General features: G+C 42.0%; 2 protein-coding genes across 4 annotated transcripts; both read left to right on the top strand.

Annotated features, from left to right (window-relative positions):
• The first annotated feature begins 28,168 nt into the window (after positions 1-28,168).
• On the top strand, positions 28,169-77,434 carry ZFAND6 (zinc finger AN1-type containing 6). 3 transcript variants are annotated; one of them, XM_077827694.1, is made up of 7 exons: positions 28,169-28,254; positions 61,460-61,630; positions 63,885-63,996; positions 66,871-66,971; positions 73,716-73,775; positions 75,705-75,818; positions 76,491-77,434. In XM_077827694.1, the coding sequence occupies exons 2-7, from the start codon at positions 61,477-61,479 to the stop codon at positions 76,637-76,639; spliced, it is 690 nt and encodes a 229-aa protein (XP_077683820.1). In that variant the 5' UTR covers positions 28,169-28,254; positions 61,460-61,476; the 3' UTR covers positions 76,640-77,434. The 3 variants fall into 3 exon arrangements, with proteins under 3 accessions (XP_077683820.1, XP_077683823.1, XP_077683821.1); XM_077827695.1 differs by lacking the exon at positions 28,169-28,254 and adding an exon at positions 36,860-36,928; XM_077827697.1 differs by lacking the exon at positions 73,716-73,775.
• Positions 77,435-81,361: 3,927 nt separating this feature from the next.
• FAH (fumarylacetoacetate hydrolase) lies at positions 81,362-112,960 on the top strand. Its single transcript, XM_077827693.1, has 14 exons — positions 81,362-81,504; positions 84,982-85,092; positions 86,273-86,394; positions 88,125-88,174; positions 89,899-89,989; positions 90,497-90,594; positions 90,746-90,798; positions 91,858-91,957; positions 92,736-92,866; positions 93,710-93,785; positions 95,113-95,159; positions 98,357-98,458; positions 100,146-100,263; positions 112,693-112,960. Exons 1-14 carry the CDS (start codon positions 81,424-81,426, stop codon positions 112,770-112,772), a joined length of 1,260 nt encoding a protein of 419 aa, XP_077683819.1. The 5' UTR covers positions 81,362-81,423; the 3' UTR covers positions 112,773-112,960.
• Positions 112,961-121,860: the final 8,900 nt, after the last annotated feature.

Here is a 121,860-nt window from a genome sequence, read left to right as displayed (position 1 = left end):
ACTTCAATAGTGTCAGAACAAGGGTTATAGCAAGGAAATACGTCGTAAAAGCTAAAACCCCAGGTTGATGCTCTCCTTTACTCTTGCCCCTCACCATTTGCACACTTTTTTGAGTTGTAGTATGTTATCAAGATATTCTGTAACCTCTCACTCTGAATAACTTAGCTTTGGGGCATTTAGTCAGACTCATAAACTAATTTTAATATAGTTTTATGATTTTGATTACTTGTAGGTAGGGCTGGATTACCCAGTAGGTAGACTAAGCACGTGCTTAGGGCACCAGCAAAGCAGGGGGCACTAAAAAAAATGAGATTTTTTTTTAAAAAAAATTTGATATTTGATATTTCAAAAAAAGCATTGAAATAGTTATCATGGGAAAAATCAGAACTTTGTTAGACTTCCTTACACTCCACTACACACTCTTCCCCCATTTTTCTGTTCTCTTTTTATTACTTATCCCCACCTAAACCAGGGGGGCGTCCTACTAATGTAGATCGAAATAATGCGAGGAAATCAGATCCTGTCATGTAATGCAATAAATTTATGTTTTATTATTGATATATTCTTCTGACTTATACATACTTGATTCGTTTTTTTTCTTTCTTATATATATATATATATAAATAGTGTACGTTGTGTAATTTATTTTTTTAAGTTCAGATAACTGAGATAAGGGGCAGGATGAAACGTAACCAACTGAGTGGAGCACAGAAATGTAAACTGGCGGAAAAAGAAACAAAAGCTAGTGAAATTTTCCAAAATCTTCCAAAGCTGACATCTTTTTTCAAAGCAAATCCATCAGACGCAAACATCTTCTCTCAGTAGCACAGACATCGTTCAAAAACCTGTAGGTGTTTCAGAGACTGACCCTTCTTCTATTGGTGAAACAAACACCATTCCAGAACATGTGGGTGTGTCAGAGACTGTAACTGATCATCCTACTCCTAGGGGTAAAACAGACACTGTTCTAGAAGGTGTGGATGTGTCAGAGACTGAACCTGCTCATGCTGTAAATAATTGGAGAAAAGATCCTGGTATGTGGGTTGGTTTCAGTATTGACGATGTAGCTTACTGGATAGACTGTGGACGAAATGACTGTCAACACCACACTGGGCCATTTGAGAAATTACATCAGACTTTTACCAATGGCAAACAAACAAGATATTGTCCACAAAAAATATTTTTCAGCATGAAAGCAAATGTTGAGAAATACACTCAAGAATTGCTACTGTATTCACCATCAACAGGGTGTGTGTACTGTTTTGTTTGCAAACTTTTTACATATAAATCTTCAACATCCCGGTTTGCTGCAGATGGATTTAGTGACTGGCAGAATACTGTTTTAATTGAACAACATGAAAATAGCAATACTGACAGAGATTCAATGGTGACATATTTAAATCGAAGACAGGGCTTTGGATTGACACAAAACTTGGAAGAACAAATTAAAGGGGAGCATGAATACTGGCAACATGTCTTGAAGTGTGTTATAGCTGTTATTCAAACATTAGCTGAATGTGGTCTGCCTTTCCGGGGATCAAATGACACATTTGGATCATTGCAGAATGGAATTTCTTGGGATTGTTGGAGCTTGTGGCTCAGTTGGACCCATTTTTAGCAGGCCATATCTCAAAATATGGGAATGCTGGCAAAGGTAACCCATCATACTTATCTAAGACAATATGTGATGAACTCTTTGGTCTAATGAGTGACAAAGTTCGTTCAGCTATTGTGGATGAAGTAGGTACTGCTGGGTACTTCAGTTTATCTGTCGACTCTACACCTGATCTTTCACATGTTGATCAATTGAGTATTGTACTAAGATATGTGTCTCCCACAGATGGAAAACCAGTTGAACGATTTATAACATTCCTCAATTTGAAAAGCCACACTGGTGAAGAAATGGCAAATCGAGTACTGCATTATCTGTGCCAAGTTTTCAAAATAGATTTCTCGAAGTGCAGAGGTCAATCTTATGACAACGCTGCCAACATGTCAGGGCATTATCAAGGAAGACATATCAAAAGACATACTAACTACAAAGAAGCCAAGTCCCGCAAGCGAATCAGGAAAAAACAAGCAAATGATAGCAGTGCAACAGAAACAGCATTGAATCCTAGAGACAAATTTTGTGCATCAACTTACTGCGCTATAATTGATACATTGAAGCTCATATGAAGAGGAGAGGTGAAGTGTACAAAGAAGTATCAAGTAGATTTTATTTTCTAAACAATATAGACTTATCTGATGAACAATATTCACAAGGTTCCCAAAAGCTAGTTGACTCATACCCTGTTGACATGAATCTCTGTGGAGAAGTACAGCAGTTCCACTGTTATATGCGCACAAAGTTTAATGAAACAGGAAAAATGAAATTCAGTCACATTGATCTTCATGACACAATATTGAAAGAACGGAATACAATGTGTATTTCCAAATGTAGAGATCGCACGACGTATTTTTCTAACATTGATGATTTTTAACTGATCCTCAGAACGCTCTTTTTCTCAGCTGAAAAGAATAAAAAACCCTCAGAGAACAACGTGTCAGGACAGACTTAATTCACTTTCCCTATTGTGTATGGAAGCCGACATGCTTCGTTGAGTCAGCTTCGATGAACTTATCCAGAATTTTGCAATCAGAAAAATCTAGAAAGAAGCTATTTTAATTTCAGCATACATGTAAGTTTTGTGTCATTTCGAAAAATAAAATTTTATTTTATGGTATAGTATTGGGGTTTTTTTTAATTACATATCGGGGGGGCCCCATAATCTTTTTAGTGCTTAGGGCCTCTAAAGGTCTTAATCCGGCCCTGTTTGTAGGATATATATACGTTATAGTTAGAGAAAAAAAGAAGAATGCTGACTCTGTGTAGGCCACAGCTCTTGGTCCTGGATGACCTGATGGTATCAGGAAGCATTTCCTAAGGAATTTGTTCAGACTTACCTTGAAACAAACAGCTGAGTTATCAACCTAGGAAGTGTTGATCAATAACAATTGATTCTGTCTATTGTTATACTGGCAATTTGGTTCTATTATCCCTTTGACATGAAGTCATGGTTTTTTTCTAACTTAATGAACTAGCACAATTTTCTTTAGTGCCAACAATGGGATATCGGGACCACCAGCTCCAAGGTGATAAGAAGACCAGGCAGCCTTACAGCCTGTTTTGTTATAACAATTCTGAAAAGATTAAAGAAACTATTGGGAAGGGGGAAAATCTATTAAGGGATATAATTTCAGTGCAGGGGTTAGCCACACATCTCTTGGCAATGTTAATGGGGCTTTCACTACCAAATTCATGTGCACCATGCTAAACACGTTAGCCTAATGATCTTTGTTAAACACAAAGAAACAAACACAATTTAAACTTGAGTCCATACTTGACATTCCCTGATTCAATTATAAAACGAACCTAGGTTAATCATCCGGGGCCAGCTCCTTGGAACAGCCCAAGGGCACCCAGCTCGGGTCCAGGTGTGGATCTGAGCTGTGTGAGTTGCACAGGTAGTATAAAATTCACCTTTGCTCTTTCCTATTCCTGGATCTGTGCAGGGCTGGTCCCAAGGCAGAACTTAGAGAAGCTCTAAACTACTCAGTAAAATAGTAGCAATAGGCTAATGATGTATCTCAGTCATGACAGTATCACATATTCTACTGTATTTAGGAAACATTAGCTCTGTCTTAGATGTACAATATTTTCTCTACAACTTGAACATCAGCAAGGTGCCCACATTACACTGGCCAAGTACTGCTCTGTTGCTGACTGTCACGCTCATTACAGGTGAAGGTACACTTGGGATTCCCACAGTCTCTGCTTTGTAAAATTTTCTGCAGCCATATCTGATTAAGCTGTGAACTCTTTAGATCTCATAAGCTAATTGGACTTAATTGGGGCTTGGATGGGAAATTCCCAAAGGAAAATACAGGAAGTGGGGCATTTTATTCTGTGAGTGGCACTCCCTCCTGAGTCAGAATGGTGTGAAATCAATGCCCTGATCACTGTGCTGGTGAGGAGAATTAAGCTTGTGGAAGTCCCGTCTTTCACATGAGCTATGGAACTTGGTCCATGAATACTTTGTGGCATTTTTTTCAAGAATAAACCTGATAACACTCATGTTCTGGCCAAATCCTAGCCAGGATAAGTGAGCTGTAGCTCACAAAAGCTTATGCTCAAATAAATTGGTTAGTCTCTAAGGTGCCACAAGTACTCCTTTTCTTTATACTATAGTCTGCCTATCTAAAATTCCCCATAGTTTCAAATAGCAACGTTGTTCTTTGCTTCCCTTCTTAACTATACTTTTGTAAGATAGCTAGTGCAGAACAGTCACCAGCTTTCCAAGCCATCATCAGTTACTTTTCAGTGGTGGGTAGCATGACCCCATTATCTATCTACACAGAACCTTGGGATCATTCAGGACAGATGGTACCATATAAATGTAAGGGATTATTTAAAAACCTATTGTAAACACTTTTAGTGTATTAGCCATAATAATAGTCTGATTGTTTTATCTGGCAATAATCCCATTCCTTTGTCCATGATACATCACTTGGCTTTTGTCCTCATAGACTAACCACTTGGGAGCTGGATTATTGGGTCATAAAATAGCACAATGGCAAAATTATGAAGGAAAACCATAATATGTTTTATGTCACTGTAATTTATAGATGTATAATAAAGGGGGGAAACGAAATTCCTGAGCCAGTAAGTGTAAAGGTGAGAGTTTTATTGTGGCTGTAAGTTCTGAAATGTGTATTTAATATAGAATGATCTTTAACCACCTGGCATGCTTTTTGTGTACTGGTGTAATGAAAATAAATGTGAACAAGATTTCAGTGGTACTAAGAAAGTATAGCAAGCCAATGTTTTTTAAAGTTCACCAGCCAGAGGAAAGTAATGCAAAACATCCTTAGTTGAAAGCAAAAATCTAAGGGCTGCAAAGAGTGATGTGGGTGCAAATAAAACACGGGCCCAAATTGTTCCCCATTCTAGTTTCTTTGAAGTCAAAGGAGTTGGCCTGGATATTGATTTGGCTCACTATATTTAAGGGGACCCTGCCAAGACAAGTACTTATATATATTGAAATAATAATGATGCCCAGCTCTTATATATTTCATTAGTAGATCTCAAAGTGTTTTACAACTAAGGTCAGCATCATTGTCTCCATTTTACAGAGTGGGAAACTGAGGCATGGAGCAGTAAAGTGCCTGGCCCAAAAAGTGTATTTATATGTAATACTAATTAGAGCTGGCCAAATTTTTAAAAAATTGATATTCACATGTATTTGTCAAATAATTCCCCTCCGCTGCCTACAGATCTGACTGAATGTAAAAAAATATATTTTGATAAATTGTTTGATTCAAATGGAGACATTCACACGGGAATGCCTTTGTTGAATGACGTTCTATAGGCTGCAATAATTAATAATAATGTAACACTTGGTGCCTGTGCGATGTGTAGTTCCATTCAAGGCACTCAGAAATCCTCACAAACACTGAGGGTTAGACTGATGGCTTGGCTACACTTGCCAGTTAGTGCACAATAAAGGAGCCCCGGGCACACTAGCTCACTCCCCGTCCACACTGCCAAGGCACGTAGAGTGCTCTGACTCCTCGGCGAGAGGAATGTGTGCTGCGCCCCTGCTGGAGCACCAGTGTGGATGCCCTGGTCTGTTAATGCGCTCTGATCGGCCTCCAGACGTGTCCCACAATGCCTGTTCTAGCCACTCTGGTCATCACTTTGAACTCTACTGCCCTGCCCTCAGGTGACCAGCCATCAAACCTGCCTTTTAAATTCTCTGGGAATTTTGAAAATCCCCTTCCTGTTTGCTCAGCCAGGAGTGGAGTGCTCTCAGTGCATCTTTCCAGGTGACCATGCCTCCATGCACCAGGCGATCCCCAGTATGGAGCAATGGCGAGGTGCTGGACCTCATCAGTGTTTGTGGGGAGGAAGCTGTCCAGTCCCAGCTGCGCTCCAGCCATAGGAATTACGATGCCTTCGGGCAGATATCCAGGGACATGATGGAAAGGGGCCATGAATGGGACACAGTGCAGTGCAGGATTAAAGTGAAGGAGCTGCAGAATGCTTACCACAAAGCCCGTGAGGCAAACAACCGCTCTGGTGCTGCCCCCACGACCTGCCGTTTCTACAAAGAGCTGGATGCGATACTTGGGGGTGACCCCACCTCCACTCCGAAGACCACCATGGACACTTCAGAGCCCTGTGCAACAAGGCAGGAGGAGGAGGAGAAGCAAAGCGGGAGCGAAGGTGCTGAGGCAGAGGAAGACACCCCAAAATCCCTAGATGCATGCAACCAGGAGCTGTTCGCAAGCTAGGAAGAAGGTAGCCAGTCGCGGCGGCCAGTGCTTGGGGAAGGACAAACACCAGAGGAGGTTCCCGGTAAGCAGCTTTTATTTTGGGAAGGAAGTTATTCAGTGTGGGCTCTTGGGGTAAGGAGGGTTAGGGCTGCATGCAAGCCTAGATGCAGAATAGGGAATTGATGTGCTCTTTCACATCGCAGTAATCGGCCTCAGTTATCTCTTCAAAGGTCTCATCCAGTTCAGTATAGGGGCCCCCTGCCACTGTTGGCTCTCACCAAGGCACTGAAACCCAGACAACAGTGCAGACGTGAAACAATCAGTCACGCTTGACCCTGTGCTTACTCACCATTTTGGGGTTCCCATGGGTTATGTGCACTCGCTTTGGGATGGGCAAATTATGCTATTGTGTAGACTGTGCTTGCCCTTACGTACAGGGGAATCATTGCTCTGTCTGGTGTGAACAATGCTGCCTCTGTTAAGTGTTGCATTTTGCCTTTACAGATGCAACCTTGAGATCTCAGCCGTCCATGTTATCACCGACTGAAAGACTCCAAAGAATCAGAAAGAGGCCACGTAGAAGCAAGGAAGACATGTTGCATGAAGTAATGCAGCATTCAAGTAATGAAAATCAAAAAGTGCAGGAGTGACAGGAGAGTGAAAGGAGGATCTGCCAGCAGAATAAGGAGCACCGGCCCAAAAGCGCAGTGCTCCGGCAGCAAAGCATAGATCGGCTGATAAGCATAATGGAGCGCCAAGTGGATTCTATCCAGGTACTCATAGCCATGCAGGCGGAGCACTATCACCCCATCCCCCCTTGGAACCCTTGTCCCAAAACTCTTTCCCTTGTGCCCCCATGTCACCTCCAACCCACTTTCCCCAACATCTGGGTTCTTACTGCCACCAGGGGCCTCCAACACCTGTAGCTTCACCACCCAGCCATGAAAACTATGACCCTTACCCTCTGCACTCAACCCCCATCACCATGCAGTAGAGCCATCCTGAAGTGCTGCACCCATTGCACAGCACTCCGGACAGGACATACGCAAACCTGTGACTGTACAGTTCCCCACCCCACCCCCTTGCCCTTTCTGTTTCCCAAGCAGTTGTGTTTCTTTTCAATAAATGGATTTTCTTTTCAATAAATGGATTTTTTGGCTTCGAAAACATTCTTTATTTTTGCATAAAGTAAAAGATACCTTAGCCCAGGAAAGAAACAGGCACTGCAAGTCAGCATAGCAAACACAGATTCCTACTAACTTTAGAACCACTGCACTTCACTCCCGTGCAGGGCACCAGACATTACTGGTGGCTTTTAGCCTCAAACTGCTCCCTCAAGGCATCCCTAATCCTTGCAGCACCGCACTGGGCCCCTCTAATAGCCCTGCTCTCTGGCTGTTCAAATTCAGCCTCCAGGTATTGAACCTCCGAGTTCCATGCCTGAGTGAATCATTCACCCTTCCCTTCACAAATGTTATGGAGGGTACAGCATGTGGATATAACCATGGGGATGCTGTCATTGGCCAGGTCCAGCTTCCCATACAGAGAGCGCCAGCGGCCCTTTAAACGGCCAAGAGCACACTCCATACTCATTCTGCACCGGCTCAGCCTGTTGTTGAACTGCTTCTTGCTGCTGTCAAGGCTCCCTGTGTAGGGTTTCATGAGCCACAGCATTAAAGGGGAAGCAGGGTCTCCAAGAATCACAATGGGCATTTCCACTTCCCCTACAGTGATCTACTTGTCTGGGAAAAAAGTCTCGGCTTGCAGCTTCCTGAACAGGCCAGTGTTCCGAAAGATGCGTGCTTCATGCACCTTTCCGGGCCAGCCTGCGTTAATGTCTGTGAAATGCCCACGGTGATCCACAAACACCTGGAGAACCATCAATAAATACCCCTTCCGATTAACGTACTCGGAGGCTAGGTGTGCTGGTGCCAGAATTGGAATATGTGTGCCATCTATTGCCCCTCCGCAGTTAGGGAAACTCATTTGTGCAAAGCCATCCACAATGTCCTGCACGTTACCCAGAGTCACAGTTCTTCTGAGCAGGATGTGATTAATGGCACTGCAAACCTGTATCAACACGATTCCACTCCAAACTGGTTAGCGACCGATCGGTAGCTGTCTGGAGTTGCCAGCTTCCAGACTGCAATAGCCACCCACTTCTCCACCTTCAGGGCAGCTCTCCATCTCGTGTCCTTGCGCTGCAGGATGAGGGCAAGCTCCTCACACAGTCCCATGAAAGTGGCTTTTCTCATCCAAAAGTTCTGCAGCCACAGCTCGTCATCCCAGACTTGCATGACAATGTGATCCCACCACTCAGTGCTTGTTTCCTGAGCCCAAAAGTGGTGTTCCACGGTGCTGAGCATGTCCGTGAATGCCACATGCAAACTCGTGTTGTACGCATTACTCGAGTCGATAAAATCGTCGGAGCCCTCACTGTCACTTTGGATCCTAAGGAATAACTCAACTGTCAAACGTGACATGCTGGCAAGACTTGTCAGCATTCTCCTCAGCAGTTTGGGCTCCATTCCCGCAGACCAAAAGGGAAGACAGAGCGCGCAGTACAAAACATGTTGAAAGATGGTGCCAAATGTGGACGGAAGCACAGGGAATGCAGAGATGCGAACCGATGCATCACGGGGCATTGGGACAGGACACATAAGCCACAGCGCCAGAATGGGAAGAGGTGCTCCGTGGGATAGCTGCCCATAATGCACCACTCCCAGTGCCGCTGCAAGTGCCGCAAATGTGGCCACGCCAGTGTGCTTGCAGCTGTCAGTGTGGACAGACTGCAGCGCTTTCCCTACTGCGCTCTCCGAAGGAGGGTTTAACTCACAGCGCTCTACATCTGCAAGTGTAGCCATACCCTGAGCTTTGAGGCTCAGCTCTAAGTCACTGCCCTGACCCAGGATTGCCCTCACAAAGGAATTTACAGTCATTCTCCCCGTTCTCCACTCTTGCTCCTGGGAAGTAAGTTAGGACAAAGGTGCTGCTTACTACGCCCTCCCCCTTGGCCAGCTACTGTGGAGAGCGCACCTCTTGAGTGTGCATGTGGAATTAAAGCGCAATCCATTTTCCACCCCATCCCTGCCCAGTTGTTCAGAGTGGGGCGCATCCAGAGGGCAAGGGCTGTGTTCTGTACCACACCCAGACCCAATCCAGAAAGGACAGGGATGGGGAAAGTGAGGGGTTAATCCCTCTCACGCCCCTTCATGGGTTAGTAAAACACGGACACAGTCTAGGCCTAGTTAATTAAGCCTCAGGACATTTCTGTGTTTATTGTCCTCATTCTATGGATGGGCAAACAGAGCACAAGATCAGCATTTGGTCACCTTCTATGTACTGAGTAGTACCTTACTCCTCCAGTAGATAGATTGATTTCAGTGGGGCCGTTCATGGAGTAAAGTGCTACTCAACTTGAGTAAAGCTGCCAGAGAATCTGACCCTAAAAGTCCACTCTAATCTCTGCTGAAGTGAGAGTTGGATCAGGCTTAAGGGGGTGAGCCAGTGGCAGGATCAAGACTATCCTGAGAATCCCCAATTACCTGTCCTGTGGTACAATCATTAGAGCACACTCCCTCCCTCTAGCCTAGAATCTCTCCCTCTGTACATTCCCAGTAAGATTTTATCAGCATGGAAGTAATGTTTGGAGAATCTAATTTACTTTTCATCATTCATGCTGCAGTACTGCCAGCTCCCAGCATTGCAAATATGTCAGCACCCCATCCCGCAAATCATGAGATTGTTTTAAAGTAATAAAATGTGGATACTTCATATTTGCCTTCTGGTTTCTGAGGCTTTAGAGTGCACTGACTTCGTGTTTTCAAACTTTTCTCTGCAACTATGGGGGCTAGAAGCTTAATAATATATCTAAATGAAAGCTGAAATTCTCAAGTAAAAATCCCTTGGTTCCAGCAGTTGGGGCTTGAGGAAAAACACCAAATATTGGGAGATTCATAATAGAATCACAAGACTTGACAACACTGATGCTGTCACTGAATTTAGATGGGTAACTTCCCCTTCCCATTTAAAGCGAGTTTCACTTTCCAGATTTATACATCTGTGCCTCTGTGTTTGGGTTTCTAAAACCATCAAAGGAAGTTTTAATCCAAAAAGATAGACCATTTTCGCTGACGTTTTTTTCAGTTGTGTAAATATTTCTGTTCATGTTGGGTGAAATTCAGAACAATGCAGAGGCCAGCCATAGGCTGGAAGAACTGCCTCAAGGGGACAACACAACTGGTCTGCATCCTGGCCTTGGCTTGGGAGGTAGTGATTTCAACTTTCCAACTGCCCTGCACTCCACCTGCATGCAACCTGGTTAATTGGGCCTCTTGCCATTAGTCAATTTCACCCATTAAATTTTGGAATTATTCCCTTTAAGTGAGCTGTAGCTCACGAAAGCTTATGCTCAAATAAATTTGTTAGTCTCTAAGGTGCCACAAGTACTCCTTTTCCTTTTCTTCTTTGAACCTCATTTTTGAACCGAACACTATTTACTGAGCAAGGCACTCAATGGCCTGGGCCTAAGATATTTAAATCCAGGATGAAGGCTCTGGTTGACAAGTCTGTTCCTCTGACACAATGGATCTCTTTACAATAAGGATAATGCTTGCCTGTGCAGGAGGCAGAGCTTTGTTGGGGGTCCCTGACTATGGAATGAGCTCTCCCAGGAACTGAGGACCATCACAAACGTCACCACTTTTCATGCCACCTGCAAGGTGCACTTCTTTGACCTGCCTTCCACAATATAAACACAGAGCAGCATATACATTTTAAAAAAAAACCACCAAAACACTCCACTGCACACACAATTCTTCCCCGGGGAGAGGATGAGAGAACAAACTACACGTGACAGCTATTAGTCATGCACTACTGGAAGACACCCAGATACTACAGTGATGAGCAACATATAAAAACCTATGCAGAAAAACAGTGTTGCCAACTCTCACCATTTTATTGCCAACTCCTGCTGTGATTTTTTGTTTGTTTGTTTGTTTGTTTGTTTGTTTTTCTTAAAGCTCCTAATTCTGGAATCATATTATCACTCAAGAATCTCAGCTTTAAAAAAAAAAGTTTCTAGCTTTCATGTTTACAGAAAAAGGTTAGAAAATGTGACTCAAAAACCAGAAGCAAAATAAGGGTAAGGTCATAGCAAAATAAAAAGACCATCAAACTGTACTATTTTTTAAATAATTTGTAAGCCAATCACATCGTTTTCGGGGCCTGACTCATTATTTTTGAATCCTTGGTGCCAGCAATCATACAGTTTCCCTTTAACATCTGCATTTATGCTTGTGTAGCTTGGCTTACAACTCTTGCAATAAAACTACCATCATTATTCAGATACATATTAAACTTTGTTTATTTTTCTTTTAGTTCTCTAGTCACTAACTGGAGAGATAGTGCTCTGCAAGGCAATTTCTAAGACAGAGCAAGATTAAAGCCTGGAATATATTTCCTGGAGAAAAAATATTTACATACTATCTACTGCACAAATGAAAAAGGGATGAAAGCTTAAACACAACCTGTTCTGATTCCTTTCTACTCATAAAATAAACTATTTGTTTGGTTTTTCTTCCTTGAAAGCAGAAAAATTGTTGGAAGACAAGGATTCAAAACAGGGGTGGGGAACTCATTGAGTGAGTTGTGGGGAAAATGTTTGTCATCCCTCTACTGTACATAATATCTCACTTCTATAAGGCTCTTGTACTGCAGGCAAAACATAATAACCTGACGATGAATAAAATATTAAATACTGCTGAGTCTTTTATAGGGACTTTTTTTATAGTTCTGGTTGGTATAGCAGCATTCTTCTAAGTACCCTGACACTGAGACAGCTACATGGTAAAGCATCAATTCAGTAGTATACATATTTGCCATAAAAAAATACACAGTCACTTAGAGTAATTCAGCAGTAACTAAGGACTGTTAGAGCCTGGAGACTCTCTTCTCTCTATATAAATGTTCCTTTTGCTGTCCATCCAGATGTGTCCACAGCTATTACCCTGCCAACTTTCTGGAATACATTTTAAAAGTGGTAAAATCTGTGTGTACATCACATTCCATCCTTTTTTGGGAGATGAGGATGTTGTTGATCTGGTAAACTTGGAAACTGCTGATCAGACTGATGTGACATTCAGACCAGCTGTAGAAAGACATGAATGCCAGCATGGAACCAGTAGCGCACAACAGGACACATCATCAGAACAACTCACTGACTGCTGAGGTTGTCCAACTAGGGAGAGAAGAGCCCCACAGATACTGACATATGAACAGTTAGGAACACCTATTAATCAGTATCTGAATTTAACTTTTGGACTGGTGGGTTGTCTTCATGTTTGTCCCTTGCTATGTCAAGTGCCTATTCCTGTACTTTACCCTGCATTGTGCCCAAGTCTAAAGTAATATTGGTAAATGAAGGGTTTTATAGTTCTGGATAGTTTGTACTTATGTTAATTTAATACGTTTTCTAAATAGCGTATGCCCAGTGACTTGGAGTTTCATAGTTATAACATTGATCATATAGGAAATTTTATTTCATAAGATATTAATGATTATCTTTGGGGATTTAAGGTGTTCAGACCTGGCTCTTTAGCTGGATAGTGGAACTAAAATTGCCACAGAAATTTTCAGCTTAATATGAAATAAGCTGAAGAGAGACGTAGAAGCTTCCACCATCAGTAAATTCTGACAGAGGAGAGACCCAAAGACTTGAGGACCACTGTTATGAGCTGTGGAACTCATGGATGACTGCTAATAAGTCAAATAGATGAGCTGTGTGTTATATTTTGTTAATAGAAATTTCAGGATAACATTACATTTATGAGTGGGGAGCATACAACTCGTAACGGAATGTCAGAGTTAGATTGACCTGTGCCCTGTCTCTTTAAGAATTGAAAGTCTGCTGAAAGGCTCAAAGGAGGTAGCTCTGGTTTCAGCAACAGACTTGTGTGTATTCTGAAAGGACTAAGCAGCAATGGGGCTTGTGCAAGATGTAGTTGTTTGGGTTTTATGCTCATTTAATAACACTCCAGTTTTAAAACTGTCCTTGGTCTGGGAGGGAACACTAAGATAACTTATTTACTTTAATTTATTGGATTGTGTGTGCCACTCAGCATCTCACAACACACCTGTGAGGTAGGGAAGTATTATTACCTCTGTGGCAAAGAGAAATTAAGTGATTTGCCCAAGTTCACAAGGAAAGTCTGCACCAGAGCCGGAGGGAAAAACTCAGGATATCTTAGGTTCCAGTCTTTTGCCTAAATTGCAAGACCATCCTTTCTCTATACCAGTGGGAAAGAGTTTATACAGGTTGTATCGTATGTGTATTTCAAGTGTTCTGGGGGAACATTAGTACATATTCTATATAGAGGGGACATAATTCTTCTTAGATCTAATTAAACTTAGACATGGACTAGTACAAGGACCATCGGTTTTTATGGTTCTCTCTGATATAACATGACTAAATATTGATTTTTTTTTACTACACAAAGCCGTACTCCTAATGCACAGCTTGCTATGTTATGGGTTTATATGACTCCCCACTCCTTTCTTCCAAGACCCAATATGTGCAACTGTATAATTAGGTACTTCAGCAAATTAACAGCAATGATATCAATCACTATAGATATACAGAATTTCTGGGTTTTTTACAGTCTCACAGTATGTGTAGGCATCTATCTAATCTGTCTAGCTATCTGTCTATCTCTATACACACACACACACACGCTACTCTGCACAGGTAGTAAGTGAAAAATAGGGAAGATGAGCCGTACTATGCAGTTCTGAGAGGAAAGTATTACAGAGGAGAGTAATGTATACGGCAAAGTGTATTTTATGAAATAATACTCGGGATCTAGTAGTTCCAAAAAACTTGATATACTTAGATATCCCAAAGTTCCTTCTGACTGAATGGGATAGATACACTGGAATCTATGATCTCTTCATTTAAGGTACACTGACTCCTAGTAGTAAAGAGATGTAGCTTTCAGAAAAATTGAAGTGACCATTGGCCAAGAAAATGACAACCACTGTGTGAAGGTGTGTGCATGAACTGTGTGCCTGATAACTACTCTCATGCTACAAAATTTGTCACTTGCAATTGTCACTCTACTAACTGGCAGTTTCCCAAAGCAGGGAAACTTTAGTAAGCCCATAAAATGTGCTCAGGGTTAGATCAAATGGCACCTACTATGCAAATCACAAACCCTTAGAACAGTACATTCATTTTGAAGATTGCCAGCCAAATGAAGGATTGGGAGGACATAATTATACATCCACAGTCTCCAAGGATTTTTAAATGAAGGGATAAAGATGTGACCCTATATTAGTAAAGATAAACCTAATAAATAAAGAAAAAAGGAAAGAAAGAGGAAAAAATGGTCAGTGCAAACTGTGGAGGCGCAAACATGCACTTGCAAAATGACTTCTGATTGAGCAAATCAGGACACAACGTATGCTGTTTAACACATGTGGGTTTGTGTTCATATCCCTGTTTATATGGCACACATTTCAACAAATAGATCTGCACAATACAAATAACTGAAGGAGAATGAAGCAGAAGTAACAATAGGAGAGAAGTAAGGAAGATGCGGCTTATTGCTAATGTCACAATCCCTCTCATCCTCTTGAGTAGAAGAGAAGATGAAAAGAGGTAGAGGGAGGAAAGTTGGGAGAGAGGATTGACTTGTCTCTCTGATGTCATAGTGCGATTGCTTATCGGTTATGTCACAATCCCGCTGCTCAACAGTGAGTAGTTCATAGGGCAGCAGAAGAAAGGAGAGGAATATGAAAAGTGGAGAGGGAGGAACGATGAAGAGGGGGAGGGAAAGAGGGGAAGGAAGGAGGGGCCAAAAAGGTCTGGCATTCTAAGATGACTGACACACCTTATGAATCACTAGCTGTGCTATTTAGTGGTGGAGTTAAAACGTTTCATTGAGTGTGATGTTACAGAGAAGCCTATCTTCTACCATACAGTCTTCAGTAATCATAATCCTCTTCCACAGTCTTCCTCAACAGTTACTTATGAAGCCCAGCTTGGCATGTACTGTGGTGTAAGACTGGTAAGTGTTACTGATGTATATTATTATATTTTTGCATATTGGATGAAATTTTCAAAGACACCTAGGAGAGTTAGGCAGTTAACTCAGTGCTGCATTAGGATGTAGCTAACACTCATGCAGGGCCTGATTCTCTGTTGGACCAAATTTCCACAAGGTGTAGCAGAGACAGGATGGGTACGAGTGTGCTCAGGGAGCCACTTATAGTTCCCTGATTCTCTGCCAGGTCATGGCCCTAGCACAGGTTAGAGGGGGGCTGTTCTCATGTGCACCAGCTGGCAATGGTCCCCAAGTGACTGGCCGCCAGCAGAGAATAAGCCATCCTCATCCCTATTGTCCCTCTGCTTTCCCCACCCTCTGCCTTCTGCACTGGAGACTGCAGGTAGGGTGGTGTAGGATCTATTATCCACTGACAGAGGTGATAGGGCCAGATTCTGTGCCTCTTGCATTGTGGCTGGAGCACAGAGGTCCGTATTGGTGGTAGAGTTAATGAACGGTTGTAAGCCTTTGCGATCGTTGGATGAAAAGTGCTAGCCACATACACATATTGTTATTAATTTTAAAAATCCATGAATTTCTTTTCTGAGCCAGACAGTCAGTGCAGCATTCCCCTCTGTCAGATCAACTATACACTTAAGATATGTATAAGAAAACCCAAAACAGAAGGGATGTGGCAAAATAGATAGCAATTGATGGGAAAAAATACACCACCATCAGGGTATATTATAAGGCTTTCCTCCAGACTTACTAATGAGCACTCAGAAGGTCTCAAAAGCATTATAAATATCCATGGACCCATAGATATGTTCTGTTTTATGATTTTTCTCTTGTAATTTACTTTAACTAACCCCCAGCCTTCCCCCATCCCTCCCCCCCCCCCAAAAAAAAAACTGGATAAATTGTTCATAGTGAAGATTAATTAGATCACTTATGGAAACACTGATCAGATCTATTTTGCTGTAAAACTTTTTATTTATTGTTGTACATTTCAAGTCACTTCAACCCTTAATATTTTCTTATGGGGAGGAATTCAGGCAGTATAATTCACAAAAAGTAGATAACCGCCTGGAGATTTTGGAAGAACAAATAGTTTACTTTGTGAGCAATCAGAGGGACATTTTTGCCTGCCTAATGACCCAGTTCCATCATGAAGCTGGAGATTCTGACACAAGATATTCCCTCTGTAGCCGCAGCAGACTCTTCTGTCATTGACAAATAGCATTTTTGAAACAGCAAGTTTAGAGGGACAGTCACAGAACAAATGAAGGACACAGACTTCCTGTGTGCCCTTGGGCAAGTCATGTAGTCTCTTTGTGCTTCATTTCCCCATCTGTAAAATGGGCATAATAGCAGTGCCCTGGCTCACAGGGTTGAGGGAGGATAAATACATTAGAGATTGTGAGATGCTCAGATAGTACCATTATGGGGGCCACATAAGTACCTAGATAAGTGAGTAAGCACTGACATTGCACACACAGAATCTTTCCCTTACATGTTTCAAGTGCATATGATACTCACGGTAGATGCCAATTTGACAGTCCCAGAGACTGAAATCTTCCATGCACAAAGCAGGATTGATGACATGGGCATCAGCAGTACAAGCTTCCTGCATGCCCCATTAATGTACTTCCAACCTAGCTTGAGGGCAGGGGCTAACTTTATATAGAATCTGAATCAGCTCCACTGAAGTCAGTAAGAGTCCTTCCATTGCCTTTCAATGGGAGTTGGATCAGGCCTCTAATGAAAGGATAGTTCAGGATCGTTCCCCTTTAATCCTTGGACTCTCCGGCCCAGTTTGTTCCCTTCTATGTTCAAAGCTATGGGGAAAGAATTTTTGTGACGAAAACTCAGCAAGGAATTCCTCACAGATATTCTCCCACCCCGTCCTGTTGGGGATGAGGTTTGCCTCTCTTGCCCTTGTGGAAAAGCTGCCTCCAAATCTGGCAGATCCCTCAGGATCCACAGGAGGCCAAAGCTATCCATGAGAAGGCTCTGCAGCTCCAAACCTGACAGCTTCCCCACCCTCAACTCTGTTCCCTGACTATAAATGCTCCAGTTGACACTGGAGGGAGGTGGGGAATCCTCAAAATAATTCATACAGTCTAGGACTGTATTAAATATTTCCAGAACATCTTTCCTGCCTCAGGTCCACCCTTTCCCCTTACACAGACACCATATTGTGTAGAGAGAGCTCAGTCATATATGGGAGTGCAGACAGTGTCATGGGCCCCCAAGCCTCTTTTCAGGACAGAGAAAGGAAGATCTGAGTGAAGGACCCCACCACGTGCCAATCTATGGGGCACAATCCTGGCCTCTGTTGTGACTGCCAACAAGGGTGCCAATTAATGCCAATTATGGTGGTGGAAGTGGTTTTCCTGCTGTGAACATTGGTCCACTAATAAGTGATCAAAGATCACCAACTTGCTTCACACTGCAGATTAGTATGAGGATGGTGGCAATTGCCATTGACGACTGCCAACTTGTGCTAAACATGAACTAGAGACTTAATGGGGAAAGGCTCCACATTACATGTCTAGAATCATCCAGTCCTCTAGAACATACAATGAACATTTATTAGTGGTCATAAAAGCATTCTTATTTTCTTTTCTGGTTGAGGAAATATCACAAAATTACTCATGAAAAATTCTTCTCTTTTCCTTTAGCTTGCTATTGTAAGAGACTTCCAAAAGTATGACATATTGCCATTGCATTGGTGATGTCCAGCTTTAGATTTTATGTATGGTAGTAGATTGCTATGGTGGTTTGAGAATTAAAATATAGCAGGTGTGTTCTAGTCAGCTTCCTCTGACAGTAACAATAATATGATAAAGAGAACCTGGATTTGTGCAGGAAATGGCCTAACTTCATTATCATGCACATTGTGTAAAGAGTTGTCACTTTGGATGGGCTATCACCAGCAGGAGAATGAATTTGTGTGGGGGGGTGGAGGGTGAGAAAACCTGGATTTGTGCTGGAAATGGCCTAACCTGACGATTACTTTAGATAAGCTATTACCAGCAGGACAGTGGGGTGGGAGGAGGTATTGTTTCATATTCTCTGTGTATATATAAAGTCTGCTGCAGTTTCCACGGTATGTATCTGATGAAGTGAGCTGTAGCTCACGAAAGCTCATGCTCAAATAAACTGGTTAGTCTCTAAGGTGCCACAAGGACTCCTTTTCTTTTTGCGAATACAGACTAACACGGCTGTTACTCTGAAATAATATGATAAACCAGTGACACATTTCATCTGCTAATATGATTTTTTAAAATTATACCAGTAACTAATGAAAAGAAAGTTAAACAGTATGGGTCAAATCCTCAGCTGACTTCAGTGTAGCTATGCCAGTATATGCCAGCTGAGGATCTGGACCATAAACTTGCACCTCCAATTCTCACTAGTAAGGGTTTCATGTCATTTTCTTTTACAACACTTTTTCATTTGGATGTACTATTCCTGAATGGCAGCAAATTGACAGCCCCTAGGACTGAAATCCTCTATTTAATCAGCAAATAGCAGCATTGATGGCTTCCTGGCATTGCCCTGCAAATGTGCCTGATTATAACATATCACTTTGTAATTTATTAAATAGTGTTTGATAGCTGCTGGTGCAATCTCATACCATAAGTAGTACAGTAAAATGGCATGTGAAATCAGCAATATAGTAACTTTCTATTACAAACAAAAGGTCCTATCTTATTTTAAAAAATCACAATGCATATGTGCATTTTCCATCTGTTAGCAATTCTCTCTCTTCAACCTCCCAGGGTACACTTGGACCTGGGAGTGTGATTCCTGGCTCAAGGACACAAACACATGCTAGGTCTCATCTAGCTAGTGTGATAAAAATGGAACATAACCACAGCAGCATGAGAGGCTAGCCGTTCCAAGTATATAGGCATATGAGATGGTAGGCATGTCTCAGGGTGGCTAGCTGCTCGCGCTGCCATGGCTGCCCTCTAGTTTTAGCATGCTAGCTCTGATCAAGCTAGCACAGGAATGTCTCTTCAAGATGGGAATTACACTCCTAGTTCCAAGTGTAGACATACAGTCACACACTACATAAGCAGTCCTTTTGTGTTATATATTAGCCTCTCTCTTATCTTATATTAGCAACTATATCTAGCTCTTGAAGAGATTTCTCAAGTATTCTGTTGCACTGGAATAAATAAAATTGATTCTAGGCCATAGGATATGGTTAGGTGGCAGGATTGCTTCCATGGAACAGTCCATTCATTTCCTTGCTTCTAACTCTGAAAATGTAGGTCCAGAACCTCAGCTATGCCAGAACTCTGCTCGCTGCTGCAGAGTTGGGCTTTAAGCCACCTGTGCTCCCCTGATTCCCAAGGGCCAACTTGGCCCTAAGCAACATATTGGCCCAGAGCAGCCTCAGGGCTGCTATAAATTCTACTGGCTTAGAAAGGTACCTTGGGGACTAGTGAGCTGTCCCAGGATCACCAAAATGAGCTGTACTCTGTCCAGAACCCTTCCTGCCCCATAAACTGAGGGGACTAGGAAGAGGTAGCATAGAGCTGGCTCTGCGACATCTGGGACTTCCCCCATGCCAGGGGAGTACTTAGCAATCCTGTTAAGTCAGCTTTCCAGCCCCTTTGCACTTCCAGAGTATGGGGCCAGAACAGGAGCCAGGATCTGAACTCTCTGTGTTTTGATCTCTGTGTGAATAAGGGTTTGCACAAGCATCCTAGATTGGTATTTTAGTGTTCCAATATTAAGGGCTTCCAGATTTTAGTTTAAACTAATAGTTAATAGTAAAATCTGTTTCAACATGACGGTAAAATTAAAAACCAGTAGCAGCATTACAGTAGTACCCAGAGGCCCCCACTGAGATCAGGGATCCATTGTGCTAAATACTGTACATCATAAGAGAAAGTCCCTGCCCCAAAAGAGCTTACAGTCTATGTAGACAAGACAGTCAAAGGGAATGGAAGCAAAGGAACAGAGGCCTTGTCTACACAGAGGTTTAATCCACAGCTTTTATATTAGTGTCAGGTAACACACACGATGCATGCTTCGCTATTACCCTGCACACAGCATGGTGTGCCCTCTTTCAGTGTGCATCATTGTGTACACCCAGTGGTGGCTTGTAGTGTACTAAGGGCATGGTGTTCCTATGATGGTCCTTTGCTACAGAACAGTGTACATTCTGGGATTTTTCTCACTGTGGGATGTACAGAGAAAGCAAGGTGAGTTCAATTTTTTTTAAAATCCCATGATTCCTCTGTCTCCACCCCAGACTTCCTTTCTGTTTGGGCTAGCACCATTTTTTAATTGCTGTTGGCCAGCATGGACCTAATAATGCTCCACGATACTAAAACTGGCCGCCTCAAACACGTAGAGGCTGCTTGGGCTCTATTTCAGCACTCAAAGTCAGATGTAAAGAGACTGACTTCCCCAATGTTGCTCAGCAGCCAGGAATAGAACTCGGGTCTCCAGAATGCCAGTGCCCTAAAACACTTATTCCACATATTAAGATCTTAAATAGGGATTCACTAGTGCTTAAAGATGCTCATACCAACATTTCCAAAAAGGGAGCCAAATGTTATGTACTCAAAATCCACATTAAAGCACCTAAATAACTGGCTTGATTTTCAAAGGCGCTGAGCACCCATCAGCTCTGATTGAAGTCAGTGGTCTTAATGGGTGCTTGGATCTTTTGAAAAGCAAACTACTGTAATTATCTAGGTGCCTAAATAAGGATTTGGGTGCTTAAATTTAGGCACACTTCCCTAAAAAAGTTGGCCACTGACACTATGGCAATGAAGGCCATGACAGATGGACAGACAGATTTGCGTAGGTCCTCTTCACCCATGAAGAACAGGAAGATAGTAAAATATTTGTTTGTACCAAGGTTCCCTCCCCAGCTCAGAAAAAATACTAGTAAATTCCTGGTCCTTGCACCATGGTATTTAATCTTCACACATTTCTAGTCCTTTTAGTTCTGATCATTTTCGCAATAGGAAACAGCATGGGACTGACCCCTATGAGTAGATGTGTAAATCTCCAGAATGGCATATATAAATGCAAAGAAATGGAATTTTCATCTTTACATTTCTTTGATGAAAAAATACTCCTTGAGATGTTTTGGAAAATAAATGCTGAAAACTGGAAGCCCTAATGCTAATTAATGAGTGTTTCTTCATTTCCATATGTGTAGCTTATATCGCAAAGTAAATGACATCTGCACAATACATTTCCTCGGTGTAATTTAAATGTGAAATACAACATGAACCAAGCTGTTACCCCTTATGATAACAGCATATAAACACTAACATAAGAGAATCTCAAGGATCCTGGGTCCATTTCTGCTCTAGGTTACAAATATGCAACCCCATTGAAATCAATGGAGTTGCATGCTTGCAAATGAGAGCAGAATTTGGACAATTTTTACAAGTTGTTGAATGTGGGTATTGTAACAAAAATTTGGCTACCCTGCTCATGAAACACCACTGCCAACCAACTCATGAGCAACATCTGTAGTAATTATGGGGCAGTCAAGACTCTTATTCTTGAAGCTAGAGAATAGCATAGGAGGCAAAGTAGAGACCTAGGACTGGGTACATGGAAAAAAATCAGAATCAAATGAAATAAAATAAAAATTTTAAACTTTATTGCATGGGAAAGTACTGCACTTATTTCTTTTGGGAGTGGACAGCCTGTTCGTATGTATATAGGACTCTGAGGGCCCAATTCTATTCTCACTGAAGTCAACTTCAAAACTCCCGCGGACTGCAGAGGTGCAGGATCAAGCCCTAAGAAAATTAGACTAAAAGAACTGGAAGCCATATAGTGCATTATGGGCCTGATCCAAAGCCCACTGAAGTCAATGCGAGTATTTCAATTTCCTTCAGTGGGTGCTGGATCTGTCCCTAAATGAATATGTTTCTAATATTTTAGAAGAGAATTCTAGCCCTACTTTAGCCAAAGAATGGAAATTAGCAAGATTCTGTCGCAGAAAACAAAAATAAGGGGATAGTTTAGATAGTTTAACCAGATTTTCTCGGTGGAGATTAGAGGAATCTCCTTTCATAAAATTGTGTATGCATCTTTTCTAAAAAGTTATATGAGCAGATGGCCCTTAAGACAAGAGTGTGAGAATATGTTATATTGAGATACCATGGTGATAGGAGCCTTAAAATATGGCAGAATATAAACAAATTTAGATAATACAGGTCAGGGAGATTAACAGTTATTTTGGTTGATGTACTACAAACATGCCAGCACCTTTCACCAGTTGTTCTATTTTGCCAGGATATTGTCAACTTGCCAGTAAATTGGTGAAAATGTTCTCCCTTCTCTTGTGGTTTGAATTTCCACTGCGGCCCACTCTTAGTGGGTTGAGCCTTTTGGTTAACAAACTTGAGGCAAAATGTCATGCCTACTAAAGTGAAATTATGTGTAACGATAACTACCCCAATGTGTACCAAGCTCCAGCTGCCCCTATTGCTCTTGTGTCCTGCTGAGCTGCAATCCCAGAGACTGTCCAACCTGTTATATACAGCAAGTAGAGATGGCAAGCACTGAATAGACAATGACAAGACTGCACATTCTGATAGCAGTATTGAATAGACCAGTGTTTCTCAGCCACCAGTCTGTGGACTGGCACTGGTCCCTGAGATCTCTCTGACACAGTTTAGGATGGCAGCAAATTGGTCCCTGGTATTGAAAAGGTTGAGAAAACTCTGGAGTACACAATGTTATGTATGGTAGATTACTCCATTTCATGGTAGCATTATCTGGCTACATGAGGCAGGTCCAGAGACTGCTTTATGCTTACCAGATTTAGTAATGAGCTGATTGTCTATATGTGACATAAGCTAAATAAACAAACATGCTAGCATTTTCAGGAAAACAATCAATGCTTTATATTCATATGACATAAAAGTCTCCTTTTCTAATTAATAATAGTTTTGAAATTAAAACTGTTTGGGGAAAAGAAAAGAGCAGAAATGAAAGAGGCAAACTAGGAAGATGATAGCATGCAACAGGCTGGGACTGCAAATGAATGTAATAGAAAAGCAAAACAGAAAGATCACTCAGTTGGAACGAGTGAATGACAAGGACAGAAAAGCGTGACAAGAAAGTCATATAGCAGTGATTCAGGGAACCTAGAGAGAAAGCTACCAGCTGATGATGCCCAGGAAAAGAATTACATCAGGGGCAGAGGGAAAGAAATCTAGTAAAGGCTCCATCTACTCTACAGAAAAAGCCATGTTTAAGCAACAAGACTCCAACATGCTCATCTCACATTCTTCTATGTGTCCACATAACATCATTTATCCTGGTATATTTTTGTGCCAATTTTGTTGGCCAGTCCACGCCTACCATGCTGCACACTGTGTTAGTGCATCCTGGGAAAGTTTGTGCAAGTATCCCATAATGCCTCAGCTACTAATGTCAGAGGGCATAGGATTTTAGATATTCATGATATAGTGCAATCCATTTTGGGATAGCTTCCCATACAGAATTGGAAACTAAAAGAACTGGTTAACCCAACTACACAATCACAGTTGTATGGTTCTGTATGCTGATCAGAAGAAACATGTTGCAACCCAGTTTCAGCCTAATTGTGTTACAACCCCAGATAATGAACGGGTTCAAAATACAGTACAACCACACAGTTAGAAATCATGGATTAATATTTTGTGAGTAGACACACCATGGGGGGAATCAATTGTATCACAACCTAGTTGAAAAATCAGTTAAAATGTGCAGTGTAAAGTCTCATCTATATGTTAACTCCTCCCATGTTCAGGAAGGTTACAATACAGTAGTCTTCCGACAATGCTGAAATACAGTTGTGTCTTGCAGGGTAGATGTGACAGCACTGTATTTTAACTGTGTTCCCAAATAGTGCTACAGCTCTTCAAAAGTTTGAGATTTCAGTCAATAGATGTTAATACTGCAAGAGCAAATCATGTTTTAACCATGCCAATGCGCTATTGTTTTTGTAACCAGCTCAGCTCTGGAAAACAAGGAACAGTTGGCCCGTTAGGGCCAGATCCTGCTAGGTTCTAAACTAGCGTTGGACTTTTTAGTTCCATTTAAATTAATGAGAGACGGGGCACTCATCACTCAGCAGCAGGTGCTTAGTGCCTCACAGGATCATGACTCCTAGTCCTAATTCACTAATGGTATTAGTTCCTTTACTGCTTGTTCTAAAATCCAGACTGTGACTAAATCCTTACCATGTCCTCAACACTTCTCCTGCTTTTGCTTTCTCCACAGAGCTTGTGAAGGAGCATGCTACACTCTTCCTTTTGAAAATCAAACTTGCTACTTTACCTCACTCTTGGGAAAAATAATAAAACAAAAATACAAACTACTCACTTGATATTTACCATCTCATCTTCAGTCTCTTGCTCCTCCTCAGCAATGTTTTAGAGAAAATAAATTTCTCTTTCCACCAGCTGTTTCAGTTCAGCCGTTGACCTTTTGCATCTTCATTCGCTGATTTCTGACCCTTTCTCAGTATTGAGAATAGAGGGCCCTTCTCTCAGTGTTTAGCAATTTATTCTTTCCTCTGATCACAGATCCATCTCTTTTCTCATCCTACTTGACTTCAGGGCAGTTTTTTATACTATGGATGGTGCTATCCTTCTTTAGTTCCTCCAGTGAGAAAATTGGGGTTTCCTCTCTTGCTTTGAATCTTCTTTCTTTTATCAAAGCTTTCCCATTTGTAGTGAACCAAGATTTTACACCTACCCTCTATCTCCTCCGTTACTGTAAGATGCTCTCCTTGGGCCTCTTCTCCATATAACTTCTCCCTTGGGGACAATTCACTGCTAGCTTCAAATGCAGATACTATCTATGAAGATGACACACAACTGCGCTTCTCCTATTCTCTCTTTATTTTCCATTTTGCTGCCTTTCTTGGCTCTGTCAGCTCCTAGCTACATGATAATGTCCTGAATCTGAATACTTCAAGGAGGAAAGTCCATGAGTCTTTGTCTCATGTTTCTGGCTCCACTATCAGTCCTTAACTGACACATTTCTCTTCTGTCAAAGCAGTTCTCATTTTGGTGTGTATGCACTGAATGGTTGGGGGAAAACTTGGTACACAACTTCAGGAATGTGGCCTTCCATACCCAAAAGTTCTGCATCATTCCAGGTTTCAGTGAATACTTACAGCAGCTGTCCAGTTTCATTCACTGCTGCCTGCATCACCTACTCCTCCTCAGTATTCTCATTTTCCCTGCTGCATGGCCAGCCACTGTGGTGGTTCTGCAAATACAAAAGAATCAGTCATCCTGCCTCTGAAATAGACACAAGAGCTCCACTAATCTGTTCAGCATCCATATTTCTGATGACGAGATGGTGAAAAGATTGAAAACCTACACGAAGGAGGGTAGACTATGGGATAAAGGGACCAGAGAGAAACATGGGAATTTTAAAAACGGTTTGAAAAAGAGAAGGTTATAGGATGGAACAGAAGAAATGGTGGGAAATGTGTGCCGGTATCCCACAATACACTACAAAATTTTCCCACAAAGTAGTGTGCCAGATAGTTGTTCAGGGGACACGGTGATGGCAACCCACAATACCACATATCTTTTGCCAGTACAACCTGGCACTGTGAGGTAGCACTGCACTAGCAAAAGTCAACAAATGTGAATGCGCTCTACAGCTATTTTTGGCAGACGCTTGCCAGCAGACATTTTACCAATAAAACTTTCTAGTATAGACATGGTTTCAGATACCATGGCCAGAAACCTAGAAATTATCATTCATAAATCATCTTCATGCTGAACCTTTTTCACTTTTTGAATCTTCTCTGTCTATAAGTCTATTACTGGATCATCCATACCTTTATTTTATCTCTTGTGAAATCTTGATCTATGTCCTGTTGCAATCCTCTCTTCATGGTGTTCCCAAATTCCTATGATCTAAACTCAGAGATTCTAAAATGCAGCAATCTGGCTAAACTTTCCCTCCAAGAACTGGAAACATGTCCTATCCATGATCACCTTCCCTGGCTTCCCCTCCATTTCTGAATCTACTTCAAAACTGTTCTTTTTCCCTAAAAAAACTCCCCATGGGCTCACTTTACCTAACTTCTCTGACCCATCATCCAGCTATTATCCTGTGTGTACCTCCAATCTTGACCTCTTCCCCTCAATTCTCCATAGCTGAGGTTGCTTTTTTGCTTGTGCTGTTTCATCTATCTGGAATTCTCACCTCTCCTATCTGCCTTCAAGCCATTGAGTCATTCATGCTCTTTAAATCTCATTTTAAAACCTTCCTTTATGCTTTAATTTACAGCTGACTGTGTGGTTATGTGATACTGTGAACTGAAGAAGCTATATAAAAATCACTATATAAAAATAAGATGTGGTATATTGTCTCAGCTCTCCATGGGAAAATAAAACTGGTGTGACATATTGCACAGAACTACAAGATATTCAAAATCTGGAGTTGACTTTTTATAGGGGAAATAAAGTAGCTAAACTAAACTAAAAGCAAATGACCATGGATGTATTTGATTAACTGACTGACATGACTATATACTTCTAGTGTCCACAGAACAATAAAAAAGGCTACACGGTAAAATTTATCTCAGTTTAGTAAGCCAGAATCATTCTTGTTTTCTCCATAAACTCCAAACATCTTCCTATACAGGAGTGGGTAGAGTGGAAAGCTGAAAAGATGAAACTGTAAAATCTTTGTAGCATCAGTCAAATAAAATAAATAAATAAAGGAAAAAATACTAACAGATCATGCTGGTTTCAGTGAGCAAAATCTTTTAATTAGGCTCACTTCAAAGGGGATGCCACAGGAATTCTCCTCCCTCTCCACAGAGCACTCAGCTGCAAAGTTGTTTGAATATAAGGTAGCCTGCGACAGTGATTTAGTCGTGAAATATTCCTGGAATGGAAAGAAGCCACACAAAGGTCTTGGAGCTCTGGTCCGAAGTAAATAATACGTCAGGAAACTTGTAACAAACAATGACACAAACCACAGAAACAGACCTGCCAAGTCTAATTTATTTGGAAGGTGGTTCCATCCCTTATTCCGGACCAAGGCAGCTTCTGAAGGTAGCTTTTAAAGAGTATGATTCTGCAATATGTAAGGTCCCTGACACATTTTAAAATAGAATCGCTTGTTTTTAGCTCTTCCCATTTAGATCGTCACTGTTGGAGGCAGAGCTCTGCAGAGCAATATATAGAGGAGGGAGCATTGGTGCCCTGGCTGGGGAGTTACTGAACCTTTAATGCATGGGGATGGGGGGTGGGGGGTGGAAGAAGGGGGGCATTTCCCTGACCTAACAATACATTCTTGTCTCGTGTTATGATTCATGTTACAGTTGCCACAAAACTGCTTCCTATTTGGCACTTTGCCCCTTGCCTTCTTCTTCCTCCTTATCCCTCCTCCCTCCATCTCCCCTTTCTCCTTCCTACCCATCAGCCCTACCCCCGCCACCCTTTCCACATCCCCGCTCTCCTTCCCAATCTCCTAGCCCACACTTGCCGCTCGCCTCCCCACTCCCCATAGCCTCTGCCACGCTCCCGCCCTTACCTCACCTACTGCCCACCCCCCTCTGCGCTGCACCCCATCCCCCCCCTTTTGCTACCCGGGCTGGCTCAGGCGGCTGCGGCGAACCGGGGCGCTGTCCCTTTAAATCCCTCTCTGTCCAGCTCTGTGGTTCACGTCGCCGCCGTCCCCTGTAATAATTAGTTGCGGGAGCCGGTGCTACCCTCCCGCCCGCCCTCCCGGCTCCGCCAATCAGCGCCCGCCCGCGTCACTCTCAGGGCAACGAAACAGAAAAAAAAAAAAAAAAAGTTTCGTAAAGAGCGAGCGAGCGGGGCCAGCGGCGGCGGCCAGGCGGGGTGGGGGCTTCAGCGGGCCCCGGAGCCAGGTAAGAGCGGGTGCCAGGCTACGGGGGCCCGCTGGGCGGCTGCCTCGGAGGGGCGGCTCCCCAGCATGGTGATGGGGGGCAAGCTGCTCTCCCCCCTCCCCAGCCCCGGGCGTAAAGGGACTAGCGGCCCCGGCGTGAGGGGGGCGCCCTGGCCGCAGCGGGGCCCTGGAGTGAGGAGTGGGGCCAGGAGGGGTGAGGGGGGCCCCACAGCAAGGGGACCTCGGGAAGAGTAAAGGGAGGCGAGGGGGTGCCCCCCCATAGGGGAGTACGGGGCTGGTGGGGCGCACCCCTCCCACACACAAACATAGGAAGTGAGTCTCACCCAAGGAAGCTGCTGTTGCCCCCACCCCAGTCCTTGGGTGTTTGTGTGGATGAGTCAGGTGAGCGTCCAGGAAGGAGCACCTGGCTGTGTGTCTCAATCTCTAGGACTTCCTGTAATTTGTGGGGCACGGGGGGGGGGGGGGGGGGATATATGGGGCTTGGACTCAGCCTGTCAGATATAGAGGGTTGAAGGAATCAAAATTGAGTTCCACACTGTGTGTTGTATTTAATTGGTGGTTTCTCCCTTTTTTGAGTTGTTTCTTCTCTTCTACCACCCCCCCCCCATAACCCCCAACACTAATAGCATGAAAGCCCAAGGGCAACTTTATAAGGGTAAAAACAACGAGGAGTCCTTGTGGCACCTTAGGGACGAACAAATTTATATGGGCATAAGCTTTTGTGGGCTAGAACCCACTTCATCAGGTGCATGGAGTGGAAAATACAGGAGCAGGTATAAATACACGAAAAGATGGGAGTTGCCTTACCCAGTGTGAGGTCAGTCTAACAAGACAATTCCATTAAGAGCAGGATACCAACAGAGGAAAAATAATAAATTTTGTAGTGGTAATGAGAGAGGCCCATTTCAAACAGTTGACAAGAAGGTGTGAGTAACACTAGGGGGAAAATTAGGTTTAGGTTTTGTAATGACCCAACCACTCCCAGTCTTTATTCAGACCTAATGTGATGGTGTCCAGTTTGCAAATTAATTCCAGTTCTGAAGTTTCATGTTAGTCTGTTTTTGAAGTTTTTTTGTTGAAGAATTGCCACTTTTAGGGTAGAATTTCTACTTGTGTCCTTCAGTGACAGTTCCCCTTCCCTTGTTGTTACTAAACTTGTTTGCAGGTATGTTGGCTTCTACCGTAGGGATGGCTGAATTTCAGAGGTGATGTGATTCGTCTGTTTTGTAGAGTGTTATGTGATCTTTCTGAACAAAAGGTGCTATATGGAGGTGGTCAGAATAGAGTGTCTTGACTTATTTAACCAATCCAAAATTATTTTGAGAGAATTTTCATAAATTGTTTTTTCAACCAGCTCTACTGCCATGTAAACACAGGGGGACTGCTGCTTCTGTTGTAAGGGTAAGGATTGAGTTTGTATGCCTGTGGTTTTTATACAGGAACCAGCACTCCATTGGGGGGGGGGGGGGTTAGGGCCTTAGGACAGTACTATAATATAAATATTGATTACTAGGATGGCTTCAATTCAGAACACCTGGCTGTTTGGGAGCATGTGGATGAATTTTGCTTCCTGAACAATCTAAATTGTGGTACTAAGCTCCTAGTCGAACCAGTGTGTATGATTGACTTAGGATTTCATTTTAAAATATTGCATTTTTTCTAGTCCTTACAATTGTGAAAATAACCTTCCAAATATAACCTTGATGCAGTGCTCTCTTTCCAGTCTCTGAAAAGCCTGAAATGCTAGGTTTGAGTGGTGTGAGCATCCCCTTTTGTCTCAGTGGGTTGTTAACTCTGAAAGAATGACTTCTCACTGATCTTTTTTTACACAAGTGTGCAGCAAATGTATTTATGTAGTGGCAGATACTCACCAGGAATGGTGGTGGCAGAAGCGGCTGCACCTCTTTTTCCCAGGGTTTATAAACGTGTACTACTAGGTATGTCTCGCACGGTTGCACTGCTTTCCCTGACTCTTTGTCTGCACTTGTTCTGTGACTGAAATCCGTGCCCAAAAGGCTTGGGGGGAGTGGGTAGAGAAATTAGTTGGTGAGTTTTTTTCTATTCTGCTGCGGGTATATAATCTACTTTCAATTATTGTCAAACTTCTATTAACATTTAGTGTATTGAGGGTATTATATATATCCCTAACTTTGTAGCCTTGACCTTTAAAACTGAAGTTCAGTCCTCTCCATTTCATCCAGTTATTCCTTGTGATATCCTTCTGGTTCAACCTTAAATAATTCCTTTCTTGGTGTGTTTACACTCTCTTTGAATTGTAGATGGTTAATCATAATCTCATTCCCTTAGATGATTAGCAGAGTTATATGTATCTAGTCCTAAACTTTCTTTGATTTCTTAACCATTTCCTTCAGGCTCCTTAATGATTTTTATTGCTGCTCTTTGAATTCTCTCTAATCTATTGATATCTTTCTGGTATTGAGGTACATAGAAATGTATTTTGCACTAGAAATGGTCTCCAATGTGTCCTATAGAAGGGGATGGTCCCCTTCTATCTAGTCCAGGGGTTCTCAAACTTCATTGCACTGCGACCCCCTTCTGACTACAAAAATTACTACACGATCCTGGGGAGGGGGAGAAGCCTAAGCCTGCCTGAGCCCTGCTGCCCTGGGTGGGTGAGGAGTGGGGGAGGGGCGTGGGCCAAAGCCTGAGCCCTGCTGCCCTGGGTGGGTGGATGGGAGGGGTGTTGGGCCAAAGCCTGAGCCCCGCCGCCCCTGGCAGGGAGCCCAAGCTGAAACCAATGGGCTTCAGCCCCAGACAGGGGCCTTGTAACCTGAGCCCTGCCACACAGGGCTTGGGCTTTGGCCACTGGCAGTGGAGCTTAGGCTTCGGTTTTGGCCCTGGGCCCCAGCAGGTCTTAAGTCAATCCTGGTGATCCCATTAAAATGGGCTCCTGACCCACTTTGGGGTCCCGACCCACAGTTTGAGAACCCCTGATCTAGTCCATAATATACCTTTTTGTTCTGCCCAAAGTATCATTGTGTGGTATGTGTATAGTGTTTTTGTTCATTTGCTGTATATCACTGCAAGCTTATCTGATTTGATATTCACTACTGCTCCTCTATCACTTTTGGTGTGACTCCTTTTCAGGTGTCTCCTTCACCACTGAATAGTTGTGATTTTTTTCTTTCCTCCAACTTTCATTACTTTTTTTTTAAAAGAAATCCCAAACTATTTCCTGCATGTATTTATGTCTTCAGGTCCCTTTGTATTATTTTTTTGTCTTCATAAGCAATTAGTTTGGTATATTATACATATGGAAAGTGGCTTCTAGTTTGTCATAGTTTTGCTCTCATAACTCAAGTGGTGTATATTAGAAAATGTAAGAACTTACGGTGTTTATAAATTCAACATCTGATTACCTTAAACTCAAACTGTCTCCACAAAACCCCATACAAATAACTTACCACTCTTTTTAAAGTTATCAGTAGAGGACAGAAATATTAACACAAGCTACTGAGAAGTTACTATGGTTACTGATTAGGATACCTCCTGTTCCTGTGAAAATGTGTGCTTTTGTGTAGCAACTATATTAATCACTTCTCTTTAAAGAATCGTAAGTACACTTGGCAGCTAATTGGGATAAAGTTATATGCACCTGGATCTTGAGTAGCCTTTCTGAATCAGGTGTTGAACAAATTTTGGCTTGTTCTATATAGGCTTACGGGACATGCTTATTTCAGTTTAGAGAAAAGGGCATACATTGATACTGTTCATACATATTCTTAGGCCATTGAATTCAGCATGCTCAACCATACTGTAGGATACTGCTGTTCCACCTGAGCAAGATGGCTGATGTCAAGGGAATGCTCTGGATCCTTCCACAGGGGCTGTAGCCAAAAGGCATGATGTATGATGTCTACCACCAGAGCTTTCACCTATATAGTTCTATAATAGTCACTACTCTTTCCTGGTCCTATTGAATATCATAACCCTTGGGAGTGATTGAGACTTCTTGAAGCTCAGTTGTCAGAAAGATGTAGCCAATACTCAACTGTTTATACTTGGTGAAATCTCTCTGTCACCCAGGTATCCCAGCATCTGGATTTGGAACTGTCTGAAGCTACTCTGTCCTGTTTTATGCTCCTAGGCAGAAGGAAGCACTGTGAGGTGCTTTCTGTCACACTGACAATTTGGGACTATTGGAGACTTCAGGGTATTTAATGTATAGGGTCTTTCAGGATATTTTGTCAGACTTTCCTATAGCATCAGTCACAAAAACCCATTTGACCTTCTATGGTTAGCCAGGCATCTAAGGGCTGGACTTGGTCATGTGCACTTTTGTTATTTCCAGACTTGATTGTAGCATTGCAGTATATCTTGGGTTGAAAGCATCAAGAAAAGCACTAGACTGCGATGTTTACCAAGAGCACATCTATATACTGCTCATTCTGCTAGCTTCCTGTTGAACACATAGTCAGCTTCAAGGTCTTGGTCCTAATCCTCTGGGTTTACCCTAGAATACCTGAAATACTGCTTAACCATCCAGGCACTTGACTGCCATTGACGGTTTTGCTCCTTTTGAATAATGGAATTGTATATCACTAAGGAGAAGCTCATCTGCACAGGGGAGAGTTTGTTCTTGGTGGTGGAATTCACACCCACAGGATCAAAGGATGAACACTAACTTCAAAACTTTCAGCTGAAAATGCAAATCTCCATTCTTTGATCTTTCCACACAGCTTCTCATAACCTACTAGCATATCTGAAAAATGCAATCTCATGCAACTAACTCATGGAGGAGCAGGTATAAATATAATACATCAGTGATGTAAATGACTCTCTTTTGAGGATGATGCCCAGATACCATGCCCATCACCATGGTATAAGAAAGTGAACAGAATAGTGTTTGGAATATACTTTTGAAACAATTATTTGTATGTTCATGTAGTCATTGCACTAGTGTACAAGTAAGTCATCTGTTGAGAGAATGGCTATTTTAATAGAATAATTTAAAGTATTCAGAGATAATCTGGTGATCAATAGATATACTATTTTCAAAATGATAAAGAATAGTAAACTTTTTGTATATAGTAACTTCAAAAGCATAATTACTGTTTGTGTAAATATTCATAAATTTTGAAATTTGCCTGGGGTGGGAAAGTTAAATATCTGCCTTTTAATTTTAAGTTATGGTAATAGTTAACAGTGGAAAACAGGTTAAAAGTTAGAGCTGCATTTCTTAAAAAAAACACACCCAAGAATGAACCCCATAAGAGTACTGGCATATTGACAGCCCTGGAGGCTGAGGACCTTTTTCCACAGTGCAGGTACAGCACATGAAGGCTGTAGTTCCCTACATTGCTTTGCCATTTATTAACCTGTAGAAACCTAGAGGTAAGTGTTATGTGTTTCCTAAGACTCCTTCACAAATGGTACCAATTTTTGGCAGGCTTTTGTGATTCACACATGTCCATAGGGACCTGGACTGTGACTGACATGTTTTTACATAGATCACTGAACAGCCATCAGATGAAAGCTTTTGATCACTACCATTCTGTTCTGTTTGAACTGGAGACTTAAATGTAACCGGCTCAGTTCTTCTTTTCCTGAGCTATCTAGTCTCACTAATTTGCTATATCTTTTATGTATCTTAATATTGCAGCAGAAATAGACTTCTGGGTTTTCTACAATTAAAATAATCAAATGAGACTTAGGCACCTTCTTTTCTTACTCCTGTCCCCAGTGCAAGTTACAGTAGCAGCTAAAAATTGAATTTGTCTTCAAGGCTGCTCATGCTCAGAGCTTCCCTAATTAAGGTTTGCAACTATGATGATCACACCAGTTTCTGCTGTCTCTGATGTTAAAGAGCAGCAGAGGCTTAACTTCCCTTCTGAGTATGAAATACAGTGAATTTCTTCAGACTCTGATCCAGACGAATATAGGATGTGTACAGAAATTAAACCTATGAAATTGGTGTCCTTCATGCTCATTTTCAACAGTCCTGATTGTGGTAGTCTTTGAGGCTGGACAGGGATTTGAGCAACAAAATTCTAACCTGGATGTCTAACCCCTAAATTCAGCTGTATTCACACATGAACTTTGATATGTAATAGATAAGAATCCAAGCCAGTTGTGTCCTTATCTCACTTCTCTGATTTTGGGGGGGCGGCGGGGGTGTTGGTTTACTTCACAAGGGCAGCAGACTATTCCCTGGCCCACTTAATAAAAGTAGGGTATCCCTGGACAAAATTTTCTCCCCTTTCGCTGCTATGCAGTGTGCTATTTGTTTGGATGTTGCAGATTGCCTGGTGGTGGCTGCATTTCTGTGGTGATGGATAGGTATGGATTTTTAAAGCACTCTGGGATTCTTCAGGAGGAAAGGTACTATGTAAATATATACAACCTTATATTGTGTAAGCGACAAAACTTGTTTTTAGGGCAGAAGATGTTGCCTTTCCAGAGTAGGGTGGTTTTGATCATAAGATTTTTGTGACTGCAGCTATTTTTCTCACAGACGTGCAACTTCATGAACTCCAAACTGAAAGTTAGAAGTTTGTCCTGGGTATCGTGACCCTTTACAATTCTTAGTCATGTTGCTTTATTTGCCTAAACTATGTTCTTGCCATCGATGGCTTAGATTGAGTTGCACTTTTATGATTTAATGCTGTCTTTTGCAATACAGCTGTGAAACTGTATGAAGAGGATCTGAGTAACTTTATTCTTAATGTTCTGTGCGTTCAAAGTACAGAATTCTCACAAAGCATCTTGCGATTAGGCCTCTGAATTGACTTTTTCAGTTAGTATATGAGACACTATAATACATTGTGCAGATGTAGAGCCTTCTTAAAGTTAGCCCTTTTATAGTGGTTTTTTTTTAAAGAAGCTTTTTTTTTAGAAAGTGGTGCATGCATTAAAATGCAGCCTAGTACTTCTCTGTAAATATTCCCCTCGAATGTGGGTAATAATATAGTATTTTGCTATGACTAACTTATCTTGGACTTTTAATCTGTAATAGCAAAATAGTTTAGAGGGGCCCATTGCTCTACAAATACAATCTTGGAGACCCTATTTAAAACAGTTATCCCTCAACACTGTTGAAATTGGCATCCATTTTGCAGTATAGCCTAGACCTTAGTTATTTCAGAAGGAAAGCTGCTGCAATGGAGTCTTGAGGAAAGAGGGGTGAAAGAGGGCTGGGAATTGGCTGTTCTCCCTGGAGATCTGTTTCCTCCTCCTCTCTCCCTCCCTCTAACTTTTCTGTTGTATTAAAAAACCAAAATTACCCCCCCACACACACACAAACAAACAAAAAAAACCACGACAAAAAGTACAAATGTGCAGATAATTCACAGCTTGTACCATCCTGGATATAGTTTGAAACTGATGAATTATTAAACCCATGAAAATTTTGCATGTAATACAATACTAACTGGGCAAACTGTGGTGGCACTAAGAGGGGGAGGTATCCTGTTCATCTGTCAGTCTCCAGATTACAACATTTTCTGGGTTGAGTCAGGGAGAGGTCTTCCTGAAGTGATCTGTGCATTTGTGAGACATGATGTGAGATGCCTCTTTATTCTGTGTAATTTTTTCCCCCTGAATGTCAGGCTTGTCAGTTAGGTAGACTTTTTTGGCTGGTGGGGAGAGAACTGTTCAGATTTTTTTTTCTTTTTTTTTTTTTTTTTTTTGCAATGATGCCTAAGATCTTGATAATACAAACTGACAGTATTTTGTATTATACAGTTATGATGCATAAAGATCAGATTAATGGAATATTTAGTCATAATCTAATTATCAGATCTAATTACTATTTTTTTAAAAAATAGTTTTAAAATACTGTTAAAGATTGGATCAGCAAAAAATAAAAACCACGGACTGTCTGACACAGAAACATACATAGACCCTAGTAAGATCTAGATATTGGCTTCCACACTATGGAAACACTTTTGCTGAGTCATGTCTTAAATTAGCAGAAGAAAGCAGGTTGAAACAAGTGACTGACTATTCATATTTTCAAGTTTAGATTACTAAATCATACCTTGAAAGTTACATATAGTGTGCCTAATTTTTCAGTTAGTTTATTCTGTGATTTTTAAATAGTGAATTTGTTCCTGAAGCTTGAATTAAATTTTATCCTATATTAAAAAGCAAGTAGCAAAGCTTTATATAGATAGAATTCTTTCAATTTCACTTCATGAAGTTTTACAGTACATCTAGTTCTTTAATAATAGACTGATCAGATATGTCAAAAGTATGTGTTCTTTAACATCACTTTTTATATTTCTAGATAAAACCCTATGAATCCATATGGTTTTGAGTGCTATGTTCAAGATTTGGAGTGGCAAAATCTAGGCTTTCACTGTTCAGTTTTATGTAATGTTAATTGGTATGAAGCTCGTCAAAATAATGTAATAAAATGCTGTAGTTTGGCACAACTGAAGACTTGTGTGCTGTTTCTTTAAGAAACCAGCTAGTCCAGGGTGTTTTAACCAGCTTAACCTAACCTGCTAGCAAGGAAAAGTTCTTTAAATAATGGATATTAAGTTTTACCAATGAGAGATACTAGTTTTACTGAAAGGGTGGAGTTTTTTCCATTTCAGCCACTAGAATTGAAGAAGGTGGGGCTTTCTGTTCAGGTTAGGTTGCTCAGGAGTACAGCTTCCAGTGAAGTTAATCTGGGGTGAAGCAAACAGAAAATTGTGCAGATTTTCTTGGTAGGATTTTTTTTTTTTGTTCTAATCTTGTTGTATTTCTTCATTTTACCCTTTAAGGCACTTATGATTATATGTGTGCCAAATTTCATGATTGTTTTGTTTTCCAGTGCTGGCAGAATATTAAAATGTATGCGGGGAAGCAGAACAAAAGGGCTCTTTGGGCAGGAAATAAGCTGTTGAGAGATGCAAACTTGATTGAGTTTCTTTTATCATTTATTGCTAGTTTAAAGTTTGGTATTTTTATTTGGAAAAAGTCGAATTGTACAACAATATCTTACCTAGTTGTGTTAATTGTAAAAAAATTGAGGATCATGCTGCTGTTTTCTATAATGTTGTGTAACTCCAAAAGAGCTTTATTTTTAACTCTAACTTCTCTGGTTCTGATGAGACTTGAATTAACTGAATGTGACAGTTGCTACTAGATTATACAATGATAACATTTGTTTAAAGTCATCTGCCTTTGTTTTAAGTCATGTCCATGATTATATCACTTAAGATTGATACTATTTATTTTTTGTGTTGTACTTTAAAAAGGAGAAGAACACTTTGTATAGATTTTGGTGTATTAGGAACAGTGTATGCAAAGAGGTTTAAAAGCTAGATTTAATGTTTTCTAAGTCCTCCCCCAGCCCCCCTTCTCTTAATACAACTTCCTGGAATATCAAGGACCATCAGAGCTCTGATTTTAAAAAAACAAAAGGGGGCCAGGGAGGAAATTAATTCTTCTTGTGTTTGTTGCAGCCGCTGTCCTTCCAGCTGAAGATAGGGCTTCCTTGAAAACTAATCGATACCCTACCACCCTGAATCTTATGTGTTGAGCATAGTGAGGTGGTTACTTGTTGTTTGGGAGCGGGGTGAGGGTTATCTTCAGTTTCTACACCATTTTTTTTTTTTTCCTTTCGGCTTTCATATTTAGGGATGAGTTTTTAGTAATACCTTTTCTCAGTGTCCCAAGGGTCTTCAGGCTTGGAACATGCTATAAATTAGTATTATGGAGAGGAGTTTCTGTTGAGTATTGCAAAGTGTTTACTGTGATCCCTTTTTTATTCCTAGACAGAGAGATCAGATAGTGCCCAAGTCTGGGTATTTGGTTCAAATGCAAGGCATCCTTTTTTTTTTTTTTTAAAAGCCTTCCCTAATTTGCCCCCCTTCCTTCACAAAAGCGTTTGTATATGCATGTGTGCATGCACACAGTTGTATTCATGCAACCTGATCCTTGGGATCAAAGAAATACTATGTTCTGTTCTCTGACATTGATTAACTTTAATGCTTAGATAGCAAGTTGATGGATGCATTACAAATAGCTAAGATGTGGCAGTACCTGGAAGTTTGGGGAATACAAGAACAGACATGAAAATCAAACCAGGATCTTCCAAGTGACCACGCAGAGCATTTCACAAGATAGTTAGACATGGTCAACATAGTACACTTCACACATTTTCAATTTTCCATTAGTTAATTTTCTTTAAAAAAAATTGGATTATAAATAGGTTTCATTTTTGTCTAAGTACATCCTAATACAGTGGCATCTCAGGCTTGGTTTGGTATTTCATAGGCTTACGCACACTTAATACATATTCTGATTTTATTATAGCATAATTTTATTCACTTTCTAAACTTTTTTGGAATGTGTTTCTCTACTAGTAAGTATTATTACAAAATGCATGACCATCAAACTATGGAATTATTTTTAATACTCATCAGTAGCTCTACTGGCCATTCTAACTGCCTTTGGGCCAGATGCCTCTTATTTAAATGGCTACTCCTTAATTAGAGGAGAAAGGGAGTACTTAGACAAAAGTTGACTTTAAGTGCAAAGTATCACAAATATCTTTCAGCTGAAGTTAGGCCTTAATTGAGTGACCAGAGTTCATGTTTCAAATGAAAGCAAAAAGAAAAAATAAACGACAGGCTTATATTTGTGCAAACTAAGCATGTATTATATGTATGTATATTTAATGTACACAAGCAAAATCATACATATTTGTGTAATATTAGATACTAATTATGCAGAATGCTGCTTTTACTTAGCTGACATTTTCATCAGACTTTTCCAGTTTAACTTATTTCAAACCAGTCAGTGGCTGAAGCAACCATTCTTTAATTTTTCTTCTGTATGATCTACCTAGCTAGTAAAGAAGGGACCAGTAATTTTCCTGATGCATTAAACTTTCAGAAGTGACCTGTTCAAGTTTTCACCTCATGTATATAATTCTGATTGGCCCTAAAGGATAAACGTACCACTTTGCTGGCATGGCTGGAGAACTTCTGTATCAAGATACAGCAGGTAGTCTTGCCTGTATTCAGAACTGTAGATAAGCAATCTGAATACATTTGCTAGTTATTCCAGCAATTTATATTAGTAAAACATTATCTGACACTGACAAGTCTTCTACACGCTGAGGGGTGTGTCTTCTGCGTTCGAAGATTCATGTACATACTACTTACATGAAGATGGAAATTTACACATCTGATGTAACTGAAGTTTACATTCTCTTTTAAGATTAAACTCCTAACAGACACTTAGGGCTAGATCATGCTTTCTTCATCCATTCATGGAAAAGAGGGCAAAGGCATCGGTGACCTCATGGACCCGTTCTTCCTCCCACCTACCTGCTGAAATCACTCCATGGAGTAGTGATTGGATGGCCCTGCATTGAGCATGGGTGTAGCTGAAGCACACTGCCCCCCCCATCCCCCCGCCCCTTCAGCCCTGTGTAAACTACTTGGGAAAGTTAGTACAATTTGAGGCTGTATTGTATTTCCCATGGAACTGCCTTCATGGTGAGAATACTGCTTTAAGGTTGTCCAAACTAGGAAAAGTGGTGTAGTATTAATATGTTTGTAAAAACTGCCTTGTCCATACTAGAATTTTTACCATGTTAGCTACCATCTATTTTCCTAGTGAAGACAGGGCCTAAATGGGGATCCAAGGGGCAGCTTTGGTTGTTGGTGCTGTGCTGCCAGCAGGTGGATTAGGGATAGGATACTGGAGGTACCGAGCTCATACATAAGAACAGGGACTTCAAGTAGATATCCTTGGCTTCCCATGGTGTGGAATTTTGCTGAGGAAGAGGTTGACTATTTTCACACAACTTTGTTACAGTATAATCAATCAATAAAATGGCCTGTAAAGCAATAAAAAATAGCTTTCGCTCATTTTAGCTGCATTAAGATGTATATAACAGAGCCTTGAAAAGTTTCTTCAACATAACGTGGGTTTTTTTCCTGCCTGTTTTTTTACTTTAGAAATATCAGAAACGTTAAGTCCTTCCCTGATTTTGTTGGATGTGTGAGGGTGTGTGGAGGCTTTGAGCTGAGGGGGTAAACCGCAGCTCAAGGAGACATACCCCTGGTGTGCTAAAAATAGTGTATAGCAGCATGAGCAGAGGGAGGGACTAGCCACCCTGACTATGTACCCATCCAAGACCCCAGTACGTACTCAGGCAGCTAACCCCTTGTGCTGCTGAGGCTATATTCTGTTCTTATTGAGCTAGCATGAGTGTGTCTCCTTGAGCTGGAATTTATACCTCCAACTCAAAGCGTAGACGTACCCTCAGATATATGTGGTAACCTCTCAACCCTTAATTGAAGGGTGGGGGACAGGTGATCTATTATTTCAACTGTGTTTATGGGGCTTTTGAGTTAAATAGGGATTAGCAAAAACCATGCTTTATATAGTCTAAATGAAAAGCATTTCCCTCCCTCAATCAGGCCTCATTTTCTTATTATGCTCCTAGTTCTCTAGTTGTTCATAATCTTTCAGGTAAAATGGGGTAAACAAGACACAAATTTTTAATGTTACATACAGAGAACTTTTTAAAAAAGGTTTTATTCATCATGAAGAAACAAAATGAGTTAAAACCTAATTTCTTCCCCCACCCCTTTAAGACCGCTTCAGGCAACTTCTTGAGGCTCTTTGTCAAATAACTGAAGCCTTGAACTTAAAGGCGCGTCTTCACTAGCAATGTTAAAGCGCTGAGCTCTCCCAGTGCTCTAAAAAAAACACCTCCACAATGGGACTAGCTCCCAGCGCTGGGAGCATAGTCTACACTGGCGCTTTACAGTGCCGAAACGTGCAGCGCTTGGGGGTGTTTTTCCATACCCCTGGGCGAGAATGTTGTAGCGCTGTAAAGTGCTCGTGTCGACAAGCCCTTACATGCTAAACAAGCTGTAGGGATTGAAAGCTTCATATTTGCCAGAAGGTGGTGATGAGGGGTATAAGAGGGTGAATATTTACTTCCCATACCGTAGTTTTTAAATGGGAAATCCATAGAAGTTACCCCTTCTGCTGTTAACCTGTCAAGATTTGCAGAACCTGAACTTGTCTCTGCATTCATAGTTTGGGCTTCCTGTGCACAGGGTGATTCCTGGTCAGCCATCTTATGTTGTGCCATGACACATTTGTATCGTAACACTGACAAATACCACATCCTGAAGGATAGCCTAATATGTAGTAATACCATGTTTGCTGGACCAAACTCTGAACAGCATGGCTGGCCTGGCGGGCTCTGACAACCACCCAAACAGTTTAAGTAGCCCATGTTTTAAGACAGTAATGCTATGGTGTGCCTTCTGTGATTCATAGTGCTAATTTGTGTAGCCACATGAGGTGTTGGGGGGGGGGGGAAGAGAGAAATACAAATTCAAAGCCATGTTACAGTAGGACCTTAAAATTAGTATTTTTTTAGGCCAAAAATTAGCTATTGCCAGCATACTTGAATGTGCCGTATTGGACTTCTGAAATTCTTTTACTAATAACTATTTTCAACCACAAATGTGTGTCTGCACTACACTTAACTTTGGCAAAGAAAATAGACTAGACACTCACTTTCTGGCTGTTGAGTACTAACACAACTTTGGACTATTGTAATTGAAATAAAGATGTTTAAAGTTTCTCCCATAAAAATCCTATTTATACAGGCATTTGGGACTAAATCAAGCTGACAGTAGTAGTTTTTCAAACTAAGGAGTAATTTATATATCTTTGACCTAAGTGTATTTAGAAATATGTAGATACATTTAACCAGTTGTTGGTCATATTGTGTATCTGGTGGCAAAAGAAATAAGGCTAAGTATCAGATTGCAAAAAAGTAACCAAGTCTATATTAAACTGTTGTAGGAGGTGGAGTGAATGAAGTTGCTTTCAGAAGTACAGTCTCATGGAATTATGTCCTTAATGTTAAAAGAAAAGGAGTACTTGTGGCACCTTAGAGACTAACCAATTTATTTGAGCATCTGATGAAGTGAGCTGTAGCTCACGAAAGCTCATGCGCTTTCGTGAGCTACAGCTCACTTCATCCGATGCTCAAATAAATTGGTTAGTCTCTAAAGTGCCACAAATCCTCCTTTTCTTTTTGCGAATACAGACTAACACGGCTGTTACTCTGAAACCTGTCCATAATGGTGTAGTACTTCTGTTGTCCAGTAGAACATTGTTTAAAGCAGCTTAGGAGGACAGGTGTGGCAATACAGTGAACATTTCTTAACAAGAGATCTGCAGCTTTTTGGTAAATTGGTATGTCTGTTAAAGGGTGAGAATGCAAAATGAGAAGTTGAAGGTGGCTTTTCTTGTCTAGCTTCTCTGAATTCAAGTAAGCAGCTTACCAAGGTAGCTTTTGTTGTCAGTGCAGGGGAGTTTATATGATTAAAATTTTCGAAGAAGTGTATTAGGCTTTTTATGTTGGGATAGTTCTAACAATAATTGCATGATACCGTGGGATATTGGTGTTAAATCTTGGAATAAAGTTGATTTGCAGTTATATTTATGGTAATCCATTAACAGTTCAACAACTTTGGCTGAGTAAAATTCAAAGATAAGTGGTCATGTAATCACTACACAGTATCAAAAATCCCACTTTATTAAGAGTTAGGGTTTCCAGGTGTCCAGTTTTTGACCGGAACACCCGGTCAAAAAGGGAACCTGGTGACTCCATTCAGCACCACTGACTGGGCTGTTAAAAGTCCGGTTGGCATAGGGCTGGCAGGCTCCCTACCCAGGTCTGTGTGGCTCCCAGGAAATAACATATCCTTCTGGTCCCTATGCGTAGGGGTGGTCATGGGGGCTCCATGCACTGCCCCTGCCCTGAACGCTGGCTTTGCAGCTCCCATTGGTCAGGAACTGCGGCCACTGGGAGCTGTGGGGACTGCACCTGCAAGCAGGGGTTGCGTGCAAAGCCTCCTGGCCATGTCTCTGCCTAGGAACCTGAGGGACATGCCATCCGATTCCTGGGAGCCGCCTGAGGTAAGCACCCCCCACAGCCTGCACCCCTCACACACTCCTGCACCTCAACCCCCAGCCCAGAGCCCTCTTCTGCACCCCAAACTCCTCATCCTTGCCCCACCCCAGAGCCTACACCTGCAGCTAGAGCCCTCATTCCCTCCTGCACCGCAACCCCCTGCTCCAGTCCAGAGCCCCCTCACACACTCTGAAACCCTCAGCCCTGGCCTGGAGCCCCTTCTTGCACCACAATTCCCCCATCCCTGGCCCAACCGCAGAGCCTGCATTCCCAGCCAGAGCCCTCACCCACTTTTGCACCCCAACTCCCTGCCTCAGTCCAGAGCCCCCTCCCACACCCTGAACCTCTCATTTCTGGCCCCGCGCTGGAGCCCTCACCCCCTCCAGCCTTCCAAGCCACTGGCCCAGCCCAGTGAAAATGAGTGAGTGAGCGTGGAGGGAGGAAGCGACCAGCGATGGAGAGAGAGGCCTCAGAGAAGGGGCAGGGCCTCAGGGCAGGGGTGGGGCAAGGGTGTTCAGTTTTCTGTGGTTAGAAAGTTGGCAACCCTATTAAGAGGTGGTGAAACGCAAAATGAAACATGACAGTCCAAAATGAGACTTGTGTCCACCTCGGTAGAGCAGCAGAGATTTTAAAGAGGGGGATTATGAATTATTTTACAGAGCACATAAGCAACTGTTTTTAAACAGCAGACTTCTATTAAAAGCACACTTTGCTTGGACTTTGCTGTTTAATGTTACAAAGACCCTCTTTTATTTCTAAAAATGAGCAGTCAACTAATTTACAACAAATCAGTTTCCCAGTAAGATTTAGAGGTCAGAATAGAAAGGATGAAAGCTTTCATCTCACTATATTTAAGTAATTCTTGTGGTTTGGCCCAACTTTCAAATATTGAAGCCTTTTCATAGGTATAGTCCAGATTGTAAGTTTGATTTAAAACTAGGTGTTATGTACCATATTGTTAACAGTCAACTAAATTTCTTATCTTTTGCATTTTAAAAAATAACTTGCTTCTGTTCTATCCTTTTTATTATCCTTAATGTCACACCGTTCTCTTAACTAATCACAATGTATCTTCCTTCATTTTCATGTGTGCTCTCTCTCTCTCTCTCCATTGCTACACTTCCACCCTATGTTTTTTTCCTATATATCTAAGTAGAATTGCTCAGTATACTTTTCTAACTTGCCAGAAAGAGTGACTTGTACATATTGTCTACAAAACTACATTTTAGAGATTTCAAACTGACATGGCTAATGTTTAGTTTGATTTTACTACAGCAATTAGCTTGCCATTCTGCAAAGTCACAGTGTGACCTATGGCCTCAGTTTTGTATGCGTAGTACGTAAACCAGTCCTTGCATGCTGCTGTTGCCCATTTATCCCTATATCTTTCTAATTTTTACATCAATTCTTCATTGCACAACCACAAATTCCAGAAGTGATATCAGTCTGTCCCGTATATTGGAGAGTTCCTGACTCAGCCTTGATGACAGTTTAATTTCTCACTGTCAAGACCCTAGAATGCTGTTTATCCTGTCATAATAATTGACTGAAACTCTTTGGTAAGCTTTAATTGACCAGAAGGCTCCTTCCCGCAGCTCGCATTGGCCGGGAACAGCGATCTGCGGCCACTGGGAGCTGCAGGCGGCCGTGCAAATGTAAACAAACAGTCTAGTGGCCCGCTAGTGGATTATCCTGATGGGCCGCGTGCGGGCTACAGGTTGCCCACCACTGGTCTAAACACACAAAACAGAGGGGAAGGAATTATATAACATGCAAGCAAAATGACTGAGTTGATATTTGGCATGCATATTGTTAGTTCCACATATTTTCTTTTTCCTCCATCCCCTTTATCTGCTCCCTCTTGCCATATGGCCATATATATTTTTTTCTATGTAGTGTTATGGAAAGAACTCTGTACATAGGTGCCATCGTATTAAGAGGACAAACAGTGGCATCCAGCAAAATTGTTTTTAGACCATTGTGATCTTAACTTGCTCATCTAAATATTCTGGATGGTAAATGAGTAGGGGGATGGTGGGAGGGGGAAAAGCAATTAACCTGGAGTTGCATATCTGAGGGCTTGTCTTCACTATCGTGCTTCATTGGCACAGCTGGATGTCATTACTCCATCTCAACAAGAGGTGGAAGCTCTGTCGGCGGGAGAGCGTCTCCCGGCAACATTGCATGGTGTAGACACCACTTTAAGTCTATGTAACTTGTATCACTTGAGGGTGGCTTTTTCACACCTCTGAATGACGTAAGTTACATCAACTTAAGCGATAGTGTCAACAAGCCCTAAATCTTGTCCAAAAACCACGTGTGTTAAATTTGGTTGTCCAAAAAAGGTGGTTGACAACTTTTTGTACCCAACTGAGTACTTATATTGTGTTCTGGATAGAAAGGTTGATTTAGTGACTAAAGCACTAGGTTTGGTATGTAGACTTTTATTCAAGTCCTGACAGTCAACTCTGTCTTTCATCCTTTTGAGGTTGCGAAATTGAAATCCATGCAGTTTATTCTATATGGGCTTTAGGAAGAGATGTTAAAAATGTGTCTGTTCCATGCTGATCTTTAAAAACACACAGTGCCCTGGGCCTCTTCCGAAGACTGGAGGATTTGTCTGAGGTCTGATGTACACCTAAAAATTACGTTGACCTAGTTACGGCATTCAGGAGCATGAAAAACTCACACATCTGAGAAATGTAGTTAAGCCAACCTAAACCCTAGTATAGGCACATTAGATCGATGGAAGAATTATTCCATTGACCTAGCTGCTGCCTCTCAAGGAGGTGGATTTACTACTGCAACAAAAAAAACCCTTCTGGTGTTGTAGTATCTGCACTACAGTGTTACAATGGCATAGCTGGGGTTCACTACTGGGCTAAGTCGACTTAAGTTATGCTACTCCAGCTATGTGAATAATGTAGCTGGAGTCGACGTAGCTTAGGTCGACTTACCCTGGTGTCTGCGCTGCGTTGATGGGAGACGCTCTCCGATCGATTTCCCTTACTCTTCTCAGAGAGCTGGAGTACTGGGGTCGACTAGAGCAGTGGTCTCCTAACTTTGTGGATCGCGCACCCCCAGGGCCGGCTCTAGGGAAGCAAAAAAAAAAAAAAAGAAAAAAAGAGCAGCTACTGCCGGCGTGCTGCTGAAGATGGAGCGGGGAAGAGCCCAGCTGCCGCTGGCGTGCCGCCCGAAGAATCAGAGGTCCAGGAGCGCTGCTGCCATGCTGGCGGTGCTCCTTCGGCGGCACTCCTCCTGCCGCGCGCCCCCAGGGATGGTCTTGCGCATCCCCTGCGGTGCGCGCACCCCACTTTGGAGACCACTGTACTAGAGAGCGCTCTGCTGTCAATTTAGCAGATCTTCACTAGACCAGCTAAATCGACAGCTGTTGCATCAATTTCAGCAGCATGAATCTTCCAGGTAGTGAAGACCAGCCCATAGCCTTAGTGTCCTTGGCTAAATGGGCTTTCCTACACCACTGTTGTATGATTTCAGTTAGCTGCCCCAGCAGTGCCCATATTTTAGCAGAGTGGTGTGTTTTGGGAACCTTCAAAAGGCAAGTCACTACATAAACACAAACTGTTGTAGATTCAGTATAGTGAAATAAACACCCCTCCCTCTGAGACAAGGTGCTGATTTGACATAACATAAATCCTGGATGGACAAGATTGAAACCTGAGGCTGATAATGAAATCTGACCTGCCTGAGTATTTCTTGTAAATGATCCCCAAGCTATACTTCAGGGAGACTATATACATATTCAGTTTTGTGCTCCCTGCCTAATGTGTGGCGGTTGGCCTCCTTCCTCAGTTTCCTTGTAGATGTCGAAAATACCAACTTTCATTTCCAGTGTGACTTTGGATGTGCCAATCAGTCAGTGCCCAAGTGCAAGTTGACAGCTTGTGTTATGGGCAATGAATAATTAAACTTCACTTGTGCAGATGGGGTTCTGGCGAACTAAACTGCACGAGATAAGGTGGGTGAGGTAATAGATTTTATTGGACCAACTTCTGTTGGTGAAAGACAACCTTTCAAACTACATAGAGCACTAGACTTTCTTAGCCGGCATGCAAAATTAGTACTTTTGTCCTATGGTTACACTCACTTTTTACAGTCATTGGAGAACAGGCATTTAAAATGTACCGCATAAGTTACTGGATGGCCAAATACAAAAACAGAGGAGCACCCTCTGAGTCAATGGATAAATTTAAGTGCATTGTGCATGGAAAAGTGATTCTTGCCACAGGGAACTGAATACTTATATTTCTCACTATACTGAAAATGTGTCCCTACATATCCTCTCTACAGTTGGCAAGGCAGTAACTTTCAGCTGAGTGCCCCATGTAGCATGTGATCACAGTGAGAATATTGTATATTCTGTACACTTCAATTAGACATGGTGCACAACTCCAGATGGAAGCAACATAGCACGCTATTGTGAGTGGTAATAGCGATAACCCCAGAAGTTACCCACATCCCCAGGTCTTGAATTGCTATCTTAAATTATATAATTTGTATTGGAGTAGCACCGAGGAGCCCCAGTTAGGGACCAGGACTCCATTGTGCTAGTTGTACAACTGCAATTCTATAAACTGACTTTCAAATTTTACACTGTACTGTTTATGCAGCAATTGCTCTTAGTTTCTGTTCTTGCTGTCAAAATTCTCTGCGACAGGTATCTTTTGAGAACTTGTATTAAAACAGCTTTTATAACTGCCTCTTTCCTCTAGGTTTAAATAACTGTTTAAAATAAGTGAGACCCTGGCTGCTTCAGGAGAGTATGTGTATGCTGCAATTAAACAGCCATATCTGGCCCATGTCAGCTGCTTCAGGCCTGCAGGGTTTGGGCAGTGGATTGTAAAATTGCAGTGTAGATGTTCGGGGTGGGACCCTCCCTCCTCATAGGCTCTCAGAGCTTGGGCTCCAGCCTGAGCTCGAACGTCTGCAGTGCAGTTCTACAGCCCTGCAGCCCAAGTCCCACAAGACTGACTCAGTTGACATGTGCCAGCTGCGAGTGGTCTAACTGCAGTGTAATCATACCTTTATGGGATGTCTACACTGTGATTTTAAAAAACCTGCAGCATTGAGTTTGAGAGCTTAGATTAGCTGACTGTGGCTGCTGGGCTAAAAATAGCAGTGTAGACATTTGGACTGCAGCCCAGACTGAGACTCTCCACCCTTGCAAGGGCCAAAAACCAGGGTTCTAGCTTGAGCCTAAATATCTACGTTGCAATTTTATAGCCCTGCAGCTTGAGGCCAAGTCAGCTGACACAGGCCAGCCGCAGGTCTTCTATTGCAGTGTAGATATACTCCCACCCCCAGGGTTTCTGGGACCTTGGATCAGCATGATTTGTGTGTATACAGAAGAGGGGTTAGGCTTGATCCGGAGTTCAAATCCTGGCTTACATTGTAGCGTAGATAGAATAATCAATTCACTGAGGCTCAAAATAAACTAAAGCTATAACAATTCTCCCAGCAATTACTTGAATAATTTTGTAAATGTTTGAATTTACTTTGCAGATTGTCATCTTGCAAAGCTAGAACGGTTTTCAGACACAGGATCCAAGACAGCTTTTGGAGTTGTGCTACTCTGCTTTACATTTTATAAATGATATTCAAAACATACCTGATCTTATCCTTAAAATCCTAAACTAATCTAGATAGGTACCCCTTCGGTTAGCTAAACCGAATAGCAAAATTTTACATTGTGAGAACACATCCTCTCTGCTTCAGCTTCCCCTGCCCCCTGACACTTCAGTAGGACAGTGTGTCCCGGACAGTCTCTAATATCCGGTATCTTTTTCCTCCCTACCATCCCCTTTGCATCCCTGGTGTCCCTCAGTTATACCTCTCAAGTTTCCTTTATCATTCCATCATTCCTCATGATCTCCCCTAGAAAGATATTCACACAAGTCCCTTCAGAGATGGATAAGACAATCTCATATGTAATGTCCATATTTATGAGTCTGAAATTTATTCAGAATTAGTCTTTGCTTGTACAAACAAACTTTGGTTCCTGTATTACTATTTAATTTATACCAGTGTTCCAGCCACCTCTGTCTTCGCATTTTATTGCAAAATAAGCATGCCTACTCTAAGGATTGTTTGCTATTTGTTTAACCTAATAGACATTATTTTTCATTTTTATTTCCTGTTTTGGGGAAATCAGCCTGAATCCAGCTCTAGTGACAAAGCTCTTATTTTCCTATGATTTGTAGCTTTATTAAATGTGGATTGGCAGTTTAACATTCCTCTGTCAAGGGGGTAAAAGTAATTTAGAATGTTACAGCAGTGCCCTTTCGTCTTAAATTCTGAACATGTCCTGATGACGCTCTCGGTAGCGCACTCACCTTTGGGCCACAATGTTATGGCTTCATCAGGACTAATGCTGTACTTCAGTTTTGGAAAATAGAGGTGTGTTGCTATTGGTACTATGACTTCAGTCAGATGATAAACAGCGATGTTTCTTGCAATTTCTGGGAACTAAAAATTTCCTGGTTTTGCTTTAAGATTAATTCTCCCACACTGCTTTGACAAGTTCACTGTAGGCTCTTTGGCCTTGTCTTTATTAGCTTTTTCTCATAAAATGTCCCACCAGTGGGACAAGGCAAGCTGACTTGGAAAAATGTGATTTAAGTTTTTGAGATTTTACGGCCCTAACTCTGCAAAGTTATTTCTGAAGAACTTGGAAACCAGAAATATACACAATTTAAACACATTAACGATGTTATAATAGACATCTGAAACACATCTTGTGATTTTTATTTCACTACTTTGAACTGAGTATGTATAAACTGGGAAAGAACTCTGAGATTGTATAGTTGGACTGGGGCATTTGGTTTCCTATGCAATGCAACAGGTATGTCAGATGCTTCAGTATAAAGAAGTGGTACTATGTAAAACCAATAGCTCTGTGTAACAGCCTGTAGCTTCTGGAATTCTAACATTTTCATGAAACACTTTTTTTTGTTCATGCTCTGCTTCTTTTAAATCTCTGGTGTAAACAAAATGTGATTTCTCTTAGTATTCAATAAAACTGAGTGTGTGTTATTATGCTGATATTCCTAATACTTACACATCTTTCAATAGATTTTCTCTGTCTTGATACGCTAGAGCAGCTTGACTAGAGCAGTGAAACTTTATGGAACCACCACTTCATTTTGTTCAATGCAGCTTGATGTGAATACATTTTGTACAGAAAGTGATTTTGCTTACCACTTATATCCTCTGAGTGGTCATTTTTCAGAGTAGCAGCTGTTAGTCTGTATTCGCAAAAAGAAAAGGAGTACCTGTGGCACCTTAGAGACTAACAAATTTATTTGAGCGTAAGCTTTCGTGAGCTACAGCTCACTTCACCTTAAGTGATCACTTTGGTTATGATGTGTATGGTAACACCCATTGTTTCATGTTCTCTCTATATATAAATCTCCCCACTGTATTTTCCACTGAATGCATCCAATGAAGTGAGCTGTTGCTCACGAAAGCTTATGCTCAAATAAATTTGTTAGTCTCTAAGGTGCCACAAGTACTCCTTTTCTTTTTGAGTGGTCATTGTATGTAATTTGCTCTACCGGTATGAGATGAACCGGAGTTCCTGAAGTGCCTTATTTTCAGCAGCTAGGATCTTTGATACTTAAAACAGTTTTTTGCTAATCTGTTTTATGTGAATGTTGAGCGTGGCTGTAAGTAGTAATTACTGTTTCAAAGTAACAGCTATTCATGGTGCAGTGTATGCAAAGACATTTGCTGAAAGCTAAATCTTCATAATCAGTGATTCTCTTAGTATTGATATAGAGAGTTTGCTTTTCTTGTAACTTTCTTTATTTTGTGTAGGAGTAGTAATGAAATATATGTTCAGCCAGTCCTAATGCAATCAAATTTTGAAGAGCACATCAGATTATGATAGTAAGTAATATAGGGGCAGGGAGCGATATCTTGTTAGCTGTTGGTACAGCGCCTAGCTCAGTGGTCTACTATGACTAGGTGTGTTATATAGTAATACTACTAATTATAGTAACTTGTGTCCTAGCCCAGGTCAGACATAATCATTGCTGATCTTTCTCCTCTTTCCTGCTCCTGCTATCCTGTGGCCAGCTCATTGCTGGGATTGTGAGATCAGAGGTAAACCACCACTTGCATCCTTTTCCCTCCTTCTACCTACTGTCCCTACCCAGTTCTTTACCTGCTGACCTTCCACCTTCATCCTTACCTCCCCGCTTGTTGCTGTTTTCCCCTCCTTTTTGCAGTGTGACTGTGAACCACGTAAGTAAGCCATTCATCTCCTCTCCTCCCCTCCCCATGAACAGATCAGTGTGGAGATTTACTATGTTACTGGATTTTTGGGAGGTTCCAAATATGGACTGTATCAAAAAAACAGTACTTTATTGCATATTTGCTGGTTGCTGACTTTCAGATTCCAGTAAAATTACAGGAATTGGAGATTAAGGGGAAAACCGATTAGGATTGTCTTTTCCATCCTCTGCAGAGCTCCAGCTAGGATAGGTCTGATTATAACTTGATTTTAGCTGAAAGGCCACATGTATGAAACACGGAAGAAACACATCTTTCACCAGAAATTGACTGCACGATAGGAAATCATAAATGAGTATCAGGTAGCTGACTTATTAAAAAGTGATTTAATAGAATACATTTTTATATAGTTTGTGGGCATTAATATGGAACATGAAATAGTATTGTGATTATCCAAACTAAGGCAATATGACTGCTTCAGTGGTTCAACATAATATTAAAAATTTATAAATCAATTACATTAAATATTACAGGAAGAAAACTGAAGAGTATTGGAGTAAACAAGATTTTAAAATGTACTTTAAGTAGAAGGGAAGTCAGGAAGCTAGTGTGCATGTGTTAAGCTGTTTGTTCCTCCCCAACTATGTGAGTAAATATTTTAAAATGTTGTCCTGCTAACCTGGATATTGAGAACTGACTTCAATGAAACTAGGTTTAAAACTTACTAAACCAACATGGTTAATCTTTAAATTCTACAAAATTTATTTTGATGATTTTCTTTTAACTTTTTCACATAAAGCAAGCTCTCTCTACCAATATAGTTATCTGATTTGTAAGAACTAATTTACACACATCCATATTTGCCATATTTCCTGTATTGAAATTAACAAGATAGATCAAGGTCTAGGATCTAAATATCTAGTATTTCACTTAAAAAGCATGGCTTTGCCCAAGTTTCTTTCAACAGTGTACGTGAAATTCTGATTTTACCAGAGTTTAGAATTGGTCTAAGGAAAAAACCTGACTGCTGTCTTTTGTGTGATCACCCCCAAATTAAGTGTTTTTGTTTTTTAAAATGTACAAGTTCTCTCCTGCTGTTTAGTCATGGGCCTATACAGTACTTCTGAGGTAACCTGTTCTCGGAGACTGATATAAACTCATAGCTGTTTTGTCTAAACTTGCAGCATTTGTGACTTCTGTGTATGTAGTCACTGTTTCCAGCTTTGGGCTCTTTCCCTTCGCAAGCAAAGGAGTTTGCATCTCTTGAATGTCAAAGTAGTAACATTTTATTCTGGTTCTCTTCATGAACGCTTATTATTTTTTAAAGTTTTTCTTTCAGTGGATGTGATTAAGTCAATTATTATGTTCTTGGCCCTCAGTAGACTTGGCAGTTGCCTCTTACACCAGTTAGTTTCTCCTTCTCTAGAAGACTGGGTTTTATGTAGCAACTTTACATGTAACTCCTTCCCATGAAGTCTATCAACAAAAAATGGAAAGAGCTACTACACTTATAACTCCCATGTTTCCTAGATGAGAAAATCCAATACGATGTTTAGCTCAAGAGAGATCAGTTTGTTCTAAAGTCGTGATAAAGAAGTCCTGTGTACAGTTGCTCAGATGTCTTGAAGGCAGTGATATTGCTCATGTGATACATGTAGTGAAAACAGTGTAATGTAATATAATATATACACTTATAGTGTGTGTGTATTATACATATATAAACAAACAGGATTTCTGTCTTACATATGAGAGAAATCCTTTTTACTTCCTTCTCTCCTCCTTACTTTTTTCTAACACCCCTTCACTTTTTGAAAATGCTGCACAAGTATGTGTGATGGGTTCTTATCTCCCGCCCCACCCTCCGCTTTTCAGCGTGCCACCTGGGACTGTGGCATCACTGAGCCTGCGTGACCCACCAGCCTGGGTTCCCTTTACACTGTATTGCTGAGGCAAGCCAGCCAAACCCTCCCTTCCTCCCTCAGGCTTCAGACTGCTCTTAACCAGCACACATACAGGTAGGAACAGCTATACACACAGATGCTGAGATCAGCCCTGCATCGGAAGGCTCAGCTAAGGAACTGCCCGGTACTCAAGTGCACACCCCCCTCTGGAGTGTAAACCCAAAATTATACCGTCTTGTGCTGCACAGAGAACTGTACAGTGTAAGCTTATGATATTCTCCCCCCTCCCTCCAATATGGAGAGGGGTATACACCACTTTCTGCCCCCAGGTAGGATTTATACACAAAATAATTTTAGACCAAACAAAAGCAAATTTATTAACTACAAAAGATAGATTTTAAATAAGGGATAGCAAACAGAAGAAGATTGCGTATTTGTTTTATTTGCTAGGTAATCTAAGTTTAATATACTAACGAAACTGGTTATAAGTAACAAATTCTCACCCTAACTTTTTTTTTAGCAGATTGCAGAGATTCTTGAAGACAAGCTGCACTTGCTTGAGGCTTTAAAACTCCAGATATTCCTTTCACAGGCCAGACCCCCTCGAGTCTGGGCTCAGCCCTTCTTTCCCCTCCCCCCCCCCCAAAAAAAAAAAAAAAAAACCCCACAAAACCTCAGTCTCTGTTTCTCAGGTGTTTCCAGCAGTCTTCTTTCTTGGCCGGGGAGTTAATGACGGATGAGCCATGATGATGTTACTCCCCTGTCTTGAATAGATTTTGGATATGGTGGGAATCCATTAGTGGAAAAATACTAGTATTTTCATGGAGTCCATTACCAGGTGACTTGGTCACATGACCCTGCAGCCAAAACTCAGAGGCTGTTTGTAGCATCCCCAGGAAGACTTCTCAGTGGGTGATTAGCATCTTCTAAGAACTATTGTTTTCCCTAATGGCCCTTCCCAACCACCATCCATTCTGTCTAGTGGGCATTCCCCAGATGTAAACACATTTGTAATAGATGCCTAGACAATATTCCTAACTTCAGATACCAAAATGATACATGCATACAAATAGGATAACCATATTCAGTAAATAATAACCTTTCCAATGATATCTCACATGCCTTATCTAGTATAAAATACATCACAGTTATGCTATAATATCATATAACAATATCTCTATGAAGAATATGGTGGCATAATGCCACAGTATGCATTGCCCCTTTAATGCTTTTCAGACCCTCAGGACTTACCAGATAGTAATACCAGTAGGTGCTATAAAGTGCAGATGATTTAATCATGCACATTGTCAAACATTGCGTCTGGTGAGAAAATACAACATGAGTGAGCAGCACAAGTACTACCCTCAGCCACTGGGGTGGCTGAATAGGGAAGGGTGTGTCTGCAGTTTCTTTTCCTGTTTCATCAGCAATGGTAGAAGGTTACCATTAGCAGTTCCACAGTGGACCAGTCTAAGTGTGCTTATGGTGGTGGGGGAATAGTTTAGCTACTTAATTTATTTAAAGTCTGCATTTAGTGGTATTCTAGTCAGATTTCATTCCTCAAGTGAAATTTGAAATGAAAGGCTCTAACTAAAGTACTGACAATAGTCTTTGTTAATACAACAGGTATGTAGTTTAATGTAAGCTTTCTCTCCTTCATTCTCCAGTCCAGTAGTGATACTGTAGTATACTGATAACAACATGGCACAAATTGTATTTAGTTTTGTTATTGTAGTTGAGGCACCAGTATATCATTCTTGTGGTCTGCTCCACCCTAGTGGTTATGGGGGCCAGAATCTCCATAAAATATATGGGGAGCACCTGTACAACTCAAACCTTGCTTTGGAACCTGAAGGACATTTTGGAACTGGAAAACTGTTCATGATTTGTATGGGCTTAAGCAGAGTTAGCTGATCTGCATCTGCATCCTCACTACACTAAATTTTATAATAATAGTAATACAGTAACAGCCGCACATATGATATACACTTACAAGTATACTAATAAGGAACAGGGGCAAGGAGACATACCTCTGTTCTGGGGAGGAATGCTGGGAGAGTAAAAAGTGGAGGGTTTTTTTTTGTTTTTTAAAGGGAGATTAAAAACCTGAGGTTTAGACTAATCCTACTAAATGCCGCTGTCCCTGATCCTTCTGATTGATGACTGAAGCCTATGAACACTAACAAGTATGGAGTGTTTGAGACTGGTAGTAACTAAAAGACCAAATGCACATACTTTTAAAGTTATCTGGCATCATGATCCATTTTACTCTCCATAACAAGATATACCCATACAACGGTACTAAGAATTATCTTACTGAACATAACCATTATGCTCAGTGCAATGCAGAGCCTTTTTGGAAGATCTAGCTAGTCCTTGCCCCCAAAGAACTTACCGTCTAGAAACTTACTCTAGAAACTTAGTCTGTTTTACTTTCTTCGCTATTTCAAGTTTTTATAAATCAAGTTAGAAGTGTATAAAGATTCATCTGACACCGAGTGCTGTCTGCTACATGATGAAGTGTAAGAAAGGACTTACCCGTGAAAACTTTCTGTGCAGGAGAAGAACGATAGGAATTATAGGGACTGTACAGATACGTAAATTACATGTGATGTTCTACTGTAACTAGGAAGCCTATGAGCTATATTATTCCATTCCGTTATCTTTGTGCTGTGGGAGAGGATCAGATTTAGATGGATTCTTATCTGTCTTTCAGTGCATTTTAGCAGGTGAGAACAGAATGATATAGCACCATGTCACCAGACAGCGCTGCAGACCACTAGTAGTCCACAGACTACAGTTTGAGAACCACAATGTTAGGGGGTTTATCTAGCTGCAGTGACAATATTTGTTAAATGAGCAATGTATGAACAAAAATATCGATAGCAATAATAATCACCGTAAGTGTGTGGAGTGCTCAAGTTAGTTACTGAGGGTATGGCTAGACAGCTCATGGAAGGGAACCTCCCAGCCCAGGTCTAGTTTTTAGTAGTCTTGCTCTTCTGTCTCTGATCTGTTTTAAAGAAAAGTGGTCACCCTTAACTAAGCCCAAGTTTTAACTACATGAAGCATGAAACTTTAGACTGGTGTGGCCAAACTGCAGCTCATGAGCCGCATGTGGCTCTTTTACAGACATTGTGGCTCATGAGCCTGTAGCCCATTGGGGGGAGTGGCTCCTCCCCCTCCGGGTCTGTGGGTGGCCAATCCGCCCCACTGCAGCTCCGGGGGTCGCTTGACGTGGAGAATCAGCGGGCAACGAGAGACGTGACCTCAGGCCTCTGATCAGGGCCAAACAACAAACAGTTACAGAGCCCCAGCCCCCGGTTGGGGCTGGGCAGTCTGAGGGCTCAGGCCTGCAATCAGGCTGAGCAGCAGTTGGGCCCCCTAGCTCTGGCGGAGGGCTGACAAGTGCAGGCTTCTTGCCAAGGAGAGGGGGAGACGGCCACCCACTCCACTGCGTCCCGGCCCAGGGCCCTAGCAGTGGCAGAGAGGTCTGCCACTGGGTCAGTGGGGATCCTGACCACAACACGCTGACTCACTCGCTGTCAGCGTTGCAGCCAGACAGTGGTCGGCTACCCCTGGGCCACCTCCCAACTCCCCCTCGGGTGTACATGGCTCTGTAGAGGTCATTCTGGTCTTCAGGGAAGAGAGCCTCTGTCAGCGCTTGCAGCTCCTCCGTGCTTAGGTCTGTAAATGGCCCTGGCGGTCCAGGCCAGACCGCAGCTCCCTCAGGGTCTGCCACAGCCTCCCAGCTTGGGGGCTCACAGGAGGCATCTGGCTCCTCCGGCGGCTGCCTCTCAACTGAGTTCTCCAGCACGCCTTTTGTACTTCTGGTCCCGCCCACTGACTTCCGGCGGGAGGGTTGAACATGTCGTGGCTCCGCCCACCAGGGTTCAATGAGGGGCTCCTTCCCCTCCAGGTCTGTGGGTGGCTAATCTGCCCCACTACAGAGCCACATGTGGCTCTTTTACAGACACTGTGGCTCGTGGAGCCCCCCACTCCGCTCCCCCCACTCTCCACCTACCAGACTTGGGGCGGGGAGAGCTCAGGACCTCTGCCTTGCAGCAGGGTGGTGGGGTAGGGGCTTCTGCCCACGGGGGTCTCGGGGCTTCAGTCCCATGGGGCGCACCTGCTGCGGCTTGGGGCTTCACCAGGAGTGGGGCTGAAGCCCTGAGACCTGGCAGATGCCTCCCGCAGTCCTGAAGCTCAGACACCCAGCAGGTGCACCCTGGCTCTCAAACTTCTGAAGATTGTTGTATGTGGCTCAGAGGGTCAGTAAATTTGCCACCCGTGCTTTAGATAGTTGAGCTGGTTCCGAGTAAGACAATTAGTACCCTTTTTAGATGTTTAGTTCTTTGCAGTGAAAAAACATTTTCTTTAAAATTGATACAGTAGAACCTGAGAGTTACGAACATCTTGGGAATGGAAGTTGTTTGTAACTCTGAACAAAATGTTATGGTTCATTCAAAAGTTTACAATTGAACATTGACTTAATACAGCTTTGAAACTTTACTATGCAGAAGAAAAATGCTGCTTTCCCTTTATTTTTGTTAGTAGTTTGTTTAACATGGTACTGTACCATATTTGCCTTTTTTGGTCTCTGCTGCTGCCTGGTTGTATACTTCTAGTTCCAAATGAAGTGTGTGGTTGACTGGTCAATTCGTAACTCTGGTGTTCGTAACTCTGAGGTTGTACTGTATACAAAAAGTCAGACGGCTTTCTCATGATAAAAATGTTGGAGACTTTATATATCTGAACTTGAGTTTCCCTCTGCTGCTTTAGTATCTACACAAAGTTTCCATGCATTCTAGAGCACTGGTAGTACTCCTATGGTAAATTGCCTGTATAAAATTGGCTAACTGGTGAAAAAAGCATTGACTTTATTCTCTGGTTTCAAAGCACCTGCTGTTAGTGGTAAAATTATTAGTATATACTGACATGCCCTTGCTTGGAAAATGAGTAGGATTGCTGAAACAGGCCTTTGGTCTCATGTTTACTATATTGCCTTAATCACTTCAAACCCATTCTGACATATCCACTGTTCATTTTATTTATAGTTTGACTATGCCTGTGATGAGGAAAACTTAGGAACATGGATTTGTCTTCCATACAGTCAAGATCTGCTATACACTAAATGTCCATAGGTCTAAACCTATTGAATCATTCTTACTCGAATTCAACTGTCAAGTCTTGACAAGCTTCCAGTGTGCAACAGTATCACCTTTTGAGTGGTGTATATTGTATACATTTTGAATGGACCATTGCAATGATTAGGCAATTGGTGATCCTGAAATTTGTTTATGCTAAATTCGTTTTTTGTTAGCTCATCCTGTTATACCAATAAAATAAAAACCAGCAGGATCTTATTAAAGGGGAAAAGGCAAAATACCACATTTATTGTGAATACAGAAAGAATCATAGTAATCAGTTAGTTATAGCTATAACATTCCATTCAATCTCATGTTTATTCACACAATCATTCATACAAACACACACACACAGGTTCTGCAAGGTTGTTATCATAGTTACCAGCCTTAGAGTTGCTCATGCCAAGCCACTGGCCAGGTGGCCTGGACATGAGGAGGGAGCTGGGCCTTGTCAGATGCTCATCTGATGCTCCTGGAAGTTGGTTTGCAGAATCAGACCCCAAAGTTCTCACTTTCTAGAGTCCATTTTTATAGGAATTTGTTCCTATGCCAGTCTATGGGAATTGCTTCATCATGCTGTTGCTGAATCAATCAGCAGATAGCACGTTCCTGATGGCTCCGTGCTGCTAGATGTTATCTTGTTCTTTGGTTCTCCCTTTCTTGAGGCTGTTGGGTGGATTCCAGTCTGCCCTCCGGGAGGGGGTCCTCTGGTTATTTCCACTTGATGCCTTCTTCAGCCGATGGACACTGGATTCTTAGGCTGGCACCTCCCTGATCATTCAGTTATTATCCACATCAAGCATCCATCCACAGACATCCTCTATCTCTATTTTAATCACAATTGTTAATACAACAAAAGGGCGGGGAGTCTCTGGGTGCTGTTTCTATTGTTACAGAGTATTGCTTTGAGTCTCTCTCTCTGTGCGAATTGCTTTGAGAACAGACTCTCTTAGAATGTACTAACGCAATTAGCAGCTTGCAAGTTTCACACATAGAGGGAGAGAAACAGTACCAAAAACCAACAGACCTCTTAATTAGTAATACCCTGGAATTTAAACTATGGGGAATCAAACTCACTTGTGATTTTAATACAGAACTTCTTTAATATGATCCAACAATCCTTCCATCTTCAGTTATGTCTGTTTGTTTCATATTTGTGCCCTGTCACAAACCCAGATTTTTATGCTCCTGGGGGCACAGATTAACTCTGTTACTTGCTTGCATAATGCCTTGCACAAGGGGCATTTTGTTGAGTGGGGTCTCTAGGTGCTATATTAGTACAAACAATAATGGTCTGTAAACTTCTTAAATATTAATTCATAACATCTCCTTAGATTCGGAAGGTTGGATTCACATTACTTTAGACTCCTAATGAAAGGGCAGTCTCCCTACACTGATATACTTGTGAAAACTAAGCTGTAGAAGAAAGATGTTGTTCAGAAATTTCTACCATTGAAAATTTGTAAGGCAATATTTGAAGACCTGTGACCATGAGGGGAAAACATTTGAGCATTTGCCAGATGTTTAAGAAGCTGAAGTTAAAAGATAAATTTGACTGACTCTGCTATAAGAGTATTTTTCCTTTCTTCTCTAGCTGAATAAATTGTACAGTGAGAGCATTTTATGAACCAAGCTTAAGCAATCTGATATCTGCCTAACAATTCTGTGGTATTTTGTACTTTACAGTCAGCTTGGCATTCTTTAAGGTAATGGCACATTGATATGATCTATTTGAAACTGACAGTGTAGTATTGACTAACCTTGAACTATATACTATGTCAGTTTTGGGGGGTTGATTGAGGGTGAAGAAGACAAAGTAATTGTATTAAATTCATGTGTTACAGTCTGGATTCCAATAGCAAACAGAAAAGGAGTACTTGTGGCACCTTAGACTAACCAATTTATTTGAGCATAAGCTTTCGTGAGATCGATCTTCTACACTTGCCACAGTATGCATCCGATGAAGTGAGCTGTAGTTCACGAAAGCTTATGCTCAAATAAATTGGTTAGTCTCTAAGGTGCTACAAGTACTCCTTTTCTTTTTGCGAATACGGACTAACACGGCTGTTACTCTGAAACCGATTCCAATAGCTTAATCTAAGACTTGGGTCACTTGAGAACTGCTAAGGCAACTCATCACAAAAGTTCATGATAGAGAAGGCCACCTGAGCTTTTTAGCTTGCAAGACAAATGTTCCTTGTTAATAAGGAGAGAAATACAAATAAAAGACAGGGTAACTTGCAAAGCAACCCTTACCAAATTGACTACCACATACGATCTAAATTGTATGAAACAATATTCTAAAAATGCAAACATCTTGTTGGAGTTGAGATATGGAGGAATGTATCTGTTCAAATGCTAGTCTTGACCAAAATGGTAACTTCTGAATATGAAAATCTAAATATGAATTTATAATGTAACAGATTCCTAAATTCAGAGAAATAGCCTGAAAATTTTTGTAGTTGCTGTTCATGATTAAATGTTGTGAAGTAAGCAGCAATATTTCCCTTCTTTAGTCTTCAGTTTATACTTTCAGAGTTTGAATAGTGTCATGAGTACAAGCTTCAAAAAGTGTGCTTTCAGGGTGTAGGCTAGGAATTAGTATAGTCTCTCTGAAAGTGATAAATTACTGAATGCTCCACATGAAAGTAAAAAACTTTGCTTATGAAAATGTACACCCTGCTGCACATTCATTTAAGATGGCTCAGTCCTGCACAGTCTTTACCACCAAAGTCAATGGAAGACACTCTTTCTTCTGCAATTTTTGTTTTTAACCAGGGTCTTGAAATTTGGTGGTGGTTTTATTTTTTAAAGACACTGATTTCCATGAAACAATTGTAGAGAATTTGACCCAAAGATCCTTTTTTCTAAAGCAGACTTTTGTGCCTGGAATAGATGATGCCAAAGCAGTAGGAACCTTTGTATTTTAAAATGCAACAGTTGAAAATCGTCTGAGTTCATTAGATAATTGGCTGTGTATGTGAATTTCAGGTTTACAGAAGAGGAAAATGGCTCAAGAAACTAACCATAGCCAAGTGCCTATGCTTTGTTCCACTGGATGCGGATTTTATGGAAACCCTCGTACAAATGGAATGTGTTCAATTTGCTATAAAGAACACCTTCAAAGGCAGAATAGTAGTAATGGTAGAATTAGCCCTCCTGGTAAGTATTAGATTAATATCTAACATCTTGATTCCAATTTGAGCAAACCTTGTGTGCTACATTTACATTTAGATGTCCCTGCCTCATCCATTTTTTGAAGTGGGGATTTGATTGATTTTTTTCAGCAGCCGATGATGATAAAGAATGAGAGAGAGGGCAATCCACTGTACTGCTGCCAAAAAGTCTCTACTGTTTTACAGAATTTTTGAATCCGCTTTAAAATGAAATAAACATACTGTGGATAATCTTTTTATAAGTGTAATTGTAGTTTATATTTTTGTGCCTTGCATTTATTTCTGGCAAGATATAATAAGCACTAGGTGTCTAATATCACTATAAAAATGCTAGAAATTCTTTTCAGAGAAGATTATCAGGAATTACTGACTCTACAGAGAACAACCTGTCTTGGGCAGATGAAAAATATTTAGAACAAAATCTAAATTCTGGAAGTAATTGGTGCAGTATTAAGATTGACACTTCAAACACAACTCAGGAAGCATTGGTCTTCAGAAAGAAAGGTTCCCATAGCAGTCTTTACGCTCACCTGGATTAAGACAACCCAAAGCTTTAGGCACACTTCATGTGGGCTTCCTGCACTTCGGCCCTGCTCCGGGTCAGCAGCAGAGGCCCTTTGTCCCCTGACCACTTGGAATGGGCAACAGTTATGACCAGAGGCCTCTCCTTCCTCACCCTCAGCTGCCTAGAGGAGTTAGGAGACTCCTTCCCCTCTGAACCATTGGTAGTGTCCCCCTCATTCCAAGCAGTGGTGAAAGCAGCAGCAGGGTCCCACTAGCCCCATGATATGGTGGTCTTTCATGGTGTAGCTAAACCCTGGCCTGCTCTTGTGGTGAGTGTGGGGCCAGACTGGTTTTTTCATGACTAATGGCAGCTGCTTCTTCTGCTGGAAACTGCATGCAGACTCTGGTAAACTTCATGGTATGGATTACATTCAGGTCACATTTTTAAGCTTTTTCACAACCACCAGGGCTAGAGTCTCATTTAAACGGAAAGCTCTGGTTCTGATATCCCATGACTCTAGGATCTGAGCCCCAAGATGTGGACCTGTTCAAAGAGTTTTTCAATGGAATCTTTGTCTGTTACTGCAATTTTATGTTACTGTATGTTACTGCAATTTTATATTGACGAATGTTCCCTCTTGTAGTAGTGTGTGTTGCTTGTTTCTGTGTGTGGCTTTTTGTGTTTTTGTTGTTTTGTTTTACAAAACCCAGGAGATCCTTCAGGAGTATAGTATTTGGCCTTAGAGAAGGTGGTTCTTCCATTTCAAAATTATTTCTTTTGGCCAGACAGTGAAAGTACATCCTACCTTGTGTGGCAGGAATTGTACCTCTTTCAGTGGAGATGTCATGATTCACTACACTAAGTGATCCTGGACGCAGTGCTTCTGGTAGTATGACTCAATGAGCTACTTGCCAGTTGGCTCAATAATAAGTTGGGTCAACACAGAGATTCGTCCATAGTGTTCCCATGGCCTAAGTCTCTCTTTACAATTGAATAAACAAATGAAGAAATTTGCCTTCTAGTACAGGCAGTCTGTTAGACTTCTTTGGATGTAGACACAGTACAATATCTTCACAGAGATACTTGTATAGTTCTTTGTTGTATGTATAGCTGTGTCGTATGTTATGTAGTTTTAACTACTTGTTGACTGGAAGCAGACCATGCAGAAAGCATAACTTGTGCTACTAAATGTCATTTCATGTAGGCCCTAACATTCTGTTCAGTTTAATGGCATGTTATTGCCTGATGCATTTCCAAAAGTGCAGTGGTGAATCTATAGTGAAAAGGGTTAAGTAAAATGATACCTGGATGAAAGATGTCTGGGCATACAGGGGAAGTTGGATACTGGTCCCAAATATCCTAAAATATCTTCTGTGGTATTGGTCTCTTACAAAAATGTGAAGTTGAAATACCAGTTATTCATAGAAGCTTTTGAGTAATTTAAAACAGTCATGCTTTCCTTTGTTTAATGCTGCTTTTTTTGAAATATGTGCAGCGTGGGCTTTCGGTGGACAAGGGTGGGAAGTGGGCAAATGTGACCAGACATAATTAATTTAAATAATTACAGTACAATATAATCTATTAAAATGTAGGCTCTGATTCAGCAAGGAATTTCACCATATGTTAAAATAGTATGCTGAATTGTGACCAGAGTGCAGAAGAATCTTTGTTATGGATAAATTCTGTAACTCCAGAAGGCAGTGAAACCAGTTTTACATTAGTGTCTTTCTTCCAGCAACTTCTGTCAGTAGTATAACCGAGTCTTTACCAGTACAGCACACAGAAGGCAGTGTCCCAGAAACTCCATCAACATTAGACTCTACATCTACCCAGTCTACACAGCCAAGGTAAATTATCTTGTCTATGCTTGTTAGTCAACATTTTACATACAAACTGATATAAACATGACTGTTTCAACTATGTCCTGAGGCTGAATAATTAGGTATTAAAAATTGGGGGTGAGAAATGAGCAATTTGATCTTGCATGCTTAAACATGAGATTTCTTTAAGTAATTACCAATTACTATTATACAAACAAGATCATCTTATAAATATATTTGAAAACAAACAAAATTCTGATTTTTAATTCAAAGTCTCAAATACCAAAATCTCTGCAGTGACACCTTTCTGCTCATAGAGAAATCATATCTGCACTAAAACAGTCTATGAAGCCTCGTCACTCCACAACATGCAATTTGGCGGTTGATTTTCTGAGGGGAAACTATCTTAGAAATAGGAGTTATTAATTATATATACTTAAACTGGACAGGAAAGCTCTTCTAATTGCAGTTCTCTTTACTGACCTGCAATGTTCCATATTGAACTGCTTGCTTCAGTTCATCTCATCATTTCATCTAGAGGATAGGTTATTCAGAATAGGATATAGGAGACTTGAGTTCTATTCTTAGCTCTGCTACTCAACTGCTGTCTCCTTCACCTCTGTCAGAATTAGTAAAGGATATACGTCTCTTTGTAAATCATTCCAATATCTACAAATGAAAAGCAGTATGTAAGAGCTAAATATTTACTTATTTATTTTGGTAGCTGCATTTCAGTGTTGAATGACATGAACCCAACAGCAGTTTTAATTTTTTCAAGGACATTGGGATCTTTTGGCATGAAAGACGTTAAACAAGCAGATTATATTAAAATTTTAAGTAAATTGGCTTGCAATTTCTAACTTCATCAACCAACCTTCTCCTTTTTAAAAATGTCATAATATAGACTACAGTTAGGTAAGACTAGAATCATTCGTTTATAATCGTCTGAACACAACCAGTCCTAGTTTACAGCTTCTCAGTCAATATTTATGAAAGCTGTTAAGTTGATAACTCATACTTGTAAACTTGAGTATGAGCTGAATACCATCTGCAGTGCTAGCTGATCTAGGAGCCTTTTACCCTTCTATTTCCAGCTTGGGTGGAAGGTTTGTACTTCATACTAATACTGCCTTTCTATCCAGTCAAACTGCACAAAGTTCATGCCAGGTCTGGAAAAGTGTCAAAGTATTATAGGCCCAGGGGCAGAGGAAAACCCTCTGAAGTGATGCAAGGCACCTTTACCCTTCTCCCTCCCCCACATCCTGGATAGTATCCAGAGCCAGCCTCTTTCCTTCCAGTCAGTTCTCTGATAATCTCTGGTTTGGTTGGCAGATTAGGTACTGGGCCAACGGGGCTCATGTCCAGGGTCACCAACCAAATGAGGGGTCCTGGAAAAATGATCACCCCAGTGCCCCCACACGCTCACCCGGTGCTTCTGCCGGGGTCTGGGCACAGGGTTTGCCCGGCTCCACCCGCTCACCCAGCGCTTCTGTCAGAGTCCAGGCGCAGGGGCTTGCCCCGCTCCGCCTGCTCGCCCAGCACTCCTGCCAGGGTTGAGATGCAGTGGCTCGCCCCGTTCGCCTGGCGCTCCTGCCAGGGAGCGGAGTTGTGGCATGGGGGCTTGCCCTGCTCACCTGGCGCTCCTGCTGGGGAGCCGGGGAAGCCCCCGCAGCCCAACCCTGCTCCCTGACAGGAGGGGCAAGCCCCTGTGCCCTGACCCCATTCCCTAGCAGGAGTGCTGTTGGGGGGGGGGGGGGGGGGCGGGGGAGGGACTGCAGGCGAAAGGGGCGGAGCGGGGCCCCATGCTTGCTCTGGCCCAGAGCCCCACAAAATTGTAATCCACCTCTGGGTTAGCGGATTCCTAAAAGGGAAGTGGACTTGTCACCCTCAATGACTTCAGTAAGTTTCAACTTCAGTTTTATTTAGAAAAGTATTAAATTGAAAATCTACCCCCTGCCCTGTCCCCTAACAGCACCTGGGATTTTTGATCTATTCTAAGTAGTGCATAATTAGTGTGGCTGAAGGCTCAAGTCACAAAGTCTTATTGGCTTCTCTATGCAACAGGGGATGATAGGATGGAAGAGAAGAATGCAAGATGTTCTGTGGAAGTCCTAAGTATTTGAGTAGATTCCCCTATCTTCCTGGATTCAGGCTACAGCCTAATGACCACTCACAGGGACAAGCTGCAATTTTCTTTCTCACGTTAAACATACCAGTATATGAATCTGAGGTTTAGTAGCCACTATGGTTACTTCAGCTAGTTGTTGGCATTACTCTTAACTAGGCTTGGAAGTATTAGATTATCTGTGAATTTTGATAAACATTGGTTTCACTACACACACACATACACTGACAAAATATTTCTATCAATAATAATCAAAATTTACAGATAGGCAAAGTAAGAAAAATCTGCTTGAGAATTTATTAGGGTTTGATTTAAGTATACATATTTTGTTTGTTTTGATTTGGTTGACAATTTATGCTTTAAAGGTTATAAAGCTTTAACTATTTGAATCTCAATTCCTAGTGTCATTAAATAATAATTGCCTAATCCCCACCATAACTTCCTGAAACTGAAAATTCAAATGGGTAAAAATAAAATACTTAAAAATAAACATCAGTATTATCAGTTAAAACTGTAAGAAAATAAAAATTGAATTCTGCCAAGCCTACTCCTAACTCAAGTGTGTGCTACAATGGAAGCTGAAAATATTTGGCTTCTCATCAGTTTGTTTGTTTGTTTAAACACTAACTAGTGCTGTAATTTGCCACTGAAGTCCTTAACTTCTAAATTAGAAGATTGGTACACTGCATTGTTGTCCTATCATAATATCTGAGCAATGTTTGTGAAAATAAATCCTGTACCTGGCTCTTACGAATTCTCAACTGTTTTCTTCCTAGTCCTGTGTCAAACCAGTCACTTTTAACAGAATCTGTAGCATCATCCCAAGCAGAAATTACAGCTGTGGACAAAACAGTACCTGAAACAGAAGATTTGCAAGGTTAGTGTCTGAATTTGCATAACTAAAGCATGTATGAAATATATATGCTGTTTTTACACCTTGACTAGTTTTATAATAAATTCTAACGTGCTTCATTCTGAGCAATGTAAAGACAATGTTGCATAAAGCTGAAAGAAAATGAAACATGGCATGCATATGCTTTTAATGTAGAAATACTACACGTATGGAATCTTCAAATAAGGTTGACAAAAATGTTCACATTTCAGTTGACTTTGAATTCTAACTATATACAACGTGCTTAAAATCAGTGTGTGCCTTAGTGCTGGGTTTTTAACTGGGGTTGGGGAAATATGAATTTAGGTAACATTCTGAATGGATTGATTAATTTTTACTAAAACATTATTAAAATCAGATTTTCACTATGGAGTGATGAAAGAACTTGGTGCTGTTAAAATATATATATATATATATATATATATAATGGACAATGGTCGTCTTTTTAAAAAAAAAAAAAAAAAAAATCTGCCCAAACTAGATTGTGAACTTTTTGACATAGTTTGGATATCAGTTGTAAATGCTCTAGCATTCTGTTCTGGAATATAGAGCTGGTAATCAGCTGATAAGAGGTTTCTCCTCCTGCCTCCAAGGCTTGCTCCTCTGGATACACTGACAGATGACCCTGCTTCCTTCTCTTCCCCTCCCCTTCCCCTCCCCTTCACCCAAAAGAGTGAAAAGTGTATTGTTGGTTGTTGTTTTTTCACCAGAGGGCAGGCTCACATAAATTAGAAACCCTGATACAGTAACTTGTCGCTTAATGTTGTAGTTACGTTATTGAAAAATGCGACTTTAAGTGAAACAATGTTAAGCAAATCCAATTTCTCCATAAGAATTAATGTAAATAGGGGGTTAGGTTCCAGGGAAATTATTTTTGCCAGACAAGACATTATATACATATACAGTATACGTTTTAAACAATTTAATACTGTACTCAGCAATGATGACTGTGAAGCTTGATTGAGGTGCTGGAGTCAGGGTGAAAGGGTGGATCATCCTGCTGCTCCTCTTTCCAAAGTGCTGGGGGGTGCTCAATCTTGGCTCTGCCCTAGGCTTGCCCCCACTCCACCCCTTCCCTCAAGGCCCTACCCCCACCCCGCCACTTCCTGCCCCTGCTCCACCCCCTTTCCCCTTGAGCGCGCCGCGTCCTCACTCCTCCCACCTCCCTTCAGCCTCCTGAATGCCGCAAAACAGCTGATTGCTGTGGGTGGGAGGCACAGGGAGGGAAGGGGAGGTTGCGTGCCGCATCCTCGCTCCTCCCCACCCCCATAGCCTCCTGAATGCTGCAAAACAGCTGATTGCTGCAGGCAAGCGGCATGGGGAGGGAGGGGGGAGTTGCTGACCTGCAGGGCCGCCGGCAGTTGGAGGTGCTGGGGTGGGGAGGTGAATCGGAGCTGATAGGGGGGCTGCTAGCCCACCCTGGTTCCGAGCCCCCACAGTCAAACAACATTATAAGCAAACATTGTGCAACTTTAAATGAATGTTCTCTAATAGATCAGTTATGTAACAATGAAACAAAGTTAACCGGGACTACATTACGTGAGGAGTTACTGTAATGGGAATTTTCCTGTGCCTAGTGCTTGAGGAACTCTGGACCTTGTGGTCTCCTGCCTTATTTTTACTGCCTGTTTCACTGTAAGGATCACCAGCACCTAGTAACTACAGATCTAAACCATGAGGACCCAGACATGGAATTCCCTGTCACAAGCAAATTCATAAGTGCTCTCCAGTGGTGGCAGTCAGCCCTCTCTCTTTTGAAGGGAGTTCCTGTGCAGACCCTTAAACTGTACATTGCAAACACAAAGTTGTCTGTTCACTTCCAGGTTTTGCAGGTAACAGTTAATTTTTTTGTTTAGATGCTTAGCAAATAAAATAATTTTTGCTGGGAGCTAGCTAGACTCTACACAAACATGTTTTCAAGCTAGTGTAACAATTTTGTGTGAGGTAAGATAATGTAAAAACATTTTTTTGAATGAAATTCACATCCATGCCAGTAGTTGGAGGATCTATTAGAATCTCTTGGGGAATACAAGGTAATATTAAATTCAAAAAACTGTTTGTTTGATCTATAGTAGCACAGTGCAATTTACCCATTTTACTCACCACAGCTTTCTAAAATTCCTACTTCTAAGAACAGGTTTCAGAGTAACAGCCGTGTTAGTCTGTATTCGCAAAAAGAAAAGGAGTACTTGTGGCACCTTAGAGACTAACCAATTTATTTGAGCATAAGCTTTCGTGAGCTACAGCATCCGACGAAGTGAGCTGTAGCTCACGAAAACTTATGCTCAAATAAGTTGGTTAGTCTCTAAGGTGCCACAAGTACTCCTTTTCTTTTTACTTCTAAGAAGCAATTCTTGCTTTGTGCATCAGAAAGTTGTACCTGTTCACCTTAAATTAAGAAAGCTTCATGTTTTGGTAGCTGCTTCAGTAGCTACCATAAAAATAGCTTGTAATTTCTGATCAAAGCAGTGTGGGGAATTAGTGCCAGATTGAAGCGTTAGTTCTTTATTGCATAGAACACTGCATCAGCTGAATATTCAAAATGAAAATATACTGCACAATATAATCAACATAACCCAAATAAGTCATTTGACGTTTTTGAGTATGTTCCATACTGGTCATTTAATAAAGGTTAAGGTACACACTGTTTTTTGTAGGAATCTAAATTGGTTACTATTAGATTTGTAAAGCAGAACACACAAGGCTGCGATAATGGGTAGGTCTGCACTTAAGGCAGTGTGCAGAGTACAGACATTGCATACCCAGCTAGCACAGGTATAAATAGCAGTGTAGACACTGAGGCACGGCTTAGGCGAGTAAAGAGATGCCAGAACCCTAGGATGCATACCCTGCATGTGTCTCTGCATGCCCAAGCTGTGCCTCTACATCTACACTTTGTTTTTAGCAGTGTACTGCCCCACTGCAAGAGCCTTTCACTGTAGCTACAGCTACATCCCTGTGGCATGTGGCTACGCATATGCTACAGGCAGCTGCAAGTGTAAATGAGAGCCGGGACAAATCACACTTACTTAGACTCTCCTAGAAGTTAAAAAAACAAACTAGCAAACAGACACATGGAGTATTATTTGTATTTGTGCAGATGATATGTAACATGTCAGGCAACCTAGGTAAAATTGCAAGGTTACAAATCCCTCAGGTGGCTCTGACTTGATCTGGTCTGTGTGGCTTTGCCCTTTATACACCCAAGTTTGTGTTATGCCTTGCAAAACAGATCAAGGAAGAGGTAGGAAATCTGAGCGAACCTGGCTTTCAAATAGTCAGCATGTTCTAGAGTTTGTTTACTCAAACTGTTTGCAAATATTAAATACTGTAGCAAAGCCAAAAATATTAAATAACTCTAAAAGCAATTAATTGTGAACAATCTCAAATCTTATGAACATTATCCCTAATATGACAAGATAAAATGCATTAAGATAAAACCTAACTTTTTTTTCCCTCATGAGGTTTTTGCCCTAGAAATGTTCAGGTAATAGTCAGACTTTGTTTTCAGATTGCTGAACAAATATTTACTAGAATTTTTACCTTTCTTAGTTTTCAAAGTCTTTCCTCAGCTGTAAAATGGAGATTAATATCTGCCTACCACTTTGCAAGTTATAGTGCTACAAACCATTCATTATCTTCATGTATGCTCCCTGCTAAATGCAGGGTAACACAGTAATACTTTTGTTCGTGTAACAGTTAAGCTCTCCAGTTTTCTTTGACTTCTTCTGACTATAATGTAAAGGTCACTTAAAGGCATACATAGCATAGCTGGTCTACCTTTTTTCTTGCTCTCTAGCAATATATGCATAACTTTTAGGATGGGAGTGGGTTTCAACAAGTGGTAGGGTTGAGAGCTTTTTTGATACGTGCACTTTTTTGATACGTAGATACATTGGCCCAGAACGGCAAAAGATTGAGACCAAAAAAACAGGTGCTCAGGCCTCCTCTGTATATAGCTAGGAAGTAGAAATAGTTTGATTTAAGTCACTGGGCATTGTGTACCATCATGAAACTTGACTGAGCTTAATGAAAATGAACTTGGCAAAATGTATGAAAGGTCTGTCTGTCTCGTCTGACCACTGGAAGGTGCCCACTTTTGACGCATGTCTTGGTCTGTCCAGTCCATAGGTAAATAAGCTTTTGAGCTGGACTATTATTTAAAATAAAAATGGACTAACTACATGGAACACGTTGCATGCAGTATTGAATATCTTAGATAAATGCTATGATGCTCACAATATCTGCTGGTGTGACTGAAAGCACATGTAAGTCAATGGAAACGTTTCCATAGACTTCAAGGGGCTTTGGATCAGAGCTGTGACAGAACTGCTCATATTCAGTTTGCATATATTGCCCTTACTGCTTAAAAGAGCACTTACATTGCAAAAGGCAACATGGAGCAAAATTAGGGAAGCACCCTAGTGGCTCCACAGTTATGAATATTTTGTGTGTTCCATTTAGAGTTGTGCTAAAATCCCTTAAACAGAAAACCTGACATTGATCATTCTAAAAATAGATTATTTCAATAAGGAGTACAAATCTGAAATTTCTAGGCCACTATCAGACTCCTAGGAGGCTTGCTTCAACCAGTATAAGATGACAACTGTCCTTTCAGGCTTTCTTGAACTCCTATAGTTTAACAATAACAGTTATGAACTTCAAATTTCACAAACATTTTATGTTTCAGACCCAGCATTACATCACCTGGGAAGACTTAAAGTATCCAAAGATAACACTACTCCATTCTGTGCTTTTTGTTTTCCTCTCTGCAGTGGAAACTGATAGAACAATCTTTGCAGTCTACTTCCATTTTACTTTGTCTGGCTCCATGTCTTCTGCACCCTTCCCCAGTTAGTCTCTCCAGCAAAGCTCAGATTCCCAGCAGAGCTGCCCAGTGTATCTCCATAAGTATACTCTCCAGAAAGCTCCTCCCTGTCGCTTCCGAAACATATATCATAGTACGCTATGCCCTCCACCCCAAGTCTCCTTTGGACCTGCTACAGTTAGCCAGTGAGACTCTCAATCTGTTGAGCTAGCCTGTGGGTTCATTGGATTAGGGCTTCTCCTTGGCAAACTGTAGGAGAATCAGATGGTGAAGTTGTGTTTGTACTGTTGTACAACCTCTGCATTTTAAGCAAAGCTTCAGGTAGATCTGCACATTGAGGTGACCCTTTACCTTGCAGATTTAGGATGTACAACCGGTCCTATTGAAAGTGGAGGAGACCTTTTTGGTCATTGGAAGTGTTCTTTTCAATATATTATACTTCTAGCCTCGTGTTTTTGAATGTTAACTATCAAAACTGTTTGAGTTTCTGGGAGGGAGCATTGGAGGCTCTTGATTTCTCTGTGTATTAATCAGGTAAAGACATTATCTGGTTACTGCATGACCCTTCTGGGCTTTGCAGTCTAAATACTTAGTACTACACCAGCCATTTTCACTCCTTGCTCAGGTGGGTCCCCAGCCTTGTTGCATTAATATGGGATTCTCTTGTTGGACAGGCCCAATTAGGCATACAAAAGCTCTCCTTTGCAACTTACTCTAATACAGGCAGCAAGGCCTGCTATGCCTCCAAATCTCTGGTTTATGTAATTAAGATTAATAGTCATGACTCCTAGGCAAGTCAGAGATCATTTACTTTATAGTGGGGCTGTTTTACACAAACTCAGTGCCACAGTTCAGCGTATTCTTGCAAGAGTTGGGTTCAGGAGGGTAGTCTAGAAGTGTTACTTTGCTACTTCAACTATAGTACAAGGAGGTGTTACAGGCCAGTAGGGCTAAAGTTCAAATTAGAGGTTTAAAGGTGTCTGAAACACACATTATAAGGGGGCTGCTGACTTTCATGTATAATGTAGCTACATGAAACTTTGAAACCCAAGAATAGGGAGGATGTAACAGGGAAGACGTGCTAGCAGAGTGTTGCTATGCTGCTTTCCCATTAGTACTGTTTTGTTTTGCTTTTTAAATAAGGGCTGTGTTTGCTTCCACTGTTTCCCAAGCTTTTTGCTACTTAGGAATCCACCCTCCCTCTAAGAAGACTGGATTACGCTGGGGAGGGAAGCGTAAGTGGCTTTAACGCTATCTTTCCAATACCCCCCTGATATTGGGAGCTACTAGGGCCTCAGTAGCCTTAGTGCTGCTGTAACACAAGTGGAAGCTAGATCAGCTTTAGTGCTTAAGAAGTAAGGAGTGGAATGAGGAGGGGCAGAGGATTAGGCTCAATATCTTGCATGAAGGAAAACTTTGGCAATGCCACTTTAAATAACTGGTAAGTGGCAAAGGACGTTGCCCCTTGCTTATTTCTCGCCTTCCCCTGCTTCATGCTCATCTGACCTTTCTTGTGCTACTGTTGCTGCAGCCAAAGAATATTTTAAGATGTCCCTTAACCCATCCACTGCTGAACAAGCAATATAAAATGTAGTGTTTGCAGCGATCATAGACTACCTGTCATAACTCCTGAAATGCAAGTAGTTAAAACTAAATAGAAAGTGCAAACAAGTAATTTTAAATGAGCACAGATTATTAAGACATGTAAATAAAATGGATCTAAAATGTCCCATCCCAGTCAACATCGGTGGACCTCACCTAGATAGAGTATTTCAGTAGGCCATATGGGAGAGGACTTGTTGATGGATATTTTAGATTTACTTGATACTACAAGGGGCTCAGAAACAGAGTACACTTTGATACAAGCATAGAAAATAATGTAGATGATCCTGACTTCCTAGATGAAGGCTCCAGAGAGAGAGGAAAGATGTATGATACAGATTTTAAACTATGTACTATAGGTAAGTGAAAGTTTTACTTAAATACTATACATTTGGTGACACACATATTAGGTTGTATAAAATTCTTTGGTACAAATGTGTCATGATGGTAATATTGCTTTATAATGGAATGAATGTCTTCATGGATATGTTTCATTTATATATTTATCCTCACTAGGTTAACCTTTCAACCAAATTGATGTATTTATTTGCATTAGGTCTTTGCTGTAACAAATCTTTATTTTGCAGCTCACTAATTTTACTTTTAGATAACTCACTAAAATGAGGTTTTTCCTCTCTTGCGCACACCTTGCTGCTATTGTACATGCTGTTGCATGTCCTGCTTTGTCCCAAGTCTCTTTGAGTAGATCAGTGGAGGTGGTTACTTTGGAATTTCATCCTGTTAGTCCTAAAAGACTTAGATTCTTCTGTTTTGCATCCAAACTTATTTTCCTGCCTCTTGTAACCTTTGATTTTATTAGTTTTCAGCATGTCAGATTGGCAGTCTACAAAGTGGACTTCTAGTTAACAAACACTTGGCAGTTATAGTTGGACCACTGATAATTTCAAAGTTGTATGTACATACTAAAGACACCCCAAACATTCAGATACTATTGAGGGTGAAAAAGTATGAACTGTCAGGTGAGTCTTTAGGAGTAGTAGTGAGATTGGTAGAGAGCTGTTAAGTGATACTTCACCGTATCTCTGACAGATTCTGCCTGGTAAGCATGCAGCTGTGTGAATATTGTCAGAAAAAGTAGCCAAGTTGCAGACAAACGTTTAGGACTACTGCTGTATCCCTTCTTTAGCAATTCATGTGATTAGCCCTGTTTTTGCTGGCACTCACCCAGTTGCGGCCTCCTTTCATTCTTTCTCTGTCCCTTCCTTTGCACACCCTATTTCTTCTGTTCACTTTCTTACAACGTAGGCAGTGAAAGCTTGTCCTGTTGTGACCTAGCAGATAGCTGGTAGGTAGTGTTTGTCTTACAGACCCATTTAAAACTAGGTTAATTTCCCTTGCTGTCAGTTTTGTAAGTTTCTGATACACCCAGGTGTAGAGAAGAGGGCAGCAACTGAACAAAATACCACTCCTGTTTTTCTTGGGTCAGGCAATTTGTTCATTTGTATGTTCTCTACTCGGATTCTCCCATATGCAGCCCAAGTCTCTTTCAGATGTGAGAGAAGATTAGAATTGCCTGGAAACATTACACCTCCACCTTCCCAAAAAGATGTAGTTTTCATTTCGGGTAATTCCTTCTCCCTCGGATTTCATAGTTAAATTCTTTTCTCCATTGGCAATGGATGTCTTTAGCCTTCAGTAGCATAAATCTGACATACCGAAAGTTGTTTGATCCAATATTGTTATCCTCCATAAGAGCATTGTGAGGCAGTATTGCGGAAGGGAGAAGTGTTTTATTGAACTCTGGTAAATTATCTGTGCTTCTCACTTGACTTGAATCAGCTTTGAATACTGCTAATTGTAACAATTTTATGGAACTGTTAAACCTTACACTTGCATCTTGCCAAACTTGGTGACTTCAGAGCCATTTTTAAATCTTGGTTTTTGAGATTTAAAAGGAACAGTGTGTGTATATTTAAACCTTGGTCTTTCTTTCTTACTAGTCCTTACAGTAGTTTGTAGGTTATGAATTGTATATAAAAGATTTAGCACTGTCAACTGACTTCTCTCTTGGATGAGTCAGGTTGGATAATTAAATTTAGAAAGAGGGAGCTCAAGTGCACTTGTTGTTGTGTGATGCAGAAATATTGCTAAAGCAGAGTTCCACACGTGACTGGATTGTAGATTATGGAAGGAAAAATTGATTACAACAAGGTTACAAGTCCCAGAGCTTGAATTTACAAAATAGGCTTCAAATTTCTCTTGTGGCTCAAACAAATCTCTTGCAATTTTTTCCACTCTTTTTTCAGTTTTTATCTCTTTTATATTAGCTTTAGTGTCAGAGAGTGCAGAGTCTACATCTGAAGAACAAGACAAGTCACTTGACAAACCAAAACAGAAAAAGAATCGCTGTTTCATGTGCCGGAAGAAGGTGGGACTTACTGGTAAGAAATATTTCATTTTCTTTCTTAGTCCAAGACTAAGTTATGCAATTAATATCAAAGGACCAAATTCTGCCTTCAGATTCACATGTGGGTTAGTCTGTTGACTTTGATGGATTTGAAGTAAAAGTTGGCCCTAAGGTGTTTTCAACCAGTAGCTCTTATTAAAGAGGACTTTTCATATGTCCTTGTGTTTAACTGTTTCATTTATTAAGCAAAATGCTCTTCATTACAAGTGCTCCTGTTTGGGAGCTCTTATATAATGGCCTGGAGAGTTGAGGTAAATGTAATAGTCTGCTCATTAATCAGCCTTCATAATGAAGTAGTATGATTCAGTTTAAGTATTTGAAAATCGTTTGAGTCGTTCCTCCGCTTGGTGACTGAAAAAATGTCTGCAGTAAGTCTTGAGGGACTGTATTTTTGTAGTGCTGTATAGCAATGCATATTTGAAGTGAGGGCTCTTTATAATAATCACTACAACAAAGATTTATAACTTCGGTGCTTTATATGTCAGCAATTTTGGCAGCAGAAACTGGCTTTGACTGACGGATGCTGGTAACTGAGATTAGTTGATAACGAATGTGAATGTAGTATTTAGGATATTAAAAAGGCCAAACCTGTAGAATTAAGTCATCTTTAGTGTCCATCTTAATAGATCAATATTTCTGTTTACAGGGTTTGAATGCCGGTGTGGAAACGTTTACTGTGGTGTGCACCGTTATTCAGATGTACACAGTTGCTCTTACAATTACAAAGCTGATGCTGCTGAGAAAATCAGGAAAGAAAATCCTGTAGTTGTTGGGGAAAAGATTCAGAAGATCTGAACTGCTACTTCTGCTGGAATATAAAATCCCCTGACCATCTGCAGATTAAATTGACTTGAGCTTTTTCCTTAGTCATCAGGAATGTAGAGCAGTGTATCTTGCCTAGATCTTTTAATCATGCATGTCATCAGAAGAATAGATTTTTGTTTTTGTTTTTTGTTTTGAAAATGACTCTGAACATTTATTTTCATTGCAGTTTTCTGTGGCTGAAGACTTAAGTAAACTTTACAAGTATTATCCTTTAAGATCATTTTAATTTTAGTTGAGTGCAGAGGGCTTTTATAACAAACATGGAGAAAACATGGGAGGGCTGTGCTTTTCCAGTACAAAACATGCATGCATTAACTTCGCAGTTTATTTTCTTGTTGTATATAGCTTTTCTCTGCAGCACGATTTCTTTTTTGGTAATGCCTCATGGCACAACTAGTTATCAGTAACTGAATGTATTTTAATCATTATGGCTGCTTCTGGTTTTCATTAACAAGAAAGGTTATACATATTAGCATATTAGCTTGTTTGCACCCACTACCTATTTATGTATGAATCATTTGTAATGAGAGAGTGTGTGCTGAGATTATAAGTTTGTGTGGTTTTTAAAAAAAAATTGATTTTGTTTCTGTGTGTGTGTGGGGTCGGGGTAGGCTAGTATGCACTTCATTGCTGACTGAAGATTTCACTGGGATTACATTCATCAGTCTGTATGTACACAAATATGAAGAATGATCTGAAGTAACTGTGCTGTATTTATGTTTATCCACGTCTTAACTTTGATTAAATAAAATTTTAAAAAATTGGGGTATTTTGTGTTGATCACTGATATCTATCACACTGATTGCTTTTCAGCCCTTTATTTTGATTTGGACCTCTTCTTTCTCCAGGTACAATGCATTCTGATATCCTTGTAGATCTGAATGGCAATTAAATCAACTTTTATCTGAATTTATTTTACCTACTGTTACAAGTAACACCTACCTATTGAAAGACTGGAGGGAATAAAGTCATTATCGGCATTCTTAACTTGTCCATTTGAAAACACTTTTTGTATACAGTCAGTGATTTTTTTTTCTCCCCGCTTGTCTTTTGCACAGCAACAAGATATATAAAATAGGTAAATGTGATCATAAAAGGTGACAGGGAACTCCTGGGGCAAGTGAATGAAATTGTTTTTCCTTTAGCCTCGTGAAATTGACTGGATCAGAGGTTCCAACATTGCAGTTTGTGGGAGCCACTTCTGGCTTGGAGAACCAGGCAGTCACAGGGTGATGGCTCCTCATGATTTCAGTCTGCTAAATTGCATTCAAAGTAGCCAAACATATATTGTCATTTTTCCATGTAAATAGTTGCTGTAGCTGTTGTTAATTTGTGATGATTTAACATATGTTACGGGATTTGGTCTGTGCAGTTCTGTTTGGGAGAGCTGGCCCTTGAGACAACTTCTTCATTAAGATGTGACCTATGCTATACGAAGGTTAGAAACCCTTAGGCAGTTTTTCAGATTTAGTGTCCATTTAACAGACCTGGCGGCTTGTGAATCAACTTCTCTCACTCAGGGTATGTCTTCACTAGCAACGTTCAAGCACTGCCATGGCAGCACTTTAACGTGGCTGCATAGTCACGGCACCCCCCCCACGAGGGGAGTAGCTACCGCTCTGGGAGCACGGCTGGTGCACTGTCTACACTTCCACTTTACAGTGCTGAAACTTGCAGTGCTCAGGGGAATGTTGTTTTTTCAGAGCCCGAGTGAGAAAGTTGCAGCACTGTGAAGTGGCAGGGTAGACAAGGCTGTCTTGCAGTTGTTCTGTGACTCATATCTGCCTTTCTTGTGAAGTCCTGGATAGTCACTCTGCCCACAGATGGTCACACCCACCTAATCACCAATGTCTGTTTAAAGGCTATGTGCTATAGCTATAACAATGTATGTGACTTTTTTATAACTGCACGTGTAAGCTCACCCCACAATGGATTCTTTTCAAAACTTACACATATGCAGAAGTAGGACTCAAATTCCTCTCTGGATCTGATCCTCAGTTTACCTTTCTCTTGGTGACTCTTACTTCCGATTAAACAGCTTTCAAATATTTGTGGAACAAATGAGATTTTGTGTGCAGTTGCTCAGCCATTCAAGATTTTGGCTTTATTTAAAATGTTAATTTTCTTTAATCAATGCTGAATGCATCCTTTAAAATTCTGAACCCTGCAGGAAAAGTGGTTGCTGACAATTACCAGACAAGTACCGTACATTGCACTGCACAAAGGGTCTTACTACATCAGGTAGCATGTGAGGTAATCTACAACTTCAGATGATGGAGAGAACCATTTTATACCTTCAGGAACACCATATGGAGGTTTTAACTTTGAAAATCAGATATGGACTTTGAACCATGCACTCCTAAGGACTCGTTGGCTATGGAACATGGGGGGAGGGCATGAATCAGGGTCTTGCAAATCAAGATATTTCAATGGTGCCCCAGTCTTTTTGGGTTAAAGAAGATCCTCATTTATGATGTTTGTGAACAGTGCATCCACGTGTCATCATGCAATGGCATAGCATGGTAGTCACATCTCCCTTGATTCTTGTATTTTTCCCTGTCTTTTTTATATTTTTGCAGGTTTTGCTTACCATTTTTACCCTCCCCCTTCTACCCTTGCACCCAGTTCCCTTCCCGTTTTCTGCATCTTCCTTCTCCAGTTTTTGGCCCGTCTCCCTTATTTTCTTCCTCCCCCCAATGTCAGTCCCCCCCCCCCCAGCTTCCTTTCTCTTCCTCCATCTCCACTACATATTTAGCACAGTGACCCATTGGTGTGGAGGTGCTGCTGCAGGACTGACCAGAGAACAGGCACAACATGCATAAAGAGAAGCTGGTTGGCTTAAAAGGAACTGCAGTCTCTCTGCTCCATGGAGGAGGGAGGAGCAGGAGTAAGGCTGACGTCCCTGAGTGAGGAGGAGGGAAACAAGTGCAGGGAAAGCAGCTGCCTTTGGAGCTCCAGGGCTCCCTTTGCCACTTGGTTCTGCACTTATGACATGAGGCAGGAACGACTGTGCCCCCTACCTCACATATTGGGAACCACCACCCTTAAGCAGGAGGAAACTAGAGCTTAAAATGCTGCTATTCCAAAATCAGATGGGGGTATTTGACAAAGATTTAGAGTCAACCTTATCCAGTTCCTCCTCCGTGCAAATCTATTTTGAACCAATGAAATAAGTCTTTGTAGCCTGGCTGTTGAGGGCATGCTATCATTGTCTTTCAAGCTTACAAAAATTCCTCTAGGAGTTAAGTGCATTGGATACAATGAATAGACTTTGAACAACATCCTTCACCATTTACTACTATTCATGCACTAAAATAGAAATAGCACATCACACTGGAGTTTGATTTGACTCTTGCTGCACTTAATGACAGTAGTATGACCGTTGATGCTTCACATCCTAGTAAATGGTCTGCCTGATGCTAGCGGATGAGCATTTAATTCCCTTTATACCAGTGCATCTGTTGCATCATTAAATGTGATGCTATAAGAAATCCTAATTCTGGAAGGGGTATTAAGTGTGTTTCAATGAAACACATTCTCAAAACTTAATGCTTTAACTATATGACTTTTGTTTGGGCATAGATAAAATCAAATCAGCTGTGGAAATATTTAGCAATAAATGCTGGCTACCATAATAATGTAGGTATTCAAATCTCACGGTATACTATATTACTTCAGTTAAACATAGTACATAACTGCTTGGAAGCTAATTTTTCCTTGCAAAGAACATTCCTGAAATTACATGGGCCAAGGCTTCAGCTCATGTAAAATGGCATAGCACCACTGAAGTCAATGAAGCTGTGCCAATTTAAAGTAGTTGAGTCTGGTCCTACGATTCCCGCATTAAAGAGCAGACAGAGCAAGTCAAAATAAATCCAAGCAAATCTTTGTTCATTTAACTACTCATCCCCCACCAAAATCAATTTGGGTTAATCAGCTTTGTGGTTTGATAGCCAGGAGTCTAAAAATCTTTATAGAAAAAGAATCTTCTCCCCCATCCTACCTCATTATTTTTTTCTTCTTTTTAAAAAGTCCTGCTTTTACATTCAGCCTTGTGTCCACATGTAGAACAGTGGTGTTGGGTTTTTAATTTTTTGGTCTAGGTTTTCCTCCAAAGGACCTAGGAGGGCTGGCAAGGATATGGGGTAGAGTGAGGTGGTGGTTTCTGTCCTTTGCCACTGTTTGCAGATATTTGCACCTCAGCAGCTGGAGCTTTATAGATGGAATCAGGTTCTTGTGGAACTTCTAAACTGAACAAATGCTAAATAAAAACTGTCTGCTTTCCCCATGGTATCTGAGCTGCCCCTTTTGTGCCTGGGTTCTTGTAGGGTCATTTGTTACTATCACTTCTATAGCCAAGTGCCCCCAACAGATGGGAAACAAATATGTCTCCTGGCCCAGCAGGTGCACATCTATAGCTTCTCCCAGTAATCAAGGGTTCAGGAAGGGGGAATAGTCTTCCCTTCAGTAACCATACAATATACTCCTCTCAAAGAGGCTCTAGCCAGAAACGGTTAATGGTGCAGAGGCCCGTGCTGCTGAGTCATGCAGAACTCTGGTATTCATTAACCATCTACAAGCAGGAGCAGGGCTGAAGGGGGTGGGCTGGAGAGTGGCGTCTGATTGGTTTGAGGCTGAAGGAGAGGGTGGGCCTGGCAGATCCACATTGTCTAATGCAACATGTGGAGGCTCTCCTGGTGTGGTTGTAGCCGAGCTGAGAGCGTGTTTGCACCATAGCTTGCCCTGAGCTCAAAATGTCCTTCATCCAGATAGAAGAGAACTCAGATTTCCCTCTTCAGAACCTTCCGTATGGGGTTTTCTCTACAGAGGAGAAGGTGAGTTATCTGCTGCTTTGTCTTTGTGCTGCAAAGATTGCTGCTGTTGTGGGTGAATCTTTGCTCTGAAGTTCAGAGGTTATGAATGAGGAGAAAAGTTTTTTCTTTTTCTTTTTTCAAATGCTGTGTGATGATCCCCAGATGCCAGGGACAGGAAAGGCTTTCCTGGCTGGGAATCTTAGGGGTTAGCTGTTTACACTAGGAAGCTTCAACATTTATACTGTCTTTTCTTGATGTGATGACCTGAGGGCTATTTCTTTAAAGAACATATTTTTTATAAGTACTTTACTTTAAATCCATATTAAATGCATATAATATATTTTCTGCTTTTTGAGTATAAAAGTCTATATTTCCTCATGCCCCTCTGTATGCTATAAAGTTTTCACTTTTCTTTACCAGCACCATTTTCTATTATCTCCTTTATGGCTGAGTTTAACCTCTCCTTCCTCTTCCCTCTCAAAGCCCCATTTTAACTTTTATCCTATATACTACTAATCTTAGTTGTATTGTGGAATGTACATTGTAAGCAATATGAATTGATGTATCTGAAAGCTAAATTTGATGAAAGAAATAATCTGTGTAAAATATAATTAGGCTGTGACAGTAGCTATTGAGATACAAAGTTAGTTTTATAAGCATTAAAACACAAATTGTCAATATCAGATGTCAATATACACAGTAAATATCCTTAAATCAAATTTTAATAAGCTCTCAAGCAACATTTTTCTTACTTTGCATGTCAGTAAATTTGGACTATTATTGATTAAATATTTTTGTCACTTCCTGTATATACAGTGGAATTGATGTTTACTGATTAAAAATCAAATCCTTCCAAGCTAAATATCTTTTTCAAGTGAAGTTTGTTTTAAACATGATAGTGGTCTACAGGACCACAATTCTAATCCTATAAATTAAGGGCCTACCCTTTTATTTTTCCCCCTAATTTGGATTGAGAGTCAGGAGACTTGGGTTCTGTTCCTAACCCTGCAACTGACTAACCTGAGTGACTTTGGACAAGTCAAGTCTCTACTGTATCTTCTATCTCAGTGGTTTTCAGCCTGTGGTCTGTGAACTCCTGTGAGTCCACAGACTGTCTAAGGGGGCCACAGACTGTCTAAGGGGGCCGCAAAAGTTTGTCATTCCCATAGAACAGTGGTTTTAAACCTGTGGTCCATGAACTCCTGGGGGTTCACAGATTATGTTTAAAATTTCCAAAGGGGTCCACACATCCATTTGAAATTTGTAGTGGTCCGCAAATAACTCAAGGTTGAAAACCATTGTTTTATATATTTACTGTTCCGTTCAATTCATATGTGCAAGGACCACAGTGTGGGACTTATATTTTCTGAGACACGGTGGGTGAGGGCCTATCTTTTATTGAACCAGCTTCTGTTGGTGGGAGAGAGAAGTTTTCACGCTTTCACTGAGCTTTTCTTCAAGTCTGAAGAAGTTGACCTGAAGAAGCTATGACCTCACCCACCTTGTGTCTCTCATATCCTGGGACCAACACAGCTACAGCAACACTTATATTTTCTGGCCATACAAGGAAAACATCACTAGGGTTTTGAAAGAAGCCCAATGGGGTTAGTCACCCAATTGCCATTTCAATGGGAACTGGGTCCCTAACTCTTAGACTCCTTTTGAAAATCACACCATGTACCTCCAATTTACTGTACAGCGCTGCTGTTTGCAACAGATTACATTCATGTGCACATTTAGCAATGAAGGACAGGAGCCTCTGAAACACCCCACCCCTCCCCTCCCCTCCCCCCCAACACACATCATAAAAGAGAGAGCTGGCAAGCAGATACCTCTGGAAACAGAAGCTGGAGGATTATCAATGGTTAATGAACATTGCAGAATCATCATAATGGTTCTCAGTTACTCTAGCATTGTTTTTGCCTCTCAGTTGTAGTTTAAAAATGAATTCCAGCATAGAAGAGCCTTGGCACTAATTATCTGGTGTTTTCCAAAGATAAAAGCTGGGTGATGAAACTAAGGGCATGTCTACATGGCAATAAAACACTTGTAGCTGGCCTTTGTCAGCTGATTTGGGCTCAAGCTGAGTTTGGGCTCTGGACCGGACCCCATGAGTGGGAAAGGTCCCAGAGCCCAGGCTCCAGCCCGACTCAGCTAACATGAGCCAGCTAACCCTACGTTGCAAATTTATAGTCCCACAGCCCGACCCAGCTAACATGGGCCAGCCGTGGGTGTGTTATTGCAGTGCTGACGTGCCCTTAATCTGTTCCCGGATGCGTGTTTGTGTGTTACTACATAGTGCACTTTTTCCTTCCCTAGTAACTATTCTTGCGCAAATGTCTCAATTTTTTTTAACGTTGATTCAAATAATTTTATACCTTTTGGAAATTAATGTCCTATCACAATATTATAATAATCGCTCTGTTAAAATAACAGATTTTATTTAGGGCTACAGGTTACAAATTAACTTGTCCGGCCCTGAGATTTTTCTGGCAGGAATGCCTGCTGAATAAACATCTAGGATTATATTTGTGCAAATCAGATTTGGGGTCTTGCTCAAAGAAGAGAGGCTGAAAGCAGTTGTTTTTTAATCCGTACTGGTTTTATTCTATTTTCATTGAGACAAAATTGAATATCTGTACTTTTCTTTGGAATGAAACTGGTTACTATGGCTATATTTCATTTAAATTCACTACCAGTTGGAACTTCTGTTTGTAATGCCAAAGCATCTTTCTGATTTCAGCACAGCTGTGGTAGGGGGGATGTAGTCTGTGCCACTGCAAAGACAGCAGTGCAAGTTCTGAACAGAGTTTTTGTGTAGATCCTATTAAAAACTGTCACAAATGAGCAGCGTTTTTGCTTTGTTTTTATTTTCATTTTTTAGTGATAGGTAAATATACACATGGAGGGAACCTTCCACACCAGCCTTTCCACCTCCTCATGTGGAAGGATGGATCAGTGATAAGAGCACTAGCTTGGGACTTGGGTAACTCAGATTCAGTCCCCTGCTCTGCCACAAGCTTCCTGTGTGACCTTGGGCAATCACTTAGCTTCTCTCTGCCTCATCTCTAAAATGGGGATAATAGCACTTCCCTACCTCATGGGGACTTGGGGATGAACCCACAAAGGTTGTGTGGCCCTCTGATACTATGGTGATGGGGTGGGGGGTATATATGGGTACCATGGATGGATAGGCAGGAGGGAAGGGCAATATCCTCCCCTTACCCCACCCCTGGAAGGTTGGGGTGGAAGGGTGTCCTTCCACCCTCAAAATCTGTGAGGAATTTGCCAAAAAAAAAATGCAGCTTCCCCTGCCTTCCTCTTAAATTTTAAAATCAGCAGCCTTTGTCCATCAATTATAACTATGGTAAGGTAGGCACCAAGGTAGCGCCTCAACTCCTGCCCCACTTAAACTCCTTGTACTCCCTTGTTTTTCCCCAGAACCCTCATAAGAGCATTATTGGCCACAGGTATAAACACGTTTTTTTCCAATTGTAGCCTAGGCACAGGATTGGGGTGGCAATTGGAGACCAGGTATTGGAACTGAGTGCTATTAAACATCTTTTTAGTGGACCAGCCCTCTCCAAGCACCAGGATGTCTTTGACCAGGTATTTATCATACAATTTGACAATGTCCATCTCCACCATGTTTTAAATGAAATGCCATGTGAAATTTTAGTGACCCAGACTCTGATCGAGAGCATTATGGTAGTTTACAGGTGCATGCTTGAGTTGCTGGTTTGTCCTTTTTTTTTTAAAAAAAAAAGGGGTGGGGGGCATGGGGAATTGGGACTGATTCACCATTGTGGTGGTCTTGTTTCATGTCAGTGTAACTCTGCTGAATGGAATTACTGGCTTAAAACTGGAGTGTAACAGTGCTGGGTTGGCACTGAGTGCACATGGCTACTCAGATGATTCTGCAGCAATCCACAGAAGCAGAGAGTTAGATGGTTTAACTATGGCCCCAATTCAGCAAAGCACAGGCAGGCCTCTCCTTCCTGTGCAGAAGTGGCAGGTGTAGGGGGAGCGCACACTTTGCTGAATTGGAACCTACATCGCTTAGGAATGGAGCCACTAACAAAGAGCACCTGCAATTTAAAATTTAGACAGAAGTAAAATAAATGAGCTCTCCTAAAAGTTTCTTTCTGTTGATTAAGAAGTGCACTACGGAGTGAAATCTACCGAGTTCAGAGGGCCAGTACCAAGATTTATACACCACTCCAATCCCACTTAAACCCCTATATTTCTGGCATCTTCATAAGGAAGAATCTCCAAGAGGAAACAACTTGGATTAAGTGGGATTTAAGTGGTACATAGCCCTTGCTGGCTCTCTGCATGGGAGGTGAATATAATTTATATCTCAGATCACAACTAGTCTTGTCATTGCAAGCTTCCATGGTATTTGAAGATGTAGGTGGATGATTATTTTAATTATTATTCGATTTATTTATTTATTTGGTTTGCAAGAGCACCTATCGCACAGATCAGGACCCTATAGTGATAAATGCTGTACAAAAACATTCTCTTTGGGGAAGGGACATTGCAATCTAAGTATGAGTCAGATACAACAGATGTATACTGGTTGACAAGTGGGGGAGCACAAAGAAACAATAAGACCATATTAATGATCATGATAGGCAGGGTCTCTGTGCATGGAGCTGCCTGTTACTTCAGGATTAGTAATGTAATCTCAGTACTGGTAACACAGGAGATACCCCACATGTACAGCAAAGGGAGTTGAGAAAACAAATGTTCTCTCACACATCTCTACCTTCATACTGTGTTTTAGCCAACCCTTAATGACTTCATGGGGTTGGGCCACGAAGCTTGGAAGGAAGCTAGAACGTTTCTCCAAAAGCTACTGTCGGCCAGTGAGCCAACACTGAGAGACAACTCTGAGCTACGGAAAAGGTGAGGCATTTGGGAGCTGGAAGTGACTCAAGATTAACACTCGTGGTTCCTCATCACATGTACAAAGCACTTTTATTTGGTACTTCAGCCTTCTCAGGGTCTGTCTGTATTTTGAGCTGGGGTGTCATTCCCAGCTGGAGGAGATATTCGTGGAGAGTCGGAGGAGAGGAGCAGTTTGGTTGCTATTATTATTGAGGCTTGGGAGCTAGTTGCACACTACTGTTAGAAATTGCTGGTGTGTAAACAGAAGCAATCAGTCCATCACCTAAAGAGGTGTTATAGCCTCGCTGGCAGAGAATCCAGTTCCCTGGAGAAGGGTAGTTGAATGTCACTGCGGTTCCAGTCGTCTTTCCCTCCCTCAATACTTCATTTAACAGTGGCGTTGTGTAAATATTTAACATAGCTCTGGAGAGATGGATCTGTTGTGTAGCTCTCAAGGCCTTTTGTAAACTTAGAAGGCACAATACAGTATCAGCCTGAGGTAAACTTTCAGGCGGGTTCCTTGCTGTAATGAAATCGGAGCTGGCTGCATGTATAGATATCTGTATAGTCCCATGCAGGACCGGTGTTAGGGAAAATGGTGCCCTGGGCAAATGCGGGGGCAGCTCCCCCCGTAGCTGGGGAGTGATGGGCGCAATAAGCAGGGGGAGGAGGGCATGCAGTGCTTCATGCAGGTGGGGGAGGTTCCCAGAGGTGAGTCTGACTCAGCCCTGGGAATGGTCAGTGCAGAGGAGGAGGAAGTACTGTCCCTCCCCTTCCTGCCAGGACTAGCAAGTGGAGCCTGGTGCACCACAGGAGCCCCCGGCCAGGGTGCCTCCAACCCTTACCCTCCCCGGTTCGGGCCTAGCGCTTGGGGGTTAAAGGGGCCTTGGGCTGGCTGTGAGGGGTAGAGGTGGAGGGCGGTCGCCCATACAGGAGGCCAGCAGCCCTAGTCCCATAAATTCCATGCATGCAGCATGAAAGTCATGGTATGTCTACACACTGCAATAAAACACCTGTGACTGGCCCATGTCAGTTGACTCGGGATGGGGGGCTATAAAATTGCAGAGTTAATCCTCAGGTTCCCAGAGCCTGGGCACCAGCCCAAGCCCAAACATCTACACTGTAATTTTATACCCAATCACAGCCTGAGCCCCGCGAGCCTGAGTCAGCTGCGGGTGTTTTATTGCAGTGTAGACGTATCCCCAGAGGCCTGAAGGGTTTAGCACTTGTGAGGTCAGAAAACAAGGGTGTCTTAACAGCTGTGCTAAGGAGAGACCTTTTGAGCTTTACTGCCGTCAGTAGTATACAGGCTGTTAGTGTCTTTGTAGGCCTCCTGCAGGAGGGCAACTGAAACTAAAACACTTGAGATCACACCTTCCATCCAGTAGAGTGCAGTGAGGACACATCTATACTCACCTTCCAGTGCATCTCAGTGGATGCATTTCCTCCCATGTGCTGCTGTAGGAAAAGAATGAGGTCTTCCAGGCATGCAACCCTTCCTGTGCACTATTGTACATTTCCTCACAGGAGCTTGTAGAATCAGTTAACCACTTCAGTGCAATAGCAGCCTGTACCCTCTGTGCGCTTACTTTATACACCATGAGCTAGCACAGAATTGCGGCAAGGCAAGATTTTTCAAAGCAGGTGCCAGAACGAAGTTAGTGCAAAAAGAGACTGAACTTCCTCTAAGCCAGCCCAGGGTGACACCGGCTTTTTTGAGAGTTGTAATCTTTGTTTTGTATTTTTAGAGCATTTGTACCTCAGGCCTCTACTATAATGCACCTTCCAGCTAAAATCGGTAAGTCTCGTGAATTGATACCTACACGATTTGCTTGTAGCCACTGAGACTCCCACATGCCCCAAATGTACAGGATGGTCAGACTGTGGCTGTGACAAGGAATGGGTGTAAAGTAGATATTACGGATTAATTGCAGATATTACTGATGTCACAAATAAAACGTGTGTGCTGTATTTTAACACCGATGTAAGCAACTTTTACTAACTTAATCAAATCAAGGTTCCTTGGTTCCCCTAATCCCTGAAGTCAGAACTATGTCTCCAAAGGCCCGTATGACCCCACTGGCTCAAAGCCCTTTTCTTTAGGCAGATGATTATCTTGATTTCAGAACACTGTGTCATGTAACTACAAATAACTTCAGGCTCAGTTGTGCCATTTAGATCCTCCCTAGCAGAGCAGTGTCGTGCTTGCCCCAAGGATGAGCACTGGGCTGAATTTTGCATTGATGTTGCAAGATGACTCCTGCAGGTCCTGGGTTTATGGAGGCTGGGGGACTTGTAACTCTCGTTAGGTTAAATTATTACATCTGACAATTCTGGAAAGCACCAGAGCAACCATTTCCACGTATTTCTATAGGGTTGTCGGTCACTATGGTATCTGAGCACATATATTATGACCTTCAGGTGAAGGAAAAGTCAAGACCTGTATGAGTGTGTGTGTTTTTATGGGGGATCGAGGCTGATTTTAACAGAGCTGATAAATACAAACCAAGGAAGGGAGACAGGGTGAAATCAGCCTTATTTCTAACCTGTGACCAGTTGAATTTCAAAAATTATCTCTGCCACTGTGGCCTGCAAGTTCTTCTGCAGTACTACCAAACCCAAATGTTCAAACAGGTCAGGCACCAGCAATCGTGAGAGTTAAAAATAAATAAAATATTATTCGCCTTCTGGGTTTTGAGCCTTTATGGTGCATGTGGGTCAAATTTTAAGCTTTTCTCTGCAACTATAAGGGAAGCCTTTTTTTTCTTTAAATGAAAGCTGTGATTCTCACATAATCACCTGACTGCTGGAGCTGTAACAAAATAGCAGGAGACATGTGATTAAAATCACAAGAATTGGCAATACTGTTTCTGTCAATAACTTTGGAACTGGTGCTAGACTGGGAACCTGAAACCATGTGTGGGCTCAGCAGGTAAGGGTGGAGCTAGGAAGGGGAAAAAAGTCTCTTATAATCTTTGATATTTTTCATTCTCACTGCATACATTTTGAGTTCCATCAGGGCTACCAAGGTAATTGAAGTGTGAGTCAAACCATTTCCCAAAAAGGGCACTAGGGGGCAGTAAATGCACTGTTTACAAAATCCTTTCCTCTGTTAGCAGTATTGCATTCTCAATGGCATCAGCAAAATGAAAATGACAATAGAAAATGGTTAAACTATACAAAGCACATGGCTTGTTCATATATTTGTAGCTAATGGTTTGAAATGGTGTTTTTTCTTGCCACTCTTCACTGCAAGTTTTAAAAAAAATAAACAGTTTTGCAGTGTGTAACCAGTTTTGCGTTGCGTTATCCTCCATGTGCAGCTGGCAACCATCCCCTCTTATAGATCATCTGTATGATTACTACAGTCTTGTGACTACATGTTTCCAAACTCCTCTACTTCTCTCTCCCCTTCCCCATCCTTTTCAGGGTAACAGAATGTGGAACGTTTATGCCCCTTCACCCTACCAGATAAGGGTTTTCATACAGTTGATCTATATTTTGTGCTTTTCTTTTTCCCAGGAGACTACACTGACTTCTATTCTTCAAGGCAACATGCTACAAATGTTGGGATCATGTTCAGAGGGAAGGAGAATGCTTTGATGCCTAACTGGTTCGTAGTTCAGTTATTTTTTTTCTCACATGTCATGTTTTACATGTTTTGCAAAGGTCTCTGTAACCTTCCAGGAAAATAATCCCCCAAGGACAGATTTCTAGCTAGTGCACATATAACTCTGCTATGGCTACGACGATGTATACCAGCTGAGGATCTGTCCCACAGTGTCTGAAACTCCACGTCTCCATTCTCCGCTATGTCTGAGCTGTGCTTAGTTGTAGCAGAAAGGAGTGACTGCAAGGAGTCAGTTGCAGCTCCTTGATTCAGAGACAGTTTAATCTGAGAGCTGGTTCTTCTCATATAGCAAGAAACCAATGACTGAGTGTCAGTAAATAAATATGGATGCCTAAAAAGGTGGCACTATTCAGAGGACAAATGTATTCTAAAGTGGTTAGACAGTGAAACTTAGTAACTTACTGTAGAGTGCTTTGAGCTTCCACAGTGTATGGTTCTAGTGATTGTAATACAGCATTTAACACACAATCAATGCTTTGCTTTAACAAGGTTGCACTTACCCGTTGGTTACCATGGCCGTGCATCTTCAGTTGTGGTGTCTGGGACACCAATTCAAAGACCAGTAGGGCAGATGCAACCTGACGATGGTGAGTTCGTGGTCATGCCATGGAAATGCACTGTTCTCCTTAGCGAGCAGCATGGCATTGGAATATGTTTGGCTGCATCTTGTCTTTTCTAGCTTCTTTGCTTGTTTGTTTTGAGCTTCATAATGCACCTTTCTGTCTGTTTAATTCACAGCTAAACCTCCAGTGTTCGGTGCTTGCAAACTTTTGGACATTGAGTTAGAAATGGTAGGATGTATTCATTACATTACATCTCTTTCCCTTTAATAAAAGAGTAAAAAGCTGAGCCTGTTATGAAAACGTAACATGACATAGGTTATATACAGGTACCATTCTTATAGCACCTCCATCTGGGTGGTATATTGCCTGCTGTAGAACTTGCTTCAAAGGGGAGAATTCCATGCCTAAGAGTTGCATGGGAAAGAAAGCAATTCTAGGTTAACTTCTCTTCAGTATCATTCCAGTGCAAGGGGTGTGAAAGACAGTGGCTGCATATTGGGGACTGGTAGGGACGGTGTATTTTAGTGAGACTCTTGTAAGAAATACCCAGTATATTCATTTTCTGTTAGCCCATGGCATGCCCCTTAGCCAGTCTCTAAGTTGATCGCTGTAGCTGCAAAGGTCTAAGCAGAGTGGGATGGAGAGAAGAAGGGAAGATTCCCTTGGTTGGGTAAACGGGAAGCATAGAGTTCGCTGCGTAAGGTTCTGTTACAGGAAATTAGAACCTCTGCATAGGGAGACTAGATCATATTTCTTAGTGCACTAGCTATAGCTCTGTGCATGTGGGAGCTGCAGTTTAGATGAGAGTGCCTTTTGGCAAATTCAGGCCCTGAGTTTAATCATAGAATACCAGGGTTGGAAGGGACCTCGGGAGGTCATCTAGTCCAACCCCCCTGCTCAGAGCAGGACCAATCCCCAATTTTTGCTCCGATCGCAAATGGCCCCCTCAAGGATTGAACTCACAACCCTGGGTTTAGCAGGCCAATGCTCAAACCACTGAGCAATCCCTCCTCCCCAGAAAACTGAGTCTTATCAGCTCACTACTATTCAGGTGATTCAACCCTGCTCTCTCACACGGGGAAAGGAAAAAACTGTAACTTGTTTCATCTGCACAAGGAGATTCCAATTAAAGTTAATGCGGAAAGCAAGTAAAATCACATTCTACCCTATCTGTCTTGTCTGCCCTCCTCTTTAGTAGCACTACCTGCAGGGGATTTGTCTTGGTGTAAACAAAGGTCTTATTTTCAAAACTTTGACTTGGTTAAAGCATTTTCTTTTCCATTTCAGGCGTTCTTTGTAGGCCCCGGAAACGAGTTTGGGAAGCCTATCCCAGTCGACACAGCTCATGAGCACATTTTTGGAATGGTCCTTATGAATGACTGGAGTGGTAATAAGTGTTACTCTGATTCCCTGGGGGAATGCTTTTTGCTGTTGCAAGATATTTAAAATATTGACAGATATTGTATTTGTTTTAAATGATGGAAATGTAAACTACTCACGACACTGATGGGCTGAGGGCTGTGGGAGTAGAATACAGTCTACAACTCTCAGGCATTGGTTCAAATCCAGCTCAGGTCAGTAATGACTAAGAGCTACTCCTAATGGAAGTCATCTAGCTGTCTACGTGAAATGAGCTGATTTTAGGTCTAATTCCTGATTGACAGGGATGTGACATAAATCATTGCCATAGCTGGCGCACTCAGCAGAGGGTAGCTGTAGATTAGAGGGAAAAGAGTTAACAATTACAACATATTCCCTAGTGTAGACACGGGTGAACACTTTGTAGCTCAATGTAGCTAATCAAGATGGACCCTAAGATTGATTTTAACTAGTTAAATGGAAGTAAAAGATGTTAACCAGTGTCTAGGCTAGGGTAAAAATATTGGATGGGTTGGAGTTAACGAACCCTGATCTAACTTTGGCTGCTCTTCCTAAGCGAGACCTACCCAGAGGACTTCGAACTGTACTTTTGAGCCCTTCAGATGACTGCTTTAGGTCATGGTTGAACTACCCTGGGCAAGTGGGTAGCATTTCGTTGCTTGTTCTGTGGATGGTGCTGGCTGTTGGTGTGCAGAGCTCTCATCTGGCACTCCATCACTAGCCTGAAGTCTGTGTAACTCTCTGAAAATTTCATTATATTTCTTTGATTTTTCCTTTTTTTCCAGCTCGTGACATTCAGAAGTGGGAATATGTTCCACTGGGTCCATTTCTGGGCAAGAGCTTTGGCACAACCATCTCTCCATGGGTTGTTACTATGGAAGCTCTCATGCCATTTGTGTTGCCAAACCCGGTCCAGGTTAGCAAGAGAACAGCTGGGTCGCTAGAAATGATTTGAGTGAAAATAGAATGAAGGTCTCTAGGGTCTGAGAACAGAAACTCTTGGTTGTACCAGCACCTTTCTACTGACTTCAAGGCTTGATCCTGCCTCCAAGATATGGAATGACATCCTGGCCCCACTGAAACCAGTGGGGAAAATGCACATTGACTTCAGTGGGGCCAGGTTTTCAGTCATGGTGAGTATGGCTGCATAGCTTAGAAAACCATCTGCAGATGTGAGCAGCACAAGAAGAATATCTCTCTCAAACATATGTGCTTAGAAACAGTGCTAATCGGCAGGCTTCTCTCTAGAATTTGGTAACACTTCGAGTGCTTACAGTAAGTGATAGGGATGATGGGCTCTAGCTAAAATGTTCTGATCAAGAATCAAGCCTACCCATAGTTTGAGGGTATTTGATTCTATGGCATGTAGCCATTTAATTAGACTTAATACAGTGAAGAGAGTTTACAAATCGCTCTTCTCAGGTCTGAAACTGCAAGCCTTCTGCCAACTTTGAGTACACACAGTGTGCCAAATCAGGACAAAGGTGCACTAAATTTTATTTGTTTGGGTTTAACAACCATGTGAAAAATCAAGAGCGCTTTTGGAGGCCAGGAGAAAAAGTGCATTTGCTTAAATGAATACCTCGGTAGTGGTGTAAACATTTGTGACATAATTGTGTATGTGAAGCAGTAGGGTAGGCAATTATTCATGAAGGCAAAGGGAATGGGAAGAGAGCTGTTACTAAATGTCCCCAGGTATGTGCTAGACTTTTCTCTTTCCTTTTGGCCTTCAGGCTGTAATGCTTGTTATGTGCTTTAGGTTCCCAAGCCACTGCCATACCTCTGCGATGAAGAACCCTATGCTTTTGACATAAATCTCTTTGTCGCTATCAAAGGTACAGTAACGCTTCATGATTTGTGGAGTTAAAGTGATGTAGAATCCGCCATGTTTCAGACATATTGTTCCATCCATTCTGGGATCCTGATTTCCGCATAGGGCAATACTTGCTGAGTCAGAGAAAGGTCAAAAAGCTCATAATGTGCCCACTCGTTAGTTCAGTGCAGTGCTGTACTGTGGGAAACAGTCCCCTTGCGGTGGCTGCATATGACCATTTTACAACTTGAAGATTTATTTATTTATTTATTTATTTATTCTGATGGCACTTAGACACCCAAGCGGGCTCAGAGCTCCACGGTACTCCAATGGCTTTGCAGTCTAATTAAAACAAGATGTGACAAGTGGTAACTAATAATCAGAAGGAATGGAGAGAGGGAAGACCAGGGAAAGAGTACTAAGAATGTGTGTTTTACTAGAGGTGAAAGATGACTGACTTCATTGGGACGTGTAGAGTAAGGTATGTCCCGAAATGAGTATAGGGATCAGAACATGACCCTCTGATGCTATGCTTAATGTGCAGGGCTGTCATGGTCCTGCTATTGCATGTGTATCAGTAGAAGAGGAGCTCGGCACCCTAACGCCCAGTAGAACAGGCCAGCAAGGGGGTCCAGGAAATTGTGTATCTGCCATCTCTCGCCTTTCAATCCCCAACACATCCCCTTCACGGGTACAGTTCATGGGCTCTTGGTATGATGCAGCAAAAGTTTGATACAGAGAATCAAAGAGAGAACCAGAGGAAGGTTTGGCCAATGGTTAAGACAGTACCCTGTACTATGGAGTCACAGACTCAGTTCCTTGCTCTGCCACAGTTTTCCTGTGTGACCTTGGGCATGTCACTTAGTCTCTCTGTGTCGTCATAAAATCGGAATGCTATTCTACTGATGAGGGCCACATAAGGACTTAAGCTAGAATCATGTTGAAGGTAAGGTATCATGAAAATGAAAATAGCAAAGGAGATTTTTCCTTTTAATAATACTATGTATTTCTGTAGATCCTGCCATTTGTCCGAAATAAGCCTCACAATTCCCCTAGAAGACAGGGAAATAATATCTCCATTTTATGGTGAGGGAAGCAGAGGTACAAGAGATTAAGTGACTTAGTCATAGGGGAAGTCTGTGGCAGAGCAGGGGATAGAAACCAGATTGTTTGGCATACTTCCTCCTCTTGCAGCCCTTCCTACCAAGACACAGTATGTCATTGCTTATTTTCTGCTGAGCCTGACAATGGCAATGGAAGCCTCTGTCCAGCCATAAAATGAAAATGCCATAGACGTCTTCACCTAGTGCAATTTTCCCATTGATTGCTTTTCCCCCCCGTCCCTTTAGGAGAAGGAATGAGCAACCCAGCCACAATATGCAAATCAAACTTTAAGGTAAGAGTATGGTTTAATTTCATTCATTTCAAATGATGCTGGCACATTGTGTCCCATACTCAGTTTGTATAAATCAGCATACACTGATTTACACTAGCTGAGAATCAGGCCTGTTACGAGAGGAAAGTTGGTGATGCCTGTTGTCCCAGCTGATTTACAAACACTTGGGAGCTTCAGCTCTGAACAGAGACTGGCTTTTCCTGCAACTAGGGCTTAGCACCAAAAAAGTTCTACGTGTGCTATAATAGTTTTGCTGGCGATGGTGCGAGGGCAGAGTGGGGGAAGGGCGCACACTATACAAAGATGGATGAAAACATCCCAATTCCACCCAGCGTGTGTTTGCCTCCAGCATCACTGCTGTTACACAGAGGTGAACACAGCATTTGCCCCAGTCCAAGTGCGATGGAGGACACCAGTCAAATAAATGTGGACATGCCAGCTGCAGGATTTCATAGTGTGTTTTGTGTCCACACTGGATTTTAGTTCCTGGTTTCTAACCCAAAGAGTTTAAACAATTGCGAGACAAATTCTAGGCAGCTATTTTTATAGCCAGTGTTTAACATTGGGCCTAAGCCTTGAGTTTTACTCAACTCCACTGGCTACCGAACCCAGAAGGGTGAGGAAAAGTGGGCTCAATATAAATTAGGGCAGCCTAGTTCCTGAAGTATCCTAGGATGAATTATCTCAAGCCCTGCCGACATGAATACATCTAATGTATCTAAATATTTTTAACCTGTTCTCTCTCTCTCTCTTGCTCACTCGGCTTGTGCTCCTTCCCCCTTGTTAATATTAATAGTGTTCAGCATCTGGTCACCATGTTTTTAGTGAAGCTTGAAGTAAACTAGACATTAAATGCTTTGATGTCCTCTATTATTAGCTCTTCTTTCCTGCTAAGTAGTGGATTTACAACTTCCTTCATCTTTTTCTTGCTCCTAATGTATTTATAGAACCTGTTTTAATTGCCTTTTATGTCCCTCGCTAACTGTAACTCATTTTGTGCCTCAGCCTTTCTGATTTTTGTCCTTCTATACTTGTGGTACCCTTCTGGACTCAATCTTAGCAATTTTTCCATCTTTCCTGTAGGATTCTTTTTTGATTTTAGGTCATTAAAAGCTCCTCATATGGCCATATTGGCTTCTTGCTATTCTTCCTATATTTCTTTTGCATAGTTTGCTGTTGTGCCTTTAATATTGTCTCTCTGAGAAACTGCCACGTCTCCTGAACTCCTTTTTACCCTTAGGTTTTCTTCCCATCAGCTCTTGCCTACCAGTTATCTGAGTCTGCTAAAGTCTGCTTTTTTTTTAAAGCCCATTGTCCTTATTCTGCTATTCTCACTCTTTCTTTCCTTAGAATCATTAAATCTATCGTTTCATGGTCACTTTCACCCAAATTGCCTCCCACCTTCAGATTCACAACCAATTTCTCCCTGTCAGAATTAAGTCTAAAATAGCTGCCTCCCTAGTTACTTCCTCCAACTTCTGAAACAAGAAGCTGTCCTCAGTACATCCCAAGAATTTGAGATTTTTATATTTTGCCATATTACTTTTCCAACAGATGTCTGGATAGTCAGTCTCCCATTGCTATCAGGGCTTGTGTTTTGGATATTTCTGTTTGTTCCAGAAATGCCTCATCCACCCCCTCCTGATTTGGTGGTCTATAGTAAACCCCTAACATGACATTACCCCTGAATTTTCCCCTCTCGTCTTCACCCGGAATGTTTGATCTGCCTCTGTAGCTCACGAAAGCTTATGCTCAAATAAATTTGTTAGTCTCTAAGGTGCCACAAGTACTCCCTTTCTTTTTGTGGATACAGACTAACACGGCTGCTCCTCTGAAACCTGTCATCTCTTTCTGGACCTCATTACAAGTGTGTATATTCTTGGTGTATTAAGCAACCCCTCCTTCTGTTTTTTCCCTCCCTGTCCTTCCTGAACAAACTGTTACCCCTCTATACCAAAATTCCAGTCACAAGATTTATCCCACCAAGTCTGTTATGCTAATTAATTAATGTAGCTTGGGTACTAAGCCTTCCAGTTCTTCCTGTGTGTTCCCCATACTCCTTGCATTTGTGCATAAACACCTAAGATGTTGAGCAGATTTCCCCATTGTTTTCCCCCTTTATTGCTCCTATGTCCCTATTGTACTTTTTCCTGCCCCCAACATCTAGCCTTCTTAAGGTATGTCTGCACTGCAATAAAAGACCTGCAGGCTGGCCCGGGTCAGCTGACTTGGACTGTGGGGCTATAAAATTGCAATGTAGACATTTGGGCTCAGGCTGGAGCCTAGGCTCAGAGACCCAGTGCGGGGGCGTGGTCACAGAGCCTGGGCTCCAGCCCAACTCTGAATATCTACATATAATTGTATAGCCCAAAGTCAGCTGACCGGACCAACCGCAGGTCTTTTATTGCACGTAGACATACTCTTAAGGTCAACACCTGGCCTTCTGTTAAGGTCACTTTTTTTTTTAAACCTACCTGTGGGCTTTTCTCATCGGTCTCCTTTGAACCTCATTTAAAAAACCCCTCACTAGGTTAGTGAGTCAGTAGCCAAAGAGGCTCTTCCCTTTGAAAGTCATATTAGTAACATGACTGATGTTGTCTGTGCTGTACTGCCAGGTATCTGCACTTCTTCTGTCTAGTTACCCATTTAACAATAATTAGGACTGGTTACATTGCGCAGAAACAGCTGACTCTGGTAGCCACAAATTGCCAATAACCCCAACTTTAATGTCACGCCTTCAGGTGCTAAAATCCTTCTACTAGGATTCCATTGACATCTACTTATTCCTGCTGAGGGGCCAAATGCTCATATAGAGTGGGACTGATTGAAAGTCCATTATGTCATTGGAAAGGTTCCCATTGATTCCACTGAGCTTTGGACCAGGCCAGTTGCCTACGGAACTGTAGTATTAATATGCTATATGTTGTGAAAGTAGGGTTACAATAGTTGCTTCTCACCTCTTCAAACTATTTATATTCAGAAGGCCATACATCTGGAGACTAATCAGTGAGCCAGAGGATCAATTTAAAGTAATTACAAATGTTCCATTTAGGCTGCTGAAGGCTCCTGATTAGATAAGGATGTTGTTCTTGAGGGCTAATGTTTAACAGTATGATCCAGAAAGAATGAAATGCATTTTGTACAGACTAGTGACATCTGAGAGTCATGTTTGTCCTTCACTTCCCCCTTTTTTCCAGTACATGTACTGGACCATGAAACAGCAGCTGGCTCATCACTCCATCAATGGATGCAACCTCAGACCTGGAGATCTCCTGGCATCTGGAACAATCAGTGGACCCGTAAGCATTTCACGAACAGCTGTCACTAATAACTAAGTACTCAGCAACTAGAAACTGGCCTTCAACCCACTTTGTTTTATTATGGACAGCTTTGTAGTTCTTCCTTAGTCTTTTTGGAGTACATATTTTTTAAGCCTTCCTACTGTCAGTATCCATAAAAGCCAGTTGTGGTATTTTAGAGGCAACAATATTCCAGCACAAAAGTAGCCCAATCCTGCAGTGTGAGTTACAGCTACTATCTCATTGTTAAAAACAAACCCCACAGCAACAGTATGTTGAGATCTATGGAGGGAAAACCTCTAGATAATATAAGTGTTACTGTTACTGTTTTTTCAAAGTGTTAACACTTCCAAGTCTCTCAATTCTGTATGAACCTAGTTTCATAGTCCATTATTTTCATTTATACTGCACTGGTGTTGCACTCTACTTAGAAAATGCAAAATCCACTTTTTCCAATGTATTTTTTGGGATTCATGGAGCTCTGTCTCCTGACCAGCACATTGCTGGACATTGTTCAGTGGTGGTCTGAGGTGTGATGTGTTGTTTTCCTTCCTTGTGCTGAAATAGAAAATAAGGACAGGTTAATATTTTATACCCTGATGTCCAATAGCCTATAAAGTAATCAGGAGACTTTCCACTGGGAAACATCAGTGGGGGTTGGATCTTGCTCCTAGTGCATTGCCATCTGTCCTTCTATAAGGCTCCAGCAGTGTGCCAGCGTAATAAAGCACTTACACCATCCTGCTGGGGTACACGTGTATAAATGAAGTGCTTTTTCTTTTCTCTAATACACCATGCTGCAGATTTACATTAAAATCTTTTTAACATTTACCAACAGTTAGCATTCCTCTGTACAATGAAATGTGAATAGGACTCTGAAATGTAGCAATAGACAGATACTTGAGAGGCAGAAATAGTGCCCTAGATTTAGCTCCATTCTTCCTTGAACAGGATCCAATTTTTCTTTATCGTGCCCACTACAAAAGCTAATGATGCCAAAGAGAAGACTGCTTTAGGCAGTTGTGGCCTCCAGCAAGTAAGGAGTTAAAAACACAAGATGGGTGAGTAAGCTAGCACATCAATGAACTGGATCAATGGCTGTTACTGGCAAGGTTCCATTGCACAGAATCCAACAATATACTGTATTTGTTTTCTCACTCCCAGCAGCAGGGGCTTGGTGGTTAATGGTAGTACAGACATGTGGAATGGTTTTACAATTCTGTTACTAAAAGGAAAAGGAGTACTTGTGGCACCTTAGAGACTAACCAATTTATTTGAGCATGAGCTTTCGTGAGCTACAGCTCACTTCATCGGATGCATACCGTGGATACTGCAGCAGACTTTATATACACACAGAGATCATGAAACAATACCTCCTCCCACCCCACTGTCCTGCTGGTAATAGCTTATCTAAAGTGATCATCAAGTTGGGCCATTTCCAGCACAAATCCAGGTTATTACCAGCAGGACAGTGGGGTGGGAGGAGGTATTGTTTCATGATCTCTGTGTGTATATAAAGTCTGCTGCAGTATCCACGGTATGCATCCGATGAAGTGAGCTATAGCTCATGAAAGCTCATGCTCAAATTGGTTAGTCTCTAAGGTGCCACAAGTACTCCTTTTCTTTTTGCGAATACAGACTAACACGGCTGTTACTCTGAATTCTGTTACTAACTTATGTTTTGAAGGATCCGGAGAACTTTGGCTCCCTGCTGGAGATGTCATGGAAGGGAACAAAAGTAATTGACCTTGGGAATGGACATTCTCGTAAATTTCTGCAGGATGGGGATGAAGTCATTATAACAGGTAACAACCAAATGATTATGAGTGTGTTCTCTGGCCGAGTACCACGGCGTGTGGCCCCTAGTTGTTTTATGTATAGCATTTCTAGTGGGAGTCAGGCTGCCTGTGAATTCCTAGCTGCACATGACCCCTTCCTGGTTCCTGGGAGGTAAAGGCAGGGGGATAAACTGTCCCCTGCTATATCTGCTGTATGGGTCTGTTTGTAAGTGTCTGTCTATTTTTGGGTATTATACAGTGCCTGTTACCCTGGTATTGAAGCACGTGGGCTCCCCATTTCCTAGGTTCAGAGATCCCTTTTGAGCATGATGCCAGGATTTCTGTTCTGCCCCCTCCCTGCCCCCCCCCCACTTAATTATAGCCTTTATATCAAATAAAGTTGCCAGATATTTTTGAATGACCTGAAAAGACAGCACCAGAGCAGGAATGGTGATGCTTTTCACTAGCCAGCCTTTCCCTTAAGTAGTTACTGCATGCACGCACGTGCACACGCACATAACTGTAGTCATATATAGTGTGCAATGCACAAAAATACGTTGGGGGCTAGTAGTTTTGATCTGGGGTTTTTTGCAAACTAAAAATAACATGTGATACTTTGTTACTCCTCTTTTGACACTTCCCTCTCCATAGAGATGTGTGATAGTGTTGTTCCTTTAGGTAGCATAAAAGCTGCTATGGAAAGCAAAGGAGGTGTTTGGTTTTTTCCATCGTGACACTAAGGACTGGGATTTTGAAAGGGGCCTTAAAGAGTTAGGTGTGGTGGTGTAATTTAGATGGAATGTATGGACCCAAAGAGTCAAAGGTGTTAAATGCCCCTGACGTGGTCTAACATTAAACAATTTCAAAAAGGGTTGGTATACAGAGACCTCAGCCTGCTTAGTACCATGGCAAACACCATTAAGCCTCTTATTAAAGATACAGAACGAGAAGGGAAAATGGTTTAAGTATTTGGAATGTAAAGTATTAAGCACGGCTTTCATTTTAACAACATCCCTTGTTCCATTTCCCCTTGAGCTATAGAGAGTTTTTAGACAGAAACCCCCACTTGTTTAACAGTCTCTTAGGTGGTACTCACAAAAAGAAAAGGAGTACTTGTGGCACCTTAGAGACTAACCATCAGTAATGACTGACCTTTTTGGAGAAAAGAAAGAATTAGTTGAAATGAGGTGGTGCTGCTGCTGTTGAAGTCTGGTCCCGTTTCCTAGAAAACAAGACAGACAGACAGAAACCTAAAGATAAAAAGGGCAGCTTCTGTCTCTGGTGTTGATTCTGCCTTGCAACCTTGCTGCTGGAAAACCCAGGCACAGCACACAGTCGTATCAGCCACTCCGAGTCCTGGCAAACTCATACCAGCATCAGGATGTTTTAGGGCATTGCTTTTATATGCTTCTGTGGTCACAGGCTTACAGAGGTGTTGCAAAATATACAGTCTTGGCTGGCTAAGCCAGACTTTTCATAGACAGAAGGCAAAAGGAGGATAGGAAAGAGAAGAAATAAGGTGGGAAAGGAAAAAGACAGTGTGAATGTGAGAGAGTCTCCACATACCTTGTGGTGTTCGGGATTTAGCCGAAGCCAGTAGAGGTAGAGATGTCATCTCTGACTCCCTCTCTTGGCTTGATCTAGTTGGGACATTTCTTGTGATCGGAACAATGAAGACCCAATGATGCTACAGTGGATCCCAGGGTCCCAGGTGACAATGAGGGTGGCAGCCATGATGGTGAAGCTCACTCCTTTCCCTTCTTTGAATCAGCAATTGTTCCATTTCGCTTCCTCTCTACCAGTTTTCCTCAAACACTTTTATTTTAAGGAGCCCTTAGGAGGAGCGATGGGCAGAGTCATTCACTCCTTCGTTATTTTATCAGCCAATGGGCCTAATTTGGACACACCAATTTTGGTTCATTGATTGCCGGTCTCCCACTGTTCTGGTTTACCAGACACTATCTTAATAAAGTCTTTGAATTTTATCAGTAGGCCTTTTTGTTTGGGCTAATTCAGTCTTTTTTTTTCCCCATCTTTCCCTGTTTTCAACGTTTTGTTATTGTAACATTTTGTGAACTTTCACTCACTTTTCACAGTTAAGCTCAGACTTAGGGTAAATTTGTTGGCCCAGTTATCACAACAGGTGCCTACTGAATTTCAATAGGGTTTGAGTGCCTGCCTCCCTTAGGCTCCTCTGAAACTCCCAGCCAAAGCCTCCATGCACTTGAGCCATTTGTCCTGGCTGCAGGAGCCGAACCCAGAATCCTAGATCTAAACCGTTTTGAATCTGGTAGAGGGGGTTCCAGTTCAGATTCCTGGATCCAAACCCGACTCCTGTGTTTTTAGTTCAAGGTCAGATTCAGAACCAGAAATTGCTTTTTTCCTCCTGTTTTTGATATGGGGTGAAGCTATTCTTGTGAGATTTTTTGACCCAATTTTGCAGACATCTCCTCAGTTCCTCTGCTGGCCATTTTAGAGAACTGTTTGTGAAATTTTTCATATCAACAAATCTCACTAGCCAGAACCTAACCTTGATCTGAACAGCTTCTTCCATTCTCCCCCACCCCCCAGTTCTTACACATACTAAGTGGAGTACCCCACAGGATTTACACAGACAACGAAGCTGCCAAAGTGCTAGGAAGAATTAATGAATGTGACGTGAGCAAGAGGAAACAATTGTGACTAAGTCATGGAGGCTGGTACATATGTCTGGTGAAAGGAACATTTTTTGGGGACTGGGAAACTTGCAAGGACTATCCTAGGCGGGGGATACCTACAGCACAGAGGCAAAACTACGGTGCCTTACCCAGCTGGCTATTTCGGCAATTAAGGAATGAAGACAGGAAAATAATTCTAGCCAAGCGAAGGAGCGTTGATGCAAGGTCTGAGTATGAAGCTAAGCAGACACTGCAGGGGCCCTTCAAAGAGAGCACTGAAATAAATGAGGTGGCAAAATCCAGCACACGGCAGTGCATGCACATCAGTACAGCCCATTAACCGCTTCGAAAGCATCGGCAAGATTAACAGCTCTGACGTCACAAGAGCGGGCCCTGTAATAGATCCCCTGAACCAAGAACGGAAATAGAAAATATGTTACTGAAACTGACAACAGCTGCAGTAAATGAGCTGGGATATCCAGAGGGGTAATGGTGACAGTATGATCGACAAGAAGGCAATGAAGATTTATGTGCAGAGATGGACATGGAGCCTCGCCATGTGTTCACTTCTCTGTGGGTTGGGTTTGTTCGGAGAGCACTGTGCAGAGGCTGTGGAATTTACCGTTGCACTGCGATGACCTCTGTGCACCAAGTGGGGTAGTTAGGTGAGGTGAATGGGCCCACTAGTGTGAATGAAGTGCAGGTCCCGTAGTAGTGACATTTCAGAACTTCCTCTTGCTTTTTAAATCATCGTTGCAGCTGCCCCCACTCCCACTCCCCACCACCTGCTAATAGGCAGATTCCCCTTGTCTGGGGTTACCATACGTCCTGTTTTTCCAGAACATTGCCTCTTTTTTTGAGTCTCCATCCTCTGTCCTGGCAGATGTTTCAAATATCAAGAAATGTCCTGGATTTTTGCAGAGCAGATGGTGTAGCTCAGAAAGAGCCCCAATTGGTCCACTTCCTGATCGGTCCCTCCTCTGCATCTGCAGCTGATTGGTCCATTCTCCTGCAGCCACATCTGCCCATCTCCCAGCCGTGGGGAGGGGATCCTGCAGGGAGGCCCTGACTGATGGCTGTCGCTGTGTCCTGCTCTTGTGCCTGCCACCATGGCAGGGAGCGACACTGGCCCCCACCTCCAGCGAGTACCCCTGCCACAGGTACCACCCAACTGGACTCCGCTTTCAGGCCCCCGACCACGCAGTGTCCTCTTCTGGGGAACCTGAACTATGGTAACCCTACACTTGTCTCCTCTTTCTGCAGGCCAAAGCTGAGCTCGCAATACACCACTCAAGTTATTGTCTGCTTCTAAGCAAAATGTGGAACAAAGGGGAGCATTTCCTCTTCCATCTCGATATGCACTGTGCATTATCTGAGGCAAAACAGCTAGTACTTAATGAGATTATTCTTGATTGATACAGATTCTGCCACCTAGGAAAGGTCAGCTAGATCAGAAAAGTTCAAATCTCGGTGCTTGGACACTCAATCCGTGCTCAAGCACCAGAATAAGTAGCCTGATTTTCAGATACTGAGTATCTCAGCCTGGTGCTTCATTTTCCTAACGGAATGAAAAGCACTGGCTGGATGGATCTGGAGGGGTAACATCTTCCTCACAGGATGCCAAGACTGTCTGTATTGCTGTTTGTAAACTGCTTTGAGATCCTTGGATGAAAGCTGGTATAAAACTATTGGATTTTAATGAAATGTGTTAATAGATCATTGAAAATGGAGCGGGTCAAATTTTTACTGTCAGTGTTTTTTTGTTGTTGTTATTTTGGCTACAAAGTATTTTTTTAAAGATTTTCATGAAAAAGATCTGGTTTTGTAAAGTTTTCATTTTTAAAAAAAAAATCGGGGGTTTGGCTGTTTTTACACCCACTCCACCCTTGCCTCCTCCCCCAAGTTAGGAAAATATTCAATGGAAACATTGTTCAACATTTTTGGCAGGAAATGAAATTATTTCCCAGCCAACTGTAATTGCCACCCAGTTTGATAGAAGCCTTTTGGGCTCTCCATTGTAGCCCTGACTGATGCTCTGAGAGTTCTAGGTTAATAACTAAACCTCACAGGGGTTTTGATGCCTTGTGGAAGGTCCAATACATCAGGAGCTAAGCTGTGAATAGAACCCCAGGGTCCTGAATACGTGTGACATACTCTAACCACTATGCCATAGGTTAGATTCTGACACCCTTGCTCACAGTAAATAAATAGTATTTTTACTCTTCAAGTGGTTCCATTGACATCAACTAGTGGCTACTCTGCATGAGCCAGGGCGTTAGAATGTGGCCCACGATCTCCTTGGTGCTTAATAAGAACTTTCCTTTTAGACGGCTGTTTCAAATCTCGAACATCGTTTATCAGTGGGACAATTAAAATAATATAACGTAACGCTAACACAACACAGAACATTGCATGTTGATAGATGTGCATTAAGCCAAGTTAGTGATGCTAACAGTGTGCTATTTTGAAATAAACAATGTTCCACAGCTACAATAGATCAAAACATTTGTAAAGCCCAACTGCTGATGTATGTAAAAGGAAATGTATGCTCCAGGGCTGGCTCCTGAGCTAGTTCGGGATGCCCTCATATTTAGTGACATATGGTAAGTCGAACCAAAGCCTTTACTGCACAGGTTAGAGTGTAGGCCTATTACAGCCTGTCCCAAGGCAGGACTAAGGCCTGTCTTACCAAGTGCCCAACCAATGATTTATTGCCTACTTTTGTTTGTTTCAAATTTCCACTTGAATTAACCCCTCCCCCCTCCTCCTTAAGCTATTTCAGGGAAACCTAACATAAATAAACCAAGAGCAATGTATTGTTCCTGAGAAATGTTTCTCCTGGGAGCTGGTATTACAAGATTTCTTTCGCTAAACGGCACTGTGGCATGTTTCAAAATGTATCTGTAGTTCCTTCAGTCTTTCCTTGGGGGCCGTGGTGTTGGCTGACAGGTCCACAGAGCCTGCTCCATTAACCGTGCTACACCTTGTTACTGCTCTCAATTATATTGGACCGCAAGGATAGCACATTGTGCTAAAAATCACCAGCAATGAAGCCGAACAAAGATTAATGGAAACTTCGTTGACTCCTCAGAGCCCTGTGACTGACTTAAGTAGTGTTTACTAGTGATGAGCCAACAGGCTGCTGTTTGAATGTCATTCATATGACAAGTTAGCTCCTGGTCAGAGTGGCTAGCGGGGAGCCCAGGTCTGTTAGAGAGAAGGGAGAAGACCAGCTCACTCTAAGTTGCTTTACCTTTGTGGGGGATGAGGATGAGGGTGCCAGGAGATTTTTACTGAACCTCTCAGCTGGGTCTGTGGGGTGGGAAGTAGCACTCAGGAACTATATACGCACCCGGTCTTCTGGGTTCTGTGGGAGGAGGGGCACTGCCAAGGACAAGGGTGAGGATATCAATACTACGAGAACTTTTCCTCCTCCACCCTGGTATGCCTGTAGGATGGGGACAGGGCTGGAGTTCATCTCCAGAGAAGGGACAGTGCTGGACCAGCTGGCCCTGCAGATAACTAGGTATATGTGCAAAAAGAAAAGGAGTGCTTGTGGCACCTTAGAGACTAAAAAATTTATTTGCGCATAAGCTTTCATGAGCTACAGCTCACTTCATCGATGCATTCAATGGAAAATACAATGGGGAGATTTATATACATAGAGAACATGAAACAATGGGTGTTACCATATACACTGTAACGAGAGTGATCACTTAAGGTGAGATATTACCAGCGGGAGAGCCGGGGGTGGGGGGTGCGTGGAGACCTTTTGTAGTGATAATCAAGGTGTTCCATTTCCAGCAGTTGACAAGAACATCTGAGGAACAGTGGGGGGTGGAATAAACATGGGGAGATAGTTTTACTTTGTGTAATGACCCATCCATTCCCAGTCTCTATTCAAGCCGAAGTTAATTATATCCAGTTTGCAAATTAATTCCAATTCAGCAGTCTCTCGTTGGAGTCTGTTTTTGAAGTTTTTTTGTTGAAGAATTGTAACTTTTAGGTCTGTAATCGAGTGACCAAAGAGATTGAAGTGTTCTCCAACTTTTTTTTGAATGTTATAATTCTTGACGTCTGATTTGTGTCCATTTATTCTTTTACGTAGAGACTGTCCAGTTTGGCCAATGTACATGGCAGAGGGGCATTGCTGGCACATGATGGCATATATCACATTGGTGGATGTGCAGGTGAACGAGCCTCTGATAGTGTGGCTGATGTGATTAGGCCCTATGATGGTGTCCCCTGAATAGATATGTGGACACAGTTGGCAACGGGCTTTGTTGCAAGGATAGGTTCCTGGGTTAGTGGTTCTGGTGTGTGGTTGCTGGTGAGTATTTGCTTCAGGTTGGGGGACTGTCTGTAAGCAAGGACTGGCCTGTCCCACAAGATCTGTGAGGGTGATGGGTCGTCCTTCAGGATAGGTTGTAGATCCTTGATGCACTGGAGAGGTTTTAGTTGGGGGCTGAAGGTGATGGCTAGTGGCGTTCTGTTGTTTTCTTTGTTGGGCCTGACCTGTAGTAGGTAACTTCTGGGTACTCTTCTGGCTCTGTCAATCTGTTTCTTCACTTCAGCAGGTGGGTATTGTAGTTGTAAGAATGCTTGATAGAGATCTTTTGGGTGTTTGTCTCTGTCTGAGGGGTTGGAGCAAATGCAGTTGTATCGTAGAGCTTGGCTGTAGACAATGGATCGCGTGGTGTGGTCTGGATGAAAGCTGGAGGCATGTAGGTAGGAATAGCGGTCCGTAGGTTTCCTGTATAGGGTGGTGGTTATGTGACCATCGCTTATTAGCACCATAGTGTCTAGGAAGTGGATTTCTTGTGTGAACTGGTCCAGGCTGAGGTTGATGGTGGGATGGAAATTGTTGAAATCATGGTGGAATTCCTCAAGGGCTTCTTTTCCATGGATCCAGATGATGAAGATGTCATCAATATAGCGCAAGTAGAGTAGGGGCATTAGGGGACGAGAGCTGAGGAAGCGTTGTTCTAAGTCAGCCATAAAAATGTTAGCATACTGTGGGGCCATGCGGGTACCCATAGCAGTGCTGCTGATTTGAAGGTATACATTGTCCCCAAATGTGAAATAGTTATGGGTGAGGACAAAGTCACAAAGTTCAGCCACCGGGTTTGCCATGACATTATCGGGGATACTGTTCCTGACAGCTTGTAGTCCATCTTTGTGTGGAACATTGGTGTAGAGGGCTTCTACATCCATAGTGGCCAGGATGGTGTTTTCAGGAAGATCACTGATGGATTGTAGTTTCCTCAGGAAGTCAGTGGTGTCTCGAAGATAGCTGGGAGTGCTGGTAGCGTAGGGCCTGAGGAGGGAGTCTACATAGCCAGACAATCCTGCTGTCAGGGTGCCAATGCCTGAGATGATGAGGCATCCAGGATTTCCAGGTTTATTGATCTTGGGTAGCAGATAGAATACCCCAGGTCGGGGTTCCAGAGATGTGTCTGTACGGATTTGTTCTTGTGCTTTTTCAGGGAGTTTCTTGAGCAAATGCTGTAGTTTCTTTTGGTAATCCTCAGTGGGATCAAAGGGTAATGGCTTGTAGAAAGTGGTGTTGGAGAGCTGCCGAGCAGCTGCTTCTTCATATTCTGACCTATTCATGATGACAACAGCACCTCCTTTGTCAGCCTTTTTGATTATGATGTCAGAGTTGTTTCTGAGGCTGTGGATAGCATTATGTTTTGCACAGCTAAGGTTATGGGGCACGTGATGCTGCTTTTCCACAATTTCAGCCTGTGCACATTGGCGGAAGCATTCTATGTAGAAGTCCTGTCTGTTGTTTCGACCTTCAGGAGGAGTCCACCCAGAATCCTTTTTGTAGTCTTGGTAGGAAGGTCTCTGTGGGTTAGTATGTTGTTCAGAGGTGTGTTGGAAATATTCCTTGAGTCAGAGACGTCGAAAATAGGGTTCTAGGTCACCACAGAACTGTATCATGTTCGTAGAGGTGGTGGGGCAGAAGGAGAGGGCCCGAGATAGGACAGATATTTCTGCTGGGCTAAGAGTATAGTTGGATAGATTAACAATATTGCTGGGTGGGGTAAGGGAACCATTGCTGTGGCCCCTTGTGGCATGTAGTAGTTTAGGTAGTTTAGTGTCCTTTTTCTTTTGTAGAGAAGCAAAGTGTGTGTTGTAAATGGCTTGTCTAGTTTTTGTAAAGTCCAACCACGAGGAAGTTTATGTGGAAGGTTGGTTTTTTGTGAGAGTATCCAGTTGGTGAGACTAGAAAACATCAAATATTTTGGGGGCAAAGAGCACGTGTACTCATGATGTTCAGCAAATGGAACATTGCATTTTCCTATCCTCGTTAAGGTTTCCTTGTGTATGTTCGTCTGCTGTGTGAAATCTGAATTGGTTTCCAACCCCAAGAGTAAACATGTTGATTGTTAGTGCTTAGCAGGCCCTTTTGAATAAATGTGTTCAATATTTAACCCCCAACTCATTTAACCTCACTGACAGTCATTACAATAAACCTGAGCAGGAATTTGGCCAGTTATAAAGTTCAGAGTCTGCATTTTCTTTTCCAAAGTCATGGTTTTTTGGAGGTTTTTTGGCATGTAGGTGGCCAGTGTGACACTGTTCTCATTTAATATTATATCCAAGTGTCACTCCAGTCTGACCTAGTCAAAGATGGCTTTCTCCCTTTTAGTATCTATTCCTCTCTTTATGCCTTGGCTACTTGAGTTTCAGACCTGATCACTTCTCTGCACTAAGTTTTTCAACATTTGATCCTTGGAAAGAGACAGAGTTTCCCTAGACCTCTGGGTTACAGCCTGAGTTCTCGTAAGAAGTGGAATCTGCTCTCTCAAGGAAAACTCCACTGCTTTATCAGCATTACAAAGAATCTCTGGGATGAACAGAGCATAGATGCAAGCATTCTGTGATATGATTCAGAGACAACCCCTCAGTGTGAGTGGACTGAAGAGGGAATGAGAAATTCTATTTCTTTAGGACTTGTTTCTCTGAAAAGCACTCCTTGGTAAAGTCAAGAGCTGAAAAATCTCCTTTAAGGTCCTGTTGAAGCCTCTAATGTCAGGAAAGGGAGTGCAGATGCCGAAGCTGCTTAAGTGAGTAGTCACCTGCCCTGTTGCCAACTGAATGATTTCAGTGCCTTGTAAAAACTAGCAATAACACACTCTACTTTGGGAGCAATCAAGTAAGAGGACAGTCTCCGCTACATATATAATTAGGAAGTAAGGACAATGTTGCTATGAATCACCGCAGTGGAATGCTGTAAAGCCTTTTTTTCCAGACACCATGAATGAGATCCTCACTCCCTGGTTCAGCCTGTTTATGCTGCGGAAACAGGCCAGAGCAAAATAAATGCCCCATATTCAGCTGGGGGAGGATTTCCCTGATGCAGGCACTATGGCCGACAGCCAGAAGGCTGCCCTTGGATGGTGTAGGGGAATGACAGGAGCAGAAGGGGCTGCAGCACTGTGGAAGAAATTTGGGTCATTGGCTACAGCCCAGGGAAGCTACAGTAATTTAGACCTGCAAAGGGGCTTCTCTAGCCCCCAGAGCAACCCAAGATGGACAAACAGGAAAATTGGTCTGAAGTAAATAGGATGAAGTTCAATCAGGACAAATGCAAAGTACCCCACTTAGGAAGGAACCACCAGTTGCACACATACAAAATGGGAAATGGCTGTCTAGGAAGCAGTACTGTGGAAAGGGATCTGGGGGTCATAGTGGACCACATGCTAAATATGAGTCAACAGTGTGACACTGTTGCAAAAAAACCAAACCTGCTTCTGTGATGTATTAGCAGGAGTGTTGTAAGCAAGCCATGAGAAGTAATTCTTCCGCTCTACTCCACGCTGATTAGGCCTTAACTGGAGTATTGTGTCCAGTTCTGGGCACCGCATTTCAGGAAGGATGTGGACAAATTGGAGAGAGTCCAGAGAAGAGTGACAAAAATGATCAGAGGTCTGGAAAACATGACCTATGAGGGAAGAGTGAAAAAATTGGGTTTGCTTAGTCTGGACAAGAGAAAACTGAGGGGGGACATAAGTTTTCAAGTATGTAAAAGGTTGCTACAAGGAGGAGGAAGCAAAATTGTTTTCTTAACCTCTGAGGATAGGGCAAGAAGCAATGGGCTTAAATTGCAGCAAGGGAGGTTTAGGTTGAACATTAGGAAAAACTTCCTAACTGTCAGGGTGGTTAAGCACTGGAATAAATTGCCTGGGGAGGTTGTGGAATCTCCATCATTGGGGATTTTGAAGAGCAGGTTGGACAAACACCTGTCAGGGATGGTCTAGATAATACTTAGTCCTGCCACGTGTGCAGGGGACTGGACTAGATGACCTCTCGAGGTCCCTTCCAGTCCTATGATTCTATGAAGATTGGGAGAGCACAAAGGTGGCTTTTCCCACTGTCCCTCTGGGCTGTGAGTTCTGTGAGCCTAGCTCAAGGGAGAGTGGCCACATGACTAAACGTTTGAACTACACAGGCTGGTTGATTGGCATAGCACCTGGTGAGTTGTGCTAACACAAGTTGTAGCCTGTAGCTGCATTCCCACTGCATTGCTAGCTTAAGTGTCTGCAGCACTCAAGCTTCAGTGCACACTCCCGCACCCCTACCCCAGTGGACCAGCTAGTTCGCATTTAAAGCGTCACTTTACCTGAGCTAGAAATTTTTGTGTGTAAACAGGAGTCAGGTTCGGGGTAACATTGAGTTATACCTTGAGCTAACATTGCAGTGAAGACAAGCCCTCAGTGAGAAGATACAAATGATCTGAATAACATTAACTCTCTCTCTCTAATAGAAATTCAGAGACAGATGAATCACTGGAACTACTGTACCATTTAGTTACATGCAGGGAAGAGTGTATCTTTTGACAATGAAATTGCTCCTTAAAATAAACTAACGGGACATGTTATACCACTGATGTCTTTCCCTTCACTAAACATTATCAGCTGAGGTCTGCAGTAATTCTATCTGTTGCTTCATCTCAGTATTACGTTTTCAGGTATGCCTGATGCATACGGGATGAAATGCCTTCAGCTGAGTTTCCTTTCCTGCTTTCTCTGCAAGCTGAACTAATGGATTGCTCTTTCTGAATATGTACAGTACATGGCAGAATGCACCAGTACTGAGGGGGGACTTGCAGCAGCCACATACCCCAGGATTGTGGAATTAAAAAAATAAATATGTAGGACAATATGTCAGTGTGTCAACTCACAGCTTGCATGAGTATTGAGAGGTCAAATCATTCTGTAGTTGCAGATGTAATCAATGACCGGCAACATTGGCAGCAGTTGTAGACATTCATTGTTTATATAATGGAGCATAGTGGACATCTTGAGCCAGATCCTCAGCTGGTGTCAGTGGAGCCGTGCCAATTCAATTTAATGGGCTAGTCCAATTTATACTAGTTGAGGATCTGACCATTAGTTTTGGTTTTTTAAATGTAGCCATCCCATTGATGGTCTGGCAAGCTGAGGATTCTCCTAAGGCTGCTCTAAACTACACCAGAGACCAGGCCAGCATAGAACCAGCCCCAGGTTTGGGGACCCACAAATATTGCCTTACAGCCCCCTCCCCTCATTGGTATCCAATGTGTACTGGCCTGATCAAAAGCCCCTCAATGTCAATGGGAAACTTTGGGTCAGTGGAGTTTGGATCACCCCAACTGAGCACAGTTAAGGAGCTAGGCCTACGTCAGTGTATTTACATTCATTTTGTTCCCTTTCGTGTTGGTACTACAGTTTGTGCTATTTTATTTTTTTACTTATTGTAAAAATCACTGGGTGCCCCTCTTGTGACTCTCTTCCTCTCCCCATTCCAGGTCACTGCCAGGGAAATGGGTACCGAGTGGGATTTGGCCAATGTTCAGGAAAAGTGCTTCCAGCCATCTCTGTTCCATGATTGCCTGCACAAGATGACTTTTTAGGAAGGGAAGAAGCCTCACCACGTTCCTGACGTAACAGTTCTCTGACCTGAAGAAATTAAAATGTGTGTGTGCACATGCATGGTGTTCAAATCCGTATTTTTTTATATAAATGGTTGGAGTTTTCCGAGTGTTTTAACTGTTCTCAATAAATATCTTAATGATGCAGTTGCCTTCGGTGTTCTCTCTTTCTGACGCTGACTGTGATGCTGTCCTGGTTAAGCTCCATAGATGTAAGTAGAGTCCTTGTACACCGTCCATTAGTAGTGGGCATTCTGAGCTGGGGCAGCCTTATTTTCTCCAAGTCCCTTGGCGGATGTAAACACCAGTGAGTCAGAGGAGGAGCTTTGCATGGTACAAGCCAGGAGCAGGTGGATTACATTAGCAAAGAAAATGTAGACCGAACATTTTGAACCATGAATGGGGGGTGAGATCTTGTAGAATAACTTTCTGTGGGAATTGGGGGCTCCTTATTGTTGAGGCAGTTAAAAGCATGACAGCAAGCAAGGAGAATAAGGGAATCTTTGCATCAGTCTTCGCCACAGAGAATAATTGGGAGATACCTGCCCCAGAGTTACTCTTCTGCAGGCAATACAGGGGAGGCAGTACTAGGGACTGAGGTGTTGCCCAGATTGATAGCTTGAATGCCAAAGAGTTACCAGGATGGAGTGGTTAATCCAGGAACTCTGAAAGAATTTAAGAATTAAGTGGGTGAACTGCTGACAGAAATACAGGGAGAAATTCCCCCCACCTCCACACCTTATACACTGCTCTGGCTGTACAGGTACCCCAGGAGCAAATCCCTCTGCTGCAGGAGGAGTGCAAAGTACCCTTTACTAGCCCTGGTGTAGGTGGGGTGCTGGGAGCAGTAGGAGACATGTCCATAGCGCATACTGCCATGGACACTGGGCTGCAGAGCAGTTCACAGGCAGCCTTCAATGAGGCTGCCATAAATGAAAACAGCGCCCAGGGCGGCTCTAATTTATGCTGGGGGCTGCTCCCGAAATCCAGACATAAAAGCGATCTTTGCCCTAGTACCTCAGACTGCACATCCCAGAAGCTCAGCACAGAATCAGACCCACATGATTTACCATTTAAATCAGCTATTCTAGCAGAGACCTAGAGCTCAGCCAGTGTCATATTAATTATTTTTTTAATTGCTAAGGTTGATCCTGGGAATTACAGACCAATAAGCTTTGCTTCAGTAGCAGGTAAATTAGCTGAAAAACAATTAAAGCTAGGTATAAAACACCTAACTGAGTCTGCTATAATATGGCGATGAACCAGCCCAGCTTCTGTACTGGAAAAATATGCCTCTCTAAGCTGCTGGAATTCTTTATGGGACTCAGCAGTAGATATAACTGTGACAGGTTGGATCACAGAAACCCCCTGGGGGTTGCCAACTGATGTGCCAAGACTACTTCTGTTCCTGCTTTCCCTGCCCTCCCAGCTTGGGACTTCAGTGCCCTGCCTGGTTTGAGCCAGATCCCGTAGCCTGCTGCAAACCCAGACCCTGGTCTGAACCACATCCCCTAACAGCTGTAGGCATAAACTGAAAGCAGCTTAAGAAGTGTTCCTGTCTTTAACACTCAGATACCCAACTCCCAATGGGGTCCAAACCCCAAGTTGGTTTTACCTTGTATAAAGCTTATACAGAGTAAATTCATAAATTGTTTGCCCTCTATAACACTGATAGAGAGAGATGCACAGCTGTTCTCCCCTCTCCCCCCCAGGTATTAATACACACTCTGGGTTAATTAATAAGTAAGAAGTTATTTTATTAAATACAGAAAGTAGGATTTAAGTGGTTCCAAGTAATAGCAGACAGAACAAAGTGAATTACCAAGCAAAATAAAATAGAACACACAAGTCTATGTCTAATACAGTAAGAAAACTGAACACAGATAAAAACCTCACCCTCAGAGGAATTCCAGTAAGCTTCCTTTTACAGACTAGTCTCCTTCTAGTCTGGGTTCAGCAATCACTCACACCCCCTGTAGTTACTCTCCTTTGTTCCAGTTTCCTTCAGATATCCTTGTGGGTGGAGAAGCTATCGTTTTAGCCAGCTGAAGACCAAAGGGAGGGGTCTCCAATGGGCTTAAATAGACTTTCTCTTGTGGCTGGAGATCCCCTCCTCTCTGCTATGCAAAGTCCAGCTCCAAGATGGAGTTTGAGAGTCACTTGGGCAAGTCACATGTCCATGCATGACTCAGTTTTTACAGGCAGCAGCCACTGTTTGCATGTTGCCTTGAACATCCTCATGTAGATTTCTTATGTGGATTGGAGCCTTTCAAGATCCATTGTGCATTAAGTGCTTCTCGATTGGGCACTTAATTTGTACATTCCTTTCTCAAGAAACTGACTAAATCCTTAACTAAGGCTACTTAAAAATCAGGCAAGTACACAGCCAATATTCATAACTTTGAATACAAAAATGATACATGAATATAAATAGGATGAATAGATTCAGTAGATCATAACCTTTACAGAGATATGTTACATGGCATATGTAACATAAAGCATATTCCAGTTATGTCATATATACATTCATAAGCACATGGGGGGCACCATCACAATAACTTCTTAAACTTTTCAAACCCTCTTCGTTCAAGTCCCTGGCATGAGGCTCTTCAGGAATCTAAGGAGTGATTGGGCTGAGAGAGAACGTTTTGTCCTGGGTAAGAAACTGGCTGAGGGGGGAGAACAGATCTGTAATAAATGGTCTGTTTTCAGTAGAGGAGGTTTATAGCTGAGTGCCCTGAAAGTACACTATAATAGATATATTATAGATCTGGGAAAGGTCAACAGTGAGGTGAATAAGTTTGCATGTGACACTTGTGCCCCTGTCCTCACTGCGGGATGTGAGCTGGCAAAGCGAGAGCTAACTAAATGACTGTAGACTCTGTAGAAATGTACACTATGTTGCTGTGCAGATTTGAGGAAGTGGAGTTTCTGGCAGAGACCTCCTGCTCCTATTTCCTCCCCAGCCTTGTAGAGGGCTTCCATAGGGTAAAGAAGAAAGAGAAAGAATGACATGCAAGGAACAATCTCCAGCTACAGTAGGGTCAATCCACAGCAGGGATCCACAGGTGCAGATCACTCTCTGCTGGAACTTGGGGAGGGGGTAGGTCATAGACAATTGTCAGGACATCAAAAGCCAATGCCTCAATTCCTGTGGAAAAGCCCATGAGCTCATTAATGCCCACAAGTGGGGAAGGCCTCGGTTTTAGTCTCATGCTGTGTTACTCGAGAAAGGTTGCCTTTTACCATGAGTGTCTCCTTGCAGTTCAGCCTGTGCTCAGGGCTGTGTTCCAGTTTTCCCGAGTGTAGGGGTAATACCAACAGTGAACATAAGAATGGCCCTACTGGGTCGGACCAGTGGTACATCTAGCCCATATCCTGTCTTCCAACAGTGGCCAGTGCCAGATGCATCAGAGGGAATGAACAGAACTGGGCAGTTCTGAGTGATCCATACCCTTTCATCCAGTCCAATCTGGCTTCTGGCAGTCAGAGATTTAAGGACACCCAGAACATGAGGTTGCATCCATGAGCATCTTGGCTAATAGCCATTGATGGACTTTCATAGATTCATAGATATTTAGGTCAGAAGGGACCATTATGATCATCTAGTCTGACCTCCTGCACAACGCAGGCCACAGAATTTCACCCACCACTCCTACAAAAAAAACCTCACACCTATATCTGTGCTATTGAAGTCCTCAAATTGTAGTTTAAAGACCTCAAGGAGCAGAGAATCCTCCAGCAAGTGACCCGTGCCCCATGCTACAGAGGAAGGCGAAAAACCTCCAGGGCCTCTTCCAATCTGCCCTGGAGGAAAATTCCTTCCCGACCCCAAATATGGCGATCAGCTAAACCCTTATTCTCTATGACCTTATCTAGCTCTTTTTTTAAAACCAGTTATATTTTTGGCCTTCACAACATTCCCCGGCAACAAGTTCCACAGGTTGACCAGCGTTGGGAGAAGTCCTTCCTTTTGTTTGTTTTAAACCTGCTGCCTATTAATTTCATTGAATTGACCCCTGGTTCTTGTGTGATGTGAAGACGTTGATAACACTCCCGTGTTCACTTTCTCAGTTGTCCTTTGTGCTTTCAGCCAGCCAGGTGACACCAAAGTACATCCAGAAAACACCCTCCACCTCATCTACATTGTGCTTAGGAATGTCATCCTTGTTATCCTGCTCCCCAGGTTTCGACCTGTTTTCTTTTGTTTGGGCTGTGGTTGTCGCCACACCTCACTGAAAGGCAAATCGTCTCCCCAGTGCCCAGCCGGAATAACTCAGTGGGGCACTGAGGAGCTACTCTGAAGAGGTGACACCTAGCCCCACTCCACTCCCAACCTCCTATGCGCATGGTGCGCTCCTAGAAGCTCAGCGCCTGAACAGAGGAAATTGCTCACAGTTCTTCCTTAGGGACACCTAGCAACCTGCTCTCCTTGATAATCACCATCAGCGAACAAGTGGTCCAGTATTACCAATTCAGATATTCTTGGTTAACCTCTCCCACTAGTACCTATGTGTAACCCATCGGACAGCTGAGTGCCTTGCAGTCGTTACGGAATTATCCTCCCAAGACCCCTGGGCTGTTACATACACAGAACTGAGGCACAGAGCGCAAGTGACTGGCTCAAGGTCATGCAGGGAGTCGGTGCAGAGTGGGGAATAGCCCACAGATCTCCTGAGCTCTGGTCCCATGCCTTAACACACGATTTCCTCTCTCTTCTAGTGCTAGCATCCGTCTCTTCTGCAGTCCTATGCAATTAGTTCTTTATCAAGTGTGGCTGAAATCCTGACGCCACTGAAGTCAATGGAGCCAGCATTTCATCCTATAATGTTAAACATTGCTTAAGAGGTGGGGAATGTTTCATTGGCCTAAGAGCATTACTGTTGTATGGACACCATGATGCTACGGTCTCACTCGAGTTTCTTGTATGCTGAAGGAAAATACATTTTCTGAAAAGGCAGGGTAAAATCTATATTGACAACAGCTGCTGATGGCCAGCCAGCCAGCACGTTGTTATTAATGGGCTCTGATCTTGATGTACACATACGAATTACATTTTTCATTCAGGTAGTAGCATTGCTGCAATGGTCTTAGAAGACAGATGTGTTTATTGGGAACCTATAAATCTTTTGTGTTGTGTTCTTATTTCCTGCAGAACTAACGGCAGCCACCATTCCCAGGAGGTGAACTTCTTTTTAAAAGAGAAATCTCATCTGTGCAGTTGTCCCCAGCATGACAAATGGAAAGTGCGCTTTCTGCTTCAATAGCGAGCGGGAGAGCAGGCTGCGGGAAAGGTTAAGTGACTATCAGGGCATGGAGTCTGGTGTTTCAATGTTTTAAACTGCTCCATTCTGTTGGTATAAGCCCTCAAGACCTGAACACCCCCTGAAGTTTGAGAGGTTTTTTGAATGGAACTCATGCAGGATCCAGTTCAACATGCCAGTCCATGCCAATCCCGCTCCTAGTATAGCCCTTATGGAAAACCAGCAATACTGTCATTTATAACTTCTACACCAGAGGGAGGATGATGGCTTCAGATGTACAGGATGAAATCCCTGTCCCACTGATATCAAAGACAAAACTCCCACTGATTTCACCAGGGCCAGGATTTCACCCACTATATATAAGAACACTACAAAAAATGCATCCACTATTCAGGCTTGCATCCAGTACCATCTGAGCAAGGCTTCATCGGCCACATGGGGCCAGATTCTGATCTCCTCTGCACAAGCGTCAAAATGGAGTAACATCCATGTAAATGAGATCAGATCTGGCGCATAGAGTGTAGATTTCAAACACAGGCAGGAGAAAGTACTTGGCATCTCTGTGGACAGCTGAGTGACATCGTCTTCTCAATACACAGTGAAGGGCAAAAAACAAGATGATGTTGAGCGTTATTAAGAAAGAGAGGCTTTGTTTCTGTCAAAAGCTGTTGCATTGCACGCCCACAGGTTCGTATTATTGCTAGGAGAGCCTGGTCCAGTGGGAAAGAGACTCAGGAATCCTGGGCTGCCCAGTGACCTGCTCTGTCACCTTGGACAATTTACTTCACCACTCTGCTTCTCCTCCCACCCTTTGGCTTCTCTATATAAATAGTAAATCTCTTACTATGCATGCGTGCAAGTGCCTAGCACAGTGGAGTCCTGATTTTGGTTTACAGGTGCTACTAGTACAACTAAATAAAAATAGTTTAAAAATCACTAGAGACATTTTTAAATGAAAGGAATAGTGCATTACACTGACAGCATTAGACTGCCATGGTATAAATCGATGGCACATGCTGGTCTTGACCGTGTCCAGTTTTGCTTTACTCATCTCATAAAGCAGTGGTTCTGAACCGGGGATACGCAGAGGTCATCTAGATAGTTGCCTAGTTTTACAACAGGCTACAGAAAAAGCACTAGCAAAGTCAGTACAAACTAAAATTGCATACAGATAACGACTTGTTTATACTGCTCTAGATACTATACACGGAAATGTAAGTACAATATTTATATTCCAATGGATTTATTTTATAATTATATGGTAAAAATGAGAAAGTCAGCAATTTTTCAGTGTTAGTGTGCTGTGACGCTTTTGTATTTTTATGTCTGATTTTGTAAGCAAGTAGATTGTAAGTGAGGTGAAACTTTGTGCTTTGTGCACCAGCGAGGAAAAGATGTAAAGGAAACATGCATCAAGAAGGTAAACGATCAGTCTTAATTCCTACCCTGAGCTTCTTTATGCTTCACAGTCAGGCTTTTAGAACTTGATGAGGTCTATGCTTCCAGGCCACACATGCTGGTGGTTGTCAAGATCATGACAGAACTCTGATGTGCACATTGTCAGTTCATACAATTAAAGGTCTGAGAGGTTAAGTATGGATTTCTGCTGAATCCTTGACCAATCATTGCTGAACCCTGGAGAAATAAGTTAAATTTTCTTTCTTTGTTAGCTTATAGATGCCGATGATCTCTCTTTCCAGGGCTCACTCTGCAAACACCTCCATAAAACACATGCACACAGCTCATAACTCCTTAATTAGCCAAGCCCACAATGTCTGGTCATGAAATGGTTTTCAATAATTGTTCAGAGTAGAATTAGTGACCTCATTAAATGGAACTTCAGGAGAAATTGGTAGATCAAATTTACATTGATCCTGGCTTTCAATTCCAAGCCAGAAGCATATATGTTAGGTTAAACTAATTGTTCTGTTTAGGATGTTAACTGCATTGCTGCTCGGTGGGAAGGTAAAATATAATTTGTAGTTTCACCAAGAAATACATAGTGGTTTAAAGTTAACCTGTGTATTTAGATGTATCAAACCTCACCTAAGAGTACCCATGCTGGGCTCTGGGCTGCCCTACCATTACTTTAAATTACAGATTGGATATAATCCATACATACTGCTCAGATGCTCCTCCTTTCGAGGGACATCACTCATTTTTGGCTGAATTCAACACACATTTGGTTTCCCGTCAACTTTTAATGCTGAAATGTATTTACATCAGAAACAAGGAACTATGAAGCTGCCACCCTAGGAAGAGTTACTTAGGCAAAAAGAATGAGCCTCTCCGCATTTTAAGTTTCCTGCGCGGATAATTTTTTGTCTATCTCATATCCAATAAATTTAACTTCCCCTTTAACAAAAGTTGGAGTTCTTCAAATCCCAATAATCCACAATACCTTAGTACTACTCCCTGCCTATCTGGTCCCTAGCCTTCCTTGAAGGCCCAAAAGCCAGATTTACAGCTTGGGGAAATGGACTGCTCTGGTAACCTACAGAAGTGACCGTTCTTACTTCTTTGAGGTTCTCCTCCCCATTATGTTAGCTTAAATCTTACATAACAACTGCGGCTAGTTTAGGAACATGTGTGTGAACATGCTGTCTCAAATACCTCTGTACCTAGCCAAGTAGCACCATGCAATTAATTTATGAATAAGCTCTCTGGATATACCCAGCCACAAGCTTGATGCTTATTGATTAAAATAGAGCTGCATTTTGTCATTCTGATGTTGCCTAAGATCACGTGGCTTCCTTTGAAAGGAGATGATGAAGTATGCTGTCACAACGTGTTCCATCCCAACTGTCCCCAGTCAACCAGATTCTCGATTTTCAGTTGTCAGCCCATTTTGGGAGTGAGAATGCAGTCCTCTTCCTTCTGTTTTTGCCTCTGTTATGCACTTCATATTAATTGATTTGCTGTGTAAGTAAAATGCCTTGTCAAGAACAAACAATATGAGCTAGTCCTCTAATGTATTTATTTGAGCTCAGATCCTGATTTCAGTGGGAGCTGGGCTCCTAAATCCCTTTGAGGACCTGGCCATGCTGTTTGTAGATGAAACACATTTACGGCTGCTGGTGGTGCTCAGCTGATGGTGTCAGGAGCTGTAACAGAGCAGAGGAGCAAAATCTAGAGGGAGCAGAGAGAAGCAGTTGGGAGCATGGCTTCAAAATGGAGCTAGCGAGATCAAAGACGTTCATGTGATGCTGGCAGACCTGGTGCCAGCTCATGCCAAGGCCCTCACCAAACACAAGTGCATAGCTGGAAACCAGTCTTGCTTAGCTGTGTGTTATAGGGTTGCCTACCCTCCAGGATTGTCCTGGAATCTCCAGGAATAATTAATTATGTCATGAGATGAAACCTACAGGAAATACATCCAATCAAAATTGGCAATCCTAGAATGTTAGCATTATCAAAATAGCTATTAGATGTTAAGTTGGTAAGAATGTGTTTAGTGTTTAGACTTTATTAAATGCTTGTAAGATCTGTGTTGATCTCATTTTTAACCACTATAGCCCATGGTATAATGTTGTATTTTGAGTGTTTGCACTGTAAACCTCTGTAATTGTAGGTTTCAGAGTAGCAGCCATGTTAGTCTGCATCAGCAAAAAGAACAGGGGTACTTGTGGCACCTTAGAGACTTACAAATTTATTTGAGCATAAGCTTTCATGGGCTACAGCCCACTTCATCGGATGCATAGAATGGAACATATAATAAGAAGATATTTATACTTACAGAGCAAGAAGCATTAATTAAGGTAAAGTGCTCGTCCTGCATACA

Source organism: Eretmochelys imbricata, chromosome 10, assembly GCF_965152235.1.
Source record: "Eretmochelys imbricata isolate rEreImb1 chromosome 10, rEreImb1.hap1, whole genome shotgun sequence".
Lineage (NCBI taxonomy): Eukaryota > Metazoa > Chordata > Testudines > Cheloniidae > Eretmochelys > Eretmochelys imbricata.
The sequence above is the reverse complement of the archived record's forward strand: the minus strand, read 5'-3'. Positions and strand labels throughout refer to the sequence as shown.

Bases quoted from the DNA above. Each gene is read 5' to 3' on its own strand.
- ZFAND6 (XM_077827694.1), top strand. From the start codon at position 61,477: ATGGCTCAAGAAACTAACCATAGCCAAGTGCCTATGCTTTGTTCCACT. The intron at 66,972-73,715 runs GTTAGTGTCTGA...CTGACTTCCTAG, and splicing joins TGAAACAGAAGATTTGCAAG to ATGAAGGCTCCAGAGAGAGA. The intron at 73,776-75,704 runs GTAAGTGAAAGT...CTTTTATATTAG, and splicing joins TTTTAAACTATGTACTATAG to CTTTAGTGTCAGAGAGTGCA.
- FAH (XM_077827693.1), top strand. From the start codon at position 81,424: ATGTCCTTCATCCAGATAGAAGAGAACTCAGATTTCCCTCTTCAGAAC. The intron at 85,093-86,272 runs GTATTTATCATA...ACTGTGTTTTAG, and splicing joins ACCAGGATGTCTTTGACCAG to CCAACCCTTAATGACTTCAT. The intron at 92,867-93,709 runs GTTAGCAAGAGA...TATGTGCTTTAG, and splicing joins TGTTGCCAAACCCGGTCCAG to GTTCCCAAGCCACTGCCATA.